Raw genomic sequence first — 144,179 nt, forward strand, 5'->3', positions numbered from 1 at the left:
GTATTTTATGACTTTGGGTCTCTCTGTACGCAAGACACTGTAGTCACTGGGTGTGGCAATTTCAATGATCAATGCTACTTTTGGACCACTATATACGGTTTTCTAGCAACTATCTTTTGAACTGTTGTAAATGGGTGATCCCATGCGATATAAACTTCATCATTTTCTATGATTCCTTGTGGCTCATGTTTCCAGTGTTTTTCAACCACCCACTTCAATACCATAAGGTTGGCACAGTCTCCAGTGTAAAAGTTTAACCACGTTATTATGTCTTTCAGTATACAGTCCCTCTGCCATTAGTGCGTCTCAACCAGCAACAAGGTGTGGGACTGTTTCCAAATCGGTTTTGCAAAACCTACATTTGTCCGTTTCTCCCACATGTTCAATGGACTTAGTAAACCAGCATGAATGTAGCCCACTATCTTGGGCTGCCAATATTAACCATTCATTTCTTGATGTGAATTCACCTCTCCTTAACCATTCCTACATTACTTCTTAATCAGCATGAGGCTCTTCAAAAGTTTTCTATACTTGCAACTATATTTTTGTTTTTTCCACATTTCTTGCCTTGTCATCTGGTCCTTAACTTTATTTTCTTTCTTTTGTTTTTTAGCACATTCCGTTGCTGCCTAGTTTTTATCTACTTCTGGTTTGATTGTCATTCCTGCTTGATGTCGATATACTTCTGCTAAATTAAGCAGATATGTTATCTTAGATTTATTCTCCTCATGTTTCAAAACTTTCACTAATTTGGATCTTGTGATGTCAGTAGATATGTGTGGAGTCCCACGATTGCAGATCTATACATGTAATCAATTTCAAGGAGGCCCATCCCTAAATCGGAACGGGGAATATATAATCTTGGTATACATTGATTTTTATAAATCATTTGGTGAGCATGAAGCATCCTTCTTGTTTTAATACCAAATCTATCCAACACTTTTTGAGGTCAGTCAATCACTCCAAAACTATAAGTTAGGAATAGGAAGAGCAAATTCATTTATAGCTTGGATCTTGTTCATAGATGTCAATGCTGTTTTCAAGATTAATTTAAGTCTTCTAAAGTACTCCTTACTTAGTTTTATTCACATTTGTTCATGTTTTATTGCTGATCCTTCATCAATTCCCAAATATTTATACACTCCCTCTTGCTCACATTCTTTTATATCACATTCTTGTCCCAAACTGCTGTTTTCCTGGTGCTGCAGTTTTCCTTTTTTAAAGGTTGCTTTTGCACACTTATCAAGACCAAATGACATTTCAATATCATCTGAAAAAGTTTTGAAAACCTGCAGTTGTGCTTTCAGTTCCTCATCTGATGAGCTATAAAGTTTTAAATCATTGACAAAGAGAAGATGAGAAGTCATTAGACTTTGTTGTTTTCTAGGAGCCATATTGTAGCCATGGCCTAAGCTGTTAAGTAAACAGCTTAATGGATTAATGGCAATGCAGAATAACAACGGTGACAGAGAGTCACCCTGGAATATCCCCCATTGAATTTTTATCCATGAGATAATAATCTGTCCTTTATCATGGCTTAATTGCAAAGTGGTCTGCCTCTGTTTCATGGTTACTGTAATGTAGTCAATCAGTGTAGGGTGTATCTTATACATTTCTAAGCACTCTTTTATCCATGAATGTGGGATACTATCAAATGTTTTTTTGTAGTCAATCCATGCCATACTTAGATTCTTCCCCTTCTTACAGTTCTCCACTATAAATTTATCAACAAATGATCCTTTGTTCCATATGACTTTCTTTTCTTGCCCTTTTGTTATACTGCCATAACTGAGTTTTCTTCTAAATGACAATAAACTCTGTTGGCGTCAATTGCCATGTATAGTTTATACGTCGTTAGAAGACACGTTATTGGTCTATAATTTTTAGGGTAGCTTGTAGGTTCACTCTTAAGTAAGAGCATTGTTTTTCCTGTCGTTAACCAGTGTGGTATCTGTTCTGGATCTGCATATAAACAGTTCTTACTCATAGCTAGATCCTCGTGCAAATATGTTAATACTTTAAGCCAAAAGTTAGGTACTGCATCTGGATCTGGTGTTTTCAAGTTCAAGGCTTTTCTCAACTTGTTTCAATCTCTCTGGCTGTTATTTTATCCCATTTCATATCCTGTACCTTTAAATTTCTTATTCTCTCTTGTACTTCTTCTATCCATTTAGCATCTTTGTTATGTTCCACAGGATCTTCATAGATACTTCTCCAAAATGAATCTTCTTCCTTTTTATTTGGTGATCTTTCAATTCCTTTTACCTTATTTCCCAATACTCTATAAAACTTTTTGGGGGTCATCAATAAATTGCTTATTTTGTGCTTCTCCCTTGTATTTATCTTTGTATCTTCTAAGCCTTTCCACCTGTTTTGAAATTTTTAGTTTATTTCCAATAGTGCTTAATGGAGCCAGGTCTGTTCTAATACTGTGCCTTGTTTTTATCACATCTATCTTTCTTAGCATTTTTGTTGGGAGATGTCTTCTCTAGTACTCGTTTTCTGCACTTGCTTGGTGGGTTGACATTTAGTTCTGGGATCAAGTGATACATGAATTATCACCATAATAGCTACACAGTTATATAGCTGATAATTCAAGGGATAATTTGGTCCATTTGCCCCCTTAGCAACTTATTTATTAAGGGGATACTTAGATTACTTCCTCAGCTAATGATCAATTTACTATTTGCTTGGGACCTGAGCATACATTTCACTTCAGAATTTAAGCACATTACTAAGAAAAGGAAAATAAACTAATCCAAACTCCCTCAGTAGCAGTGAACAGAGATCCCAGAATCAAATGTTAACCCACCAAGCAGGTGCAGAAAATGAGTACTATTGAAGACGTCTCCCAATTTCATGCTTGGTCCTAGGTCCATCTGATCCTGAATCAGTCTGCAGATGGTGCGCAGTTGTTAGCAGCCCTCAATGTGCCAGATTAAGTCTTCTGTGAGTTTGTTTTTTTTTTTTATAAATGCATACCAAATCATCTGGTACATCTCTTTTAAGGGTAAACATTGATACATGACTGATAACTAAAATGTACAAAAAAGTTAAAAAGAACTTAGAATAGTTGCAGACAACATGACACCATTCTGACTCCTTGAAGGCTTGTGTGTTGAGCCAAGATGTTAGAGCTGAGCTAAAAGTTTTTACCGTTCTCTTTAAATAAATTATTGGTGGATTTACTGGCTGGTTGTTCTTTTTCCTTTGCATTGGTGGTTTCATTATTAAACATTGATACATGACTAACTAAAATGTTCAAAAAAGTTAGAAAGAACTTAGATTTGCAGACAACATGACACCATTCTGAGATATCTGAGTCAGGTCAGCATAATATGTAGGTATGAAGAGTTTCAAAGTCCTGGTGCATGGAAGACTTATAACTCACCCATTGGTGTTAAAAATGTGATTACTTCATTAAGATACTGTGAGTTTTAAGTATGTAAGAAAATGGAAGGTAAGTGTCTGCTATAAATATGACAGAAACTTAATTTTAAGTTTATTGGTGTGTGTGTGTGTGTGTGTGTGTGTGTGTGTGTGTGTGTGTGTGTGTGTGTGTGTGTGTGTGTGCGTATATGTTTGCTGATTTAAAGAGATTGTTGTCATAAAAATCTGTTAACATATTTATTTACTAGCTGCTAATAATTGTTGGCCTGATATTTCAATTAATTATGTATTTGAAGATTGTGTTGGCTTTTAACAGGGTTCCTGTGCCTAGTTGCATAGAACAAAACTCTAAAACAGCTTGTTTATGCTGCCTAAAGCTATCATCACTCTCTTCTACTCAATCTCTAACATTTTCTTTGTCACAGTACATCTGGTATTCTCCCCATGGTGACTGCAATTCTAAAACAGTTTGTAAGCAAGCAATAATGCCCAACAGGATATGTGTTACTATTTAAATAACTCCCGCCCAGGGGTGTTATGAGGCCCAACACCAGAAAAAGAGAGCCTCTACACCTCAAGAAGAGTATTTACATAGTAATATGTAGGGCATTATTGCACTTAGAGAATGAGCTGCCTGTAAAATTGTGTTTTACTTGCTAACTTATTTTTTAATTACTCAATTTTTTATATATTGTTGATGTAATATAGTTACTCTGCCTAACGTTTCAAACTTGCTGTAATATATGTACAAAAATCTAGAATTTACTTCATTTTTGGTCCCTTACTCCTAAGATGTGTAGTTTGCTGCCAGTCATTGGGGATTGAAGACACTAAATAATGACATACATTTGAGTTTCAGAATGTATTTCCTTCAGAAAATGCACACTAATGCAAATCCTCTTATTTAACTTTGTAACAGCAATATTTAAAATCTGTTCCCATTTTTGAGCCTTTATACCCATTTATATTAGTCTTTATCTAGATTTTTTTGAGCTAAGAGGTATACAGGTATGCAAACCACTTTACTGCTGCTGCCACTGGTTGATCGATCTCACTTTGTCTCACACACACACACACATACACACACACACACACACACACACACACACACACACACACACACACACACACACACACGCATACACACACACACACACACACACACACACACACACACACACACACACACACACACACACACACACACACACACACACACACACACTTGCCCTTCAGAAAATGCATTCTGTCACAATTATTATTACAACAGAAATTTTGCGATTCTATAACAGCAATATTTAAAATCTGTCCCTATATTTAGCCTTTGTTCTCCTTTTACTTTAGGATTTCTGGAGATATCTCAAGCTAAGCGGTCAAACTGCTGCTGCCATTGCTTGATCGCTCTCACTCTTCACACTCTCTCTGTCTCTCTCACACACACACACACACACTTTTTTATGCTTCATTTCCTTTTACCCTTGTTTAACAGTAAAGGCACTGCTTAATGAGTGTGAAATAACAGCTTGATCAATCTTGCTGCACTCAAACACAGACATAAATGTGACACTTTTTTTTTTTTTAATTTTACACTCATTAAACTGCAAAAGTGCTTCTTAGCAAGGATAAAATAATGATGACCATTAGGTAATATTCAGTCAGATTTCCACAGCAGCTTGATATGCTACCATTAAGCATCAGACTAATTTTTCAGCAGGCATTTCCTGTAGATTAACACCCTACTGAAGAACATTCATTATCCAATCAGGGTGATGATGTACAGGTCACCCATTCACTGCACACATTTGTTATACATGATCTGTTTCTATATTTCAAAATTATATCCTTCAAACTTAATTGTATTTTAATTTCATTGTTCACCTTTTTGCTTTGTACTTTCATTTGTTTCTTTAATGTAACAGAGTTTAAACTGAAAACGGTCCATTGGGATTAGTGATCTTTCCCAGTTAAACCAAAAACAAATAAATAAATAGATGAGTTCAGCTGGCATTTCTCATACAGGACCTACTTTAGTAAATTATCATTCCTCTGGCTGAAAATAGAAAAAAATCTGCTTTCTGCTTATAAAAGTTACCATTATTTCTTATGCTGCATGCTATTGCTAGGTGATAGGTCTTGGTTTTCACAAACATGGTGTGCAGATGTGTAATTGCATGCTGTGTACTGTGTTTAGTATACTGCTGAGACAGTGCGATTCATGAACTTGAGTCTCAGTATTCCATGGGGCGTACAACTGTTCTACCCATTATTGAATGGTACATACCTCTATGTACTGTGTACAGCTGCACTGTTAATGGGTGCATTATGACAACATCAGTAAAAGGCAGTTAGTAAGGGCTAGTCTTCCCTTCTATGAAGTTATGTGGTGCTACAAAGTTATATGTCTATGTGTAGCCACTTATTAAGGTCTAATATCCCTAACTAAGCTGCTTTTACTCATTGTGCTGTGCTCTTGTATCATGCCTTGGATTGAGCTGAAGAAATGTTTCACCCCTTAGTTATAATGGCAAATATATGGTCATTATCATAATATGGATATGAGTGGAGCTGGTGCTGTATAATCCCAGCAGCTTCACTGAGTGGGGTTGCAACAAATGTGGTTATACTAGCAGGTTTGTCTGCACAATGAGGTACCCCAGTGCAAGTGAGTTTTTTCTACCTTAAAAAGAATTTTTTAGCAGTACCACTGATATGCTAGTTCTCCATTACTTACTTATTTGGGACTAGCCTATATATAATTGTTACAGCTTCTATGAATGAAGGATAATTCTAGAGATGGGTATTTTACATGACTATTGTGAGGTCATGGTACTCTGCATACACATGAGGCAAGCCCATACTTAAGACCTTTCCCCATTATCTACATCTGTATAAATCACACTGGAGTTTCTTATGCACGTTTACTGTACAGTAGATTTACTCAGTAGTGTGCAATGTTTTGTGAATAGTGTCCAAAGAGTCAAAATTTGCTAAAGTTTGTCCTTTATTCTCTTTGAATTTCTCTTCTTCATACATGTTTCACTTGATGCCTTTATATTCTTTTGGTTCTTCCCTGTTGGTTCCTATTTACCCTGCTCTCTTCTTCCTTGCATACTGTCCACAGTTCTGTATTCTCTGATCCTGTACTTCTTTTCAGAACAACCATATCCCTCTTTGGAAAATCGTCTTCATCTATTTCTAGATATAAGAGTTGCATTTATTCCACCCCATCTACTTGGGTTGGATGCATAAGCCCATCTCTATGTTACTGTAAATGTATTTCCTGTCTACTCATGTGTCACACTTTATTCATAATCAAACAATATTTTCAAACAATTTATGTTTCATTTAATAACATTAAGTTAATTTTCTTCAAATTATCAATATAATATTTATTCAGATCATCTGCATTAATTACTACTTCTATCATCTGTATTAAACACAGTATAACCTTCTGCCCCACTGAGATCTATAGTTATACATTTTTAATTATATATTAATACATAACTAGAACTCAAAACTGCTTGGATGTAAGTCTCTTTGAAATAAAAAAATGCAATCAGATTTCATAATGGCTATTCTACTAAAACAAAAGACTTGAGGAAAAGTTGCTGACTACTTATGAAAACAATCAGTATGGTTTTAAATCACAGATGATTCTCCAGCAAAAATAAATAAATGTATCTGTCAAATGGAGTAAAAGTCCTTAACAATTTAGAGGAATCTTCTATATTTGTCAAAAATAATCTTATTCCTATGACTGAAGACATGGCTTGGTCATCGAACTTCATATACAAATACACGGACTGATATGATGAAGAAAAAAATTATTCCAGTTGCACCATTGCTAACAAAATTTAAAACTCTTCAGTCATAAAATAGCTGTTACTTTTGAACAATTTCTTCTATTTTTAAAGCATAACTTTTTGTCCTAGATAATATCTAACAAGTTCTCATTATCGAATAAGGAAAACAGTTAAAATCAAGAAATTGCCTAGATATATAGCACTTAAAAATACCTTGTTGAGAATTTGTTCTGCTACACCTCTACTGAAGTCAAGATGGATATTACAGTTTCTTTATGATAAATGAAGTTTGGGAACAGACAAAGTTGTCACAGGACAGCTTTAGTGTGGAGTAGGTGGAGGTAAAGGTTAGGATCTAAGGAGGTATGCAAGATGGGATAATTGTGTGGGTACAGAGCAGACAGTAAAGGGTTAAGCAGGTGGGAAGATGAAGCAGGAAGAGAGATAGGATTAATGGGTGGGTCTTAAGGGCTTTTGAAGTGGGATTTAATGTTGGAAGGCACATTTGGTGTGATCTTGTTGCCCTCCCAGCCTGTCCTGTTTTGGTGATGGTTGGTGGGGTGGAGAGGAGGATAATTGAAATTAGAGGTGGTGAAATTTTTGATGGTGGAAGACTTGGAGTGGAAGGACTGAACTGGTGATATGCTAAGGTGAGCAGGGATGCTACCTTGTTATTACAATCATAAGTGAGCAAGTGGGGGACGCTGCGTATGCAAGGGTGAGTGGGTACACTGCCCTTATGTTTATTTATTTTATTTTGTTGCAATGAGTTGAATTTGAGTGTTTCAATAACGTGCATGCTACTATTTTATTATTCATTGCAATAAAGGTTGTCAAAAGTCTGTGGGTGTTTGTGTAGTTTTTAATTGGACCATGACAACCATATATTTCCTTTTCACAAGTAACTTATTTCTTCACATATCTGTCTTCATTGTTTAATAATGAATGTTTCCAGATTATAAGGGTGAATTATAGCTCCTATTTACTTGACTATCTCACTATTTACATTATATAAAGATGTGTAGGCACTACAGTCTAATTGTAATTTCCTGTAATACATTTCCTGATCTAAATATATAGATTTTCAAATGTTTTATATTCCTAAATAGTATTTTATGGTTCTATTTATGGTGAAGATTGGATAAGATGTAGTAGGTATACTGTATTGTTTATTTTATGATTATGACTGTAGGCTGAATTGTTTATCTGATGAATGTACCTATTTGTACATCTTGAGAATTTGGCACCATTTAACCTAACTAAATGCTTGTTTTTTTCATATTACTAATTCAATTTACACCTCACACTCACCATAAGCCACATTTCTCAAACCTGCTTTGAGGGGTTGGAGTTGTTTAATTGTTGAAGGTTCTATGAAGCTTTTTTACTGCATCCAAATATTCTATAGGAAGCCATTCACACTTCTGTTGTGCCACTTCCCCTCTATGACTCATCTTAACCTTTTGTTTTTATAATCCTGTTTGGCTTGTTTAAGGTTACCAGTTTTAACTAACTTTGAATTAATTAATTAATTAATTAATTAATATATATAAATATATATATATATATATATATATATATATATATATATATATATATCTGAGTGTGTGTGTGTGTGTGTATATATATATATATATATATATATATATATATATATATATATATATATATATATATATACAAAACCAAAAACTGGAAGCAGTAGCAAATAATATAGACACTTCAAAATTCTTGCAGTATATATCGATAGAATCCAAAGCCAGTTGGTATAAAAACCTGTAATTTAATGAGCAAAAAACGTAAGCGCTTTCACAGGCACAGTTCCCGCTTCCTCAGACGTTAGTAAAAAGAAGAATACAACACCTTTAAATAGTATAGCAATCAAATGAATTGCTCCTTACCAATTAATTAGCATAACAATCAATCACAATTTAGCAATTCATCATTCAATAAAATTATACAATAAGATTAAAACATAATGTTCAACTATAAAATCTACTAAATGCAGCATATTAAATATCCAAAAAATATATATGTGTATAAGAGACAAATAGACATGAATACATAAATCCATGTGTGCACATATAATAAACAGTGTATGAGAAGCATAAAACGTATCAAATGCTAATTAAATAGTCCTAAATAAAAAACCAAAACAATACTGAATACATGAAGTGCTTGTGGTGGGAGCATAAAGATGTATCAACGGACTGGAAAAATATATAGATAAAGTCCGTTGAATAATAAAAATGGCAAAGTTAAAAAATTTGTTACCTAATGGGTCTAGCTTGTAGAATAGGTTTGAGAGAAACCGTTTCATTTAGGCCATGTCCTCTGTGTGCTCCCAACCTTAAAATCCATTTGACTTCAGCAGCTTCAGTATCATTAGTAATATTGCCTAATCTGCAATTATCAGGGACAATATGTAGGATTTGAAATAGAAATATGTGAGAGGTACCATGGTGTATTACATGTTTAGAGATGGCATTGTATGTCTCCCCCCGCTTAATACAGTAATGATGGTCACGTATCCTCTCACGTAATGACCTATTGGTCTTTCCTACATAATAATGAAAACAAGTATTACAGTGAGCTATGTAAACCAAATTTCTGGTGTTACAAGTACCAGAATTCCTTAGTTCCCAAAGTTTCCCAGTGTCCGGGTGTCTGAAGAATCTAGATTCATCTATATTGACACATTGCGGACAATTTCCACATTTCTTGGTTCCCCATTCTTTTGCATTGTTATGACTTGTAAGGTCATTCTGAGAATTGGAATAACAAATATGTTGTTGTAGACTTCGACAATTCTTATAAACGAACGATGGAAATGGACCAACAAGATCTCTAGTCTGGTCATCTATTGTAAGAATCTTCCAATTGTCAATTATTATGCTTTGTATTTTATTAATATTACTGCAGTATGGCATAACTATAGGTATGTGTTTGTCAGATCTATTGTTCACACTTTTAGTAGGAAACGGTCCAGAGCTAAAGTAGGGTTTGGCCCTATGTTCTCTCAGATATTTCATTTGAGTATTAATTTTTTCAAAATCCTCCATCATATATCCTCTATGTATAAAACTTTCCTTTAATATATTCATTTCTGTATCAAAAACCTTGTCATTGTTGGTCCATTTCCATCGTTCGTTTATAAGAATTGTCGAAGTCTACAACAACATATTTGTTATTCCAATTCTCAGAATGACCTTACAAGTCATAACAATGCAAAAGAATGGGGAACCAAGAAATGTGGAAATTGTCCGCAATGTGTCAATATAGATGAATCTAGATTCTTCAGACACCCGGACACTGGGAAACTTTGGGAACTAAGGAATTCTGGTACTTGTAACACCAGAAATTTGGTTTACATAGCTCACTGTAATACTTGTTTTCATTATTATGTAGGAAAGACCAATAGGTCATTACGTGAGAGGATACGTGACCATCATTACTGTATTAAGCGGGGGGAGACATACAATGCCATCTCTAAACATGTAATACACCATGGTACCTCTCACATATTTCTATTTCAAATCCTACATATTGTCCCTGATAATTGCAGATTAGGCAATATTACTAATGATACTGAAGCTGCTGAAGTCAAATGGATTTTAAGGTTGGGAGCACACAGTGGACATGGCCTAAATGAAACGGTTTCTCTCAAACCTATTCTACAAGCTAGACCCATTAGGTAACAAATTTTTTAACTTTGTCATTTTTATTATTCAACGGACTTTATCTATATATTTTTCCAGTCCGTTGATACATCTTTATGCTCCCACCACAAGCACTTCATGTATTCAGTATTGTTTTGGTTTTTTATTTAGGACTATTTAATTAGCATTTGATACGTTTTATGCTTCTCATACACTGTTTATTATATGTGCACACATGGATTTATGTATTCATGTCTATTTGTCTCTTATACACATATATATTTTTGGATATTTAATATGCTGCATTTAGTAGATTTTATAGTTGAACATTATGTTTTAATCTTATTGTATAATTTTATTGAATGATGAATTGCTAAATTGTGATTGATTGTTATGCTAATTAATTGGTAAGGAGCAATTCATTTGATTGCTATACTATTTAAAGGTGTTGTATTCTTCTTTTTACTAACGTCTGAGGAAGCGGGAACTGTGCCCGTGAAAGCGCTTACGTTTTTTGCTCATTAAATTACAGGTTTTTATACCAACTGGCTTTGGATTCTATCGATATATACTGCAAGAATTTTGAAGTGTCTATATTATTTGCTACTGCTTCCAGTTTTTGGTTTTGTGCATACTGCTGGGCGTTTGGCTGTTTTTACATATATATATATATATATATATATATATATATATATATATTAATTATTATTAATATGTCGAAGGTCAGAATAATTGTCTGACCTACATATCGAAAGTAAACCTCAAAATTTAAAATATAAAACAAGTTAAAATGTCGAATCAGTTGAATGAATTCAGCTGATTCGACATTGTTTTCAAAAACATCACCTAATGTTAGCCATATGAATTCACTTTATGTGACCTTCTATAACTAACATCATGTTTTTCAGGGGGGCAAGCCCTCCTGCACCGCCCTGTCAGAGGGCTGTGCCCCCTCACCTCCGGCTAACTATATATTCCAACTTTGAGATCACACTACAGTGAAGAAAGGAATGAATTTTCCTAACCCTGTACCATGATCTCTGTACAATTTTTCGAAAGTTTATATTAGTGAATGCACACTGCATTCACTAATGTAAACTTTTGAACATTGAGATGTTCATCCAGATGAAACTTCCAACATCTGTAGTTCGAAGTTTTCATATGGGTACATCTCATCTCGACATTTTAATAATAAACCTATAAATATTTATATATATATATATATATATATATATATATATATATATATATATATATATATGGTTTACAGTCAAAAGGTCGACATTGACATGCACAACAGCCACCTCCTTGACCGTGGTAGGGACGACAGTCGGAATGTTGACGTTCATGACTATGACCGTTTAGAAGGATGTACACAGGGCAAGGATTCACAGCATTGATGTGAATGGGAGATTTACAAACTATGGTCTACAGAATTTGTTGACTTTGTTGCTTCAACCATACAACCTACTTAATATGTATGAGTTGACATTATTTGTCGTGGAAATCACCATTCACGTAAATGATTTTTGTGTTTTTGATAGTAAACCTATATATATATATATATATATATATATATATATATATATATATATATATATATATATATATATTTATATATTTGAGTGTTTTCTGCTATTGTATTATCCTTGGTTTTGTTTATTGATTTCCTTGTTTTTTTCAGCTATGAATAATTGCCACACATGTTCTGCTAATGAGTTTATGCATAAACGATTCTTACACAATGGTTTGGTTCTTCTACAAATGAATACTAGGAGTTGAAACAAAGTCATGATTAAAGATATGAAAATGTTATAAAATTACGTTTTTTAAATATTTATGTGAAAATATTTATTACCCTCATTACCTTTGCATAGATTTGCATTAACTTTCATTATAACTGTATGCATCTTTTAGAATGGGAAACAAGGGATGGGTGAGAGGTAGTAAAAAGGGGTATGAATTGTTTATTTCCCTTATTTATGTATATTAGCTGATTACATTTTCCTTTAATTTTACAGCTAATATAATTGGTTGTAGGGATTTCTCATTTCTGATGGATGGTGAAATTTAATTATCAAATAATCATAACTGTTCTCATTTGTATTTAAGTTAATGAATATATACCTAACACTGGTTCCCATTTAATGATAATCAGACAATATAATTTTTATTATAATGTATTGTTTTTTCATTGCTCACTTTATTGTTTAGTTCATTCATTGCTTCTTACTTCCTTTACATTCTCAGCTATCATGTTGACATTAAGCAATATCCTTTCTGTTTGACACAATGACAGCTGAATAGTTAGTTAAATATTGACATAATTAAATGGAAGTGAAATTAATCTAAACAAAATGATGCTAGTATCTCTATGTCTTGGTAATTCTGTTTTCTACAGAGTAATTACCTCTAAGCTATCAGAAACACATTCCTCTGCATTAAATAAACAAAGGTAGCACAAGATGGGTTGTCTTGTGGCTACATGACACTAAATATGCAAAATATTGTCAATAATTAGTATAATACACTACAGAAAATGTAAAAAGTATTAGATGTCAAATAAATTATAAGTTGGTCTAACAGTAACAAGGAAATGTACATAGTATTAGCTGTCAATAAAGTTATGAGTTGATTTAACAGTAACAAGGAATTATTACCACAGTAATCAGCAGCCAGTGTAAATACAACAATGAAGGCTCAGTGTCTCTCCAATAAGTGTTTTACAACTGTAAATGCATATTTATGTTGAATTGTATTAGACATTTTACAACTGTATATGTTTATGTTGAATTGTGTTAGACATCTAATATGTTTTGTGCTTTATTTTTGATGTTACTATGGCATGCACCAAGTTGTTACTAGTATAATAGTATGTATGGTCTATTTGCATAGCTGCACCTTGTTCACTAATGTTATTCATGTAATAGTGTTGTGTGTAGACAGCTCATACTAGTGTCTAAATTATTTCTATAAGTTTGTGCTGTTACTGGTGGATAGAATCACATTAGAGAACCACGACAGATTGCTGCTCGCTATATTTGTATCTGTGGCTGCATAACTGTCTGTTTTTTGTTTTCTAATGTTCTTCCAATTGGCTCAGTATCTGCATATACTAAGTAGTGGTTCAGGACATTGTCCTGCATGTGCTAGCTATTTGCTCAGTGTGTTTTTTATAATCTTTATAATATATATTTACCATCTCAAAAGTGCTTACTCCTCTCTGTACTCTTCTTTTCTAGACCTAACACCACTCTTAAGTATTCAACTGCGGTACCACCTTTAACATTCCTATAAGAAAAGTGCAGTCCGGGTCTGAACTGTCTGCAAACAGCTACAGTTAACTTTGAGTATGTGTCTAACTGTCTGAGCCAATCTTCATTTTCCCCTGGAGAGCACTGTGCTTTGGCTGTAAGCAGCCCCCCAACCACCACCACCACCACACACATCTTCCACTTTCTCTTATTCCCTTCTGTTAGCAAATAGTATCCATAACTGATCAATACTGTGTGTTTGTTTATTTAAACAATACCACAGTAGCCTACTGATACAAGGTTATCCTGGTTTTCCACCTGAGAAATTAAAATAAGACTTACAGTTTCAGAGCAGTCCTTGGTCAATTGTGATTGTTCTTAACACATACTTGTCTTGCTTTGTGATTGTTTCCAGCCCCTCATACAAGAACCTTACAGGGTCTCTACCCGCTTCGCTCCCTGCACTGCCCCCTATTCCCTCCCGCCCCCAGTGGTCCCATCTTTATTGCACTCAAACCCCTCGCATCTTTCCAATAGCCAACCACAGCGGTAACCCAACACTACCTCCTCCATATTCCCTCTACTATCACACGTCCTCAACTGACATGTACAAGCATACCTTTCCTTTGCTCACTACACGCACTCTCCTTGCATATCTTACATCCTACCAAAGCTCCATCATTCCCCCACTCAACCACTACCACTGTACTACTACTCACACCACCACCCATGTCTCACCCATACTCAGCTCCCCTCCCACCAGCTCAAGAACCATCCCTATACACCCCCCACATATTCTACCAACTATATTACTCAAACGTAAAGCATCCCTACAACTTAACATAGTAACCCTCCCACCATACCTATTACCCACAGAGAACAATCATAAAATTTCCCTTATAAACAAACACATTCAAAAACTGAGAAAACTAATAATCTCATGCATATCAAAACTAGCCCTAAGTGGAGACATCCACCCCAACCCTGGCCCTACCATCTCCAACCCCAATCCTCATAATCAGACTAGAAACCACAACTTCTCCCATATTACAGCCAATAGAAAGCCAAGTGACTTCCTTCTACTAAGCCTAAATATTAGAAGTATATCCAACAAAGTCCATGAACTCCATGCCACCATAGACTTATACTCCCCAGATATAGTCATCCTGACAGAAACCTGGCTAAAACCTCACATTACCAGTGAGCAAATACTCCCTACAGGTTACAGCATACTAAGAGTAGACCGGCTAAACAAAAAAGGAGGTGGTGTAGCTATAATATTTAAACAACATCTAAACATCCAGATCTTAAAATCATCAGCTCCACAAATAGGCAATGAAGAAATAATATATACCAACCTCAAAATTAACCGAAACAAAACCATCAACATAATTGGATGCTACTTCCCACATGGCCAAAACATCCCTCCACTAGAAAACCTCATCAGCTGGTCTACCCACCATCTCACCCAAAAAACTATCATCTTAGGTGATTTCAATATTGACTGGCAATCCTGTTCTGGCAACAATCCAACCCATCATGTACACCTTCATGGCTTCACCCAACTAGTCCAGTCACCAACAAGGATAAATAAAAACTCCAGCAAGCACTCTACCCTGGATTGGATACTAGTCAATAAGAACCCCCAGTCATATATAACAGGCTGCTTATCAGATAGCCTCAGTGATCACTCCCCAACATTCCTACTCAAAAATACCTGTACCAAGCTAAACCTGTCATCTATCATCAAATACGTAAAAAAAAAACTTTAACCCATTCACATTCATCTCATCCCTCAAAGAATGTAACTGGCATGCTCTAAAGTACCTCAGTCTAGATGACGCAGTTGAATCTTTTAATACTACCTTCCTGAACATCCTTAATTACCATGCCCCCATAAGATTTTCCAGAACCAAAGCACAACCCTCCCCATGGCTACAGAAAACCACTAAGTCAGAAATGAAAAACAGGGATAAAGCCTGGGAGCACTGGCGCAAAACCAAAACCCCCGCAGCTAGACAGAAATTCCTAGAACTACACAATAGAGTCAAAAAGCTAATAAAACAGGACAAATTCCAATACTACCAGTCTGCCCTAGACTCCTCACAACACAGCCCCAAACAATTCTGGTCCTCCATAAACTCCATCCTCCACCCAGGTAAAGTCAGTACCCCTCCTCCTAACATCCCTCACTCCTCAGAAAATATTGCTACCTCATTCAGCACACACTTCACCCAAACCATACTATCACTAACTAAACAACACAACCCCCCTCCCCTCCAACCCACACCTTCAACTAGTAATCTCCCCACTGTCTTCTATTTTTCTCCTGTACCTACCTCCAACATAAAAAACTCTTAACTAAACTTAAACCCACCAAATTAGCAGCAGACAACCTCCCAAGTGAATACCTACAAATCACAGCTGATGCTCTGGCCTACCCAGTATCCATCTTGATTAACCGATCTCTGTCAGAAAGTTACGTTCCCACATTGTGGAAAGTCTCACATATAATTCCCCTCCACAAAGGCGGACCCTCTGCAGAACTAACCAATTACCGCCCCATAGCTATTCTCTCTCCACTCTCCAAAATACTAGAGAGATGCATACACTCTCAGGTCTCACACTACCTCCTTACTAACAACCTCCTTTCCAGTACTCAGCATGGTTTCTGACCAAACCATAGCACCACCACTGCCTTACTCTCCTTTACAAACACTATCCTTCAGCATAAAACAATGGCTATCTCTCCTCTGCTACTTTCCTAGACCTATCTAAAGCATTTGACATGGTCCCACACAAACAACTTATCTCTGTCCTGAATAACCTATCCTTCTCACAATCAGTCACCAACTGGTTTCAGAGTTACCTGTCTGACCGCCAACAATCCGTTGTATGGCAGAATGACATATCTCCCCAACTACCTGTCTCCATAGGGGTTCCCCAAGGATCCATCCTTGGACCCCAACTTTTCTCTGTTTACACCAATAATCTAGCCTCTGCCACCAAACATGGCACACTCATCCAATATGCAGATGACTCTACCATCATCTGCTCAGCCCAGTCCCTACCCAAACTGCAAAAAGTCACACAGGAAGCCTTTTCCTCTGTTGAAACATGGTTACCCGATGCCCAATTAATACTCAACCTAAACAAAACTAAACTACTCATCTTCCAACCCACCAAACATACTCAAAACAACTCTCACTTTAACATCACAGCAAAAGACAACACCACTATATACCCAACTGAACACACCAAATTGCTAGGAGTGGAAATAGACAATATACTAAAATTTGACATTCACATATCCATGACCATAAAAAAAGTCCACAAAAAACTAGGAGCATTATACAGAAATAAACAATTTCTCACCAAAGCAGCAAAGATTTCAATAGCAAATTCCCACCTTATCTCCCACCCTACTTTATGCCTCTCCAGTATATACCAACCTAAGGCAATGTGATCTAAACAAGCTAGAGACCTGCTACAACAAAATCGCAAAATTCGCCACCGGGGCATCCTACCGTAGTCACCACTGTCTCTCACTTGCTGAACTGGACTGGCTTGAACTCCCTCACCTCCTTCAGTGGTATCAACTCTCACTCACCCACAAACTAGTAAACCATCCACTAAATGTCCCATCCCTCCAGAATCTACTCCAACCCTATCGCACCACCAGACCACTAAGATTTAGCAACAAAAATCACTTGCAGATCACTAAAGCCAATAACTCTGCTGGTGAAGCACTATTCTCTTGTGCCATAGCCAAATTATGGAACTCACTCCCACCCACAATTACCTCCGTACCATCATGCACCAACTTCAAAACTTTATTAAAAGCGCACCTAAAAACATGCTGGCTATGCCCTTGCAACTCCCACTCTAATATCATCCACCCCATCCAACTACTACCTTTCTTTCACCTCCACTAACTACCTTGATGATAGCAAGCTCAGATGCTCATAAGCCTAGTACTTATTATACAGCAGGAACTTCTCATTGTTACATTTGTTAATGCCTGTTATGTACTTCACAGATAAAGATTCTAGTTGTCTACTGATGTACTATGTTCTTCATCTGTAAATATGTTGTAAGTAATTTCTATGTTAAATTGTTAATCACTATGTAATCCAATGTAACTACTGTCTGTTTATTTTACTGTGGAGCTTTTCTCCCCGGGCCTCCACTGAAAATGGACCCACGTCCAGTCGGACACTCCCGGTCAACAAATTTAAATAAAATAAATAAATAAATAAATAAAATAAAACATGCACATATATATATATATATATATATATATATATATATACACATGTATTAGCGTAGGCAAGCTGAAAGCAACAAGATGTTTTGCAATTAATAGTAGTAGTGCATGTGTTTAATTCAGCAAAGATAGGAATCAAGCTGTATTGACCCACCATCAAAATAAACAGATTATAAACATACTTATATAACATTTCTGATATACTGATATATTAAGCAACACATTTTTAGTGGAGTATTAGCTATTTGGTTTTCTGTTGTTACATGGTATATATATATTTTTTTTTTTTTTTTTTTTTTTTTGTTTAGGGGAGGGAGGGGAAGGAGAGAAAATAGGAGAAGGAAAGAAGTAAAAGACTGAAAGGATTCTCTTCTTTGTTATTTTATAATACCTTATTATGTAGCTCTTTTTTCAATATTTGTATTATTGGATATTATGCTTTTTTTTAATTAATACTTTTACCAAAATTTAACATTGTCTGTTAGATAAAATATATACTGCAGAGTTCTAGAAGGTTTTTTCTTGTTATTACTTTAGGCCAAAGTCTGGTTAGCTAATGTTGGATAGTCTGATAGGTTTTTCTTTTTTTTTTCTCAAATATTGTTTTTATTTTCAATTAAAATAAAATTTACATAATATTTTAAAATATCATTTTAAACAACTATATACAATATTTACAATAGCCTGACTTTCAATTATATACACTGTATGTTATTAAATATAGAATTAACAGATCAGTTATCGGAGATACAATATTGATTATTGCAGAGTGTCCAAAAAATATAACTTTCTTAAAAGGATTATTTACCAATGGCCTGGGATAGATTCGTAGTTCTTTGATTTTTATTTCCATCAATGCAGTTGTCTTCAGTAAAGTGTAGAATTCTTCCAAGGTCAGAGGTGTATTTGAATTCCACCTTCTGGTTACGCATTTCCTAGATATAGCAAGTATTGTCCAAAACAAATACATATTTGTCTTATTGAGGTAGGGACCTTAATTTACATTTAGTATTATCAATACTTTAGTTAAGGTAAAGGATTCATTAAATAAAGCTGGTAAAAAAATGATTGATTCCATTCCAATATGATTTAATTTTATTACATTCATAAAAAATATGAATCCAGTCTGCTTTATTTGACTTTTCATACCTCCAGCAAAAAACATTTGTAGTAGTACTGATCTCTTTAATTCTATTTAGTGTTAAAAATGCTCTATGTAAGTATTTCCAGTCAAATATTTTCCAGTACTGTGTGTTAGAGGTATAATTAACTGATAATAAGATGTTAGTTTTAATTTCTTCTGTTAACTGCAGTGACTGACCTTTTGTTAAGAATTGCCAGTATGATGGTTTGGGGATTGTTTTATATGTTATTAACTCTTTATATAGATTTGAAATTGAATTTTTCTTTTCACAACTATTATATATACATTCATACAGAAAACCTATTAGATTTGGAATATCTTTAAATGAGGAATTATTATTTAATCTGCATGAATCTTGAGTGTACATTAAAATGCTTTGTAAGGTTAACCAGTCCTGTATTGGAATAATGTAAGCAGTTTTTATCATATGTACATCAATACATTTAATTTATTTACACATTGAAACCAGCATAAGAATCCATTTTGTTCCCAGGAGGTTACTGATAAGTTTTTCTGTTTATCTATTAGGCTAGGAATTTTAATAATGTCATGTTTGTAATTAATATGCGTTACTTACAACATAATTGTTTGATTTTTTTTCCTTTCTATTTTTTCTTTTTGCCTTATTATTAATCCTTATGCTCAAAAATTATGAGCGGCATTCAGTGACTTACCATGTTTCATTTGTTTTTTGTCTTTCTTTTCTGTTTTAGGAAAGGGAGAAGATAGGAAAAAGTAATAATTTTGTCATATAGATGGATTTATTACTATTATCTTTCAATATTATTGGTTTATATAATACAAGGAAAACATCACATTTGATACTATATATAAATATTAATAAGGCACAAGTGGACTTCCTGCAAGAAACAACTTTTAAACAGAGGGAAAAAGGCATTTGGAACCCTGGTAACTTTATAATTCTTGCTCAATCTTCTTTTAAAAGTAACAGAGGGAGAGCCACAATACTGGGGAAAAATATAGATCTCCACACATTATTTATAGATATGAAGATCAAGATGGTCTTCTTACTCTTATAGTTTTAAGGTTTAACAATAGAATATTGACCTTAGTGAACCTCTACTGGTTTCCTGGTATGAGAAAAAGTCTTGCCAAGAAAGACGTATACTTTTATCCTTAATAATTACAAAGGCAACCTAATTACTGAATGGGGATTTTACTTGTATATTGGAGGATTCTGGCACCAGTAATAAATGAAAACTAAGGTTGACCTTCAGTGTGAAAACACTTATAGAATGGATAGGATCTATTAACATGAATGATACATTTAGTATGAAAGATCCCAGCTCACTGCCCTTTTCTCATCAGGACTATAAATATGGTACAAAGACCAGAATATATAGAATTCTAGTTTCTCTAGAAATAATTTCTAAGATATCAAATTTTAGCATTTTTTCTGATCATGATATGCTTACTCTAAAAACTCAAACCAGTTTTAAATGATTATCCTTTTTGATCAGAATACATGCATTTATAACTAATCTTAAAGAGTTCAAACCCTGGTTAATGTTTGAACTTAATTTTTTTAAATCTAATCACTTTTGATATTAATATAGTCATAACTTGGGATTCATTAATGGCTGATATATATATATATATATATATATATATATATATATATATACTATAGCCCCTGCCCCACTGCAATGTGACCCTGGAGTGAGAATATAAAGTTAAGGGGGGTGTGTGAATATCCCCTACATTGGGGGTTTGGGGGCATAGACCCCACATTTTGCAACTAGTTCTTACTGATGTTAGATGTTTCAATGTATTTTTAATGGATACACATGTATATAATAGTCCGTACACAGCAGTTATGTGGGAGGCTATGTCCCCCACACTGCCCCTTACTTTATATTCTTATTCCAGGGTCGCACTGCAGTGGAACAGGGGCTATATTCCATTTTCAACCAAATGGGATTCGACCAAATTGTTTTTTAGTGAAATGCATATTTGGTGAAGTAGGCTGCCTTAAATAATTTTCGACTAAATGTAATTCGACCAAAAGCAGTAGATCAATGTGTGTATATATATATATATATATATATATATATATATATATATATATAGTGTGTGTGTGTGTGTGTGTGTGTATATATATATATATATCTATATATATATATATATATATATATATATATATATATATATATATATATATATATATATATATATATATGTGTGTGTATATATATATATATATATATATATATATATATATATATATATATATATATATATAGGGTCTACTTTGAAATCTCATATCTTCAAAACTTCTAACTTCATATTGTGGAGACCATAGATTCAAAGTTTTGAAACTTCAAATGGTTTAAATGGAGATTATCATAAAGCAAGGAATGGGAAATTTACTGTTCTCTTCACTGAAGTGCAATCTTGGAATTTGTATATTTAATTAGAAGAGGGATATGGGTTTGCAGGGGTGCTTTCCTCCCTGTGTAAATGTAAAAAAAGTTTTTTTTTTAATTGAAGTTTCAAGATTTCAAACTTATGGTCTTGACCATATGATATAAACATTAAATAAACAATATTTTGACATTTTATCTCATAAATCAAATTTGGCTCTAGAAAGATTAAAAATGAGTTTCTACTCATTATCACCCAAACATACGCAGAATGTATCAAAAAAAGTTAAAATGAAATAAAAATAATAATATTCTAGAAGTTAGACATGAAAGAAATAAGAAAAACACTACTGACATTGGAGACATACTTGATGCTTTCAGATTCCATTATACTTCTCAAAACAAAGACCCTAATTCTGACGTTAAGAACTCAATAATGAATTTGCCTCTCTTAATATTAAAACATTCCTGTCATAATTAAAAGCTCATTTACAGAAACAAATCTCTTATAAATAAGTTATAGACAAAATTAAAAATAAAATAAAATGGAATAAATCTCCAGGTATGGATGGAATAATAATATAAATTTATAAACTATTTCCTCATTCTATTATTTCCTTTTTCATAAAGCTTCAATTAACATTCAGTCTCAAGAAAAGATCCCTCCTAACTGGAAATATTAATTAATTGCTACTACATTAAAAGAAAAAATCCTCAACTTTGCTCATCTTATATACCTATCATATTTCTAAATAATGATTACAAAATCTTCATGTCTATTATTACTGATAGAATAAAAGTACCCATAGCCCATATAATCAATTTTGGTCAAACAGGTTTTATTCATCAAAGGCAAACTTGTGATAATATTAGGAGTATATTAACCCTTATAGACTTTGTGAATAAACAAGATGAGAAAGCTCTGTTAATTAGTCTAGACATTAAAATAGCATTTAATTTTTAAATCAAAACTATTTATTTATAATTCTAGAATTATTTTATTTTACTACATGTTTTATTTCACTTTTAAATAATATTTATAAAAAGAATTATTCTTATATGAAAATTGGCCCCTTTACTTCTGAATAGCTTTATTGGACTAAATGTACTAAACAGGGTTGCACATTATCTCTATTTCTATTTGCCTTAGCCATTGAAATTTTTGCTATTTTAATTGGAATAAATTCAAATATTCCTGGCACAGATATTTTTAATCATTACTCTTCTAAAATTATGCTGTTTGCAGATGATGTATTATTAACTCTTTCTAATTCAAGATCAACCCTTTTAAAAATAGAATCCCCAATAAAGTTATTCCACTCTATTTCTGGTCTTCACTTCAATCAATCTAAGCCTAAATTCATAATACTAAATAAAAAGAAAAAGTCAAATACATAAGAATCATATTATTGGCAAACAAGTCTCTTCATTTGAATGCTTAAGTATCACCTTATTGAAGTGCATAGATGAAATAATATCTATCAGTTATGATAATATCATCAATACATTAGATATTCTTATTTCTAAATGGAGCAAGCTTATTTCCTTTGAAAAATAGGTAAAATAATCATATTTATTAACTGGAGTCTAAGTGTTTGTACATAATTCAAGTCCCATCTGTTTTTCCAGATAAACATCACCTTAATAAGATAAACAAATTATTAAAATTCCTTTGGTTTCCTAATAAATCTGGAATAGCATTATCTCATCATATAAGACCATGAGTTCTTGAATAAGTCAATTTTTTAGATATTGATACTTATATTAACACATCATTTTTTAAAATTATTTTAAACTGTGTGGATACACATTGTAATTCTAATTGGAAAACATTATACTTAACTCTTCTTAAAAATAACAATGACAAAATGGGTAACATCAATTCAACTAATCAAGAAAATTTCTTTTGGCATTATCTTTGCAATTTTATACAGTATAATATTTCCCCTCCTACAAGCTCTACTTATTTAAGATTTATACTTAAGATATTTAAACATAGAAGTCACTCTAGTATAGATGTTAAAATCTGGTTTAATTCTTTACTTCCATTTAACAACACTGGAAACATTTTAACCACACTCATATTCACACATTCACTATTTGGGAAATGAAGAATTGTATTTGTTGGCAACATTGTTTTAAAAAATCTAAAAGTCAAAGATATCCAGCAATTTATTATAGAATATGATTTAAACCCCATGATTGGTTATTATTACATAGTGTGAAAATACAAACACAAGAACTAGGTTTGTCACTCACTCACTCACTCACTCACAATTTAAAGAAAATCACAGATTAATATGTCTTTTATAAAATTATATATAATAAAACAAACTTTAATTTCAAAACTTAATAAAATATTTATAGAATACAAGATAAATTTAAATATGACGTTTTAAATTATTTACATAACATTAAATGTTGTAACCATATCACTCTTATACCATTTTCTACTTCCATTCTCTTCTACACATACTCCCCTGAGGTTGCACCCATACCTTTTCTACATATATTCCTACTGCACTCTATCACACCCTACCCTACCCTTCTCTACTCATACTATCCTACACCGTCATCAATACAATATGTTACCATATTTCATTAATAATTGTTATGATAATCATCCATTATGTAAATAATATTGTATCTTCCTATTATCAGGCTTTCCATATAACACTATGGTTTTATCAAGTCTGGTGTGTTTTTATTTTACAAACTAATGTGTATTTTTTTCAAATTTTGGCTTGGATGTTATGACTTTATTAGGTCTGTTAAGTTCTCATTCTGACTAACTAATGTATTATTTTTATATTTGCTAATGAATGTTATGACTTTGTTACGTTTGTCTTTCATTCTGTTAACTATATGTATCTGGAGCTTTTCTCCCCACGCCTCCACTGAAAATGGGTACCTTATGACCCAGTCAGACTTTCCTAGTAAACATGTGCCAACTAAATAAATAAATAAAATCACACTGAGACACTCCTCTTTTTTAACATCTGAGAATAAATCTGAACTATTATTATCCATTAAACATTTATCTTGGTCCCATTACCGGCAAATATTTACATGGAAATTTCAACATATAGCATTCCTAACTCCAAATAAAATGGTTAACATTAATAGAAGCATTGATATACAGTGCTGGAGATGTCTGAAGAATGTAAGGCTGATTTGCTACATTTTTATTGTCCTTCTCTATATCAAGTTTGGTGGAATATTGATCATTTTTGAAAGCTTTATTCTCTAATGCATTTTCATTGTCCAAGTAGTTAATCTTATTTAATTTAAATGATGGATATGGGTTGGAAAAAGATAATTTCTTTTGGCTATAGACTATTCTTGAGTTATCAAAGAAAAGTATTACAAGAAAATAGAAATCAACTATATCACCACTTTTGGAGGACCTCGTATCCTTCTTAAAAGAAACTGTCTTAGGTGATACTAAAGTAATAGAACTCAGAATTCATCCTAAACAAATTAGCAATAATCCTTGGACAAAACTGATGTATCTTTTTAACTGATTTCTGCAAAATCTTGCATCTGATTAAAAAATTAAAGAAGAATGTTTTTTGGAAATTTAATAGAGTGACCTATTAAGTTTAGGCCTTGCATATGTTGTGCTTAGTTTGAGCATGTTCATCTTTTTTTTAGTTATCCTTTTATCATTATTATTATTTTGTTATAATACCTGAATATGTCTTATCTCTTCAAGAAAAAAGAACAATAAAGTATGTTAAGCATTAAAAAAAAAAAAAAACTAAATAAAAAAAATCAGTTTTGTCGCAACTAAGGTGACCTTAATGTTTATCAGAACCCTCATTACTGCAAATCAGCTTGATAATTCACTATCAGAGTTTACACTGATTCAACAAGTTAGAAGCTGTATTAGGCAAATCACCCCTACAGGTAATCATTCTTTTTTGGATTGGATTTTTATCTCCTATTAGCTTATCTCAAACCACAGTGGATAGGCTAACTCTATGCATTTATGCTACGTTGTGCTGTGCTGCACTTCTAGCTGTTCTATTTCAAACTGGCTTAACTTTTGAATCAGTACATTTCTGGAGTCATAATATTGGTGTACATAAAGATTGATTGAAGAATGTTACTTTGAATGACACAACACCAAACAGTAGTCATTTAACAACTATAGCAGTAACACCACAAGTCCTTGCCATGCATAATATTAAGAAAGAAATGGGAATGAACATATAACAAGCAAATAACCAAATAAGTAAACAAACAGATACAAAAGCAAACAATCAAATAAATAAGTACTTGTGTTGCCAGCAAACTATAGTGAAACACTTTTTGATATATTAATTAGTCTTATTTCTTGAAATAATAAAATATGTGGATTGTTTTTTGTAATTTTAATACAGTTTTGGAACACCTTTTGATATAGCAACTGCCTTTAGTTTTTGAACTAAGTTTACATTGGGTAGATGTGTCATAATTGTAATAATGGGCTGGAGAACTGTTTAGCAAAATAAAGTTGCTGTCACAGAAGGACAGCAATTTGGCACTGGTCTCTCAAGGCCTTTACAGTCCATTCAAGAATCAATGTAAAACTTTTTGCATTTGTAAGCAACAAACATTCTTTCTGATTGGACTGTGTATAATAGTAGATAAAAAAAAAAACTTGCCCACTCTCCCACCCAAAAAAAATTAACTTTACCAGGGGCCTAAATACTTTTGGAAAGAGACAAAATGGTCTCAGAGGCAGGACTCTTAAGATTATTTTACTCTCACTAGTAATGAATGTATTCAGCCTCACAAAATCAAGCACCATTTCATGATTGTTTGCAGCTCATTCATTTAGATCCATTTTTCTTTCTACTGTACCTCTGCTTTTTAACATTCTGTTGGTTTTGCCCATTCCTTTTTGTTTCTTACTGTCACTGTTACTAAAATGAATAAAGCTTGTAAGAGAGTCTGTTCCTAACATAAGATCGATAGAAGTAGAATTGCTTGAGAATTAATTTCAGCATGCAACAGCTTTTGAGCCATCTAACTCTGCTAAATTGTGAATACTACCTAATCAGCTAATGAATTAATTTGCCTCTAGAAGATACCAGCAGTTCTGCAGTTACTTGAAGTATTGTAACAACTTCCATCTTCTATAGGCTACTTTCATTTCTCTTCATTCTGAGCTCAGCCTTTGAAAATTCTTGCAATGGATGATGAATCACTTCTTCTCATACATTATGGCCTAAGCAAAACCACATGGCTTAAAAAAAAAAAAAAAAACAATGTGACACTACTATTCATTTAGGGATAACTCTTTTTCAAATGCACAAAGTGATATTTTTATGGGGCGTTAAGATTTTGCAGGACTGTCTATACTCACACTAACTGACCTCATTTCACATTTTTCCAAAAATAAAAACTCACTTTTGCGGAATTTGATTTGTTTCTATTGTTTTATATAATATTAGGAGTTAAGGGATTTAAAAAAAAACATTGCTTGAAACTATTACATGAAACTTAGAATATATTGTTTGTCATAATTCATCAGGGTATCTACCTTTTTTCATGCTTTTTTTGTTTTTGTTTTTTTGTTTGTTTTTTGTTTTGTTTTGTTTTGTTTTGTTTTTGTAGGACGTTCCCAACCAAGCATAGGTTTTCTTTTATAAAGAGGAACAGGTGGCAACCATATACTCCTTTGGTCATCACAACTACTTCAAAGTAATGGATGATTAAAATCTCACACATATCTTTTGCACTGGTGTATCTAACATATTTGACACTGCCCTTCCCCTCTTTTATATGTCCAGCATGAAACTGTACTAGAATAGATCAATAGATAAGAACCTCATAATTTTTTAATGGCTTAAGTAATCTATGCTCTGTCTCATCCCTCTTGTTTATCCACAGGCTTTTGTACAGGGTTTAGCAATGGGACCACTGTTTAGTAATCATATCCTTGTCCTGTGCTAAGAATAACTACTGTTTTTACTCATATCCTTTTCCTGTGTTAAAGAAAAGATCCTTCTGTTCTTTTTTCTTGTTGAACTGGATGTTGTAAAGAAGCACCTCTGCTTTGTTTTTGCTCTATCTGCATATGTGCAATCCATTTTTTTAGAGGAGTTTCAGTACTGTGACATTACTTTTGCTTATTAGTGTGTGTGGTATTTTAATTGTAAAGGCAAAATCAACAGTTTGTTTGTATTTTGGTTAGATGCTCATCGCCAATCCCCAGAAGCTTGGTGTAGGAAAAAAGTTTGTTACATTTATCTGGACAGTTACAACTTCTCAGCCTATTCACTCTGAAGTTAGAATCACCATCAGACAAATCCATTCTATTGAATCAACCTGAATCAACAGGGTGCAATTCTTCTGTAGTTCTTTACAAGCTGGCTTGGATTTGGTGACCAACTTCCACTCCAGGAATGCTGGCTCTGTATTACTTAATTACTTAAACAAGGTGAGACTGATAGAATTTGAACAACTGACTTTATGAGATGGGTTCAGTTTGCTCTGTCTCTTATACTATGAACACTGATATATTTGTTTTATTTATTTATTTTATTTTACATTTGTTAACCGGGAAAATCTAGCTGGACTTTGTCCATTTTCAGTGGAGGCCCGGGGAGAAAAGCTCCGAAATATAAAAAAGTAACAAATTATAACAAATTACAAATATTACATGAAAGAAGTCAAATTGTCATAAAAGATTCTCATTTTCAGGTTAGAGTACCACAGTTAAGATGATTAATAATTTTATATATATATATATATATATATATATATATATATATATATATATATATATATATATATAGGGTCTATATTATAACAATGAAAAGGCAAAACCGCGAATGTTCACATGAGTGAAAATGCCGGGAATTGAAAGTGTGATTGTGGGGTCATGTTACAGTGAGGAGTGTGATATCTGCCCTTTCCTCACTGTAGTGTGACCTCAGAGTTGTCATATATAGTTAGCAGGGTGGTGTGGGGGGTGCAGCCCCCACAATAGCAAGTTTGATTACCAGCATTTTTGCTCATGTAAGTGTTCGCAGTTTTGTCTTTTCGTTGTCATAATATAGACCCTATATATATATATATATACATATATATGTATATATATATATATATATATATATATATATATATATATATATAAAGCTGATGGTCTGCCTGTGCTCACTGTAGTCATACAGTTAACATTCAAACCAGCTGCTTGCAAATCTATTACCAAATAATTGAAATTTGCCAGATAGTTTTGCTAATATCTTAGTAGCAGTGATTTTTACCATTAGCATATCTTACAGATTATAAATCATTTCCAGTACAACTTACAATGCTAAAGGACTCCTATAAATACTCCACTTTCTTAGACAAAGACTATGCCTTCTACACCCTCTTCCACAAAATTGTAACACGCAACTTATCCAAATTGGCCTAAATTCTAATGAGTCTCTAAACACTAGAAACAAAACCACTGTGCTTGCAAGGTTTTTTCTTCCTGCACCTCCTTTTCTCCTTTATACACTGCACTGATTATCATCATTCTTGGGAAATTATAGTGAGAGTATGTATGTACAAAATCATACCATCCTTCTCATTCTTGTCCTTCTCACTCAGTATCATTTTATTTTAGTTTTATTTTATTTTGCTTTCATTAAAAGAGTTTGTCTGAATGGGTGTAGTTAAAAAATATTTTCAGAGGAGGCCTGTTGAGGAAAGATTCACCATTTTACAAATATTTTAAAACTGACATTCAGTAATGTACATGAACAGATATTAAGTAATATACATTAGCAATGGCACATACATTTGCTTATTAGATTACATTCATATGAAATAAAGGCCACTGGTGCAGTATAAAAGATACTTATGCACTAGTTGACATTGAATATTGATAATCTTGAAGTGTATTAGTAAGCTTGTCAAATAGATAATAGATCACATGATTAGTTCTTAACAATTCAAATACATGGAGGTGAGGAAGGAACTAGGTAGGGAAGTAATGTTAATATAGTAGTTAAGTGGTGGGTTATAAAGCAAGTTATAAGGAATTAAATATGTGGCTATCATAAGATTTATATTAGAAGTATAGAGGTGGGGGTGAGTGTCAAAAACAATATATGCAGGTGTTAGATACTAGTAATACTATTCAGGTATCAGTAAAGAATGGTTATGGAGTATAGGATTCTCAATAAAGACCATACCAGTAACACACTGCAAGTCTTTGGTAAACAGATCATTGAGTCTGAAGATATGAAATCTGAAGGCAACAGTGGAATTTTTATCCGGGAGATATATGGCAGCAGATCATTTGATAACATACATGAAGTCTTAGTTCTATTTTAAATGAGTTTGACTTCTGAATGGATGTCAGTAATAGTGAGATGTGGTTCCCTTGTTTAACTATGTTATTTCAATATAGAGAGTTATGTACAGTATTAGATGATTTGGTTACATTCATTAATGACTTTTCTTTACCACATAAAAGTCTGTTAGGGTTATCATGTAACTGACACTGTACTTCTTTAATTTCCTCTTTAGTAATTTTGGTCATACAATGTTGTTTTACTGACATGTAAGACAAAGCAGTATTTTACCTCATCTGCAAGTTGAATATTTCATTCCATTATTAATAACCTGATATTTGTAGCATGTAGTATTATAGTGTTGACCTTTAGGATTTGCTATATTATGTTCTAAACAAGTTTACTATTGTTGCTCACATGATATTTGCTTCCTTACTACCATTCAATCATTTAGGCAAAAACTCGAACTCTCACTAATTTCATTTCCCTTAGCTATCCAGCTCTAACGGAAACCTGATCATAACCCTAAACAGGTCCCACTCAGTCCCTAATCCTAAAGTCTCTGATCAATCCCTAAACCTAAAATCTCCTTTGATTCCCTAAACATAGAATACTGATTACTTCTAAAATCTAAAATCTCATTCCTCTCTCTAACCCTAAAGTTCCTGAATTTTCCTTAAACCTAAAGTCCTGATCTCTCCCTAAGCCTAAAATCCCCTTTACCTCCCTAAACCTAATGTCCTGCTCAGTCCTTAAACCTAACAACCCCTCGTCTCCAAAACCTAAATTGTTGATCACTCCCTAAGTCTGAAATTCCCTTTTCCTGCATAAACCTAAAGTCTTGATCACTGCCTATATTTAAAATCCCCTTCCCCTCTCTAAAGCTAAACATTCAATCAATCTTTAAACATAAAATCCTCTTGCCCTTCCTAACACTGAACTCCACATTGTTTTTCTTAACCTAAAATCCCCTTCTGCCTCTGTAAACTTAATGTCCTTTCCCTGCCCTCCTTACTGATGTAACTATTTTGTGAGCATATCCTTTCCTGGGATGCAAACAGATGAGCGTGGCAACTGCTCAGCTAAACTCATATTTGAGTTTGAGTGCAAGCAGCTGACCACATGGGCTACAAGATGCTTGAGTCCCTGGAATCAGGAAACTTGCCTTTGAGAGGTGTATGTGGCCAATATGGGTAAATGAGATCAGCAAATGATGAAAGCTCTATGACTGAAAACTTTTCTCTGATAGAAAATATAATCAAAAAATTAAAATTTTGTAGCTGCCTGTTAGCTAATTTTATTTACTAATAGTCAAAGAAAAGATTTATAGTTTCAACTTTTTCAAAACCTTCAATTTTCCTGTCAGAATTTCAACTTCTTGTTTAAAAGAGAAGAGATTTTAACATAAGTCACTAAAGAAATGGTACTCAGGATTCTTGTGTTGAAAAAAGACATCCAGTCAATGATATCAAGTATACAGGATATATTACTTAAAATGGGCAAACTGGATACCAAAAATAGAATGTTTCAAAGAAGAGTCCAGAAAGAAGATGGGACATTTGGAAATTATTATGAATCAGAAAATAAGCACTGAGGATTCTCTTGTTCTGTTTTTCTGTTTCCCAATACTTCTCTGAGCTTGAATCACAAAGGTGATGCTAACGTAAAAAATATACATACAAAGATTGAACTCCAGCTGATTAACTCAATCTAGCCAGACACGCTTCTAAGTCAATTTAAGAGAATAAACCCAGTCCTTGATCTACGATCTCATATTTTTCTAATTCAAAGGATGGATCACTAGTGATATCTGCATTGCTTACTGTACTTATTTCCTTGTTTCACTTGAAAGAAAGTTACTGCTTGTCGTTTTTGCATTTAAGTTACCTGTAACACATTGCACTTAAGTTACCTGGCACTTGCTCACTAAAGCAATTATATAAGTCAGCACTAAAAATTAAAAGCACTACTCACTGGCCCTGGTTTTCAATTATTAAGGAATTCCCAATATTATTCTAGCATGTCCAAAGGTGAGTTGTCAATCTCCTCTCCGGTCCAGCTGGTGAATCTGGGAATCTTGAGGCAATGTTACAACTGCCTCATGTACACAGACAACCCTCTCCTCCTCCCAACAACTTCCAACACATGTGAGAGATGCAACCATTTAGCAAAACTGGAGGCTAAGCTCTCTCAACTCAGTACTGGCATAACCAGTCAGGAGGAGAAGGCAACCACACTCACTACAATTCCAGTCTCACATAGACCTACCACGACAGCAAACCAAACACATAATCACACAAAAACATACTCAGAGGCTCTAAATAAAGATCTTCCAAAGCAGCAGAGACCTCTAAAGCAGACACCCAAGCAGTTGCTACCCCAAAACAAAACACGTGCAGCACATATCTCACAAAGCCAGTGTGCCGAACAGTCACAGCCCTTAAGACTAAACAACACACCTGATACACTTGTAATAGGTGACTCTATCGTCAGGCACACTGACGTTCCGCTCACCAGGCTGATCAAGGAGAGGGTCACGGTGAGCAGCCTGTCGGGCGCTAGGATCTGCCACATAACACAAGCACTCAGGTCACTCCAAGGCAAGTACAAATATGACTCAGTCATTGTCCATGCTGGTGTGAATGATCTGAGACGTACCTCCCTGGACTACATGAAAAGAGACATAAAGGAGGTCTCTGTGCATGTAGCCCAGGCTGGTATGACCCTGACCTTGAGTAGCATCTTACCCTCACCAAGAATTATGCCACAGTATGAAGACAAGATGATCAATTTCAACAATTGGCTTAAGTACTGGTGTCATTCAAAGGGGATCCAATGCCTGTCAGCTTGGGATGATATGCTCGACAAGCCACGATGCTTCGCTAGGGATGGCTTGCACCTGTCATCCCTGGGCTTTCGGATATTGGCAAAGGCTCTTGCTACCCCCATAGTGCCTTTTTTAGGCAAGGCTCAAAAGACAAACCCACCTCCATAGGTATCACAAGGGATAAGAAACTAAGAGTAATGCTACTCAATGCCAGAAGTCTAAACCTCAAGATGCACGCACTTGAAACTCTCCTTAGCATGGAGAACATCGATATCTGTGCAGTAACAGAAACCTGGTTCAGGGCTCCCGAGAGCACCCCAGCACTACCAGGTTATACCTCATACCATGCTTTTCAGCCCCAAACTTGGACTGAACCACGAAAGGAGGGGGAGTATCGATATTCATCAAAGATACCCACACCTCCAGGTTGCTGGCAAAGCACGAAGCATCAGAGACTATCCATGTGCAACTAACAGTGGGTAAAACTGCCTTCCAGTTTATAGCCTGCTACAGACCACCCTCCCAAACCCAGGAACCCCACTCGGCCTTCCTGAGAACACTAGAAAATATGAAGGTCTCTCCAAACACCATTATATTGGGCGACTTCAACTACCCAAACATAGACTGGGAGCATTACTCTAGCTCCAACACCCTAGCCCAAAGGTTCCTAGAATTTATAAACTCAAATGCTATGGAACAACTTGTTACCACTCCCACAAGAGGGGAAAACATACTGGACCAGATAATCACCAACATGGGGACTCTATGCTCCAGACCAGAAGTGTATCCCTCACTGGTAAGATCAGACCATAAACTAATCTCACTAGATATTCACATCCCGATCCCACCCCCTGCCCAGAAAACCACAGAGAAAAACTTCTCTAAAGCAAATTTCACACTCCTCAAAACTGAGGTGGAATCCTTCAAAGCCCCCGGGCCTGTGGAAAATACGGCCCAGACCACAGAATCCTTTATAAACGCATTCTATGAACACCTTCAGGAATGCATGGATCATGCGATCCCAAATAAAACCAAGACCCAATCCTCCAAAGGCAGACGTCCTGTCTGGTGGACCCCAGCCATAAACAAACTATACAATAGAAGGAGGAAGCTACTAAATGATAGAGCAAAATCCCAAAAAGGGAAGGCATCACTGATCAGTATTAGCAAAAAACTACGGGCACACATAAAATTGTCTAAGGCCAGCTTCGAGAGAAAAATTGCACAGGACACTAAGGATAATCACAAGGCTTTCTTTAGTTATGTTAGTAACCTGGATGGTAATTCCCAGATATGCTCAGAATTAGTCAAAAATGACAAAAAATACACCCAACCTACAGACATTGCCAACATCCTAGCTGACAGGTTCAGCACAACCCCCCCCCCTCCCCACCAAAAGGGCAAATATCTATCCCAGCAGAGTGCTGACCCCCTGACATCTCAGATGCTCAGGTAAGAGCCGCCCTCTCCAAAGCAAAAAACACAGCATCAATGGGACCAGACGGTGTCCCGGGCTGCGTCCTACATGAACTCCAAGAAGACCTAAACCCAAACATAAAACTACTGTTCAATCTCAGCCTTACTACAGGATATGTGCCCAAAGAGTGGCGTACAGCAACAGTGGTCCCTCTCCATAAAGGTGGTGCCTCACCGGATCCTGGAAACTATCGCCCCATAAGCCTGACTAGCTTGGTCTGCAAAGCTATGGAAAGGATCATCATGGACCTCATAAATAAAGATATTGGGGACCTACAAACACTGGATCCTACCCAGTTCGGCTTTGTTAAGGGAAGATCCTGCCTCTTAAACTGGTTGATTTCTTTGAAACAGTCACCAAGGCCATTGACGAGGGGAAGGTGGTCCACACAGCCTACCTGGACCTTGCAAAAGCCTTCGATACAATACCCCACTCGGGCATTATAGATAGGGGTTTATATTTAAGCTGGTGAGCCTATGTCACTAGATGGATTGCAAATTGGCTCAAGGACAGAACCCACGTGGTTAGAATTGCTGGAGCCATGACAGACTCCAAACCAGTTACAAGTGGTGTCCCACAAGGCTCAGTCCTGGGACCTCTCTTGTTTGGTATATATTTCTCAAAGGTACAGGCCAACACGGAAGGACTGTGGCTGACCAAGTTCGCAGATGACTGCAAACTGGGCGCCATAATCGACTCTCCAGCCGACACAAGCATCCTCCAAAAGGGCCTCATAGAAACAGACAACTGGTGCCAGAGCCATGGCCTCAAGCTAAATGACAAAAAGTGTATAGTCATCCCCTTTGGCAAAAACAAAGTGCCCACAAATTACCACATAGGTGGTAATCCATTAAGTACAGAAGAAGTAATTAAGGACCTGGGGACCCAAGTTGATAGGAATCTCTCATTTGACAACCACGTGGCCAAAGTGGTTAGAAAAACATTTTATATAGCCCACCTAATCATGAAGGGATTCACATCTAGATCAGGGGATGTCATCGTGCCTCTTTACTCATCCCTCATCAGGCCCATAATTGAGTACAATGCCCCTTTTGGGATGTACCTTACTAGACACCTGCAGCAACTGGAAAGACCCCAAAAGTACCTCACCAAGAGGATCAAAGGGCTCAAACAGATGCCATATGCTGCCCGATAAAGAAACTCCAGCTCTACTCAGTGGCATACCGCCTGTTCAGAGGCGATCTGTGCCTGACGTATAAAGCCATGTCCAACCTGGAATTAATGGACATGCTGCACCTCAGAAAATCCAAATCCCATCGAGCTACGCGCTCAAGAGACTTGAACCTCAGCACTGAAATAAATAGGACATGCTGGAGGGACAGATTCATAACCCAGAGGCTCCCTTCACTCTGGAATAAAATCCCAGTCCAGGTTAGGCAGAGTCCCTCATTGACTCTCTTCAAGAGAAATCTTGATGAGTGGATGGGAGATCCGTAGGTTTACCCCGGGTATCACTTCTGTGTCACTGTTAGACAGAGGCACAGTATACTAACCTCGAAAAAGGGCATAGCAAAATAAATTTAAAATGGGTGGCGAAAGCCAAACACATTCTGGCTAGGCTTATAAATGCCCTAGGGCAGATAGCCTAGTATGAACCTATGAACCTATGAACCTAAGATGAAGATTTTTAGGAAGTCTTTAGTAGTTATTTTTCAACTTTTGAATTAGGAAAATATGAGATCATAGATCAAGGACTAGGTTTATTCTCTTAAATTGACTTGAAAGCTTATCCGGCTAGATTGAGATTGTCGCAGGAATTCAATCTTTGTATGTGTATTTTTGAAATTTTTATGAAACGAAAAAGTGCACAAATCAGTTGTATGGAAGAATCTTTAAATGATCATGAAGGAAGAGTAGCTGAAGGTGAGTCTCAGGCTGAATTTCTTTTAAAACAAAATAACTGGCTAATAGATACAATTGACCATTAAAAAAATAGACTGAGATGAAATTACATTAAAATTTATGGTATACATGAAAAGAATGAGGGAGACAATCTAATAAACTTCTTGATAACCTGGCCATATAAAACATTACATGTAACTGAACCTTTATCTTTTGGAATTGAAAAGCCACATTGATCCCTGAGAGCACCTTCAAAGAAGAAAAACTCACCACCACATTTGATTATAGTTAAGTTTATGTCCAGCTTAGAAACAAATATCAAATATTAAAAACATCATGGTCCAACCCACCTACTGAAACAGGTGAACATGTAGTCATGCAGTCAGATTTGACACTGATTATCCCAGTAAAGTAATAATTAAAAGTCCTGTTTATCACTGATTAATTAACTTGAAAAGAAGAATATTGTAGCCACTTTGATGTTTTCTACAAAGATCAAATAATTTCTTTCTGAAGGAACTGAAATAGTTGACACACTGGTGGAGGCATCCACTTTTGTTAACAAAATTTAAATCCTTAATGATACTGAAGAAATGAATAAGAACAGTATATCCCCCCAAGAAACAAGTGAGCCAAATTCCTGGAGAACTGATTTTAAAATTAAAATGCTTAAAAACAAGTGACTTTTATTCTCTGATTGCAGGACTTTTATTTTCTGAAATAATGCATTAACCCTTTAAGTAAATGGTTTGTACTGGGTTCTAAGCTTCAAAACATATGCTATTATGTATCTATATTTGAAGTTAAAACAGTTTTCATGGTATGGAATATAAATAGTTTTACTGTTTTACTAAATGTACAGTGACAGACTTAATATATTTAATTTCACAAAACTTGTAAATGTATTTCTCAGTGTAAAATGAATACTTTCTGTAAGAGATTATCATTATATTTTAAGCAATAGAATTTGTAACTCAAAGACAATATAAGTTATTTAGTTTACTTTTTTAACTTTACTTAGTATGTGCAGTGCTTGGTTATCTGAATATCATATCCAAGTAATATGCTAATTAGAAGTGTTAAAGTGCTGGTGATTTTGTTTTCTTTGTTTAAGTGTAACCCATTCCTTTCATGGGTTGTTTATGAAACAATTAACACTTAAAAAAAGCTTGAGAACAGAAGAATGTTTAAATTGTGTAAAGATGCTTGACTCATGCTTGCCTTGCTACCTACATACTCCTTGAGCTGTTTTGAAGAAAATCTAGGTTAAATTGCATCATTGATGTCTGTGTAAACAGGAAGGAGCTTTCTTTTTCTTTTTTCAAGTATATATGTGATATATTCAAAATAACATTTTTAAAACATTTAGAAGTGAAGAATTGGTAAAACAAAATCTATAGTAATGTTTATATTGTGTTGTTGCTGACATGTATTTTGGTTACATTTTGCTGTATGCTAATAACCTACAGATTCTAATGAAAAAGATTTAAAATTAGATGTTTGCTACTGATTATAAGAGTTCAAAAGAATTAAGAAGTATGAGAAACTTACAGAAGAAAGTAGCAGCTCTTTTGTGCTGTGAGTTGTCATTTTCACATGTAATCAAATTTTAATGACAGGATATGAAGCTTAAATCAGAACAGCAGTTCATAATGGAGAAAACACACATTTAACATAAACAATCACATATTATTTTATATATAGTCTAGATTGTTTGTAATACTACAATTAAAGAGTAATCATCTTATGAATAATATGCAAATGCACAAGGAATAAAATATATACTATGCAAGATTAATAACAGAGCAGTATCAGTAAGTTAAGAGATATATACATATTGTAATTTCTAACAAAGAGCAGCTGATTAAATAGCTCTTTGGTGGAAGATTTTAGAAATGCAAGTTATACACCATAAGGTAAAGTATTAGTAGGCAAATAAGAGACAACAAATATATTTAAGTACCAAACTGCTTGCAAGAATTATATGTCTTGCATATATCTGCATATGACAGAAATGTGAATGCACATTATCTCATATAATTTACAGAGAAACTTGAATAAAAATATTTGAAAATATTCTGAAAGCTGCAATTTGAAGCTTGGACTTGTGACATTTGAAGCTTTTTGCATTTTGTATGTTATTAGATTCAATAAGACTACCAGAAATAATTCATAGGTCAGAGATGAAATTTGAGTGTTATATTGCTGAATCCGTACACCCAGTTTTATAGAAAGCAGAGTACATTTTTCTATTTGTTTAAACCCGGGAAGAGAGCATGGGGTATGAATTATGTACATTGTAACTCTGGAATACAATACAGACTGCAAATGCTTTTTTTTTTTTTCTTTTCTGACACTATAGAAATAGAAATACATTCTCTTTGACTTCAGTATTGTACTTATTTTATTAATTAGTTTAATAAGCTAAAGATTTTTAGATGTTTTGATATTTATCATATTAAGAGTGTTACACAATTGTAACATAGAGCCAACTGTACTTTCAAAATTAATTCAGAGCATTTGTTAAATCTGTAAAATATGTTCATACCTTAAACCATGATGAGTATATATGTGCCTTTATTTTCCTTTTATATAGTAGTTTAGTATGACAAGATTGTCTCTCATCTATAAGCTTGCATATATTTTTAATCCTTCAGGTCCCAATCTGTTCTACTTACTTATTTAGAGACTTAGTTGTAATAATGGTGAATGAGCAAACAATTTAGGAATACTTAATGGATAATTTAGACTATTATTACATAAACTGGTATATTATACACTGTTTAGATTCTATAATATTTGTGATTAACAGAAGAGGATTATTAAACTTTTATGTAGTGATGGTGATAATAGAATAGTTCTAAATTTCAAAATGTATAACTAATTGAACAGTATGTTATTATATATATATATATATATATATATATATATATATATATATATATATATATATATATATATATATATATATTAATTATTAATAAGTCACAGTAGCTTTTGGCTAGTTTTTTGATAAACTTTTAGGCATTGGTAGGTAGAGGGAGATAGTATAATAGTTTGTCTATTCAAAAGGTAAACTAGGAATTTGGTATACATGGTAGAATGTGTTTTATTAGTGATATATACAGTTACAGTTGACTTGTTTTTGTTATTTATGAGTTTTAGTAGTTTAGTTTATAGAAAGGAAGATTTCAAAAACTGTGGAATGTTAAGATCCTGTTGGAGGAATGCATTAGTGTCTTATTTACAATTAAATTAACATGGCAGATAAATGGTTCATAGTATCTTTTAAAATAAATCTTTATGAATTCACAATATTGATAGTTTTAATCTATTACCTAGTAATGTAAATGCTTTAAATAATGGTGACAAAAGGAAATCATTAATGAGATATCCAAAATTAAATAGAAGACATATATGTTCTTTCAAGAGACTCAGTTAATAGATACATATATAACATAATTAAATAACATGGGTTACAAAATGTTATAATCTGCTTCTTTTAACAAAAAGAGTGGAGGAACTGGTAGACTTTGAAGAAAATGTACTGTAATGTCTAAGGTAATGAAATCCAGTAATGACCCCAAAAGGATGTATACATTTGTAATCATTAAATACACTGGCAAAACTATACATTAGCTATTTTTTACCAGATACCTGGAATAGGCACAAGAGTGGCTAAAGATCATTAACTCTTACTAAAAAGTCATTGGAGGGGTAGTTTAATTTTAGCAGAGGTTTTTAACTGCATGTCTAGTATAGAAGATTTAAGTGAACAGAAGAAAGTTAAAATTCTGACATCAGCTAAAACATTAAACAGATGAATTAGTAATAATAATTAATTTAATTTAATAGTAAAAGCAAAAGATAAGTAATTGTTCTTCACACACCTTTCTTATGCACATGGCAAGCAAACTAGAATTTATATGATTTTTATCTCCGCAGATTTATTTGATAAAGTAAATTATTTTAAAGACATGCCTTGTCTTTTATCTAATCATAATGTAGTAAGAATTAATATATTAATAGATATAAGGGCATTTATGATTATTTATAGAATCAAATATATATATATATATATATATATATATATATATATATATATATATATATATATGAAATGAAATTAAAAGAATTTAAGAGAAACCTTAAGGGAAAAAATCATGATTTCTTTTTATCTTTTAGTGATAATGGCCAAGTTAGTAAAGTCATATCATGGGCCTCCTTAAAAGTGCATATTAAAAATAAAATGGAAAGATAGGCTAATGATAAAAAGAAAGAGTGGGAAAAAAATGTTAGAAATACAGGACAGCATATACAAAGCAATGTCTGAAAACAAACAAAGAAATTAGACCATACTGAAATCATTAAAAATGACAGAATATCAGTTTTAGCACATAAAATGGAGACAACACAGTTATGCAACTACTTCAAGAAACTAATATTAACTAATAGAAGTAAGATGTTAAGCAAACAGGCACAGATCAATAATATCCCAAATCCTTGCACTAATAATCTTACTTCAGACGCAGAAGAAATACTTAATATTTAAAAAAATCCATGAGTATCTTAATAAGGATAAATATAATAATCCTGATGATTATAAAATTGACAAGTATTTAAAGAAAATGTTACTAATAAACTTAATGACCAACAAATATTTCTGTTGAATAAACCTAGTTTTCTAATAGAAGTTAGAGAAGGTTTTAAAAAAGGAAAGCTGGTAAAGGTCCATGATTAGATGGCTTAAGTATGGAATTTTATAGTCTGCTTCCATTAAATACTTTAGAATGACAGAATGACATTTTTGGGATAATTCAGAGTTAGAAAATAATTCCTTCTTCATAGAAATGCTCTGTAATCTCAACTATACCTATTCAAGGAAAGGATTTTAAATCAGCTTCCTCATATAGACCTATTTCATTATTTAATGTAGACTTTACAATATTTATGTCCATCTAAACTACAAGACTAAGAGATATAGTAGGGAAATTAATTAATAAGCATCAAACAGGATTTATAGTTAATAGATTAACATATGATAATATAAAGATGGTAGTAATTATCTTAGATTTAACAAAATAAATGATCAATAAATTAATCCTGATTAATTTAGATATCGAGAGAACTTTTGATTCTGTAGATTGGAACTACTCATTAAAAATAGAATAATTTACAATTCCAAAACATTTTATTGGAATATTAAATACCTGTATAGAATCTCCACAGCATATGTTAAAAAAGGATCTTACATGTCTCAAGGATTTACTTTATACAAGTCCATTGTCCCCTCTACTATTGCCATTAGTTATTGATCCCTTAGCTAATGGTATAAGAAACAATGAAAAATTATAGATTCTCAATTAACAAGGTTTGTCATTCTGAAATACAACTTTTTGCAGATGATATTTTATGAACTGCAAGAGATTTAAATTATTCAATCGAAAGAATAGAAAAGGACATTGAAACATTCCAAGAAGTAATGCTGCTGAAATGTAATAATAATAAAATTGAAACTTTATTGTTAAATCAGTTACTAGATAGTAAGTTTAAAGATAAATATAATTGGAAAGGAAAAGAACAAAAATATTTAGGAACAAAAAAATTCTATCAAAATGTGAATAGGTTTATTAATAATAATTTTGAAAAAACAATTAAAGAAGTGTTACTAAAAATGTGATGATGCTTTTCCTTATTTTTGAGGATAGGTTAGTACTTATTAAAATTATTATATTACTCAAAATTATGCATATATTGCATACAATGGCTTTAATACTTGACAAAAACCTTTTAAAGAAAGTGGAAAAAATGTTACCTTTGGTCTTATGGTAACCTAAAAAGCCCAGAATTGCTTAAAGAAATCATATGAGATTATGGGAACATGGTGGTATTACCTTCCCAGATGTAGGATCCTATTCTAATTGGCAAATTTTAACACTGTTATACTCAGGATTGACTCAAATTACACTAGTCAACGGAAAACCTTTCAGGAGCAGATTATAGTAAATTCTTACAAGTTTATCATAGGTTCATAGGTAGGTAGGTACTAGGCTATTAGCCCTGGGGCCTATACAAGCCCAGCCAAAAAGGTACCCTGGCTTTTGCCATCCAAGAAAATAATTTTCCTTTGCCACTGTTGAGCAGAGCCACAGAAGTGATCCCCGGGGTGAATTTTCTATTTCCCATCCAATCATCAAGATTTTTCTTGAAGAGTGCTAATGAGGAGCTTTGTTTGATATAGATAGGTAGTTTATTCCAGAGTACGGGAAGTCTCTGGGACAGGAATCAATCCCTCTGGCATGTTCTGCTTATTGTGGTGACAAGGTTTAGGTCCCTAGAGCATGTAGCTTGGAGGGATTGGGATTTCTTTAAGTGGAGCATGTCCAACAGCTCTGGGTTTGACATAGCTTTGTATGTTAGGCAGAGATCCCCTCTGAGTAGGCGATATGCAACAGAGTAAAGCTGGAGTTTTTGAGATAGTCTGCGCAGAGCATCTGTTTGAGGCCGGTAATCCTCTTTGTGAAGTATTTCTGTGGCCATTCCAGTTGTTGTAGATGTCTTGTGAGGTACATACCAAAAGGGGCGTTGTATTCTATAATGGGTATAATGAGTGATGAGTAGAGGGGAACAATGACCTCTTTTTTTCTGGATGAGAAACCTTTTGTAATGAGGTGTGCCATGTAGAAGGATTTCCTGACTACTGTGGTGATGTGATTATCAAATGAGAGACTACTGTCCACCTGTGTCCCAAGATCTCTTATTAGACTTTTGGTGTTAAGTATACTACCACCTATGTTGTAGTTCATGGGTACAGAGTTTTTACCAAAAGGGATGACAGTGCACTTTTTGGCATTGAGCTTGAGGCCATGGCTTTGACACCAGGCATCTGTCTCAGTGTGGCCCTTTTGTAGAATGTCCACATCATTAGGAGTTTCGATTATGGCTCCTAGTTTGCAGTCATCTGTGAACTTCATTAGCCAAAGACCTTCTGTGTTAGCATGCACTTAAGAGAAGTAGATACCAAACAGGAGAGGACCCAAGACTGAACCCTGTGGTACTCCACTTGTCACTGGTCTGAAGTTGGATTTGGCGTCTGCTACTTTCACAGTGTGGGTTCTGTCAGTGATCCAGTTGGCAACCCATCTTGTGACATAAGGATTTATACCTAGTTTAATGAGTTTATCTATAATTCCATTGTGGGGGATGGTGTTGAAAGCCTTGGCAAGATCTAGATAGACCCTCGTCTATGGCTTTGGTGACTGCTTCAAAGAAGTCTATCAGGTTTAGGAGACATGATCTGCCTTTTACAAATTCGAATTGGGTGGGGTCCAGAGTTTGGAAATTACCAGTGTCTTTGTTTGCAAGTTCCATGATGATATGTTCCATGGCCTTGCAGACCAGGTGCATCAGGCTAATGGGGTGGTAGTTACCGGGGTCCATAATCGCTCCCCCCTTGTGAAGTGGGATAACCATTGCTGTGCACCATTCAGCAGGCACAAAGCCTGAGGTGAGGCTATGATTGAACATGGCACTTAGGCGAGGTGCCAGTTAATTCTGTAGTTCATGTTAAACACAGCCTGGGATGTTGTCTGGTTCCATGGATGCTGTGTTCTTGGCTTTGGAGAATGTGGTTTTTACCTGTGCAGCTGTGATTACAGGAACTTTGCATTCTTCCAGTATAGAGATGGGCTCTTTAGGGGGTGAGAGGGGGGTAAACTTAGCACTGAAACTATGTGCCAGGATGTTGGCAATATCAGTTGGGTCTGTATATTTAGTGCCATTGTGCTGTAACTCAGAGCAGATCTGAGTGTTGCCATTGAGATTCTTAAAATAGCTATAAAATGCTTTGTGGTTGTCTTTAGAATCAGTGGCGGTTTTGTTTTTGTAACTAGCTTTGGAGGATTTTATCAGGGATTGCAGCTTCTTAAGGAGACTGACCAGGGAGCTCCTCCACTCATGGGACTTTACTCTCTTTCGCAACAGTTTCTTCCTTCTGTTGTACAGTTTGTTTATGGCAGGGGACCACCAGATTGGTTTCCTGTTTTTTTGGAGGATAGCTTCTTGGTTCTGTTTGGGATAGCACGATCCATGCACTCATGTAACTGCTTATAAAGTGCAATTGTGTAGGATTCAGTAGTCATAACTGTATTGTCCATCTGCATGGGTGTCATGAAGTTCACCACTTCTCTCTTAAGAAGCATGAAGTTGGCTTTGGAGAAATTTTTTACCATGGTTTCCTTAATGGGGTGGGGGCAGGATGTGGATATGTAGGGTAATAAGCTAATGGTCGGATTGGACCAATGAAGCATTGACTTCAGGTGTGGAACACTGGTCACTCATGTTGGTAATGACAAGATCTAGGATATTGTTGCCCCTGGTGGGGGTGTGGATAAGTTGATCCAGGGCATTGGAGTTTATGAATTCCAGAAAGCGTTGAGCAAAGGAATTGGTACATGACTAGTTTTCCCACTTAATGGTGGGGTAGTTGAAATCGCCCATTATTAGGGTGTTTGGTTGAACCCTAATATTTTCCAGTACATCAAGAAAAGAGGAGTGGGAATCCTTGTGCATGGTGGGGGATCTGTAGCAAGCTGCAATTTGGATTGCAGTTTTGCCCAGGGTAAGTTGCACTTGGATAACCTCGGATGCATTATGCTGAGCAACTAGCCTGGAGGTGTGGATATCCTTACATACCTCCGCCTTTGGTGTTCTTGTCCAGGTTATATGGCTGAAAAGTGTGGTATGAGTTATAGCCTGGTAGTGCAGGGGTGCTCTCTGAAGCCTTGAACCAGGTCTCAGTCACTGCACAGATATCGATGTTCTCCATTTAAGGAGTGCCTTGAGTGAGTGCATTTTGAGATTTAGGCTTCTAGCATTGAGTAGCATCACCCTCAGTTTATGCTTGCCTGTTCTTATTATGATGATGAATTTGTCATTTAAACCTTGCCTAAAAAAGGCACTATAGGGGCGGCAAGAACCTTAGCCAGTATCCGAAATACCAGGAGTGACAGATGCAGGCCATCTCTGGCAAAGCATCATGGTCTGTCGACCATGTCATCCCAGGCAGACAGATACTGGATCCCTTTAGAATGACACCAGAAACTTAGCCAATTGTTGAAGTCAGTCATTTTGTCCTTGTACTGCGGCATCATTCTGAGTGATGGCAGAATGCTACTCAGGTCTAGGATCATACCTGCCTGGGCTACAAGATTGGCGAGCTCTTCCATGTCTCTTTTCATGTAGTCCAGGGAGGTACATCTCAGGTCGTTCACACCAGCATGGACAATGACAGAGTCATATTTGTACTTGTTGTGGAGAGACCTGAATGCATGGGTTATGTGGCGGATCCTGGCACCTGACAGGCAGCTGACAGTAACCTTCTCCTTGTTCAGCCTGGTGCGTGAGACATCAGTGTGCCTGACTATAGAGTCACCTATGACTAGTTTGTTGGGTATGTTGTTTTGCCTTATTGGCTGTGGTTGAGTGGCACACTGAGTCTGCGAGCTATGTGTTATTTGGGTTGTGTTGGGGGGTGGAGGTTGCTTGCATTTCTGCTTTGGAGGTCTCTGTTGCTTGAGCAGATTATTATTGAGAGCCTTCGCAAATGTTTTTGTGTTTCTATGTGTGGATTTTGGTGGTGTAGATTTAGTGAGACTATGGATGAGTGTGGTGTGGTACAAGTGTTTACCTTCTCCTCCTGACTGTCAAGTTCAGTCTTGGTTGGAGAGAGCTTTACCTCCAGTTTGGATAGATAAGTGCATCTCTCACAGGTTGTAGTGTTGGGTGGTAGGAGGAGAGGGTTGTCTGTGTACATGAGGCAATTTCTACATTGCTCCAAGATGCCCAGAGTCATCAGATGGACAGGAGAGAACACTGGGAGCTGATCCTTGGACATGCCTGAATAAAAAAACTATTTCTCTCTAGATAAGTGAGGAAAGTGAGTACAAGAGCTGTTTTTCTCTAAGCAAGTGAGGAAAGTAAGTACCAAAACTGTTTTCCTCTAGGTAATAAGGAAGGTTGAGTGCTGTAGTAATTAATAAGTTATTTAGTGCCTACAACACGTTCTGAACAAGTGCTAATCATGATTAAGCAAATTCAAGTGCTAAAACTAAGAATCTGTATCTGGACTAAACTAGTTACAGGAAAGGGGGAAAACAAGTGCAAATGCAAGCTTTTAAATCAGAAAGTTGCGAGAGATGGAAAAACTGCCCAAACGGCCAATAACTACAATTTCTGGGCCAGAACCACTCCTTATGTGGTAGATAGGTTACCTAGTGCTTACAACTCCTACTGATAAGCAAGAAGGCTTCCCTCCAACACAGAAAGCTTGGGGGGGGGGCTCAGAAGCTTACATACAGTCCTGGATACAGCAAATCTGAATCTGGACTATGCAAGTTACAGGAAAGGTAGGAAGCAGGCTTAGATTTTTTATATATGTGTGTATATATATATATATATATATATATATATATATATATATATATATATATATATATATATATATAAGTAGCTAAAACAGCAGTAAAAACAATTCAAATGCAGTGCAAGCTAGCACACGAGTATGTAGCAATGTTAGACCAAACGGTTTAACAAAAATGCAATTAAATTAAAAATGACTAGAAACAAGTGCAGAAGGAGTCTATTATGTGGAATGAGGTAAAGAGATGGAACTGGGGGGAGAGTCCCAGATCAAATCTACAGTGGGGGCAGGCAACTGCAAAAGCCTCCAAATTTAAAGAAGACAGGAATAGGGAGAGTGGGTAGGGGAAAACCAACACCTTCAGCAGAGATCTGAATAACTATACAGTGAAGCAAAAATAACAGTGCACAACTTTTAAGTCAGCCAGCAATTATATAAAATTAGTCAAGCAACAATTAACAGTAGACAACTCTGAAGTGCCAGAAAAATATATTTAGCTCTGTATATCTCCAGATAATTTGAAGAGCACTCTGTCAGGACTCAGGAAGGCTCCAGCAATGATATGATAAATTAGAAATATGTAGCAATAATTTTATCTGCTTAATAAAATTTACCTTAGATGGAAATTAGTTTCAGTCTTTATACTCTGCATATATGAAAGCAATTCTTAAAACAGTTAAGGAATATATTTTGAAAACTTCATTATTATTAAACGGAAATGTTTGTGCCTTCCCATTGCACACACCTCTAGATTTAAGGAAACCCAGACTAATGTTAAAAAGAATTTGCTAAAAGGAATGTATGATGTTCTGATTGCTTTGAAAAAGGAAAAGCTAAGTCACCAGAATATTTATTGAAAGATTATCAGTTGAATGAATCTGTTAACCAGTTAATATTATGCATCACTAAGAAATTAAATATATTTGTAGACAATATGAGTGAAGAGGAACAGAACACTATTCTCCCATTACATGAATATATAAATGCTATCATCAAATGTAAATTGACTTACTAAGGAAGCTTGCCCAAGTTATATGAGTTAATTATAAATAAGAATAATTCTGATGCAAAAATTCTGGTACTTTTTAGATAGTAGTGGATTGAGTAGATGGAAAGAATAAGACTTTGTTACTTAAATCAGTTAGTCAAACTTCTTCAAATTTAAACTGGAAAATTTTTATCTGGAAATATATACATAGAAGGTTTGCTACTTCCTTTAAAATTGATAAGTTTAGTAAAATGACTTCTTCAGTTCATTGGAGATGTAACAAAGATGTACAAGCTGATTGGACACAGGTTTGAGAATTTATAAAATAATTGAACATATATTGGGAAGAGATAAGTATGCTTTTTAAGGGATTGTGGGCTTATTATTCTTTATCTAGATCAATAATACCAATGAATGTTCCACTCCCTGTATCTGTAAATGACAGGCAACAAAATATTTTGGAGTCTTTAGTAAGTTATTAGAGAAGTTTTTACAAAACAAAATGGAAATTGAACTCAGTCTGTATGTTCAAAGAATTTTTAAATTTAACACTACTACTACATAAAACTTACATGGTTGGGATTGCCTTGAATTATTTCTAATGAAATACCAAGACTCTTAATATGTTAACTGTGTAACATTATAAGATTACCTTGATGATTCAATGTATTCTTAACACATATAACAATATAGGATGTTGAATTTTATAAATATGTTAAATTAATATAAATTTTCTTAAAAAAAGAAAGACACTTGTCTTTAATCACTTGGGACTCAAGCACTTCCAACATTCCAGTTTTAAACTGTACATAGTTATGCAAATTTGTCTTTAATCACTTGGGACTCAAGCACTTCCAACATTCCAGTTTTAAACTGTACATAGTTATGCAAATTTTATTTATTTTATTTAACATTTTTTACCGGGAAGGTCCAACTTGGAACAAAGCCAGTTTTCAGTGGTGTCCTGGGGAGAAGTGCTCCAGACACATGTCTTTGAATTGTGGGAGAAAACCAGAACAAACAGAGGAAACCCACACAAATGCAGGGAGGACATCCAGACTCCACACAGAAGGTACCCCAGCCAAGAATCAAACTAGAGAACCTCTTGCTGTGAGGTGACAGTGCTACCACTGTACCGTCTATACTATACTGTGTCTATAAATTGTATTAACTTTTTAATTCGCTGTGCTTCTGTACCAAGTTCGTGGCTGAAACAGGTCCAAGGACTACACCATCTGGCCAGTCAACAAATACAATGAATAGATCAGTCAGTCAATTGATTAATCAGTGCAGTATATTAGGTACCATCTTGCAACTAGGATTCATTACTGCTATTAATATCATGATGTGTTTTGTGAAACCATTTTTTCAGTCTTCTTTTAAAGTCTATATTAATTTACCTTGAATTTTTTCCTGTATTACATATCATTGCATTCATTATGCAAAACTACAACATCAAAGGTTATATTGCTTAGATGTTTCTACTATTAATACAAAAAGATCATCGCTCAAGTTGCACTCTCTAAAGCCAAAACAACAGCATCCATGGGACTGGACAACATCCCAGGCTGCATTTTACATGAACTTCAAAATTAAGTGTTTCCCCACCTAAGCTCCATGTTCAATCATAGCCTCACATCAGGCTTTGTGCCCACTGAATAGCGCACAGCAACAGTTATCCCACTCCAAAAAGGGGTAGCCACCACTGATCCTGGGAACTATCACCCTATTAGCTTGATGAGCCTGGTCTGTAAGGCCATGGAACATATCATCATGGAACTCATAAACAAAGACATTGGTAACCTCCAAACTCTGGACTCCACCCAGCTCAGGTTTGTGAAAGGGAGATCATGCCTCCTGAACCTGATCAACTTCTTTGAGGCAGTCACCAAAGCCGTAGATGAGGGTAAGGTGGTTCACACAACCTATCTTGACCTCACCAAGGCTTTCAACACCATCCCTCATTCTGGAATTATAGCTAAACTCACTAAACTAGGTATAAATCCCTACATCACAAGATAGGTTGCCAACTGGCTCACTAACAGAACCCACACTGTAAAAGTTGCAGACTCAAAATCTGACTTCAAACCAGTGACAAGTGGAGTACCACAGAGTTCGGTCCTGGGACATCTCCTGTTTGGTATCTACTTCTCTGAAGTACAGGCTAACACAGAAGGCCTTTGGCTAAGGAAGGTCACAGATGACTGCAATCTAGGAGCCATAGTCAAGTCCTCAAATGATGTGGACATCCTACAGAAGGACCTCACTAAGACAGATGCCTGGTGTCAGAGCCATGGCCTCAAGCTCAATGCCAAAAAGTGCACTGTCATCCCCCTTGGTAAAAACTCTGTACCCATGAACTACCACATAGGCAGCAGTCTACTTAAAGCTGAAGATGTGATAAGAGACCTTGAGACCCAGGTGGACAGTAGTCCCTCCTTTGATAATCATGTTGCCACAGTAGTCAGGAAATCCTTCTACGTGGCATATATCATCACAAAAGTGTTCTCATGCAGGAAAAAATAGGTCATTGTTCCCCTCTACTTGACACTCATTAGACCTATTATAGAGTACAATGCCCCTTTTGGAATGTATCTCACAAGACATCTGCAGCAGCTGGAAAGGGCACAGAAGTACCTCACAAAGAGGATTACTGGCCTCAAACAGATGCCCTACACTGACCATCTCAAAAAACTCCAGCTTTACTCCATAGCATATTGCCTACTTTGAGGTGATCTCTGCCTAACATATAAAGCTATGTCAAACCCAGAGCTGTTCGACATGCTACACCTAAAGAAATCCCGATCCCTCCAAGCTACATGCTCTAGGGACCTAAATCTTGTCACCACAATAAACAATACATGCTGGAGGGATAGATTCCTCTTGATGAGTGGATGGGAAATAGGAAATACACCCCGGGGGTCACTTCAGGGGCACTTGACATTATTTATTTTACAGCTGAATTCTGCTTTTGGATATTTAATTTTAGGATGTCCAGTTTAAGTACTGATACAGGGTTTCTAGTGAAAAGTAATTAGATGTAATTGGTAGAGCAAATCAGTTTGTAGCTTAGTTTTGTGGTGAAGTTGCACATCAGGGGAGCAAAAACTTCAGTATTTGGGTATTTGGGTATTGATTATGAAATTAATCTCAAGAAGTTGTTTTGCTTTTCATTTAAGTTGGGCAATTAGCAGAAAGGGTTGTTGGGATGCATGCCTTTGATATACAATGCAGTTGTTGCGTGGCGATAGGTTAATGTTACATATCTTTAGGTTCAGATCAACTTCAAAGGCAATATAAAGATGAGTTAATTTCCCTGAAAGTCCTTGGTACAGATTTAAGCAGGATGATCAGATTTTGCTGCATTTTTTTTCACCTTAGAAGAGTGTCTTCTGACAAGTTTTTTTCCCTTAGAAGGGTGTCTTCTGACTAGTTATGGTAAAGTCTTAAGACTGTAGTCAGAAATAATGACAGGCATTGAGTTGCGGATTTCATACTATTCTGAATATCCATGCTGCCTCAACCTGTTTGTAAGAGGACTATTTAAAATAATACCTGATTGTATTTGGTAAGCTGCTAGTCGGCTATTAGGTTTGCTGCATTGTGTCCATTTGTTCCACATTATGTTGGTTAGTGTGCCTCATTTGGAGAGGGAAGGTTAAGAGCTAGGAGGATGGTTTTACAATATATGTTAGCTTGGCTTATACAGGGCGCTAATGGATGTGGTCTGGAATTGCAAGGTTACCCGGGTTGGGAATATTGATAGGTCCCTTCATGTGTAGGGTTTAGTTTTAACACACTCAACTGGTAGCTAAATGTATCTTGGTTATTTGATAGGGTCATTGGAAGCATAGCTTCAAGTTATGACTGCTTTGTCATAGATGGGAGTGGAGGTGGTACATTCCTTCCTGGGTTGGCAGATTAGGTTGTCCTTGAAGATATCTTGGAATGTATGTTATGTATTTTGGATGTTTTGCATGTCTTTTCCTTTCTTGCAGATGGGGTCTTGGAACGCTGTAATTTGGAATAGGTGGGTATAAGATGGAGCCAGCTCGTTACTATTAGACGGTTTAATTTTGTCCTTTTCTTTGTAGATGGTGGTGTGCCAAGTACCAGTTATGGTGATACACTGAATTCAGATGATGGAAGCAGTGGCGAACGAGAAGGTTACACATGGGGAGCACAAGTGGGCAACAGTTACTGACAGAAATTGCTGAAGTGCAGAAGGCATCATGTGGTGGCTTGAATAGGGGATTTGAAAGGTGATGTTTTGATAGGACGGACATTCTTGCAACTTAAATGGGGCACAAGGAGGGTCTGAGTAATAATCTTAGTAAGGCATGTTGGAGCTCTGTGTTTAATTAGTGGAAGCTAATTATTGCATTGGTATAGGTGGCAAGTAAGGAAGAGTTAGGTAAAGGGGACAAAGTGGAAAACTGTGGGATGGTTTATGAGGAGTGTGGGGATCCCACAGGATGCAGAGTTGTGACATTCATAGGAGCACAGGAACTTGTAAGGCTACAGCCCTACGGCTCCTGCAAGCAGTGAAGTTCAAGCCTTGTTTTCTTGGAACCTTGCGTGGTCGTATGCACTCATCCAGTTGTTTGAATCATATGTGGGGGAAGGGCCAATGAGGTGTTTGACAGGATGCTGGAATTGTTCCTAATGGGTGGTATCTTGGGGTGACAAATTTGTTCTTTGAGTAGATAGTATTAATGTTACATACCAGGTTAAAGTTTTACAGAATAGCACAAGGATCACTTCACTTGGGGTTTGGGTGAATTTTGTAGATAGGGTTTTAGGAAGCATGGTAGGTAGGTGGCTGTGTTGGGGTAGTTTTAGAAACTGGGTGCATTGTTACAGGGGAGTTAGAAGGTTTAAGGAAGCCTGGATGCAGGATTAGGCAGCTGTAGGATAGGTCTTAATTACCTACTAGTGGTATAGGTAACATAAAGAAAGAGAGCTTTTGAGGGGAAAGGCTAGGGACAAACAGGGGTTAAGAATGGTATGGTAATGAGTGAATTGGGGGTGTTTATAGCTGGGCACATAGAGTATTTCATTGCTGAACATAGGTGAGTTTTCAGGAACTAGGTCAAGGGGTGCTGGATTTCTGCCATCTAAGGTTAGGACATTTAAGTTTTGGAGTTAGACTATTCCCTACGGTAAATGAGCTGTTGCACATCCAAAAAAGGGTAGTTGGTGGGCTAAGGTGATAGGATGCAGTTGACAGGTTTCTGGGTGGGAGACTTGATGCTAGTTTTGACTGGGTGTCGATTTGAGTTCAAGGGGTTATGATTTGTGGTTATAGTTTGTCACTCCGTTCAGGTTGAGCCATGATTTCCACTTTGAAGGAAGCAGAAAGGATATGTATTCTCTTGGGGTGGATGTTCTGGGGTATAGTGGGGTCATGGTAATCCTACTTTGAGTTTCAATAGGGTGTGTTTCAGTGGGTCTGTATGACAGTATCGAATGGACTAAATAGCAAATGCTATTTAGTCGATCCGATACTGTCAAAATGGCAAAACAGCGAAGTCACGGAACATCAAATTTTTTCCCAGGGAAAAAATTGGGTGGCCATCTTTGGGACTTTGACATTTCCTCCACTATAGTGCAATCTCTGAGCCCCCCACTTAAATTTGTGTTTAAGTTTTTTTAAGGAGCAGCAAATTTTTTTGATGAACAGAATGTGTGCCCCCCTGTTTGTTTATATACCACATGACAGTGGTGTTGTCTGTCTTTATGAGTAGTTGTCCCGGATGAAGTAGGTCCTTGAAGGCTGTCAGGGCATTTTGAACAGCTAGCATCTCTTTTTGATTGATATGTAGATGCATTTGGTTTGTGGACCAGGTGCCCCGAATGCATTTTCCTGCCATGTGGGCCCCCCAGGCATAATCTGATGCATCCATTATTAGGTGCTGCCTGGCTGGGGGTAATGTGAATGGCTGTCCCTTGTTTTGGTGACAAGCCTTCGCCCACCATCAAAACTCCTGTTGCAGGCAGGGAATGAGAGTAATCATTGTTTCCAGGCTGTGGCAATGTTGTGTCCAGACACTTTTTAGGTACCATTGAAGTTTCCTCATATTCAGTCTTGCAAATGGAATTAGTAGGATGCAGGATGCCATGAAGCCCAAAGCCTGCAGAATTTTTCTTGCAGATAATTTGGCCTTTGTTGTCAATGTTGGGCCTTTGTTGCCAGTGTTTTGAAATAGGTAGTCAGGTGCCTTTGCTTGTCTGGCATGAGATAAGCCATCTGGGCAGTTGTATTTAAGCTTGCACCCAGGAATATTATCTGTTGAGAGGGTACTAGTTTTAATTTTTTTTTGTTGACTGTGTACCCTAGGCATGTTAAAAGTCTTTTTACAAACACCAGATGCTGTAGTAGAATGTCTTGTTCTCTGCTTGAATTAGGCAGTCGTCCAAGTAAGGATATATTTGTATTCCTCTTTGTCTGCAAAATGCAATTACTGGTGCCAGGCACTTTGTAAAGACCCTGGGTGCAGTAGATAAGCCAAAGGGCAGTGCAGAGAATTGGTAATGCATTGAGCCAACCTTGAGTCTGAGGTATCTTCTGCATGATTGCCTGACTGGGACATGCAGGTATGCCTCTTTTAGGTCTAAAGTCACAAGCCAAGCCTTTTTGCCCAGCATGGGCAGAAGCTGCTGCAAGGTCAGCATTTTGAATTTTGGTATATCCAGGAATGTGTTTAGAATAGATAGGTCCAGTATTGGTTTCTAGGCTTTGTCCTTTCTGGGTACCAAGAACAGTCTTGAGTAAAATCCTTGTCCCTACTCTTGCTGTGGTACTTGTTGAATAGCCCCCATGTTCATGAGGGATGTGACTTGTTTTTGTGCCTCTGTCCATTGATTTTTTGGCAGATCTGGCCAACCATTTGCGTTTGGCAGGGTATAGAAGTGAAACTTGTAGCCTTGTGATACTATGTTTATAACCCACTTGTCCTGGGTTATAATGTGCCAGTTTTGAGAAAAAAGTGCTATTTTTCCTCCTAAGGGTGCTGCCAAGAGATAAGTGCTTGGTGCAGGCGGGGGAAGTCATTGGGACTTTTTCTTGTAAGGTTGTGATTTGTCTTCTCCACTTTTGGAGGTAGAAGCACCCCATTGCTTTGACCTGTATGAAACTTACACCTGGGATCTGCCTCTAGGGCATCTGGATCTGCCCCTTTGGGGTCTGTCTGACACTGGAAAGGACCAATTCTTTGTAGGCCAGTGTCTACTAAACCTAGGTGGGTGTACTTGTAAGAAATCTTTGACAGTTTGCATAGAGTTAGCTTTGTCCTCCATTTTCTTTAACACCTCTTCTGCCTTAACACCAAACAAAGTATCATGCTGTACAGGTGCATCTAATAATTTCACTTTGACATGATCAGGCAGACTTTGTTCCTTTAACCAAGCATGCCTCCTAATTACAGAACCCGTAACTGCGGCCCTGCAGGAGGCCTCCAGAGAATCAAAACCACATTGCAAAGTATGGTTTCCAACTTGTTCAGCTGCATGCAATAAATCCTGCATTTCCTTGTTTTCTGCACATTCAGAATTTAACAAAATTATTTGTTTAAGCAATGTCATGACATGTTGCTGATATTTGAGCATATGAAATTGACAGTTTAAGGCCCTTATAGCCAAGGTATCAGATGTGTAAACCTTTTTTCCCCATCTATCCAGTGCCCTAGAATCTCTGTCAGAGGGGGTAGGGTTTTTTGCAGTGGAAGCCTTAACGTCAGGAACCCTGTAATATCTGTCAGGCTTAGCAGGAGCAGGAGGTAAGGAGTCAGGGGTCAGACTAGACTCTGAAAACACATCATCCACAATGTCTAACACAGGTGGAATGGCTAGAGGCCTGTGTTGAGCTAGTAAAAGGAAGTCCCTGAGCCTCTTTTTAGATTCAGAAAAATCTTGGCTTTCCCAGTGGAAATGCTCCCTCATGGTGTGCAAGGTTTCCCCAAAAGAATAGTCCTCAGGAGGAGAAGCTGAAGGAATGGATTCTTCAGCATCAGAATCCTCATAGGGGCGAAGTGAATATTCCTGATCAGAAGAGGAATCAGAAGAAATAGAAACCTGATCTGAAGATTCATAGTCTGCCTCTTGCCTAGGCCTCTTATCAGGTGGGGGATGGCAACCCCTGATCAAGGTAATCAAGTCCTCGGCCATTTTGAGCATCTGTTTCATGGGCATGGAGGCCTGTCCATGTGTCTCTTGAGTTTGTTTCTTTGTCTTTAAAGGTGCTTTAGTCTTTGCCTTTGAAGCTGAAGTCGGTTTAATGTATAGTTGTTTAGGTCTGAATACACTCTCAGAAGCCGGTGCCTGCTCAGTGGCTCTGGACCCATCTGAGGGAATAGTGACCGAGGCTCCAATACCTTGAGTATCCAGCGGCATAGCCGACTCCACGTGGGAGTCAGTAGTGGCCTACAACTCTAAAGTAGCGGGTTCAGGGGCTATGAAAGCACCTCACTGAGAACCGGCGAACTGGCGACTGGCTTAGGAGAAGCTTCGTCATCGGTTTTGGGCCTCGGCAGTCTATCCTTTTCTTTTTCTTTGCGTTTTTTGTGAACTCCTGTAGTCGGATGGCTATCTGATGACATTTTATAATTAAATTTGCGCCCAAAATAATTTAATGCAAAGTCATACCGATGCTTAATAGTGCATTGGTTAAATCTAGCACAAAACCAACAACCTGAAACGTCGTGGTCAGGGCCTAGGCAAGGAATACAGTAAGAATGAAAGTCCTTATGAGTTATTTGCTTTCCACAAGAAATACAATTATTAACTTTTTCTAACATCGGTCTGGAGCAAGAAAAAAGTTTCCCCAATGTGGTACTTAGCTTTAAAGAAGACTTCGGATCTGAAACACAAACACGAAAATCTCAGGAGTCGACCGACCGGCACTTGCGAACTGCTTCTGCTTTGGGCACCACGTGGCAAGAAAGACTGAAGAAAATGGTGTCAGCTGCATCTTTTATACCCCTGACAACCTGACATCAGGGAAGAGGCGACAGCAACTGATGCAGGACCTAAGACTTTGGAATTCAGGCCGACTGAGGGCAACCTGCCAGCAGGATTACCCAAATGTAATGACTGCAACAGTAAAACACGAAGAACATCCAGGAGGGCTATCCCCAGGCCTTGTGTCTATCAGCATATAGATCAGGAAAAATGATTTATCAAATCAAAAGTGTAAGGCTCTGAAACAAAACCATGTTAGGAACTTCTACTATCATAGTGATGTGGATCAAAGTGCCATTCATTGAAGCCATGCCATGCATCCAAAATTTTTTCAAAGTTAGATTGGTAATCAAGAATTTGTTAATAATGTAGAGACGAGAGAACAAAGGGAACATTCACAACTGTGGGCACTACAGAAGTATCAAACTTCTATCACACTGCATGAAAGTTCTGTATAGAGGGACTGATAAATGATTATGCAGAGTAGTAGAAAATAAAATGGGAAATGAGCAGTTTGTATTCACATCAGAATGTGGCATAACTGACCTGATGTTTACAGTGAGACAGATAGTTGAGAACAAGCTAGAAATAAGGAAATAGTCCAACTGCACATTTCTTTACTTCATGAAAGCATATGAGAAGGTCCAAGAAAATCAATTTGGGCAATCCTGCAGTGGTTTGAAGTCGGAGCAACATTGGTAGAATTGGTGCAGGCTATATATAAGTCCCAGTGACTCAAATACGGATAGGTTCAGTCTCACAGGGGAGTTCCTGGTGGCAGTGGGTGTGCATCAGGATTCAGCTTTGAGACCACTGATGTTCATACTAGTGGCAGACTACATTAGCAAACAGAACACAGAACAAATTGCCATCACAATGGACTAGGACACCACCCTTTCTATAACTCCACAGCATACCTTGAAACAACCAAGTCTGAACCTTTATTCAACACTCTTGAAATGTAGGTAAAACTTTCAAACATGACCTGAGTGCTTTCAAAGAATGTCACAAGAAAATGTTTAAATTCATCTGTCCCCTCCACTTCTGCTGTAATTCCTTCACCTCTACTTTTGTTTTCCAAGGTCCCCACAGGATCTTGTTCAATGGAATCTATAAAAAATGTAATTCATTCATGTCTCAAATTCATGGATGTTTTCATAGTGCATTATGCTGTTCCTTAACCCAGTTATCATGCAGATGTTCATACATTCTATCTTTCAATGCCCTAGCTGTTTTACATATATAGAAAATGATAAATTTCCTACATTGTGCCATATAAACTATTGCTTTAGTATTACGGTTACAATTTTTTGGGCTTCTTACCATACCGTGCACCTTAATTTTGATTGCTTCATCCTTGGTAAAGCAGGGAATACATTTACATCTTCCACACTTGTATGTTCCAATTCTACCAAGACAGTTCCCAGATCATGTTAACTGTTCTTTCAATATAATTCTTAAGGCAGCTTTCCTTCTGAAATATAATACATGGTGCCTTTCCAACTATCTGTACATTGATGATCCTTACATCAAAAATATTATAATTTTTTGCACTATATCTTTGCCCCCATATCACTGTTGTAAGTTAGGACCAACCTCTTAGTATAATTTTTGTTGGTCTCTTTTTTCTATAGTGCACATTGTTTGATGCCCTCCCCATTATCAACCCCCAGTAGTGGTATATAAAACCCATTAGTTCTCTTATCAAATACCTTCAAACAATTGTATAAAAACCTAATTGGATATCACCTAATAATGAACATTGATCTCAGTTTTTCACTTTCACTGTAAAAAAAGTGTTTAACAGAGAGATCATATTGGCCAACCTAACTAATGGTCTTTTTTAACAGGGTATATTTTATGATGCTTTTGGATGGCAACTGTCATAATGTAATAGCGCATTTGAATGTGTCTGCTTTCTGTGAACATTAGACAAACTCCCCATTAATAGGACCCTTCTTTATTTTCTCACCCAGAAAGCATAAAACAGTCTGTATGGTTCCATTATAAACCTTAGAAAATGAGTAGTACTGTTTATGTAGTGAAAAAAATTGCTGTAATTTTTCTCAACAACTCTCCAGAAAATCACAATAAAATCCAAAAACTGCCCTAAAATACGCAACCACCCTGGTACCCTGAGATGAATTCATAGGTATGCTCCCAGGAAGCCAATGTTGGCAAAGACAGAGGCACAGTTGGCCCCCATCGCTACCTCTGTTCTTTAATTTTATGTGTTATCCTGAAAAGAAATATAGTTATTCAGTAGAACACCTTCTCTTTCTACTGTTGGTTTTAAGCAATTGCTTTCTAACCTGATAGCACCCAGGAATGTGATACATAATTAGCTGTCTGCCAGTAGGTGTTACTGTGTTAAGTTGATACATGCCCTGTCATTAAAACCCCTTTCAATGAAACCAGAATAATAATGAACACCACTTTCAACACTCACAGGCTGTATGTTGACAAGAATCAGTCCCTTAGTGTCTCTAATTAGATCAACCACTATTTCACTGTCCACCCTCTGTCACAGTTTCAATGATACCTTACTAGACACTATGTTAAATATACAGGAAGAATGTTAAGATGATTAGTCAGCAAGTAAAAGAGAGTATTATTGCTGAAATTGAATTCATCCTTAAGTCTTGGTGAGTGCCTTTGTGAGGTGGACCCTGTTTTCATAAAATCTCACCAAAATGACATTGATATATAGACTGTATTTATGTTGCATATATCATGGAAAGAAGTCGGTTAAAAATTAAAGAAGACAGCTTGGTGCACAAGACTCAGGATAAAAAAAGTGTCCAATCCTGGTGCCAGGACTGGAAAAGATGACAGTATAGAATCCTCAAAATACTGAAACATTCCTAGAATGGGGCCAGGCCCAGGGGGAGGATGCCCCCCCCCCCCCCCCGTTGTAGAAGCAAGTAGTAGTCCACAAAAATTACAAACACTGATAGGCCAAAGAAGATCCAAAGAGACAATAAAGTGGACTATTGAGGATAAGAAAGAAACTATGTATTTTTACTGTTATGCAAAAAGCCCAGAATTTCCAGACACAAGATATACAATGTGATTAAGAGAGAAATTAGAAGAAAGAAAAATACTTCAACAGGAAAAACTGTCAGAAGCTTCAATGAAAATTTGCATTCATTAATACAACAGATTTGTGAATAACTGTACATAGCTCAAGAAACTTTGATCTGTTTGGAAAAAGAAGCATCTGAGGAAGTGTGAAAATACAAACAGCAAAACCTAGAGATATTTAAAAAGTATAAAAAAGAAATATGGACATGGGAAAGAAGGATTGATTTGATATGGTGTAATATTTATGCAAAGGAGAAAGCAAAACTAACCGATACAAAAAGAGCAGCACCAAAGATAATGGAAGAGAAATACAGGCAAAGAAATCCGGACATGGAAAACTTTACACTACAAAAATTAACAAGACAAATAGGAAAAGTAGAAAAAGAGATTAGTAATGGAGAAGTTAAAGAAATAGAAACAGAGGTTATGTGAAGGATTCAGTGTAGAACATCTAATGCAGAAAGCACCACAACAGTATAGAGCAATGGATATCCAAATTAAGGGGAAACCAGTGGAGCAAAAAGCAATTGGTCAGGTGCCATATCAAGATATTTTGGAACCTTCTACAGGAATCTAGTATAAATGTTCACTTGAAGCTAGCCAGCAAGGGAAGGAACAAAAAATTCTGGAAACTCTGATGCTGTCAATGTTTTGGAGTGATAGGCCAGTGAGTTCCCATATGACAGAGCAACGGATGGCAAAGGATGAAATTGAAGAGAAGGTACCACAGGAAGATGCTATAGAACTTTCTATAGAATGCCTGCAGGAAAGGGAAAATAAGGGATGTGCCCTCAGTTTGGAAGAAAATTATTTATTTATAGATAGATATATTAAGATCAATGAAAAAAAGACCGCAGAAGGTCAATAAAACTCAAAAAGTCAAAAGTTTGATAAATCAAATGAAGACAGTAATTAGGACTGTCCATAGAGAGCCATGTGATATAACAGAAGTAAACAGGATATATTACTGTACAGCTAAATTAATAACTGATAAAGTTATATCACAAGAACACAGGGTAGTGAGGGAAAGGAAATGGAGAAATTGGATACCTTCATGGAAGTATCGAACAGAGAAAACTATAAAGCAACTAAGACAAGAAGTGTAATTGTTAGAAGAAAATAGAAGAGGGAATAGATCAACAAAAATACTAAGAAAGATAGATGTTATAAAAGCAATGCACAGTGTTAGAACAGGCCAAGATCTATTGTACATTATCACAAATAACAAAATTTCAGTACAGGCAGAAAAGCCTTAGAAGATACACAGATAAATATAAAGGAGAAGTATATAATAAGCAGTGTATTGATGGCCCAAAAAAGGATTATAGAGAAATGGGAAATAACGTAAAAGGAACTGAAAGACCACAAAAAAAGAAGAAATAAATACGTGTTGGAGAAGTATCTATGAGGATCCTGTGGAACATAACAAAGATGCTAAATGGATAGAAGCAGTAAAAGAAAGAATAAGAAGTTTAAAGGTACAGGATATGAAATGGGATGAAGTAATAGCCAGAGAGGTTGAAACAAAGTTAAGAAAAGCCTCTAAATGAAAAACTTCAGGCCAAGATGCAGTACCTAACTTTTCATTTAAAGTATTAACGTCTTTGCACTAAGATTTAGCCATGAGTAAGAACTATTTATATGTGCACCCTGAACAGACACCAACCTGAATAACAACAGGTAAAATAATGCTCCTACTTAAGAGTGAACCTGAAAGCTACCCTAAAACTTATAAAACAATAACTTGCCTTCTGACGACGTATAAATTATACATGGGAATTGATACTGACAGAGTTTATAGCCATTTAGAAAAAATCCCAATTATGGCAGTAGAACAAAAGAGCAATAAAAGAAAGTCATATGGAACAAAGGACCATTTGCTGTTAAATAAAGCCATATTGGAGAACTGTAAAAAAGGGAAGAATCCAAGTATGGTATGGATTGACTACAAAAAAGCATTTGATAGTATCCCATATTCATGGATAAAAGAGTGCTTAAAAATGTATACGATATACCCTACACTGATCAACTACATTATAGTGACCATGAAACAGTGACAGACCACTTTGCAATTAAGCAGTGATAAAGAACAAAATATTATCCCAGGATTAAAAATTCAAAGGGGGATATTCCAGGGTGACTGTCTGTCACTGTTGCAATTCTGCCTTGCCATTAACCCATTAAGCTGTTTACTTCACAGCTTAGGCCATAGCTATAATTTGGATCCTAGAAAACAACAAACTACAAAGACTTCTCATTGTCTCTTTGTCAATGATTTAAGACTGCATTGCTCATCAGATGAGGAACTGAAAGAGCACCTGCAGGTTGTCAAAACTTTTTCAGATGATAGAAGAATTTCATTTGGTCTTGATAAATGTCCAAAAGCAAACTTTAAAGCAGGAAAACTGCAGCACCAGGAAAACATTAGTTTGGGACAAGAATGTGACATAAAAGAACTTGAGCGAGAGGAAATATATAAATATTTGGGAATTGATGAAGGATCAACAATAAAACATGAAAAATTGCAAGAAAAAAGGAATACTTTAGAAGCTTAAATTAATTCTGAAAACAGGGTTGAGATCTAGGAACAAAATCCAAGCTATAAACCAATTGGTTCTTCCTGTCCTTACAGTTGTGGAGTGACTGACTGGCCCCAAAACGTGTTGGATAGATTAGATAGGAAAACAAGAAGGATGCTCCATGCTCACCAAATGATTTATAAAACTCAGTGTATACCAATATTATATATATATATATATATATATATATATATATATATATATATATATATATATATATATATATATATATATATATTCCCTGTTCCAATGGAGGGATAGGCCTCCTTGAAATTGATTACATATATAGATCTGCAATCTTGGGACTCCACACATATCTGCTGACCTCACAAGACCCAAATGCAGATAAAATTTTGAAACATAAGGAGAATAAATTTAAGATGACATCTTTGCTTAATTTAGCAGAAGCATATCAGTGTCAAGCAGGAATGGAAATCAAACTAGAAGTAGATAAAAATGAGGCAGCAACTGAATGTGCCAAAACACAAAAGAAAGATTATAAGGTGAAGGACCAGATGAAAAGAGAAGAAATGTAGAAAATGCATAAAAATAGTAGCAAGTACAGAAAGCTTCTGGAAGAACCTCATGATGATCAAAAATGAACACAGGAATGGTTATGGAGAGGAGAATTCAAACCAAGAAATGAAAGGTTAATATTGGCAGCCCAAGATAGTGGGCTACATAGATGCTGGTTTACAAAGTCCATTGAACATGCAGGAGAAACAGACAAATGTAGGTTTTGTAAAACTGAATTGGAAACAGTCACAAACCTTGTTGCTGGTTGTGACATACTAATGACAGAAGGACTGTATACTGAAAGGTATAATAATGCACCAAGGCTGTTGCACTGGGGATTGTGCAAACATTATGGTACTGAAGTGGCTGAAATACACTGGAAACATGAGCCACAAAGCATCATAAAAAATGATGACGTCTGTATCAGATGGGATCACCCATTACCAACAGTTCAAAATATAGATGCTAGAAAATTGGATATAGTGGTCCAAGAAAAAAAGACTAGTAGTATTGACCATTGCAATTGTGGAGCTTTTCTCCCCGGGCCTCTACTGAAAATGGAAATATATCCAGCTAGACTAGCCCGGTCAACAAATGTAAAATAAATAAAAAATAAAATTGCCACACCCCGTTACTAAAGTGTCTTGCATACAGACAGAGAGAGACACAAAGTCATAAAATATCAGGATCTGCAGGCAGAAACAAGAGCAATGTGGAAGAAAGATACCTAGTCAGTTCCAATAGTAGTAGGAGCAACTGGTCTTATAAAAGAGAATCTACAATTGCATTTAGATATGTTACCAATCCACGTAACCCCATACGAATTGCAGGAGGAGTCATTATTGGGCACATTGCAGGTGCTGTGAAGAGCACTTTTGGCTGATATCAAAGACTGAAACAATATGAATTTCATGAACTTTAATTATACTTTGACTTAGGAATGTGGTCCATTCCCATCATACCATAAGAAAATCAAAAGATTTTGAGAAATTAAAAATGAATTATTATACTACCTTTTTGTAGTCCAGGTGGTAGTAAACTTAAAGGCAGTTGGGGGAGGTGAAATCTTTATTACACTATGTAATTACAGAGTCTAGTATAGCTTTCACTTCACACTACAAAGTAAATGTGTAGGCAAGCATAATAGACCGACATTCTTTTTGACTTAAAGGATTTATTTCAATATTCAAGCAGTAATGAATTCTTTATGATTTGAGGCCTCCTTTCTGGTTTGAAGTACGAGTGGTCTTTCAGTCTGATCTTGTTTCCCGTGGCAGGTATAAGATGCTGAAGTACATTACTAACTCATTACTAACTACATTACTAAGGAATGGGTCCTTTGCTGGATAAAGAAAAGAAATCAAGAATAGATCAAACATTATGTTAAAAGAGAGGAGTAAATACTATTTTTTACTTTATGAGCAAGTTTAGAGGAGTAGAAAAAAATAAAATAAAATGCAGTCACACTCCCACCTTTGCCACTGTCCTTGTGAATTTCACTTGGATATTAGCTTGGAATGCCTTTATAAGGTCTTCAGGGACTGTGGAAGTTGAGCAGGGGAGCAGTTATTATAAGAAAGATTAGATGAAAGCAAAACTGACAGAAACTGTGATATAGTAACCTGTTACTTTAAAATTTCCTCTTGACATTATCACTCATTCATTCTTTCATATTTTACTGAATTTTCAATCTATGACTATATTACAGTTACCTATAACCAATCAAACTGTGACTAAGAGAATATATTAGATAGCATAGTTAATAATATATTAAAACATCAGAAACCTTTTACAAAATATTGTTCTAGTCTCTTCAACTACTATAATACTGTAAGATTATATACTCCTAATTCAATTTGAGTTCAATCCACAGTCATCAAATATTTTCAAAAGATTTAAAGCTCAGTAGTTTAACTTAATTCAGCTAAAGCCTGGAGCATGTGTGTATCATTACTAAAGTGCACACACACACACACACACACACACACACACACACACACACACACACATAGGTGTGCGAGCGAACTATTATCTAGATAACCTTAATTCAAGTAGCATACCAAGTAATGGAGGAACAACCAAGGAAGGGAAAAAAATGAAGAAGTGATGTCTGTTTCCCTCTTCCAAAGAAGATTTCTGAACTCATGTCATAAGGTATTCCTACTACTAATGTAATGATAGTGGAAATGAGGACCTAAAGGTAGCCATCAACTGATAGGATAACAGGGTTTATGAGGGGAGGCATCCCAGAGTTGAGTTCCACATTCCATACTGCCTGCACCCTGACCCTTGGAATACATATGACACACAAAGAACATGGGATAGTACTGCAAATAGTAAATCCCTTTTATGGTTGCATAGATGACAATCATGCCATGATCAGGTCACACCCAGTAGGATATGAATCTGCATGGTTTGACTGAACAGCCAAATGTTTGGCAGGTACAGGGAACAAAAACAGGGTAAATTAGGAAATGAAACATGCTTGATTAAACACAAATTAAAACTTTCTTCATCAATACAGCACCGGGGGCTGCAATTCTGACTGTGACTGAGAAGCCCTCTGTTTAATTAGTACCCATGGTTCATAGGTTCATAGGTTCATAGGTTTATACTAGGCTATCTGCCCTAAGGCATTTATAAGCCTAGCCCAAATTTTTGTGGCTTACGCCACCCCTTATATGAAAAAATACTGTGCCCATTAGTTTGTTGTGCCTCTGTCCAGCAGTGACACAGAGATGATTCCCGGGGTAAACCTACGATCTCCCATCCACAGGTCTAGATTTCTCTTGAACAGAGTCAGCGAGGTGCTCTGCCTCACATGGACCGGGATTTTATTCCACAGCATAGGGAGTCTCTGAGTGATAAATCTATCCCTCCAGCACGTCCTATTTATATCCGTGCTAAGGTTTAAGTCGCTTGCTCTAGTGGTTTTGGTGGATTTGGATTTTTTGAGGTGGAGCATGTCCGTTAATTCCGGGTTGGACATGGCCTTGTATGTCAGGCACATGTCACCTCTGAGCAGACGGTATGCAAAATTGAGGTTCTGCAGCAGTGATCCAGGGAGGACAGAAATGAGCGGCTGATATCCACCCATTTCCTTTCCTTGGGAAGATGGGTTCTCTAGTCCACCATTCGGGGTAACACTAGGAGGAGCATTAGATTCTACAACAAGAAAGCATGAGACTACTGTGCATTTGCTGTGCAGTGACAGCAGATTAGCCTGTATACAGATGTATGCATGCCTTCTACAGGTTAACAATTATAGCAGACTATAAGCAAACCACCACAGAAAGCAAGAGCTCCAGTGGGTAATACACGGAAAAGGAAAGCCCTGATGGAGGAAGCAGCTGTAACTCAATGAGTAGGAAAGGGCGTGTGACAGCTCTTACACAACAGGAAACAAATGGACTTTAAATGTCATGAGGTTTGATAGTTACTAAACACACACACACACACACACTCATACATACTCATACACGCACACATACTCACACAAAAAGCATAAATCAGAAAGAAAAAAGAAAATAAAAAGCAAACTGGGGCACAGGGTTTCCTTTTTTGGTGAAGAGACTTCATTGTTATTTAGACAATGACAGTTGCTTCCATATAGCAGGTTTCATTAAATAATATGAGGCCCATTAAAGTTCCTACAGAATTAAAATGGCACTACAAAAATATAATAATAAAATAAAAATTAATACAAAGTTGCTAAAGTATTAACACATTTTTCAGTCATCTCTGAAAGCCAATCCATATAATTATATATATATATATATATATATATATATATATATATATATATATTTATACATCTGTCTATATCTATCTCTCTCTCCGTCTGTCTGTACATATAATGTATATATATCTATATATATATATATATATATATATATATATATATATATATATATATATATATATATAAGCCCTACAGAATCCATAAAGACCAAAATCCTGAGACAAAAATCTCAAATGTTCAAAATACTGAAAACTCAAAATACTGAAAAAACACAGGATAACAACACTTACTACATTCCCATACCATGTTAGGAGGTGTTGAGACTGATATACAAATGACCAAGAAATGACCAAGAATCTGATGTTTTTGTTGTACCGTCTTGCAATTGTTGTCTCATTCTGACAGAGCACAAAGCTGAAATAGATATTAGGGGACAGATAACTTCTTCAGGAAGAAAATACCCCAAACCATGCAGGGTTAAGAAATGAAACATCAAAATATGAAACATGATCTGAAACGAGTATAGGAGCCAGTGTCGACTCAGGAGTAATGGAGATTTACAATATGTGAAAATATTATGCTACTGTATCAGATAGTACAGTTTTAAAGGTCATTACTTTAGCCAAAAAGAGAAGGGGTCCTAATGGAGAGATGAAAGGTCAGCAAGCAAAGGAGAGTAGTAGTGCTTAAGACTGAGTTCATCCTCAAGTCTTGGTGGGTACCTTTGCGAGGTGGACCCTGTTTTTCACAAAATCTCACCAAGGCGACACTGATATATAGACTGTATTTATATAGCATATATCATGGACAGAAGTAAGTCAAAATCAAAAAAAAGTTTGCTGGGTGCACAAGTCCCAGGATAAAAAGTGCCCAATCCTGGTAGGCACACTGGTGCCAGGAAGGGGAAAAAATGACAGTGTAGAATCCTCAAAATCCGGAAACATTCCTACAGTGGGGTTAGGTCAGGCCCAGGATGGCTCCACTGTAGTAGAAAGAAGTAGTAGTCCACAAAAATCACAAAAACTGATAGGCCAAAGAAGAGCCATAAAAATGGGTCTATATCAGAACATTGAAGTATTAAAACTTTGAATGTTCTGATATCAAACACTATTCAGCTAACACTAAGAATTACAAAGCTGCAGAACAGCAAATTCTTTCCTCAGGAAATAACTTGGTTGGCCGTTTCTATGGCTTCACTATTCTTAGTGCTGTGGGGGAAAGTTATGGGTTAGGTTCAGGTAAGTGTGTGTGATTGTTTGTACGTTAGGGTTAGGGGTGGGTTAGGCGAGATAGGGTTAGGGGGCGGGTTAGGCGTGTGTGCGATAGTGACAGACTTTAGGGTTAGGGGTGGTTTAAGTGAGTTAGGGTTAGGGCGCGGGTTAGGTGAGTGTGCGATAGTGAAGGACCTTAGGGTTAGAGTTTGGGATAAGGTAAGTGGGTAGATAGTAGTGTATGTTTAGTTTAGTGTAATGTTAGATGTAGGAATTTAAATGTATGTGTGTGGTTGCGGTTTGTTTGATGTGCTTGTGTTGTGTTTATGTGTTTCGGAGCAGCAAATTCTTTTCCATGGGAAAAAATTTGCTGTTCTGAATGTTTGATATTTTCATGTTTAAAAGTTTTGGGGCCAATGAAATAGTGATCTCTATTTACATCTTTCGATAACGTGATATAAACGCATAAAAACAATAGAGTGGACTATTGAGGATAAGAAAGAAATTATGTATTGTTACTGTTATGCAAAAAGTCCAGAATTATCAGACAGAGGATATACAAAGACATTAAGAGATAAATTAGAAGACAGAAAAATACTTCTCAGGAAAAATTGTCAGAAGCTTCAAATAAAAATATAAGTTCATTAATACAACAGATGTTTCATAAACGGTATATACATCAAGAAACTTTGATCTGTTCGGAAAAAGAAGCACCTGAGGAAATGCGAAAATGAACAAAGCCTAGACTTTTTTGAAAAGTATAAAACAGAAATATGGACATGGGAAAGGAAAAGAGATTTGATATGGTGAAATATAAGCCAAGTAAACTAATATAGAGAAAGCCATTAGAAAGTTATTCGAAGATAAATATAGGCAAAGCCATCCAGATATGGAAAATTTCGCAATAAAAAAAATTATATCACAAAGATGTAATGTGGAAAAGAAGATTAGTAAAGCAGAAATTAAGGAAATAGAAGTTGAAGTTATGGAGTGTCTGCAGAGTGAAGGATTTAATATAGAAATTCTAACACAGACTGTATCACAGCATGATGGAGTGAGTCCCCAAAGTAAGGAGAAGCAGGAAGATCAGGAGACATCTGAAGAAGGAATATGAACATGGGAATGAAGAAGAGATTTAATATGGTGCAACATTTATGATAAGGAGAAAGCAAAACTAATCAATACAAAAAAGGGCAGCTCCAAAGATATTTAAGAGAAATACAGGCAAAGGACTCCGGATATGGAAAATATTACAATACAAAAAGTAAGAAGACAAAGAGGAAACATAGAAAAGGACATCAGTAATGGAGAATTTAAAGAAATAGAAATTGAGGTTATGGAGCACCTGCAAAGTGAAGGATTCAGTGTAGAAAATCTAATGCAAACAGCAACACAACAGGATACAGTAATGGATATCCAAAGTAAGGGGAAAACAGTTGAAAAAGAAGCAATTGGTCAGGTGCCATATCAAGATATTGTGGAGCCTTCCACAGGAAACCAGCATAAACATTCAATTAAAGCTAGACAGTAATTGGAAGGGAGAGGAAACTGCAGAAACTCTGATGCAGTTAACATTGAGGAGTGATAGGCCAGTGAGTTCCCATATGACAAAGCAATGGATGGCACAGGATGAAACTGAAGATAAGGTGCCGCAGGACGATGGTATAGAACTTTGTATAGAATGCCCGCATGAAGTGGAAAATAAAGGATTTGCCTTTAGTTTGGAAGAAAATGAACTAGGGAGAGTTGCTTGATTTAATTGACAAAGACAGATATATTAAAATCAATGGAAGAAATAGATTGCAGAAGGTCAATAAAACCCCAAAAGTCAGAAGTCTAATAAAACAAATAAACACAGTAATTAGGACTGTCCATAGAGATCCATGCGATATAACAGAAGTAAACAGGATATGTTACTGTGCAGCTAAATTAATAACCGATAAAGTTCTACCAGACGAGCATAGGTTAGTGAGGCAAAGAAAGGGGAGAAATCAAATACCATCATGGAAGTATCGAACAGAGAAAATATAAAGCAATTAAAACAAGAAGTGTCACTGTTAGCAGAATATTGAAGAGGGAATAGATCAACCAAAATACTAAGAAAGACAGATGTGATAAAAGCAGTGCACAGTATTAGAACAGACCAGGATCTATCACACACTATTGTAAATAACAAACTAAAAATATCAACACGGGTGGAAAAATTTAGAAGATATACAGATAAATATAAAGGAAAAATACAAAATAAGCAATTTAGTGATGACCCAAAAAAAGTTTTATAGAAAATTGGGAAACAAGGTAAAAGGAACAGAAAGACCGCCAAAAAAAGAAGAAATAGATGTATTTTGGAGAAGTATCTATGAAGAGCCTGTGGAACACAATAAAGATGCTAAATGGTTAAAAGAAGTAAAAGAAAGACTAAGCAGTTTAAAGGTACAAGAGATGAAATGGGATGAAGTAACAGCTAGATAGATTGAAGCAAAGTTAAGAAAAGCCTCTAATTGGAAAACACCCAGGTCAAGATGCAATATCTAACTTTTGGTTAAAAATATTAACATCTTTGCACAAAGACTTAGCCATGAGTAAGAAATATTTATGTGCTCATCCTGAACAGACACCAACCTGGCTAACAACAGGTAAAACAATGCTTCTACTTAAGAATGAACATGGAAGCTACCCCAAACATTATAGACCGATAACTTGCCTACTGACTACATATAAACTATACACAGGAATTAATGCTGATAAAGTTTATAGTCATCTAAAAGAAAATTCAATTATGGCAGTAGAACAAAAGGGCAATAAAAAAGTCAAATGGAACAAAGGATCATCTGATGTTAAATAACGCTATAGTGGAGAACTGTAAGAAGGGGAAGAATCTAAGTATGGCATGGATTGACTACAAAAAAGCATTTGATAATATCCCACATTCATGTATAAAAGAGTGCCTAAAATGTATAAGATACATCCTATACTGACAGACTATGTTACAGTGACCATGAAACAATGGCAGACTACTTTGCAATTAAATCATGATAAAGGGCAAATTACTATCCCAGCGATAAAAATTCAAAGGGGAATATTCCAGGGTGACTCTCTGTCACCATTACTATTCTGCCTTGCCCTTAACCCATTAAGCTGTCTACTGAACAGCTTATGCCATGGCTATAATTTGGCTCTTAGAAAACAACAAAGTCTAAAGACTTCTCATCTTCTCTCTGTTGATGATTTAAAACTGTATAGCTCATCAGATGAGGAACTAAAAGCACAGCTGCAGGTTGTTAAACCTTTTTCAAATGATATTAGAATGTCATTTGGTCTTGATAAATGTCCAAAAGCAACCTTTAAAGCAGGAAAACTTCAGCACCAGGACAACATCAGTTTGGGATAAGAATGTGATATAAAAGAACTTGAGCAAGAGGGAGTGTATGAATACTTGGGAATTGATGAAGGATCTGCAATAAAACATGAACAAATGCATATAAAACTTAGTATGAAGTACTTTAGAAGACTTTAAATTAATCTCGAAAAGAGTGTTGCTGTCCAGGAACAAAATCCAAGCTATAAACCAATTTGCTCTGCCTGTCCTAACATACAGTTTTGGAGTGATAGATTGGCCTCAAAACATGTTGGATAGATTAGATATCAAAACAAGAAGGATGCTTCATGCTCACCAGATGATCTATAAAAATCAGTGTATACCAAGATTATATATTCCCCATTACAAAGGAGGGATGGGCCTCCTTAAAAATGATTACATGTACAGATCTGCAATCGTGAGCCTTCACACATATCTGCTGATCTCAAGAGACCCAAATGTAATGAAAGTTTTGAAACATGAGGAGAATAAATCTAAGATGACTTCTATGCTTAACCTAGCAAAAGCATATCGCCATCAAGCAGGAATGGAAATCAAACCAGAAGTAGATAAAAATCAGACAGCAACTGAATGTGCCAAAAAACAAAAGAAAGAATATAAGGTGAAGGACCAGATGAAAAGGCAAGAAATGTTGCAAAAGCATAAATATAGTGGCAAGTATAGAAAATGTCTGGAAGAACCTCATGTTGATTAGGAATGAACTCAGTAATAGTTAAGGAGAGGTGAATTTAAACCAAGAGATGAAAAGTTAATATTGGTAGCAAAAGACAGTAGTCTGCATACACGCTGGTTTACAAAGTCCATTGAATATGTGGGAGAAATAGATAAATGTAAGTTTTGTAAAACCAAACTGGAAACAGTTGCACACCTTGTTGCTGGTTGTGACCTACTAATGGTGGAGGGCCTGTACACTGAAAAGCACAATTGTGTGATGAGACTGCTGCACTGGGGATTGTGCAGACATTATGGTTTTGAAGTGGCTGAGAAGCACTGGAAACATGAGCCACAAAGCACCATAGAAAATTATCAAGTCTTCACCGCATGGGATCATCCATTATCAACAGTTTAAAAGACAGATGCTAGAAAACCAGATATAGTAATCCAAGAAAAGAAGACAAGAACAGCATTGATCATTGAAATCACCACACCCAGTGATTACAGTTTCCTGCGTATAGAGAGACACAAGGTTATAAAATATCAGGATCTGCTAGCAGAAATGAGAGCAATATGGAAGAAGGATACCTAGATAGTTCCAATTGCAGTAGGATCAACGGGTCTTTTAAAAAAAGAGTCTACCATCATATTTAAATAAGCTACCAATACACGTAACTCTGTATGAATTACAGAAGGAGTTATTACTGGGCACATTGCGGGTGCTGCGAAGAGCACTTTTGTCTGACATCACAGAGTGAAACAATACTAATTTCATTAACTTTAATTGTACTCTGACTTAGGAATGGGGTGCACTCCCGTCATGGTATTTGAAACCTAAAAGATTTGGAGAAATAAAAAAAAAAAAGATAATCATGACATAAATAGCAAATGTATCATCTTCAAGAAGTATCAGGTATTCGACTCTGGAGAAATTCCTCAAGTGAAAACAAAATGTTTTAATGACACAATACCTAATCCCAAAATATTTTAAGCATACTTCTCAACTTGTGTACAAGAATAGGGACAAAGCCAAAAATAAAGAGGGAGATGGAAAATGGCACACAACTCAGATATATGTGTATTTTACTATAACTGTAATTCACCTAGAAAGTTAATAGAATAATAGTTATGTAACAACATGCATTTTCTGAAGACTGAGGAGGATGAAACACTTATGTCAGATATTTTTTGGCTGTAATTCTTAATGATTTACCAGAAATCAAAAATGCTATGGTGGAAAAGACAAAAACGTGAGGTAAAAGTCAGGTATTCTACAAAACCAGGGGGCAGTCGAGAACTATGTTTTTAGGAGAGTATTCCTGTTTCCAAGCAAATGGACTACATGCCATGTTTAAAATGGTTACAGACACCTTCTGGGCTCTGTCAGATACAGCATCTGAGAGAGATTTTCAGAAAAGAAAGGCTGAATACAGGCAGTATTCTTGTCTATATATTTATCTTGTTCTTCTATTTCACCCCTTTCCATCCTATTTCACATTTGAGTTCCTTTAAAAATACTGCAAGCAGCTATCTTAGTTTACTAGTGTGTCATTAATTTGCATCGTCGGGCACTATCTCAAAACAGCAGAATCATCATTGAAATAAAATCGATGTAACATCTCTGATGTGCATTGTTTTCACTCTTTCTTTGAGTACGCTGTGCAGATATATTTATCAGGATAGTGTGTGTGAAGGGTGAGTAGCAAAGAGAAGGGAAAATGTTAGTGCATGCATTTCATTTTTAATATTCTTTCATAGCAGAATGAAATTGTAAGTGTCCTTCATTATGTATCTGTTGAGTTTCTTCCTGTCTAATATTAGCAAATGCTGACACAGTTAGAAAAGTATTAAAACAATTTAAGATTTGTTCTGAGTAGAAAGTTCTACCATGGAATTTGGAAGTTGTGCCTAATAAGAAATGTCATAAACAAGCAGTCAGGAGATCTTAGTTAGCAAAATTATGATTGTAGTGTTCATTTCTAATTGGTCATTGACAATTTCATGATTGTTATAGTAATGTTGCCTTTAGTGAAAAATGGTATAAAATACCTTGATTCTTGTAGCTCAGAGAGACGGGATCGGGATCTTGATGTCTTAGTCTCCTACATATGTGTCTTTCTGTGCAATAAAGTACATTGGTATTCTCTACTGAGCTGTCTTGTATGAAAGATATTTGGCACCTTAACGTGTTATAGACTATGCATCATGCTTCAGAAAGCAATGTACCAATTTGTTCATTATATTAAAGGTACTTTTCTGCATATTAACAACTTACAAAATGAGAAGTTAAATGACTTTGCTTTGTCTACACTAATCTCACTATATACATTATTTTTCAGAAAGTTTTTTTTTATTTTACCCTCATTAAAAGGACTATGCACTGCATATCCACCAAGTTATCTAAAGCACATATTTGTACAAAGCAGATGTTTATATGGCACCAGCTTCATCCAAATCTTTCAATTAAATGCTGTAGTCTGCTAATGTACCCCTATGTTCATGTTAACCCATAGACCTGAGACATTGGTAGAGGAGGGTCTGCTAGAAGTGGTTATATACCTATAGCTCATGACACAATTTCTTGTTGCCACTCACCTGTGTTGGCAAGTGCCCTAACTACTACAAACTCAATTCCAGTGAAGTTAACAAAAGTTAACTGTCCCTCCCAGAACCCTAATACTCACCCTAAAATCTTCTAATCAGTCCCCAAAATCTAAAATCCTCCTCCCCTCTCTAACCCTGTTCTCCCAATTGCTCTGTAAACTTAAAATCCCCCTCCCCTCTATAACCATAATCTTCTGATCTTTCCCCAAAACTAAAAGTCCTTCTCTTTTCCTCCTAATCCTAATATTCTGATTATACCCTAAACCTGAATATCTCCTTTCTTAAAACTAAACTTCCAATCCTCTCTGCTAACTCCATTTTCCTAAAAACTCCCTCATCTCCCTAAACCTTAACCCCCCTCCTAATTTTTCTTGCACACTTAACTTACTTGGTTCAATACGAGGACTTGCATCTGGTTCAGCAGCTGTGTCACTGAACTCACATTCGACTTTGAGCACCTGTTCAGGTCTGTATTCAGATGGGGTTATAGTTTTTCAAGTCCCTGGCTGCAAGGTACTGAATCTCAACACCTGGTACAGAACCTATTGTAACTGACAGTTGCTAGATATGACTAGGGTCAGCAAAACATTGCAGAGATGGGATACTATTTTCAGAAAAGGCAACATCTTTGTTTCATGATGCAGTAAGTGGAAGCAGTTGATGAGTACCAAATTTCATATTTATTAATTAATTTTAGTTTATAAAATGCACTGCATTAAAATGAAGTTAAGAAAATGACTTTCCCCTGACTTGAGAATAGTTGAAGCTATGATTTGTTCAGGATGCAGTGCTCATTCATTCAAATTCTTGGAGTACTGTTTTGCAGTTTTCTCATACATTTAATTGATTTAGAGTATGTTTTAGGTGTGTTCACTATAGTGAATGATGGCGGCAGGGAGTTTTGCCAGTTTGTTGTCTACAGCTCCTATAGCTGTGATTGGAAAACACTATTATGTAAGGGTAACACATACACAAGCACACACACACACACACACACACACACACACACACACACACACACACACACACACACACGTACATGCACACACACGCACATGCACACACACGCACATGCACACACACGCACATGCACACACACACACACACACACACACACACACACACACACACACACACACACACACACACACAGAAGCAGCTGTTGTTTAATTTTAATAAGTTGTTGCTGATATTTTGGTGCATCAATATAATTCCTAACAACAAGAATCAAAGCCACTACATAAATGTCAATATGTCTAATAACCAGTTTGGAACTGATGCATGTTTTCTTGCTGAAGTTCTACCCTTTCCTTCAATGTGATTTTGTGTATTTATCTTTTTTTTGGCAATATGCAATTAGCAAATAACCAGATCTGTTAAGAATGCATTTGTAATGTTTGCTGGATTTCATTTGAGAAGAAAATTTCTGTGCAGTTGTGATTTAAAGAACCTGTGATTACTAGTGCGTGGTGAGTTTTTGCTCAGGTAGTAACTCTAACTCTGTGAGTTGAGAATAAGATAGTGTCCCTTCAAACCACTTGCATTACCTTTAAAAACATAAACAACAAGCTGTTAGATTGGTCACCATTCTGTTAAAGCAGTTGTGGAGAAACTGCTGGCAGTTTATGATTTATAAATACCAGTGACAGCTTTATACAAGTCTGCTATAAGGCCTGATACAGAGAATGGTGAGTGCCTATGTCTGTGTTTGTGTGGGTGTGTTGTGTTTCATTCCCATTCAAACTTCATTCTGTTTTAGGAATTTCTTTGGTCTGTTTAGAAGTTATATCCTTAAATTTAATGAAGGAGTGGGTTTGTGCTAGGTTACACTTTACATTGTACAGATTATACTAATAACTATGGATTGCAAGGGTGGTCTCTTGACTATTTTTGTATTGTATCAAAGGCTCTTCGAATGACTTGTCAGACTTCAGTAATGATACACCTCTGGTGCATTTATGTGACTGTACATCTGTAAGCACCATAAGAGTCCTAATTTTACAACTTTTACCATCTTTGATAGATACTTTTTTGCATAATGTACCCACAATCCCTTCAGAGCCGTGGATTTATTTATACAAAAGCAAACCTTGAATGCTAAATTTTAGACTCTTTGCTATGATTTTTGATGGTCTTCTGCTATGATCTTCAACACTAAGAGACTGAAACGTGTGCTTGCCATATCCTCCTGAGGAATGAGAGGTATAATTGAGTCTCCTTTCCTTCTAAAATCTCCTAAATTCAGCATAATCTATCCATCCATCCATCCATCCTCAACCCCTTTTCCCATTTTGAACATGGGGTCAGGGTGTCACTTCAACAATGACAATCATGTCGAGCCAGAGTTTACACCACTGGGTGGATAGCCCTACCATGGTAGTTCAAATGTACCACTCAGTCACACACACACACACACACACACACACACACACACACACACACACACACACACATACACACACACACACACACACACACATATGGCCAATTTAGAGTATCCAATCCACCTACTGCATGTCTTTGGGATATGGAACGAAACCGGACCACCCAGAGGGAAACCCCACATGACCCCAAGGAGGGCATGCAGACTCCACACAGAAGACACCCCAGCTGACAATCAAACTGAAGAACCTCTTTGTAATACAATTCTGGAACTGAGAATGAGTCTTGTGGTGCTCTGTGTTCCAGTGGATAATGATGCAAAGAATTAATCCCCAAGACTTACCTCTGGATAAACTGTGACCGGATGAAAACAAGATAATCAAGGACAGCAGAAAAGAGACCACACAAAGAAGGAACATCTGGATACCATGAAAGGCGGTCTTAAGTGGTGCTGAAAGACTAAGCACATCTAAAGTAGAATAATAACACTGGTCTCTTGCCATAAGATACCTATGTGCCACCATAGTGACTATGGTCTTAGATAATGTTTAGTGAAAGGAAACAATCCTATGGACATCTATAAAAACATGGACAGATACATGAAATTCAACCTGCACATGCATATCCTTCCTATTATGTTTTCCCAAGAATGGCAGATTAAGAATGGGGTGAAAGTTGTCTAAGTACCTATAATCCAGAATGAGGACACGAGGACAAAAAAACAAGAGCAACAAAAAAGATCCCCTTTAAAAACATGCAGATCACAGACTTCAAAAAAAAATTCAGATTCAAGCACCCATGTGTGAATAATTAACCTTGATGGGACCAGGGCATGATCACAAGTTTTATGGTGAATGCTTGAAATCACTTCAATGAGCTCATCATAGCTGGGAATCTGACACTGTCTAAAAATGCAAACTACTTCTTTTAGCCTAAAATATTTCACAGCACATGGAGGCCAGTGGAAGCAGTGCTGCTCAAATGTTGGCAACACTGGAAGTGAAAAACTGAGCAGTCAACTCGGTGAGCTTGTCCTTTATGGGTTGGTTACCACAATTATCAACAAAAAACTCACAATTTTTTATTCTTTCAGTGACTATACCTCACAGTTAATTGCAGTTTACCAAGTAATGATCCATTTTATCCACCACTGAACTCTTAATTAAAAATATACATACATCCGTAAATGTCGTGTAAAAATATACATGCATTTATAAATGTCATGTCATAAGCACTTATTGCAATGTGGCCTGTAAAGCTTAAAGATATTTTCTGATGAGGGATTATTTTTTTTTGTCATGCATTGTATTGCAGAACAACTTGTGACAGATGTACTCACAGAAACAAATGCTTAACTCACCTGTAGATAGAGAAAGAAATCAAAACTATCTAGCAAGAATGGACAGTTCCCTACCCATCTCACTAACAAAAAATGTACAAAGTTCTACAAATGTCAAGATCACATATATTTATGCATTATTCTCAGGTATTGCGTACTGCAGCTAATAAAACTGTTTTTGAAAGAGGCATTAGTTTAAGTTTTTCTTGGGCAAACATACCACCACTGAACACACAATCTGGTGTGACCTGCACAAGCAGAAATTTAAACCCTTCACTGACTTTTGTGGAAAGAAATAGAACTAAACATGCAAGGCACTATGTGGTATGAAATGGAAGACCTTTAACTAGGACTCAGCCTACAGAAGATTGATTAGTGACCCTGGCAATGAAATAGTCAGCTTGGGGGTGTGGGGGGGGGGGCAGATCTGACAAAATGATACCTGCTTCCCTTGCCTAGTGAGAGAGGAATATTTGACAGCAGGATGCATCCCCTGCTAATGTAATTTCATGGAGTCAGGACATCTTTAATTTATTTTTTTTTAATTTTTATTTTCCTACCAAGTGTTATCTTCACAAAGAAAGGTTGTTTTACTTGTGGAAGTAAATTATGTCCACAGACTGCACTCATTACAAATCCAGTGCAGGATCAGTTACATGGCACTCAGGAGATGTGGTAAGAACATATAGCAAACATCTCCTGATGGCTGCCTCTGGGAAAGCCATGCTGCAATTCAGTCTTGCCCAGTTAAGAATGATTCAGCAGAGTTGTGAGTGACAGATAGGAGGGTGACAATTAACATGAAAAGAAAATAATCTAGCTTGATAGATTGTTTCAAGCTTGGGAAATAGAGACAATTTATTATTTTTTATCTATCCATTGTCACAAAATCACCACTGATTCTCTATAGTCACAACTCTGTAAATGCTGCCCCATAAATGCTTAGTATATTTATGATTCATTATTAGCTACTGTGCCTACAGTTATCAGGAACATTTTGGAAAGAGTGATGCCATTAGAAAGTGAGTTATGTCACACTTAGTATTATAAGCATTTTTTTAGGCAGTTCATGTGGAAAAAGAAACTGTGGCATCTATAGTTGAGGAAATTAAATCCTTATCTCAGTTGTGAAGAAACACAGAAAGAATTTGCAAGCAAAAAAAAAAAGATTGCAATTGTTTCTGCCCTCTTCAGAAAGCCATTTTATTTAAAAAGGCTGCATTTTCACAGAGTTAACTGCGGTGGTGGTGCTGCGGTAGCGTTGTCGCCTCACAGTTAGACGTTGTCCGTTCGATTCTCAGTTAAAGCGTCTACTGTGTGACGACATGCGTGAATGGGCGTTCCTTCGTTGAAGGTTGTGCGTTAGGCCCGGCAAGCCAGCATGTAAAACTCTACTGCCAATCATTAGCGGACCGGAGTTCCGCTGTGGCGACCCCTAACCGGGAAAAGCCGAAAGACACACACATCATGAGATCTTTGTATCTGATACCTCCTAAATTGAAATGCTGTGCATTGTTACATCTCATTTAGGTGGTGTGGCTCTTAATTATTTTGTTGCTGCTGTTTCATTGCATCAGCTGTGGGTCAGTTATCTATCCCCAATAATGCAACTTCTGATGTCAGGCAACTTGAAGTAAAGAAAAAAGTTGAATGTTTTTATTTACTACATTTCTGTCAGGCAGAGTGTTTACCAATCAGTGTTGTGGAACAGATGATAACAGAGTCCCCCTAGAAAAATTATGTGAAATTTAATTTGTGTTATGTTTATGTTTTCATTTTATGCTTGCTTATTGCAGGTTTTACATATATTTTATTTGTAAAGTTTTCAAGCTAGACAAAATGGGACTTGATGTTTCATTATATATCCCTCTTAGTAGTGATAAACCACCAAGACATAATACTGACAGGCACTTTTGGTTTATAGCTGACTATTGTATTTATACCTATAGTACATATTTTTGTTTTATAACTGTAGTTTAACTTTCATATCATTTTACATATGATGGTTGTTTCTTAGACCTGAGAGTCAATAATGCACATATAAGACTGTACTGTGATTGAAGGGTAAATACAATGTTAACAGTTAAACACAATATTGACCTCTTTCCATCCACCCACCCTTCCAGCCTCAACCCCTTTTCCCATTGACCCCTTTAACAAAAGAAAACAAAGCAGAGGTATTCCTATTTCTTTTAACAACAGTGCCATAATAGTCATGCCATTTCAATGCAGAAAATGATAACCAAAGTTACATTTGAGAGAAGTGGCTCCATTATGACTTATAATAGTATAGCAACAATGGGTGTGCTTTAGCCTTGAGCTTGTGTCATTAAGACAGACAAACAAAATAGAGTTTGCAATGAAGTGAATAATTTAATTCTAATAACAAATTTCAATAAACTAGTAGCAATGTATTCATTTGGAATATGATGTGAGGCTCACCAGCTAAATTTGCTAAATGCCACAACTAATGCAAGATATAAACTCTAATGTGAATGACAGGATCAAGCATTAAAACTGCACTGCCCATCATCGAACATAATATTTTGAATATACTGAAGGATTACTTACTTAAATTCAGCTTGTTATCTGCCTCATATTACCACATACCTTTAACAATACTCCTGAAAATTCACCTCAAATGCAAGCCAATCTGCATATAATGTGACAGAAAATGTATATTGTTTTGTGTGTGTGTGTTTGAGCACTGTGCATCTGCAAGTGCATGTGTGTGTGCGTGTGCGTGTGCTGTGTGCATGCGCGCACATGTCTATTTGTGTATACATGTGTATTCTAAATGGATAAGTCTTTTAATCATACACATAGTAGGTAGTTTAAGTTTTAAATATGATAAAAGCAAAATTCATTTGGGCAGAGATTACTGCAATCATATTGATTAAAGGAGTAGTAGGAAGCAGGAACATGCTCTGTTAGTCTGAAATGAATGGAACTGTGTCATGCATGCAGACATTTTTCTAATGATGACTATAATGATAACCAATGTAATGCTGGCATGCATGTTTCAGTACAGCACTCAAACAAAAGTTATGTGCACAGATCACTGGCTCCCAATTTCAGTATGACAATGAGAATAAATCGATGCAATTTGTGAAGTCAAGAAGATCATGCACATCTAAGATATGAAATGCTACTTGTCAGGCAACAGGTTTGATGCATAACACATGGATATTACAAAAATGAATTACCCAATGAAAATAAAAGTCTTATAGGACATTATTTTTGTTGCTTATATATGTCACATGAAGGTCATCCAGTGATTAGCCCTTCTTGTAGTAGGTTTAACTCATTTGCAGGGAAAATCTTATTATTGATCTGACATACCCAAAATAATTTAATAAGACTTATTCATCTTATTAGTATAGAAAAAAGCAAGATTCTTATGTAATCAGATCTCATGAACCATGTGTTCCCATCTGAGTCTGAAGTCACCTGGGGCCTTACTTCCAATTATTTAAAGGCTCCATAATGCTTCATAAGACTCACCGTTCCTCCCAGCACAGCACATACTTATTTGGGAAAAAATCTTATAAGAAATGAATCAGGGATAGATTTTGAAAAGTATTTTATGTACAGTAATGGTAATATTCTGAGAAAAAAAAAACAAAAAAAAAACATGTTCTGTCCTAGAGTACCACATAAGTTGTAGTAAATAGCTGTGGCAAGAGAAATATAATGGAATCAAACCAATGCATATTCCTCGTGCATATATCGAACAAAACATTTTTTGAGTATGATTATTTAAGACATCAACTGTTTACATTTAAAACCATCCTGTTAACATGCTGTTAATTTTGCCATATTTAATTTTATAATCTGCCTTTTAATTTGAGTTGCAGGCAACCATTGCTACAATACTGTAAGTGAAATGTCTTTTCAGGATCTGAACTGCTGCTGCTACTGGTCCCACGACAACAATAACCATTCCAAAGGAAGTTATTCCCAGACGTCAGCAATAGCAGTTCTAGCATCAGTGATGATTTTTACTATTCTAATGGACCTGTTTGGGAACACACTAGTTATTTTATCCATAGTAAGAAATAAAAAGCTGAGAACTACTGGTGAGTATTATTTGCAAATCAGTTTCTGCGTTGGTTTTTGGAAATGTTAATACAAACACAAACACACACACACAGACACACACACACAGACACACACAGACACACACACACAGACACACACAGACACACACACACACACACACACACACACACACACACACACACTTAGTAGGAGTGCTTATGCGTTTGTGTTTTGCATCTATATGTGTACCTGCACCTACATCTGTATCTATAACTATATTATAACAAGTATGAAAGCACATTAGGCCTATAATCTTTGGTTAAGAATTACCTTTCATTTTTCTTGCACTTTTTATAAAGTGAGTGTATCTGTCAATATTCTTACTTATTAGGTATTTTTTTTAATTATACACAGTGTAATAATAACTATGAACATTTTTCCACTTTCTTTTATCTTCATTTATCAATAACATTGGGCTACTGTATAGGATTTTACAATCTTTTTTTATTTCCTTATGCAGGAAATATGACCTATTTTTCCAAATAAGCATTTGAAGGATTTTTCATAAATTGTGATTACACCAACTAAAGGGAATGGTATGGTTAGCTAAAACTAAATAATTAAAATAAAATATAAAATATAAACTATAATATGAATACCTTACTTTTAATTGCCTTTATTATGGTGTTTATTATATGCATATAACAGCAAATCTTACTTTTATATTTTTGTTTTTAATAACTACACTCATAATTTACAATTCTGTTTTTCTTGTGTGGTGGTATGTTGCATCGCTTTTCCTCATACAGCATAGGATTCAGGTTGCTAACAAGCATTATTCATTTGATGCCTTTGATTTTGTCAGTCTCAGCTTGCAAACTGTGATGCTGAGCAAGTCACTTACAACCAACCAGACAGTACATCTGTGTCATCCTTATAAAGCAGGATGTTGTATCAAGTGGGCTTATCTGGTAAAAATGGGTAAGAAATGAAAACAAACTGTAATTGATAAGCCTGCCATTAAGAACAAGTTTGTCATACAAGAGATCCCATGGTATGGTAATAACCAATAGACAAATAAGAGTGGTGTGACATATATGATTGATGTGTAGTTATAAAAGGCAACGTCCATTTTTATAAAGAAAATGAACATAAGTGTTCTGGAGAATGTAAGTACAAAGCAAAATTGACATTCCCCTATTTTGTTTTGTATATATATATATATATATATATATATATATATATATATATATATATATATATGCATGTATGCATCTATAGATGGATAGATACATTCTATAATTGTTGAATTCTTAAAAGTACATTCAATGAATTAATAAAAAAATCAGAAAGCATGACAACAAAGCGAAGAAGAAAAGTTCAATGTTAAATATTTTCCACAGAGACATATTCTTACTGATGAGGTAGTAGATTCAGAAATACCTGAAAATATGAAAATGAACGGAGCACTTAATTGCAATTATGTTTATGGCTGATATAAAACATGCTACTACTTAGTTATGAACAGTATGATGCCTGTTCAGCAGGAATGAAAATGTGTCCACTAACAGAAGGTATCATCTGCTACCGAGTTCTCTACTTGTGTATTGCTTTATCTACTGGTATTGTTCTTAACGGCTTTCCTGAACAGAAACTTTGTTTCATATGAAATGTGAATTGATCATCATTGTATAAAATGTTATGATGGAAGGAGATATGTTGCATTTTATAAACTCATACCTGCTATATATTCAGAAGGAATCTCTGCATGTTCCCTGAGATGGATGCAACTGAAGACATTTTCAGTTAAAAAAATGTCAAATTCTGATTGATCCTGTTTAAAAAAAAATGACAACACAATTCTCACATATTCACCATTATATATTGATCTTTTGCCACACCAAACACCGGACATTGTGAATCTGAGCAATTGATTCTACTGGATAATTATTATGATAGAAAATTATAGTCTGTTAATAACTGGGGTCATAGAAGCTAGTTTATATCAAACTGTCAATGCGAAGAACAATTCAGATTAGAAAGGAATTCAGACAGAACTTTTTGAATCTGAAATAATTTTGTCATAATGCAAGTGATAAAATCATACAAAGCCTTTTATTTATTCAGGATAGATACAGAAACAATGCAAATTGTAAATAGCTGTACAAAACTGCCAATTGTTTTCACAGTAGTGATTCAGCAAAAAGTGAAAATAGACATGGTATACAGAGCAAGTAATAGTTTTCCTGTAGAACTGCAAGAGATCTTTTATTTTGCTCTCACAGGACTTTGCATAGTGGTTCCATTACCAACACCCAATTAGCCTATTTGGTCAGGATATAGAGCAGTCAGGCATTATTGGGCTGTGGAGAGCTTACTGCCCATTCATTCTTATCTCAAAATCCTGATTGTCTTTCCATTTTCCAGTGAGAATCAGGGCTGACCTAATCTTTCACCAGTGGAAGCAGCCCCTCTGCCTCAGTACCTCTTATAAGCTGACTATTTCAGTCTCTAAGGGGAAGCATGCCTCCACATCTAAGATTTCCCTCAGCTTTCTTGTGCTATGCTCCATAAATATGTAGGCTCAGCTGGTTTGATCTTCACTGGATACCCCCCTTTGTGGCAAGCCAATCAGCGTATGTCTTCTGAGGATCAATGAATTAGAAATGATTCCTCATTGTCATCATCCATTACCAACTTGTAAAAGTGCTCAAAACCATTAAAACTGCAGCATAGCATTGAGAAGTGAAACTCTCTCTCTTTCTCTCTCTCTCTCACTCACTTTCTCTTTCAGACACACACACACACACACACACACACACACACACACACACACACACACACACACACACAAAAGTTTTCTGTTCCTTAGTGTGTCACCTCAATTTTTTTTTACTCTCACTTTGTCTATGTGAAAATGGAAGACTATATCAGTCCATAATCCTAGGTATTTAAATATGAAGGTTGTCTCTGCAGAGTGGTTGTGTAAGTCAAAGATAGTTAAAGAGTCAGGTGCTTGGTGAATTTTTTGTGTAGTTCGAAAAAGCATAGTTTTCATCTTGGTGGTGTTGTGTAGCAGTTTGTGGTTTATGAGCCATTGGTGGAGCTCATGTAAGTCTGACTGGAGTTGGCACTAAATATTGGTGTGAGCGCGACCTGATCAGTAAATAACCATGTCATCAACACTGAGGATAAGTGGGTGATGGTGGAGGTCAGAAGGAAGTATGTAAAAGAATATGAAGACCAGGCAGACAAGAATGGATTATTGTCATATACCTTAGATAATAGGTGCAGATGCTGATTGGGAGGATCCTATATAATCTCTGAAGTGTCAGTGAAGAAGTTTTTAAATGACTGAGTGGAGCATGGACATTTACCAATTTCATATGGTTTGTTTTGGAGAATATGGTGGGCAATAGGGTCAAATGCCTCTGTCAGGGCTATATATAGGACACCAGTAAGCAGGCCAGTACCAGTTTTAAGGGACCACTTCAGTTATGGACCCAAGTGCTGTCATAGTATTTCATCCAGTACAGAATCCATGAATCCATGTTGGCTAAAGGAGAATAGGTAGGTGGTACTACTGGATATATGTATATACATGTGTATAGTCATAAAGCATATATGTGCTTAAACCCTTTAGTTTTTCTTTTTTTTTTTAAATATCATTTTTTAGATATTCAAACATTTCAATGTTCGATCACTAAAGTTCGATCTTTAGTGATTCGAACATTTAAGCGTTCGGATATTTAATATAGACCCAATATTTATTCCATGTATGTATTCCATATATTTAAAAAAAAGCAGACCAGTTCCAGCCACAGCCTTCATCAGTGAAAGAAAAATCACCAGTCACCATAATTATAAATAGAATAAATACAGAAAGAACCATCCCTAAATTCACCCACTCACAATAGTTCATTCGAACCTGTAAGAATCAAAGCACCCAATCTAACAATCCAAGCCTGTTCCCTTCTATTTAATATATCTTACCAACCCAATTTATTAAAACTATGATAACAAATTATGTCTATGGCTATGAATCTGAAACTAGCAGTAGGATATTTGATAATACCCTGTGGCTGATTTAATCAGGTTTATCCACTGTCCCCCCATAAACCTGGGCACTCATTGGACCTGGTGCTCTAATTATGGTTGTTACTTCAGGCATGGCAGTAGAACCATTCTCATCATCAGATTATGACTTGGTCCAAATCCAGGTTATATTCCCTTTCATTTTACCAGGCAGTATTGGAGTGGTCAAGTAAAATAATTAATTAATATGACAGACTTTGATTTGTCTCCTGTCCTCAACCAGCTCCTCTCACAATGTGTGAATGATCCACAGCTGCTGAATACTGAGAAGCACAAATCTATGGTGGTGGTTCTTGACCACCCCCTCACCCCTCAGAGGATTCCTATAAGAAGGCATATTTTCTGTCCAGGTATTTATACAGTGTGAGGAAACAAGCAATGAATATATTTTGTTTGGTTAATGATGTGTGCAGTCTAAAGTAAACAAAAGTGAAATACTAAATATTGTAAAGAATTGGAGGTAGGATCTGTAAAAAAAAAGCAAAGGAACAAACTGAATATATATAAATGACATTTGTGGGAGCTATAAATGAAGAATAGTGTTCAGGAAAAGGAATGAAATTTAAGGGATGGCAGTAATTGAGCATTTTATGTAATGGAGTGAATGAAAATTGTTAAAATGAATGTTATGGTTCTTTCATTAGTGTGTATGAACCTATGTCATTTAAAAAATATATATATTATGTTTAAAATAGATACAGGTTGATAGTTCAGTAAGTGAAATAATTTTTTTTAAGGACAGTAGTGAAAAACAATTCTCACTAAACAAAGAGCACATTAATAGAGCAGTGAAGTTGCTGACATCACTAGGTTTTGTGAGTATGACCAAAGCTTGTAAGCAAACTACTTCACAAGTTTACAATAGTATGAAAAGTGAGATATGCACAGATCATACCTCAAATGCAAATGAAATACGGCTCACAGTAGCCTCCGCTTCAGCAAATAATTTATTAAATTGAAAAATAAAAACAGACTGTGAATAAACTCTCTAGTATGAAGTACCCCCTTCATTTTTTTCAAATTTAGAGCCATAGACCAAGTACCAACAGATGACAACTATAGAGGGGGACCACTTAGTTTGCTACTAGAAGAGCTATAACTTATGTGGCAACTTAGATTGGGCTCCTGTCAATACCCAGGGATTAATAAAATATACTCCTTGGCTTGTGTTTTAAAATTGAAAAGTATAAGTAGGTGAAGGGAGACCCACTTCAGATCCCAGATTTATGTTTATGGACACATTTTTTAGAGTGTGAAATGTGAGGATGGAATAGAGAATAACTGATCATATAAATATTATGTAAAACAAAGTGTTGCATATATATATATATATATATATATATATATATATATACATAAAAAATGTTTTAAAAAGTTTTTACAATTTAATGTTTTAATATATACATACACTATTATTAATATTGATTTATAAACACTTTTTTAGGAATTGATGGGCTGTTTACAATAACATATTCATAACAATAATTTCATTACACCAATTCTATTATTTTTAAGTAGCATAGGAGGCCAGTAGAATTAAATGCATATTAAATGTATTTTTTAAAATTGTTAATGAACTTCTTGGCTACAATGTATTTTATTGACAGGTAGTAAGGGTTAACTGCAGTTAATTGATTAATTAATTCAATACACAGATGATTGTTGAGATGTTAATATATAAAAAGGGATAATTTAACATGTGTTTTTGTATCTGAAGAAGTCCGGTATCTTTACCGGATGAAAAGCGCTTTATACTAGAGAGTTTGTTCACAGTTTTTATTTTCAATTTAATAAATTAGTTGCTGAAGTGGAGGCTACTGTGAGCCATATTTCATTTGTATTTGGAGTTTTCATTGTATTTTTAAGTTTAGTTTGCAGTTTTGGCATAGCAACAGGAGGCCCAACCACTTCTCTACCCCTACTTGATGAGGATAATAGGGGTAACCTCACATTGTTGATTGAAACAATGAATCAATGGCAAGAGGATCTCACTACTCGTGTCAAGCAGTTAACACAAGTAAGCAGCCAGGAGGTGAGGAGACCAGTGGACCAACAGATGAGAACTACTAACAATGTAACCACAAGACCTCCGGTCATCCATGGAGGTAGTAACTTTATTGGTGACAACGAGGTAACCACAAATAGTATGGAACTGAGGAGCCAGAGATCTTTATGATCAAGCCAACAGCCTGACACCACTCTGGAGCTTATTGGGGTCCAGGACATAAATAATTGGCTGAGTGAACAACCAAGTCTAATAACATCTACAAATAGCAATAATTTGGACTACCCGGCTGAGAGCAGTGATAGTATTGCCCAAAAATTAAAAAGACTGGATGCTAGATCATTAAAAGTGAAGAAGCTTCAATTGGAAGTGAATTATTTCGATTAATGCATCAAAGAAATAATAGTCCCGAAGGGACTATGGATATGGCAATATACAACTGGGCTTGAACCAGGATCCTTGTTCCATAGTGCGTTAATACAATTTTTTAACGAACAAGGGCTCAAACTGTTAAAATTAATGTCTAAGCACTACAATAGCTTTATTAACCAATTGGCAAGTGAGGTAGTGGACTTAGACAATGAGACCAGAATGGACACAGACTTTATGCGGTACCACTTTGATTATAATAGAATCTTCACTAGTATTTCACAAAAAATATAAAAATGTAAAGAAACTAAGATCAAAAAAATTAAACGAGACTTAAAAGACTATGAGGAGGGAGTGTCATTCCTCCAGCCACCCCTGTCACAAGTGTGGACTCGGATTGGTGAGACTAGACCTCGGAGTAACGGAAGTAGAGGAGAGGCCAGGAACAAGTCAACATGCAAGCAGAAGTGGTAGCTTTAATAAAACATATAACAATAATGACCTAATAGAGGAAGAGGAGATAGACGTACTAGAGTATACAAACCAGGGTAAAGGGAAAAACCAAAACCGTCAACAGCAGCAACACCCACAACAAAAACACTTCTCACATCAGAAAGAGAAGTATAACAAAGCGAACAACCAATTTCAACAGCAAACCTACAACACCAGGTGATCAAAGAACCAGAAGAGACAGAACAGAGGGATGGAGAAACTTTCTCATCTACGGTAAAAACTTGTAAAATTATTACAAATTAAAGGGGTGATTTTAAGATATTCAATTTTACAGACTTTCCGATGGATAAAGACCTAGTGAAGCTGTTTTCGAAGGGTCTGACTTCTGTGCCATCAGGCAGTATAGACCTAGCAAAGTTATTCCTAGATTTTAAACTATACATTTTTAAACTTAATTTGACTATCTTGTCAGGAAATCAGATGCAAAATACATCTGAATTAAGGGTATCAAGTGCATTCAACCCTCTTACCCACCCGACATTGTCTTGATTTGAGCGTATTTGTGAGTTAGGTTAGGCAGGGATTATTAAAATAATGAAAAGCCTAACCTGACTGAAAAATAAGAAAAAAGCTTTAACACTTTATAGAAACTTGCCAGTATGAATAATTATACCAGACAAAGGAGGTGGACTGGTGGTAATGGAAACTTCACACTATAATGAAAAAATGAAAACCTTGTTACAAAGGTACACCTATGATAAGGCTAGTTCAAATGAATTAAACACAGCTTATAACCGTATTAAGATGTTCCTGAATGATATGTTTATTGATGAAACAATAGATCTGAATACATATAATTATGTCACAATGCTATCCCCAAAAATTCCTGCATTAGTTAGCGTTCCAAAAATCCATAAGAGCAGGATAGATCCACCAATGAGGGGATTAGTGGAAGCCAGACAATCTATGACCTACCCTTGTGCTAACGTAGTTAATTTGACACTTAAAAAATATGTAGCCTCACAACCTCAAATATGTAAGTATTCATGGTCATTTCTAGTGAGTATTAACAAGTTTGGGAATTACCTTAATTTCCTTACAGTTGATGTATGTGACCTGTACACCTCAATACCCCATGATTTGGGGATTGAGTGGGTACTAGACATGATGAGAATAAATGGGGCACCCAAAACAGAACAAAGAATGATTGAGGAACTATTGGGCATCATTTTAAAGAATAATTTTATTTTGTTTGACGAGGAAATATATCTACAGAAAACCAGTGTGGCCATGGGCTCACTGTGTGCAGCGAGCTTTGCTAATTTAGTCATGGCCCACTGGGAACATGAATTTATCTTTAGAAATGAATTTCTAACAGGGGCCATTCATTTTTACACAAGGTTCCTGGATGATATTTTCCTTATTATTAAAGGTGATGGTACAGTAGCAAATAGGATTGTTGACTTTTTCAAAACTACTAGCTTCCTGAAGTTTACCAGTTACTACCAGGATTCTGTAATCAATTATTTGGACATTGAATTATGAAAAAATTCTTGTAATGAAAGATATAGTGCCAAAATATATCAGAAGAATACCTACTCAAACTCATTCTTGCACTTCACCAGTTCCCATCCTTATCATCAGAAGAAGTCTATTGTTAAGAGGCAACTGGTGAGGACGGCAAGAATGGTTACACATGAAGGAGAGTTTAAAGAAGAATGTGACATCTTAACACAAATGTTTCAACATAGAGGGTATCCAGTAGGCTTCTTAAAAGAAACTGTTACAGAAGTTCAAACAAAACATGAATGAGGGGTCTATCAACTTATATCAAATAAAGGAAGGACCACAATTAGAACACAAATAGTACAGGAAGAACCTACTTTTTTTGAGTTAAGAATAGATAGTAGGAGTAAGACCAATACTAACAATAATGAACCTAGATTCATGTATAGTTTTATTACAACATTTAATTCATCTTCCAAAGAGATACAGAAAATACTATGGAAGAATTAGTGTTTATTATCTACTGACAGAGATATAATGGATAAAGTAGGGGATGGACCAATGACTACTTACAAAAGAGGTAGAAACCTGAAAAACTGGATTGAGGGCCAGGGCCATGTACCAACCATCAGTAGGAACCCAGGTATGTTCCGTTGTGAGTCATGTAGGTACTGTAAATACATTGACATAGGGCAAAAGTTTGAAGCGAGGAGGAGGAGTTATACAACCACACAGACATACAACTGTAACTCTAAGTCTATAGTGTATCTTTCACAATGTCAAGGGTGTACAGTTTTCTATATCAGAAAAACTGACTGTAAATTGAGGGAACACATTTATGAACTGGTCATATAAATACTATGTAAAACAAAGTGTCATATATATATATATATATATATATATATATATATATATATATATATATATATATATATATATAAAACTTTAAGTTTTTACAATTTAATGTTTTAATATATACATACACTATTATTAATATTGGTTTACACAGATTTTTCAGGAATTGATGGGTTGTTTACAATAATATATTTATAACAATAATTTCATTACACCAATTCTGTTATTTTTAAGTGGCATAGGAGGCCAGTAGAATTGAATGCCTATTAAATGTATTTTTTTTAATTTTTATTGAACTTCTTGGCTATAATGAATTTCTTGGCTACAATGTATTCTATTGACAGGTAGTAAGGGTTTACTGCAATTAACTGATTAATTAATTCAATACACAGATGATTGTTGAGACGTTTATATATAAAAAGGGATCATTTAACATGCGTTTTTGTATCTGAAGAAGTCCGGTAACTTTACCAGACGAAAAGCGCTTTATACTAGAGAGTTTACTCACAGTCTGTTTTTATTTTTCAATTTAATAAAATTATTTGCTGAAGTGGAGGCTACTGTGAGCTGTATTTAGTTAGTATTTGGAGTTTTTGTTGTATTTTGAAGTTTAGTTTGTAGTTTTCACATATCATACCTCTCAACTGTCCACATGTTTGCCTCATAATTTTGGTCTACTCCTCAAAAATTTGTGGTTTTCTGGCAAATCCTTGAGGATTGAAGTCCGTAAATAATGACAGATATTTGAATTTCAAACTTCATCCAACCATCTGATAATGAATGCGAACACAAAACCTTATATTCTAGTTACTTTCTAAATTTATAAGAGCAATATCTTCGATCTGTCCCTATTTTTGGGCTATTGCCCAACTATTGTTTTTGGTTTTGTCCAGTTTTCCAATGCTAAGAAGTTGAGGGGTATGGCACATATACCTATCATTTCATATGAAAGAAGAAATTTGTAAAGCTGGAACAATAGTAGAGATGCTAATAGGGAAACTAGCTATTCTGGAGTACCTGTAGATATTGCTAGATCTGTGTAAGATGTAAGAAAAATCTTATTTGATAGAGGAAAAACACATAAGAGTGCCTTACATAACTTATGGGATGGTTTAAAGCAGTGTCACCTGTGGCACAAAAACAAAAAGAGGAGCATTTTTGTTTAGGAGTGAGATAGTACTGGGTTCAATTGGAAAATTATGCCTGCATCATACAGAGCATAAGAACCCAAAATAAGTAGTATACAGAAAATAGTAAAAGAATGGCTTAAGGGAGTTGTATGGGGAAAATGTGTTTCCAATAAAAAGCCTGTAGTATCCACATAAGTTAGTTGTCAGAGTGGTTGTTGAGAGCAGACTATCCACCATGAGGGATTCAAAACACTTGTTTTGTGCTGGGGTGAGGTAGTTGTGATGTATGGTTCCAGAAGAACCTACAAAAACTGTACAACAAATTGAATGTTATGATTTTGTATTTCAAATGATGAAAAATGTATATTTTAATATGTTTTTCTTTAAGTATGGAAAGTGTGGGGATATTTTGGAACTAGTTTCTGCAGGTAGTCAATAGCCAGTTAAAAGGATCTTGCCACAGTATAAAAGAGTACAGCCTTGAAGTCAGTAGTAAGGAAGATAGTTTATCATTTAAGAAAGAGTGTTGTTTGTGTTGAAGTCAGATGTAGAATCAGAGACTGAGAGAGGGCCCAGATGGGTCTACTCTGTGGAAGATCTTTGTGGACTGTGCTTGGTTTCTGAACTGAGAGTCAGGTGTAGGAGAAAGACTAGGGAGTTTTGGAAAAGAGAGGGAGAAAACAGAGAGGGAGAGGCCCAGGGTGAAAGCCTAGGGCATGGCAGTGAACTTCTGCTGTGTCTGGCTTCTGAATATAAAAAGCCTGGGAAAAAGATCCAGAACATACATGTGCACTGTAAACACATGTGTTTGGAGTGAGACCTAGTCATACTTCTTAACTGTCCAGGTTTTTTCAAAATGTCCAGATTTTTGCCTCATATTTTTACTCTGTTCCACATAAAATGTGTGTGCTTTTGGCAAATCATTGAGGATTGAATTAAGTAAATAATAACTGTCATCTGAGTTTCAGACGTCAAGTTCTTCAGAAGCTACATAATAATTCAAAAACTGTTATTCTAGCAACTTTGTAAGTTTATAGGAGCAATATTTCAAATCTGTCCCAATATTTGGACATTTGTCCCCCCCCCATTATTTCTGCCTATGTCTAGATTTCTTGCACTGAGAAATTGAAAGGTATGGGCCCAGTAAAAAAGCCTGCTTGTATCTTGAATGTTCTGTTTAGACTGCTGAACAGATTTAAAGGTGCAGATTGTTTTGTGTCACCAAGAATCCAAGTGATCTAATCTTTCAGTTTATAAATTTAACAAATATGATTTTCATGCATGTCCACACTCCAGTACCTTTATAAATCATACAGTATAGCCACCTATCCATGTCTCTATCTATTTATATATATATATATATATATATATATATATATATATATATATATATATATATATATACATACACACACACACACACACACACACACACACACACACACACACACACACACATAGATAGACAGATAGATATAGATAAAGATATGGATATAGGTTAATAGGTGTTTACTAGGTTAACAAGAACAAGGACCTTTTTAAGCCTAGCCATGCATACTGACAGACAAGTACTGATACCCTTGATAAGGGTAAGCATGGGTCTGGGAGATGAGCCATTTTCAGGCTGCTTGTGTCCATCAGAGACATAGGTGCCAAACCAGGGATGAATTTCTGGTTTCCCATCTAATTGTCCAAGTTGCACTTGAATTGGGTTAGGGAGGAGCACTGCTTCACATGGATGGGGAGCCTGTTCCATAGACAGGGTTGTCTCTGGGATACATACCTATCTTTCCAACAGATCCTATTTATATCACAGGCAAGGTTTAAGTCTTTAGAATGGGTAATTCCAGTGCTGTTCATTTTGTGGCTATGCAGGAGGTTCATCAGAGAGGGGTCTGACAATCCCCTGTATGCCAGGCATAGATCGCCCCTCAAAAACCTGTATGAGTCAGAATACAGGGATAGGGCCTTGGGTCAGTCTGCATAGGACATTTTACTTATGCCCTGTATTCTTTTAGTGAGGAACCTCTGTGGATGTTCCAGTTCTTGGATATGCCTGATTAGGTACATACCAAAGGGGGCATTGTACTCAATAATAGGTCTGATGAATGACAAATACAGTGGAACAATAACTTCTTTGGGCTTAGATGCCATACCTTTGTTTATAAGTTGTGCAACACAGACAGATTTCCTCACCACTGTAGATATGTGATGGTCAAAGCCTAGATTACTATCTATGTGTTTCCCTATGTCCCTGACTATTGGGGTCACCTCTAAGGGGTGAGTTGTCAATATGCTAGTTACCAGAGATGGATGACTTCCCATAGGATACTAATAAGCATTTCTTGGCATTTACTTTTAGTCCATAGTTCTGACACCAGGTGTTTGTCTGTGTCCGCTCTCCTGGAGAATATTTTTGTCAGTGTGAGATTGAATGACAGCTCCTAATTTGCAATCATCTGCAAATTTAGTCAGCAAGAGACCACTGACATTGGCTTTGATGTCTGAGAAGTAAATTCCAAAAAGTAGGGGTCCAAGGACTGATCCCTGAGGGACTCCACTTGTGACTGGCCTCTTTGTAGAGGTGGATTCTCCATTTGTAACTTCCTGGTTCCTGTCTGTGAGCCAGCTGGCTATCCAATGGCTGACATATGGGTTTGTACCTAACCTCTTGAGTTTGTCAACAATGCTCAAGTGAGGTATTGTGTCAAATGCCTTGGCCAGGTAAAGGTAGGCAGTGTGAATGATTTTGCCCTCATCCATTGCTTTGGTGACCCTCTCAAAGAAGTCCACCAGGTTGAGTAGGCATGATCTGCCCTTGATGAAACCAAACTGGGTTGGCTTTACATATAAGACTAGTGAGTCTTATGGGTCTGTAGTTTCCAGGGTCTGTAGATGGTCCACCTTTGTGCATTGGCATGACTGTTGCCTTTCTCCATTCATTAGGCACAAAGCATGTTTGGAGGCTACAGTTAAATAGTAATTCCAGAGGCCCTGATAGGTCATGTTTCATGCTATTTAGAAGGCATCCTGGGATATTGTCTGGACCCATTGATGCAGTGTTCTTGGTCTTAGAGGGAGTATTAAGGACCTATTCCCTAGTGATAGGAGCGGGAGTTATATTTGATGATATTTCCTGAGGAAAGGTTGAGGGGGAGAGAGGGTTAAAGTTGCAGCTGAATTTATCAGCCAGAGGCTTGCTATATCTTCTGGCTCAGTATAGGTGGCTCTATTTACAATGAGCTCTGCACACAATTGTTTATTGTCTTTGAGGTTGTGGACATAGCTAAATAATGCTTTGTGGTTGTCCTCTGAGTAGTTTGAATGGTTTGTTGAGAGAGCCTTTTAACCCCAGAGGTGTGTCTGCCCTTAGGTGGATTTGCCAGTTGAGCTCTTTTAATTCAAGAAGGGAATTAGTGTCTCCAAAGAAGTGAGGGATTGCTTCTTTGCCTGTGTACCTAATTTCTTTGGAATGGGGACAAGTGGAAAGGTGTTTACTGAGGGCATTGCTGTGATCAGAGTTTTTAATCACAGCCTGATGTTCATGGATTCTGTCTCTGAGCCTCCACATGGTTTTACCAGTGTAGAATGGTGTGCATCCAGTGCACAGGGCAAGGTAAACCACATTGGTTGAGTTGCAGTTGAGGGTCTGTTTAATCTGAATGGTGGTGCTGGGCTTGCCATGGGATATACACCTGGAAGAATGTACTTGCACCAATTGCAGGGCCCACAAGTGTGCATTCCAGAATTGGTGCTGTCCAGGGGGAATGACGCAGGAGGGTGGATTCAAGAATGACCCTGAACGACTGTGATCTTTTGTTCATAAAGGGTGTGAAGTCCCCAGCTCTCGGCTGAGTTCCTGATTGATAAGGATGATGAGCCAGTGTTTCCAATAATCTCCCTAATGTTTGAGGCATCAAGGGAGACGGGGAGATGGAACCTGGGTATGAGCTGGGACTCGAGGGTGGCTTTGGGTTTGTGTACAAATCTGTTAAGTAGGATGGGTTGCTGCTTGCTGGTTCTCTCATTGCAAACATCTGAATAGACATGGTTGGCCAGTTCTTTGGGGTAATGCCTCTCAAGAAAGAGATTAGTGAGGACGTGGCATTTGTGGAGGAACATAGCATCGTCGATGACAATGAGATAAAGCCTGATGAATTGGCCTTTTACTTTGTTTCTCTTCATGTGGGGGGGGGGGGGGGGCACTGGATGAGGAAATCCAGATAGTTATTTCTGAAAGTCTCCTTTCTGTGGATATTGAACTAAAACTTTAACAGAGTGGGGTTGAGGATAATATCCAGATCCAAGAACTGGATGTTGTATCCCCTCAAAGAGGTTGTGAAGTTGAGAAAATCAATGCTATTTCTTAGGGAAGAAAGAAAATCATCAAGTTCAGACTCAGTGCCCTGACAGATAAAAAAGATATCATCTATATAGTGTTTATATAGACATACGTTTTTAAAAATGGCAAGTTTAGTCAGGGTGTCAACTTCTAAGGAACTGAGTATGAGATTGGCATAAGCTGGGGCCATCTTGGCTCCCATTGCCACTCCTCTCTGTTGATAGAGAATTACTACATTGAAGAAGAAGAAGTTGTTGTCCAGGACTAAATTCAGGAGTTTGAACAGGGTGGTGATCCTGTATTTGTTGAGACTGGTGTGGGCTGTGAGGTATTTGTTCACAAGGTGGATTCCAGCTTGGTGGGGGATGTTGGTGTACAGCGCCACTACATCCAGGGTGACAAGCATGTGACGTCATGTGGAGACTTTGTACTAGTGCAGTTCATTTAAAAAGAGCCAATATTCTTGGAGGTAAAATGAGTCCTAGACAATGGGGTTGAGTTTGTCCAGAAATTGGGAAATATATTCAGTTTTCATCCTCATGGAGGAGAAAATGTGTCTGAAGCAGGGGTCAGTCTGGTTCGTGTGGATCTTGGGGATCTGATAATAACTTGCCCAGGCTTGGGTGTTAGACTGAAATGTAATGAAATTCCTCGTCAGAGAGGTGGCCACAATGCAGTAGATTGAGGACAGTATGATCAATTTCTCAGAACCTTTGGGAGACTGCTGTGTGGGAAATGATGAGGTAGGAGATGCCACATTTCAATTCATCCCACATATTTTGTAGGTAAGCATTGTGGTACAAAGCCACTAACTCAGTGTCTTTATCAGATTTCTTGAACTGTAGTTCGTTGTTGTTTTGGAAGTCCCGTAGGTTGATTTGTGAGATTGTACCATTTGTGGGTGGCCCGTTTATAAACTTGTGGGTGGTCTTTCCATCAACTTGTTTCAACGATCTGAGCCTTGAACAAATCAAATTGGCCACACACAAGTATAAGCACACACACCTGTCTATCAATATGCATGCATTTGTACATATATATTACATATCCATATAGCTATATCTACATATATATATATATATATATATATATATATATATATATATATATATATATATATATAGAGAGAGAGAGAGAGCTATGTATATACATATATATATATATATATATATATATATATATATAAAATATATATTTATATATATATATATATATATATATATATATATATATAAAATATATATTTATATATATATATATATATATATATATATATATATATACATATAGATATATATATATATATATATATATACACACATATATATGTAGGTTCATAACACATTACCGAAAACCCACAATACAGACGCTCATAAACCCGAGACCAAATACCCAAAAGACTACAAGACCGACGGACCACAAGCGCAAAATTCAAAATCGTTTGAAACACATACACAAACGCACAGCTTCCCCCCACAATCAAGCCAATAACCTTACACTATATTTACTTCGCTCCCCACAGCCCCCTACTTTAATATTCCAACTCCGAGATTGCACAAACACACACACAAGACAAACTCACACCCACACATTACAGTCCCTCACACACACACATCAAAGTCACAATACACACTAAAGCCCCTCACAAACACACTTACACACACATACTTACCTGAACCGCAACACCAGAAGCACTAACTCAAAATTTCCGAACATCGGGATTATGAAATTCACGCTTCTGGTCGTGTTCATCTGATCTTTTGGTGTTCTGGTCTCGGGATTCTGAGTATCGGTAATATGGGCGTTCAGTCTTCTGTAGTGGACCTATATGTGTGTGTATATATATATATATATATATATATATATATATATATATATATATATATATATATATATATATATATAGCTATATATTTATATATATATATACTATATATATATATATATAGCTATATATTCTATATATATATATATATATATATATATATATACACACACACATATACATATAGATAGATATGTGTGTGTGCGCACGTATGTATGTATGTATGTGTGTGTGTGTGTGTGTGTGTGTGTGTGTGTGTGTGTGTGTGTGTGTGTGTGTGTGTGTGTGTGTGTGTGTATGTATATATACACTTGTTGTACATGAACTTGCTTGGCCTGTCATGTTGTCCACATTTTAAACACTAAATAACCACTTCCTGGAGGATGAACATATCCACAGTGTCTCTTTTTTATGCTAGATATTATTATGAACATTCAGACTTTACATTTAGTCCCTCTGTTCATTAGTTTGGGACTTAAACTATTTCAAGACACTGAAATAACGAGGACTGGGATGAGAAGTGGCTATATACTGATACTTTGTTAAATATGACCAAGTATTAGTTCTTACAGTATAAGCCATTCCACCCTGGCTACACTTCACTGGATGGACACAAAGACTAGACATGGTTGCTTCTTTTGTGGGTAAGAAAACAGAAGCTTTTCTGTAGTCATTGTGGGACTGTACAAGACTATCATCATTCAAGAGAAATGTCATCTTTTCTTGTCTCAAGTTGTTTCACTTAATGTTGCAGATCATTCAGTGTCACCACATATATTATCCATACTGAAAACTGAATCACCACTTTTTGTAGTATAAATATGTTTGTGAATAATCCAACTGTATTATTAGAATCTTACAAAAATCCCACCACTGTGGAAAATGAACAAAGAGACTCTATATGTGTGCCCCTATTTAAATGCCAAAATAGAGAAGAGGAAGTTTCAAACATCTTTCTTCTAATTTAAACTTTTTTCCAGTGGGAGCAAGCCCTTACGACATCCCCAAACTTATTTATACTAACTCCAAGTTTGCCACACCTTGGAAAAAAGGGAATATTCTGAGAAATGGCCATCTCATACTTTATATGCAAGTCCATTTTTTGGGGCATTCAGTCTGTTTCTTGAATCATTCTCATGAGCCACAACATTTCAAATAGGTACCATGGGTACCACATATGTGTGTTTGTGTGTGTGTGTGTGTGTGTGTGTGTGTGTGTGTGTGTGTGTGTGTGTGTGTGTGTGTGTGTGTGTGTGTATGTGTGTGTGCGCATACTGTTACTGTATTACTTATCACTTAAACTATGGAAAAGAAAACTGATGCTTATGTCTCTGATGGACACAGGCAATCAGTAAATCACCCCCTATATAAATCAGTTTTGTTGGTCACATTTGGATTGCACAATAAAGGCTTATAATGGCCCTAGTGGTCATGAACCTTGTATGCACCTATGAACCTAAGAGCCTCTTGCTTCTAACAAATCAGTTTAATCACATGATTAACAAAATAGCCACATTAATGATACTAGAACATCCATGACTCTGTCTGCTTTTATCAAGTGCTCTAGTTTCCTCCTGTATCCCCAAAACATACCATAGGTGGGTTTGTGATTATCTAAACTGTCTGTAGGTGTGTGTGTGTGTGTGTGTGCATGTGTGTGTGTGTGTGTGTGTGTGTGTGTGTGTGTGTGTGTGTGTGTGTGTGTGTGTGTGTGTGTGTGTGAGTGCTTGGGAGCCTCCATCTTGCAATGCATTGGATTCCTATTAGTGCTTAGTTTCCTACCTTGCTCCCCCTGAATACTAGGAAAGTTTCAAGTTCTCCTACAACCCCGAACTAGCTAAAGTCAGTAATATGAAAAATGAAGGAATACCTGTATGAATAATTTTATCTCTTTGTCAGTGATCTTTCCCTAGAATTATCAGTCTTAAATTAATACTGTGTGCAGATACCTGGAGCCACCTGCCTACTGACATAAAAATCTAGAAGCGATTAAGCTTCAAAGAGACACTTAAAGTGCATCTTTTTACTGAATCTACCTGCAACTGCTATCATGACAATGGCTAACTAACTAACTATCCTATACCATGAATAACAGAATGCATTTAAGAAACTTTTTTCATCCTCTTAATGTGGCATGTTAAACACATAGAAGTCATATGTATATAGGAGTTTATGTATTATATGTATGAGTGCCCTGTATTTTATGCACATTTTATATTGGATTTTGTACATATTTATTTAATTTTTGTTTCAATGTACTCTTTCTTTTGCAGGAAATTACTTTGTTATCAATTTGGCTTTGGCTGATTTGCTTGTAGCAGTATACCCTTATCCTACAATTTTATTTGCACTTTTTCAGAATGGTTGGACTCTCGGAAAAGCCCAATGCCAACTCAGCGCTGCTCTTATATGTCTAAGTTGCATTGCATCTGTCTATAACATTACAGCAATAGCAATCAATAGATATTGCTGCATCTGCCATTCTTCTAGATATAATGTAATGTTCAGTGAACGAAATACTTACATCTGTATTGGCTCTATATGGATACTGTCTGTCATTACATTTTTACCTATGGTGTCATATGACATGCTGCAGTATGACCCACGTATATACTCATGCACCTTCCTGCGGAGTGTCAATCTATCAATCACCCTTGGTATAGAGATCACGCATTTTTTTGTCAGCACCAGTATTGTAATATTCTGCTACATAAAAATTTGGATAATGATCATTGAAGTCAAATTTCGGGTCAGAAAACAAAGCAAGCAAAAGCTGAAATCAAATGAATTGCAACAGTTTTTCATCATGTTTCTAGTTTTTGCTCTCTTCTCACTTTGCTGGGGACCTTATAGCGTAATAGGATTTGCTATCTCCCTTGGCCCAATGAATGTGGAGGACAATATTCCATGTTGGGTGTTTCCTGTATCATCTTTCTTAGCTTATTTTAATAGCTGCTTGAATGGCATTCTCTATGGCCTGTTTAACCAAAATTTCCGAAATGAATATAAAAGGATTATTTTAAACTGCGTTTGCTTAGGTAATGACCAATAGGCATAGCAAAGGGAAACAGTAATGAAATACAAGATTAATTTCACTGTGAAGCTATATCCCTATATTTCACTGTACTGAAGGATATAAATTAGCAGATATAATGTTCCTGTGTCAGAAACCAACATAAGATAATAATGATTTAATTGTACAAAACAATGTTTCTAGCATTTCTAGATTTCTATTAAAGCTTTATGTGTTTCATAAACTTACTAGAAATAAGTAGTGGAGGTATTGGGTGAATTATCCTTAATTCAGGGGTGCAAGGTTCAGTCCCCTGTAAAAAATCTCTTGTTTACTTGTAAAAACAAGTCACAGCTACCTGTTACTTCCCATGAACTGTACTTAACACTTTATTTTTGAAGGGCTCATACTAGTGAGTCTTGAACTTCTGTTAGAACAGGAGAAAAAAATGTGTCATGCAAAAATCATTCAAACCATTATAAATGGCATACATTTTACATGTCTTTTCAGTAATTTATGCATCTATTTTGACTTATCCTAATGCACTATCATAAGTAGTTCCTATAAGCTGTATTCTACTCTTTTACTATGAATGTCACTGGACTGTGCTGTTGCTGACTGCAAACAGCAAAGCAGTTTGACACTAACTATAATTTATTAATCAAAGGCATGCTGACAATTGCAAAGTTCCACATTTAAAAAGCCACAATTTTCTAAATTAAATTATGATTTATTAAATCAAATGTTTATTATTCATCCGGTAGAAATGCTAAAATAAAATATCTGAAAAGAACAAATAACACCCTTTCTTTCAAAGGAACAGGTACCAGTTGCTAATGGTGGTAATATACATACAGAGCATCAAGGCATAACTCAATGAACTGCAAATTGCTGGAATTATTTGCAGTACAATAAAACACGTTTTATAATTAGTAATAGGACTTAATATAGTACAACAAAAAATAAAACAGTTCAGAAATGTATCTAAAATGAAAAAAAACTTGAAAACAAAAACATGCTGTTTGATCACAATGCAGAATAATTCACAAATCCAGCTTTTAAATTAATAGAGCTGTCTTATGCATAGGCGAACTATGTAGCCACCTAGGGCCCTGTTCTTGTAGGGGCTGCTCTTACCCTATTTATACATTAATTTATGTTTTAAAACTACATTTCTTTTCTGTAAATAATAAAGAAACAAAGTGCTCCTGCTGAAAGAGAATGCACCTAATGCAGAGCAAGTCCTCCATGGGCACACTGCTCCAGTTTACTCGACATTCAAGTCGCTTTATGTTAAGCTCAAATGTTTATGCAAGGCCACATATAGTAGTTTTTTTGTTTTGTTTTGTTTTTTAAACAATCAGTATGAACCTCTAATGCCTGGCTTTAGTAAATATAATTGTAAACAATTTACAAAAAAAAAAAAAACATTATGATGGACAGATGTCAAAACTATGAGACAAAATCAGGGACAGTCTGCAAAATTATGTAAACAGATGAGAAGAATGGATCGGTGTTAGTGAGTGAAGTATTATTATTATTTTTACAATAATATTGATAATGATCAGCCAGATATTTTGGCAATATTTGCTTTGGCACAATGAAAAGGTGTTATTACTACTTTTACAATGATGTGAGCGGTCATCAACCAGATATTTTGACAATATTTCTCTGGTGCTATGATCTGTCTGGAGCATCTTGGATTTGGAATACTTAATGAGTGGCAACTTGTTTGTGTACACTGTAGAGGTGAAATCATATTACATAGCCATCCTAGTCATGGCTATAATTGTTGGGTGAGGATTGTTGTGGCCCTTTTGTCATTTGCTCATTTTAAACAGTCACTATCTGGTGTTGCAGGACTAGTATGCATTTGTGAAAAGTAAGATAGACTACTTAACTGGACACCTGATAAACATAAACAGAGCAGGTATAATTGATGTTGTGGATATCTGTAGGGGAAAATGACTATCTGCTTGCTGTTGTTTGCTTATTATTTTAGCTTTTCTGTAGTAATGTAATTATGTGAAGTAATATACAGTGTTTTAATGTATGGCAATTGTTTGGAACAAAGAAGAAATTAATTATATGATCATCCCCTTTAATTGCAATCACACGTTTGAATTGAAGATAATGTTTATAACTGCTTGGTGGGAGTTGTCTGGGTGAACTTATCTGACTCTGTTGTCCCTTGCTCAGTTTAACAGTCAGCTCCCAAAAATAATGGGATAAATGCAGCACAAAACACCCAGACCTGTAGAACTTCTGCGGGAACAAGGCTGTTTAAGTAAATTTTGGCATGAGCTCATTAATTGCCTCTGCCATGAATCCCACCTAGTCTAAAACCTGCCCTGCTTATAGGTGTACACAGAAGGTCACTGTACTTTTGTGAAGACTGCAGACCGTATCAGTATTTGTTTAATATTTATGCCAAACCTCAGAGGTCATATATCTTGTGTTGGGCTGTTGACAGTGTGGTCTTATTTCTTTGGCTTTCCTGTCAAACTTCAGAGGACTGCACAGAAAGTCATTATAGCTCGTGTATGAGCATTGCACTGTCTCTAGAAGTAACAAGTTGGAAACTTTATAGTAATTATTATTATTTTTTTTTTTACTCTCCTCGCAATCAAACATCCAGTGCATATGCAGGTGAAGCAGAGTAAACAAGCATGCTTTTCATATATGCCTGAGAGCAAATGTTATATTGCATTTGTTTTTTCAGTTTTGTCTCAGTCTAATGTCAGAAGCATACACAGAATGTGGCTGTCTTCTGGGAATAGGGGTTGTGGAGGCATGCCATATATAAAAATGAAAGTATTAGTTCCTTAATTTTAATGCCAATTTAATACCAGAGAGGTATACACAGAACGTGACTACCTACTTTTCTTTGGTGGGGCCAGGTGGGAATAGACTATTCTCGCTCATGACATATGTATCCTCAGAAGCATTTCTCTTTTCCATTTATTGTGAACTGGTATTTGGTCAATGTTGAACATTTAAATAATAATTACAATAAAGTATCCAACTTCTAACATTATTTAATTTCTACAGTCTACACTAACAAGTCACCACACATTAAGATTGAATTTGTTTTCCACATGCATTATTTTTGTTCAGGCACTCATTGGATAAAAGGTTATTTAAAAAAAAAAAACTAAAATCAGAGCATTTAGAACTCTCCTGACTTAATGCAGTTGTTTTGTGCAGACTGTAGTCCTTTTTACACAGAGCATGTTGAACAAATGAATAAGTGCAGGAAAAAATGAAGAGTAAGATAAACCATGAGGGAAAAAAAGAAGGAAAAAAGTAATCTAGATAGTGAGAGTAGACCAGGATGAAGGGGGCAGTGGGGTGTGTGTGTGTGTGGGGGGGGGGCAGAATGCCATGGACCTTTTTTGCTTAGGTTGCCAGTTTTATTAATTCTGGCCCTGCTGATGGGAAAAGCAAGCTGACAATCTGAAAGATGAAGTCATGCATGGCCGATTTACTACAGCATGGGAAGAAGGGGAAGGAACAGATGAGAGGTCTAGGACATACACTATGCAAATAAGCAGGCACTGAGGAGGACCCATGACAATGATAACTAACACCGTGAAGTAAATGTTAGAAATGTATTAAACCATGAAAGCATGCAATACCATAACGTGCGTAACTTAATCACCACACTTTTCATTCACATTTAGAAGTTCATCAGACTTGCTAAAACAACACCCTCCTGATGATTTCTTTTTCCTCCTGATTTCCTTCATTTGTGTTTTTTACATACACTATGCAAGTCACTAGGCAGGACGGTGCACGAACAGGCCTGCCCAACAAGAACCAGCAGATAAGTCATTGAAAAAATGTTATCAGAAGGATAGAGAATCTGGGTAATGCATTAAAGGAACATAGAAGGAATGGAGACTCTGCTAAATAGGACGAAGTTGAGGAAGAACCGTAAATAGGTGACTGTAATTAGTCTGGGAGTGGGGTTGTGGGGGAGAAAACAGGTATGGCAGTATGTTGCTGGCATGTAATAAACAAAAATAATGATATATGGTATGCATTTGTTATTAAACTGAGGCCAGGGTCATCATCTTCACTCCGAATTATTTGTCAGTTGATTGTTTTACGTGACATGATCATGATGGCAGGATAATTGAATATAAGGTATAATAAATGTTTATCTAATTTGGATTTGCAGAAATAAAACAGAGTAAAGCAAAGGATAGTAGGATGTGTTTGGAATGATAACTGATTTTGGTGAGAGTTTCGGTGAAATACATAAAATGTCTAACTAGATGAATGTTTTAAAATATGTATGTATGTATGCATGTATGTGTGTATATATATATATATATATATATATATATATATAGTGTGTGTGTGTGTGTGTGTGTGTGTGTGTGTGTGTGTGTGTGTGTGTGTGTGTGTGTGTGTGTAGGCAGTTGCTGATTTCTGATAAATGAGGACTAGGTTATGTAACTGGTATTGCCATGGTGAACTGGGCATATAATCTTCTAGTTTATTTTCAATAGAACTCAAGAAAAGTAAAATGTAAATATAGATGATAAAGCAAAGGAAATTTAAGTAAGTGACTTAAACAAATCAAAGGAAGTGGAAGAGTTTTATATTGATGTGTTCATTGGGCTTTTCCTCCAGCCTGGGGTTAGTGTGCTACTAGAGGATGGAGGATCCAAACAAGTTTTAACTCTTAAGAGGCTCACCAAGTGTGGTATATAAAAAAGAAAAAACAAACAAAAAAAAAAAAACAAAACAAAAAGAAAAGGCAAACTGCAAAACTTTCTGAAGGTGAAGTTGGGTTTAATATGCCTGAAACCAGCAGAGAAAATTACGACAATAATTCTATAGATACTCATACCCTACAACCTTTATTTGCAAAGGCAAAAATTAAAAATAAAAATATAAAAAAATCCAAATAGAAAACAAACTTTAAAAATAATGGTTGGAGAAGACAAATAATAACTAAAAAAAATGGAAGGAGACTCCAAACAGTGACTGTCTTTATGGTTAAAACTTGAATGTGGAATAAAAAAATACTTTTTGAAAATGAAAAACATCTTGATACTCCAGAATGTGGGTTGCCTTTCCATAATGATGAGATCAACTTATTTGTTAGTGTAGTGGGCAAATGCAGGGATGGCTTGGAGCAAGGATGTAGAGCTCATGCCTTCAAAGGTCAGGGTCAGACTCTCAATAAGTAGTTCACTCATCATTAGTCCTGGAGGATCAGAAGGTAGTGGGTTACAGTTATCACAGGTGTTTGGCTACATGTAAACATTCATCGCATAGTATAGGAAAGTGGTTAAAGCTGACTTGATTCAAATTAGCTTGATAGGCTGTGAGGAGCTGTAAAGCGAGACCATGGTGTGCACATCTATGTCATTATTAATGCATTGATATGGAGAATATCATTTACAAAGTCAGGGAACACAAACCCCTTAACTTAATGTGGGATTTCCCTGCTGCTACTTATCAGGCAACATAGTAGATCAATATGGTGATTCAATCTGGCAAGGGATCAATGCTTGGACCCCCCCCCCCCTTTGGTAGGCCTAAAGCTAGTGTAGAAAAAATACAGGATCAATTCTCTTGGTGCTTTAAACCTCCTCCTATATTCTCAAAGGCAAAAAAATGAGAGAGATAAAAATGAAAAAAAAGGAAACAATTTAATAGTAGTTGGTGAAGACAAATAGTAACTTGCAAAAACTGCAACAACAGACATTGTTATGACAGAGGGATTAGGAAGTTGTATGAACAGCACAATCAGATGATTCACTAATTGGACATGTAAGCGTCTCACCTGGCTGATGCATTAATCAGTCAGTGGATGTGTCTCCCATCGCAAAAGCATGCATATGGAAAATGTCAATAGGAAGGACATATCAGTAGGCATGGTTAAGGAAGAAGCTCAAAGTAACAGAATATATGACCTTCACTCATTAAATAAACAAAGGACAGTGACAGGTAACTGTCATTTATTATTATAGGATGCCAAGTGAACAGTTCATAAAGAAAGGACTTAAGATCAAGACGAGAAAGTCAAGCACATAAGTCAAAACAGGTTAATAATAATAATTATTACTTTTGTATAAATATATACATATACTGTGTGTATATATATATATATATATATATATATATATATATATATATAAAGAGAGAGAGAGAGAGAGAGACGATAGACAATAATATAAATTTTATTAAAAAGCAGCATATAAATAAGTATGGGTAAAGTTAATAGAGAAAAGCGGCATGCAGTAACATTTTGTTTTGACACTTTCCTTGCAGAATGTCCCATGTAAGGGAGGTTAACTTGTTGTTAGATGAGATGTCCGGGTAGGAAGAAGACCCATATGAAGGTTCAAGCAGATGCCCTTGAAAAACGAAGGGTTATAAGTGAGTAATGCCTGACAAACATCACAGAATCAGTTGAGTGAAGAAAAGTAGACACATCTGCTGTGAAGAAGGTTCTGTCAGTTGGGTGGTGGATAACAGCCTGCTAAGTCCACATAAGTGAGTTGAACTGCCAGGTAATCATGTATGCATTTGATAGAGCATATTCCAGTAGCAGAAAAAGAAAAATATCGGAGAGGATATCACATTGACATGTTTAATTTGATTGATGCAATTGGTGGAACAAAGGATTTTGGAGACAGAGGCTTAAAGAAAAAGTATCTAATGGCAGAGCTAGCACCTCTAGTTAAGAGTGATCTTCCTAAAGGAAAAGTAAGAAACTATGATCATTGAGTCATGGCATTCATGTCTTTCATTGTGATTAGTTTGGAAAAGGAACTTAAATTAGGGTAATAAATAGTAAAATATTTTATGACTATAAGAGAGTCTTAGAAGTTTAAGGCAGGTACGTCCTTGTATTGGTATGACCAGAAGTTTCACAGACTGAAGGCAGTATGCAGGGTGTTGAGATGGGAGGTTAAGGATATCAACATGTGGACAGGTACCATGGAGAAGCTGTAACACCAACAAGATGAGAGGTAAGATTTCAAAACGTACTGAGACTTTAATGCAGGCAAATTCTAGTGGATTGCTTGTCAGTTTGCATGCCAATATACATGTTGTGGAGGGGCCAATCCAAGCCTGTGTTGTGGGCCATACCAATAAGATGTTCCTTAGGGGAGTGGACAGACTGTGTTTGTACCCCACCTCTGTGATGAGATCAGTGATTATGATAAGGATGCCAATAGAGAGGCATGCAGTTTGAAAAAGAAGGCATGACAAACTTTGAGACAAAGGAGACCACTCCCCTATTCAAACTGAGCTAATTCAGTGCCCACTGGCCAGAGACTCAGACAGAGAGGTGTCCATAGACTTTTAGCTATGGTATTAGGATTAAAGCTAAGGGAATATATACCAGTTACACATGCAAGAAAGCTTTTTCACTAAGAGAAAAGAACAGTTCACTACCTGAAATTTTGGATAGAGTGGTTCCTATGGGCTGAGTTACAGGTCCATGCCAGTATGCACCATTTGATCATTTGAAAGTATCACCACTGGGAAGAGTACCCAGAAAGAAGGCAGGTGAATTCCCAAGTGAAACATCACTTATCCCACCAGGATAATGATTTTTTAATCAGTTCATAGAGAAGATAGTAGTGAGAGGGCAGTATGTGTCACTTAGTGATGAAAGGGGGGGGGGTCTCACTTGAAAGACCATGTTGGAAATCAACTACACCTTCTGACTGCTGCCAGTCCACCTACCTGACTGACATCTGTTAGGCATAAAAATGGATGTCAAGTATTACTCCGACAAGACAATGTCAATGGAGTGCATACTGGCCTCTGCCATCTTTAAAAAATTAGCACCACGATACATTGAATGTGGCAAACTGTGGAAAAACATTGCTCCATTGTGCATTACCTAGACAATTTTTTATTCTTGGAATTAGACAAAGAGGCAAGTTTGATGTTTATAGCATGTGTGGGTTTTGTTTGTTTATGTACTAGGAAATGTTTTGTATATAGATTTGCTATATGTGCAGTCTGGTGCTTGTGGTATGCGTGTGCTTGTGTGTGCAAAATTCAAAAAGGTGTGTGAGATACTGTGGTTTAACTTACATTGGATTGGCTAAGGTCATTATATTACTAGGTTTTCTGATAGATACCAGGAATATCATGGTATGTTTGCCAAAGGGCAAATTACTCCATCTTAGAGATAAGATTAAGCCATTTGTGGTCAAAGAATGAAGTAAGCAAGGTGGATATCATGGAGATGCTAGGTCTCCTCATCTGTGCTTGTAGGGCAGTCACCCACAGATGCATGTTCTGCTTTTCAATACCCAGGCTGCTACAAGGATGGAATCAGAAGCACCACTGAGTTAGGATTATGAGAAGGTTGAAGGCAGATTTGCTGGTGTGGCAAGAATTCTTGAAGAATTTCAATGGTACCATGTACTGGCAAGATAAATGAGCCAGCAGTATGGAGCTTGATTTATACACAGATGCATCAGGATTAATTGGGATGGGGAAGATTTTTTGCAGAGACATGATTTGCTGCCTCATGGCCTGGGGATTGGGGTGTACAAGTATATAAGGGCATAACACTCTAACAGATCATTCCCATCTGGACAACATTTGTGGTTTGGAAGGAAGAATTTAAAAACATAGGATCAAGTTCCACACAGACAATCAGGCAGTGGTGGAAGCCTTGTTTGGGAGGTATGTGAGGGAAGATAGACTCCACAGAATTATTAGGATAATTGTCTTTCATACAGTAAAGATGTACATGTCTTTTCCTGCATAGTACATCTGGGGTTTGTGTAATTCCATTGCTGACTGTCTTTCTCACCAATAGTTTTCACAGGTTCAGAGCTATAGAAACAGGGAACACAGCTCACAAGGGATCCCATCCAGGTCGTATTGTGAAATGTTGGGAGAATACAATAAGAAGGCCGTAAAAGAGTAATGGGCACCTAGCATCAGGGCATCGTATGCCTAAACAGTGCAGCTTCCCGTGTCTTTCATGTATGACAGCATGAACAGAGATGGTCCTCTCATTTGATATTAAGATTCTTAACCCACAGATGGAAATGCATAGATCCATTGATAACAGTGTATTTATACCTGATGGCCATCGTCAGCAACCTAATAGGACCAATCTTCCTGAACTGTCAGAAGCCTGGGTGTTGGGCAGGATGCTTAACAGTGGAAAGAAAATTAAAGGAAGATTGCATGCACAAGGAAACCTCAGGGGAAACATACTACTTTCTCTCTTGAGAGGCTTAAGGGCTAGGATAAATTAATTACTGCACTTAGGATCTGTGGCTTACAGAAATAAAGGAATATGATGGACAAAGTGATGTTTGATTCTAGGGTACGGATCTGTTGGCAGTCCTCAAAGACTACTCAGAAGGCATATGGGAAAGAGGTGTTACTTAGACCCTCTGTGGTGTGAGGGCTTTGCCCAGTCGCATGGCTGGCTGCTCATCTCCATCTTGACCCTAGTGCAAAACTGAATGGGATTGTGTTTAAGACAGAGGAAGGCAAGTCCATTGTAAAACAGGTGGAAGTAAAGAGAAAGCAAGTATTAGTGGGACAAGGGATGGATCCCACTTGCATCTTAGGGCAGTCTTCCAAAATGGGCAGAGCTACTGACTTACATAATGCTGGCACATCTGTAGAAGTCATCAGGAGAGAAGGGATATGGATATCCAGAGACTTTGTGTTTTATCTTTGATTAAAAAAAAATGTGGGAAATAAATATAATCAAAATTGTATGAAGAAGATTCTTTGTTGGCACTTGTGTGTTTGTTAATTTTTTTCCCCATCAATGTAGCCTTTTCCTTCAATGTACTGGATAATCAAAAAAAAAAAACCTGAAAACAGATGAGAGAGAAAGAAAATAAATTCATGGGAGGGGAAGAGCTGCAGTCAGTGTATGAGCATAGTTAACCTTTTGTTTTCTGTAGCAGGTCTACGTCTCAGTTTTGTGACTGGAAACTTACATATGTATTGGGCAGAAGAAAAAGTAGTCATTCAACCTGGTAGGGCCAAGCTGGTTTTGACAGGCCGGTTTGAAAAGTCGATTGGAAAGGCTAGAGGTGTATGCATTGGAACAACTCTTGTCTACAGTGTGCAGAATGTTATAAGATTCTGGGAAACCAAGTTGTGTGCCAATTCATTTAGGGAAGGAAATGACCTGGAAGTAATCATTAAAAGGAGTTTAAGAGGCTTGAGATTAAGAGACCTACTGAAAAGTAAAGAGCATATGTTTGGGGCAGCTTATATTACCTTGTCCAAAATGCTGGGGAGATTGATATGGAGACAGGCAATAAGCAGCACAGCAAAAGAATTGACCAGAAAATACATTTTTATTTTTATTTTATTTTACTTTATTTTGCATTTGTAACTGGGAAAGAGCACTGATCCCACTGGTCCCATTTCAGTCTCGGCCCAGAGAAAACACAATAGATGCAGCATATACAGAGAAAATGACAAAATGCAATATATACATATAATATATGCATAGTTGGATTGAGGGTATAAAGGCAGTAGATAAATGACATTCGCAGAGTGAATGAAAAACACAGTACTGCACACATTAAATATAGAGTGACATTAGGGTTTTTATGCTGAAAGAAGGAAAATCAAGAATATTCTCAGAGCAAAATATGTACACAGAGTAAGGGAAGTTAACAGGAGGATGGCCACGATGCTCCAGGCCTCAGCCTTTTGTGATAAGGCACATAGACCTGGAAGGCAAGGACCCAAGTTGGTTTATACTAGGTGTCCACCTGTTTGATTTTGGCAATACCCTGTTTAATTCTCAGATACTCTTCTGGCTGAGGGAACTATGTGCAAAGGCATGTTGTGACCAGGTTTTAACCTACCAATATGGGGTGGGGAGATGGGTACATATGGCCATGTCAGTTAAGCCACATGGTGGTCACTCCTCTTCCTTCTTTTCCTGAAGTGGCACACTCTCAAGTCACCCACATAAATTAGGAGTGGTCCTTTCATGACTGGGCATCACTACATTGCTGGAGGTTCACTGTAGCCATGGTGAACAAGCCTATACTTGGGTGCTCTGTCAGTTTACAGGCCAGGGTGGATTGGACCATGACAGCTGGTTGTCTATCACCTGAAGACGTGATATCTAGATTCCAGATAATTTTGTAGTACCTTAAATGGTGAGTGGGATTATAGATGAATGAACCTAGGCTAGGCAGAGTCATGGTAGAGAACAGACAGACAGAAACTGAGTAACTTGACATTAATTGTGACTGTGCTGTGGTGTCTTTATAAATTTGGGTCTTGGTATCTCATTCTGGTGTGGTCACTTGTGATGAGGGTCTGGGCAGATAACTGTATATCATGGTTTGAAAACTTAAAAGTTTTTTTTTTCAGGAATCTATGAGTTGTCAGGTATTTTAATTGAAAAAGACTTATTAAAGACTGCAATTGAAATCTAATTCCCTGACCCTCTGTGATTAACCATTTTCATTTAAAAATCCACATTGTTGATGCCAGTTTCATTTATAAAATTAAACTGCCTAAAATTATTGTATATCTAAAATAAACAACAGTTAGGTGACTGGGCTCACAGGCATAAAAACTGACAATTGAAAATGGAGTAATTCATTATCAAATATGCATGACAGGGACTGATTATTTTTCTCACTCCCTAGGTAAATATATGAGATGCTGCTGACAAGGGAGTAAGTATGCGAGTATGTCATATTTTTGCTGTTTTCTGTACTCCAGAGAAAGGTTATACTAGATATCTACCATGGAATATGCCTTAAGCTATTTCTGTTATAGCTCATCTGAGATAGAAATGTATCTTATGCCATGCCCTTATACTGGAACGTTGAGAGTATCCTACATATTGCACCTCTCAACTCCCCGAGATTTCCAATAAAATACGTATTTTGAAATAAAAATAACATGGTGCCATAAAATCCCAAGTGGCAATTTAAATTATGGTTTCTAGACTTTGGTTTACCTTTACTTCATCAACCCATGGCATGACTGACATCTGTGATGTGATGGCATCAGAAGAACAGCAACTGTGACTGTAAGCATGGTGAAGAAAAATTAGGGGCAGGTGGTTGTAGCACCAATAGGTTTATGATCAAAAACAGGAAGCATCAGTGAGTAGATCATGATCAAAAGGTGGTGTGTGTGTGTGTGTGTGTGTGTGTGTGTGTGTGTGTGTGTGTGTGTGTGTGTGTGTGTGTGTGTGTGTGTGTGTGTGTGTGTGTGTGTGTGTCTGCGCACACAAGAGCTTGAGACCACAAGCTCTGTAGTATGCATGAATCTATATAAATTTATGTTACAGGATAATAGTCAGTATGTTTGTATTTTTTTTTTCAAAATGTGCAAGCAGATAAGATATTGAAAACAAAAGGACCTTCAATGTGTTATCTAGTAAGCTGACCAATAGGAGTGCAAGGATCTGATACATGTCTGAATTTTAAGGACACAGTGAACTGATCCATTAAAAGAAAGTATTGTTTAATGGAATTCCCATTAAGATTCCCATTGTTTAATGGGAATCTTAATTCTTTTTTTTTTTTTTTTTTTGCAGGCATTTCTTTTAGAAGCTGTCTAGATAACTGCAGGTTCAATTGAGTTTTGTCTCCTCACTTTAATGCTCCACTAGGGGTTGCACTGCCTGTTGCTTTACTAGATGTGTTAATTTTAACAGCATACTGGTTTGAGGAGAATACCAGTGTGCACCCTATGTGGAAGAAGAAATGTGTCCTACCTGTGTCCACCATAAAATAAAATGAAGCCATTTCTTTTTTATGCATTGATTAGTAATATTTACAACTGTGTTACTTTGAAAGTAAGAACATTCAGTGCTATTGATGAGGGGTTTAAGCAGTTAAACAAGACAAAAACTAAAACACAGTGATCATGATAATGGGGTTCTCTGTAGTGAATAACTAAAATTACTTTATTAGATAACTTCTGTCAGAGGTGTGCACAGAAAAAATAGTTTCTTTGTCTTCCAAGAGGGGTGTCTTTGTAACAGTGACAGTTTTTTTATTATTATTATTTCAAAGAAAAGTGTGTGCTTGTAAATCAGAAATGAACAGTCAGTCATGATACATTCTGTAATGTTCTATTTGCTGAGCCATTAGATGTTCTTCATATTAATCACTGCTGCAGTAGCCTTAGCTATATGGGTTATACCCTGCCAAGTATTTATTATTTATTTATTTTATTTTACATTGGTTAACTGTGGGTGTCTGACTGAGCCGAAAAGGCCCTTTTTCAGCAGAGGCCCCGGGGAGAAAAGCTCCACAAAGAAAAATTACAGATACATTTAGTTATTTAGACATGATCAGTATACAAACACATTAAAAAAAGACATGTTTTTGCAGTGGTATGCGGCACATCAGCAGTTACAGTGGAGAGAACAAACAATAAAATATTAATTTAAAAATAAAGGTAATTAATAGATTTGTGGTGTACAGCTGAAATTTGGAACATAGGTAGAATACATACATAGTACACAGGTACAGGACATGCACTGTAGATTAGCCAGTGTTTGTAAGTAAGATTGAAAACTATTATCAAGTACTATAGATTTAGTATGTATTCCTTATCTGCCTTCACTAGCCTGGGGAGCAATCATGGCACTGCCAACTTTGCTTGAGATGTTGCTTGATGAGGTCTTTAAAGGAGGCTTTGGATGATGTGTTTTGAATGCTAGTGGGGACAGAGTTCCATTTTTTAGCCATTGAACTACTATATAGCGCATCTCCAAAGCTATTGTAGCTGTTGGTGACTTCTAGTAGTAGTTTGCTTGATGATCTAAGAGGCCTTTTGGCTGAGTGATGTACTAGGTTTTTGAGGGCGGGACACTTAATTGGGAAGGTAATAGAATGACAGAGGCAGATCTGATTGTAAGTTAGGAGGTTGGGCAGTTCAAGCCAGTGGAGGTGTCTCAAAGCGGTACAGTGATGAGTTCTACATGAGCAATTTGCAGCAAAGCGGGCAATTCTATTATAGCATGCTTCCATTTTGCTTAATTCAGTTTTGTTGAGATTAGTCAGAATGGGAGATACATAGAGTAGGGTGGATAGAAGTTGGGAGTGTGCAATTGCTGATCTTGTGTTGTTCGTAAGAAATGGTTTGAAACGGTAGAGTGATCCCAGTTTGGCATGTACTTTTTTAATAGTTAAGTTGAGATGACTATCAAATTTTAGGTGGGAGTCTATGGTTATTCCCAATAGCTTAGCCTGTGCCATTGGAGCGATTGGAGTAGCATTTGTGGAGTAGATAGTGAATTGACTGTTATCAGTGTTTTTGTTAAACTGGTTATAATCATAAGCTGATTTTTCTTTGGATTGAGGATAAGTTGGGCTTTGGTAAGGTAGTTTTCAACATCAGAGAATGCTAGTTGAGTTGTTTGCAGGAGGGTGGAAATGTTTTGTGCAGCACAGATTAAGGTAGTGTTATCTGCATACTGAATGATAGATGCATGCTGTGTGGAGGTATGGAGGTCATTTGTGAAGACTGTAAATAGTAGTGGTCCTAAGACAGAACCCTGTGGGACTCCTATAGTTATGGGCAGCTGAGGAAAGAGAGAATTTTCCCATTTCACAGCTTGGTACCTGTCAGTTAAGTAGCTTTGGAACCAGGTAAGAGTGGAATTTGATAGGTGATATTGGTTTAGTTTGTTTAGCAGGATTTGTGGTGAGACTGTGTCAAATGCTTTGTACATATCCAAAAAAAGAATTGACACCTGTAGGTCTTCATTTTTTAGATGGTTTACTGTGTCTGTGAAGCAGAGGAGGGCTGTAGTGATACTATGGGCAGGTCTGAAACCATGCTGAGTAGGTGACAGGATGTTGCTGTCTAGGAGATAGTTTAGCATTTGGATATGGATGCATTTTTCTAGGATTTTGGCCGGGGGGAGTAAAGCAAAGGGTCTGTAGTTATTTAGTTAAGTCGAGGTCCCATCTTTATGTATGGGTGTAACATAGGATATTTTCAGGAGTATGGGCACACAGTTTTCAACAATTTATCTGTTTATGAGAGTGGAGACTGGGATAGCAATAGCATCTGCTGTGAGTTTCAAGAAATAGCTGGGGAGTAGGTCGGCTGCTGTTGATGAGGTTTTTAGTTTGGAGAGCATGCTTTGATTGAAGTGGTGGAAACTGTTTTGAGGGTAAAGCTTGTATTAGTGTTATTTGTGTTGGGGGGTATAGTGAGGAAGGAACTGTCCTGTGATACTAAGGATAGAATTGAGTTCACAAAGTGGGAGTTGAATTGTGTTTCAATGGGAACTTTAGTGTCAATGGTGGTTGGTTTGGGGTAGCCTTTTGGGTGGATTTTAGTAGCTGGTTTACATTTTTTCCCAAATTTTGGGGGGTTGTGTTGGTATTTAGCTTGTAATGTTGTGTAGTAGGATTTTTTGTCCAGCCTAATGCATTTTTTTGCACTGTTGCACAGTTCTTGGTACTTAGTTAGGCTTTGTGTTTCTTTGTTTTTTTTATATTAAAGCCAGACAATGTCTCTGGATTTGAAGATTTGTTTGGTTTCTTTACTGAGCCAGGGGTTTGTAGAGGTTCAAACCTTGATTTTGCACAATGGAGCGACAGCGTCTAGGTGTTGTAGAAATGTTTTGTTGAAATATGCTACAGTCTGGTCAAGTGGGAGAGTTTTTAGGGGGGGGGTCCAATCATAGTGACAGAGTAAAGTGTTGAGGACCTCAGGAGATAATTTTTTTGTGTGTTTCTAGTGGATATATAGTTAGTGGTTTTGCATATGCTTGTTCTACTACGTATAAAGTATATTATGTTGTGGTCACTTAAGGTATCTAGGAGACTGCCTGTGTGAGAGTACAATGTGGGGTTGTTAGTTAGGACCCAGTCAAGGATAGATTCCCTTTTAGATTTTTTATCACATCTAGTTGGAATTTGAACTTGCTGTTGGTAGCCATGGAGATTTATTAGATTACTTGGTGGTTGGGATATACAGGTGAACCAATCTAGGTTGAAGTACCCCAGAATAAGGGTTTCTTGTGAGTATGTGGAAGAACACCAGGATAAGAAGTCTTCAAGGCTAGCAGGTGTATTACCAGGTGGAATATAGATCACAATTGTGGTGATGATCTTTTTAGGGTGAAGTTGAAGTTATGAGATAAGTATGTCTCAATTATTGGGGGAAGGGTAAGAGTTTGGTAATTGACGGACAGTTAAGTTGGACTTGTATAGTAAGGCAGTTCCACCCCCTTTACAAAGTGGTCTGTCTTGTCTAATGATATTGTAGCCAGTAGTGAGAACTTCTGAGTTAGCTATGTTTTAGTTAACCAGGTTTCTGTTAAAGCAACTATGTCTGGGGAATAGTGTGCTATTGTGGCCTGGAGTTCAAGTATTTTATTTTTGATACTTCTAATATTAATATTTAGCATTAAAAGATGGTTGGTTTTGCTGCTGTTGATTTGCCTAGGGAAGAAGATAATGGGGGCGTTATGTTCTGACATTTGTGTTGGAGCAGTTTGTGTTGCACAGGATGGATTTGGGCCTGGGTTGGGGTGGACATCCCCACTTATGGTGAGCCTGGTGTTAAAATGGTGATACAGATGTTGGAGTTTGGTGAGGAGTGTGAAAAGGTATTTTGCTTTTTGGAGTAGGAATGAGAGCATAAGTGTTTAGTTCTGAATTGGTCCGTTATGTAGTTCTTGAACAATTGTGGGCAGATATTATTATAATGTGTGGTATCTGTATATGAGAGTGCATAATGTAATGTTGTGCTACTAAGTTTAGGGATATTGCTAAGGTGATAACTTGTGGTGTTGTAAAGAATTATGAGAAGACAGATTAGACTTAGTTGTATGGTAGTCATGGTTATAAAGTTTAAGTTGGTTCTAGGTGGGGGGGGACTGAATAGGAATTATAGGGCTGCATTATATGTGGATGGGGAAGTAGTGTGGGTGATGTAAAAAATGCCTAATGGGAATGAGAGTGATTGGGAGTATTTTGTGTGGAGCAAGTTGGTGTAGTATAATGTGATATGACTTGAGGAGCTGTGATTGGTGGAGATGATGTGAGGGTGGGCTGTGGGTGTGACTGTGATTACTATAAAATGTAGAGGTAGTAGAGGCGGGAGGGAATAGAGGGCAGGGCAGGGGAGCAGAGAGAGCCCGAGCATTAGCAAGGGTGAACGGAGCGGGGCAGAGCCCACCAAGACAAGAGAAAAAAGTAAGTATTACTTTACAAATCTGAACACTTTAAACAAATTCCTGAGGTCTAATAGCTTACCAGCAAGCAGAATATATCCTGGTGGGAGACTAGAAATCTAAAGATGGCTCCATGCTCAGCAGAATTCAAATGTAGACTTAGTATTTGGCGAGGGAGATAGCACAAGGAGTGTAAACCAGGTGGAATGCAAAGAAACCAGAGAGACAATCAGTGGAAATCAGTGAAGGCCTCAGAGGGGGTAAGTAAGTATTCAAACTACCTGTAAACTGAAGGCCATTTTGGGCTATTTTCTATCTCTTTCACTTCCCTGCTATAAAAACCGCATTTGTGCAGTTTTGCGCACCGGGCAGCGCAATTTAGCTAGAGTTAAACTATTATTGGCTCCATGAAGTCTACTATTCAATTTTTCCCTTGGAACTAGACAAACCCTCAACTTTAGCACTCAAACCATTCATTTCACAGTCCAGCACTTGCTTAGAACTCATAGCAAGCACTAATTAACCCTAGCACCAGACTCTCCTATACTATCCAGAAGGACAAGGCTCTCTATTCATCCCCACCAGCCAATCAGAAAAACAGCTTACTCTACCTATTCAGGCATGTCCAAAGGGCAGTTTCTGGTGTACTCTTCAGACCAACTGGTGGGTGGTAAATCTGGGCATTTTGAGGCAATGTTGCAACTGCCTGATGTACACAGACAACCCTCTCCTCCTACCACCAAACACTAATATATGTGAAATATGCAATTATACAGCCAAACTGGAGGCAAAGCTCTCTCAACCTAAGACTGGAACTGACAGTCAAGAGGAGAAGGGTAATACTTGCAACACACCACCAGTCTCATATAGACCTAATAAACCAACACTGGCAAATAACACACATGAATACATGAAAACATACTCGGAGGCTCTAAATAAAAATCTGCAAAAGCAACAGAGACCTCCAAAGCAGACATCCAAGCAACCCCCACACCCCATCACCAGCCATGAAACACATTCTTCACATAATCAGTGTGCCACACAATCACAGCCCTTAACGCAAAATAATATACCCAACACACTAGTAATAGGTGACTCTATAGTCAGGCACACTGATGTCCCACTAACTAGGCTGGACAGGGAGAAGGTTACAGTTAGCTGCCTGTCGGGTGCCAGGATCTGCCACATAACACAAGCACTCAGGTCACTCCAGAACAAGTACAAATATGACTCTGTCATTGTCCATGTTGGTGTGAATGACCTGAGATGTACCTCCCTGGACTACATGAAAAGAGATATGGAAGAGCTCTCTGATCATGTAACTCAGGCCGGTATGACCATGACCCTAAGTAGTATCCTGCCCTCACCAAGAATGATGCCACAACATAAAGAAAAAATTATCAATTTCAACAATTGGCTAAGATTCTGGTGTCATTCAAAGGGGATCCAGTATCTGTCCACCTGGGATGACATGCTCGACAAGCCACGCTGCTTTGCAAGATATGGCTTGCACCTGTCACCCTTAGGCTTTCGAATACTGGCCAAGGCTCTTGCCACCCCAATTGTGCCTTTTTTAGGCAAGGCTCAAATGACAAACCCACAACCATAAATAGTATAAGTAACCAAAAACTGAGGGTAATGCTACTCAACGCCAGAAGTCTAAACCTCAAAATGCACGCACTCAAGGCACTCCTCAGTATGGAGAACATCGACATCTGTGCAGTAACAGAAACCTGGTTTAAGGCTCCTGAAAGCACCCCAGCACTACTAGGCTATAACTCATACCATACCTTCCGGCCACAGAACCAGGATCAACACACAAAATTCATCAAGGATACCCACATCTCCAGGTTAGTGGCACAGCACAATGCATCAAAGATCATCCATGTGCAACTAACAACAGGAAAACTGCAATCCAAATTGTAGTTTGCTACAGATCACCCACCATATCCCAGGACCCCCATTCTGCATTTCTGGAAACACTGGGAAATATGAAGGTCCTACCAAGCACCCTAATACTGGGTGATTTCAATTACCCAAGCATAAACTGGGAGAACTACTCAAGTACTAACTCTCTTGTCCAACGATTCCTAGAATTTATAAACTTGAATGCCCTGGATCAACTGGTCAACACCCCCACCAGATGTTCCAACCCGGAGGTCAACCCCTCTCTGGTCAGATCAGACCATAGACTAATCACTCTGGATATCCACATTCCGCTCCCTCCCCCAATCAAGGAAACCACCATGAAAAACGTTTCAAAAGCAAACTTCACGTTACTTAAGACTGAGGTGGATAGGTTCATAGCCCCCTTGCTATAGGACAATGCTGTCCAAGCTGCTGAAACCTTTACAAAGGCACTCTATGAGCATCTGCAGGAATGCATGGATCATGCTCTCCCAAGTAAAACCAAGATTCACTCCTCTAAGAAAAAGAAACCAGTCTGGTGGATCCCTGCCATAAACAAGCTATACAACAGAAGGAGGAAACTAGTACAGAAAAGGGTAAAATCCCAAGAAGGAAAGACACCCCTGATCAGTATCAGCAAGAAACTATGATTCCTCATTAAATCATCCAAGGCTAGCTTTGAAAGAAAAATTGCCAATGACTCCAAAGATAGCCACAAAGTGTTCTTTAGCTATGTCAAGAACCTCAGTGGAAACTTTCAGATCTGCTCTGAGTTAGTGCAGAATGGCACAAAATACACAGAACTGACTGATATTGCCAACATTCTGGCAGACAGGTTTAGTTCAAACTTCACCCCCCTCTCACCACCTAAAGGGCCCGTAACCATACCAGAAGAATGTAAGGCCCCATCAATCAATGACACACAGGTTAAAACAGCCCTATCCAAAGCTAAAAACACAGCTTCAATAGGGCCGGATGGTGTCCCAGGCTGTGTCTTACAAGAGCTCCAAAATTAACTAACCCCTCACCTAAACACACTGTTCAAACTCAGCCTCTCTACAGGCTATGTACCCACAGAGTGGTGCACAGCAACAGTTATCCCACTCAACAAAAGTGGAGCCACAACGAACTCCGGGAACTATCGCCCTATAAACCTGACTAGCCTGGTCTGCAAGGCTATGGAATGCATCATCATGGAACTCATTAACAGAGACATTGGGAACCTCCAAACCTTGGACCCTACCCAGTTTGGCTTTGTTAAGGGCAGATCATGCCACCTAAACCTGGTGGACTTCTTTGAGACAGTTACCAAGGCATTAGATGAGGGAAAGGAGGTCCGCATAGCCTACCTAGACCTCGCAAAGGCTTTTGACACCATTTGCCATTCTAGTATTATAGACAAGCTCACCAGCTTGAACATAACCCCCTACATCATGAGATGGGTTGCCAACTGGCTCATGGATAGAACCCACATGGTGAGAGTTGTAGGCTCTACATCCAATTCTAAACTGGTTACAAATGGCGTCCCCCAGGGCTCAGTCCTAGGACCCCTCCTGTTCGGTATATACTTCTCAGAGGTACAGGCAAGCATAGGAAGACTATGGCTGACCAAGTTCGCAGACGACTGCAAACTAGGGGCCATAATTGATTCTCTGGCTGATACAGACACCCTCCAGATGGGTCTCACTGAGATGGATACCTGGTATCAAAATCATGGCCTCAAGCTAAATGCCAAAAAGTGCATAGTCATCCCTTTGGATAAAACAAAGTACCCGTGAACTACCACATAGGTGGTAGTCCCCTAAATACAGAAAATGTAATAAGTGATCTGGGGACCCAAGTAGATAGTAATCTCTCCTTTGATAATCATATTGCCAAGGTGGTTAGAAAATCCTTCTATGTGGCCCATCTAATCACAAAAGGGTTCACATCTAGAACAAAATAGGTTATTGTGCCTCTCTACTCATCACTCATTAGACCCATCATAGAATACAACACCCCATTTGGGATGTACCTTACGAGACACTTGCAACAGCTGGAAAGACCACAAAAGTACCTCACCAAGAGGATTACTGGCCTCAAACAGATGCCCTATGCAGCCCGACTCAAGAAACTCCAGCTGTACTCGGTTGCATACAGCTTACTCAGAGGTGATCTCTGCCTGACATACAAGGCCATTTCCAACCCAGAATTGATGGACATGCTCCACCTAAAAAAAAAAAAAAATCCCAGAGAGCCACACGCTCTAGAGATATAAACCTCACCACAATGATAAATAGGACATGCTGGAGGGATAGATTCCTGTCCCAGAGACTCCCTATGCTTTGGAACAGGATTCCAATATATATCAGGCAGAGCCCCTCACTAACACTCTTCAAGAGAAACCTTGACGAGTGGATGGGAAACAGAAAATTTACCCCAGGGATCACTGTTGTGGCTCTGCTGGACAGTGGCACAGGGAACTAATGGCTCTGCTGGATAGAGGCACAGGGAACTAATTTAAGGGGGAAGGCAAAAGCCAACACATTCTGGCTAGGATTATAAATGCCCTTGAGCAGATACTCTACTACTTACCTATGAACCTATGAACCTATGAGAGAAGAGACAGCAAAGTTTATTAAGTTTGGAAGTGTGTCTTCACATTGACTTGCTAATTAGTAACCAGTCTGTGCACAGATTAGAGTAGGGAGATACATTAGCAATGAAGGGGAATGTATAGAGATGCAAATGAATAGGTGAGCCTCCAAGTGATACAAACTAAGGCAGAAATCACTGAGAGGCTGCTTGATTGTTAATTTAGTCACAGGGACCCGAATGAAATGTATACTGTCTATTGGACAGTTAGGATTACTGTACTAGCGGGGGGGGGGGGACACAAGGCTACAACAATCAGTTTTATTAGCACGCTGAGAACTACTAAGAAATATTGCTAATGTAATAGCTTCACTCCCATAAAACATACAAGTAGAATGCCTGGGTGGACTAACCCTTTTCTTTTTTTTTTAAATATTTTTATTAATTTCTAAAAACAAGAAAACATGAATGCAGGTTATTTATGACAATGAAGTATTTACAAATTATTTAAAAAGGTAGGCTAAAACCTCTAAACAGATATCAAACATTAAAACCAAAATAAAGTATTTACAAGGGTGTCTATTGTTGACATATAATTGACTTTCTATACAATTGTTTCCTGATTATAATCTGCTGCAGTCATTATTCTCCAGTATTTCAGTTACTTTTTGCCATGCTACATATAATGATGTAGTTCTTTCAGTTCTTCCTTTAATAGTGTTCATTTCCAATTGCGATACTGCTGACACCATATTCATGAATTGCTTAAAAGTTGGAGAAGCTTTGGATTTCCAGTTTGATGTAATGTTCTTCCTTGTAATAGCTAGGAGAGTCCATAAGATTACATATTTTGTTCTTGGCACACAGTCGGGTACAGGTGCATTAAACAAAATAATAGATTTGGAAATCTGGAATTTATCATTGAATACCATTTGCAGAAAATAATTTATTTTATCCCAATATGGTTTAATCAAATGGCATTCGTAGAACATATGTTGCCAGTCTGCTTTTATTGATAAATCACATCTCCAGCAGCCAATATTTTTCTTAAACATAAGTTCCATTTTATGAGGGGTTACATAAGATCTGTGTATGAATTGCCATGTAAAAAGTCTCCAATGTAATGAAAGTGATGTCTGCTTTGGAGAGAGAAGAATTAGTTTTTTATCTCTGTCATCTGGCACATGTCCATTAACTGATCTATAATAATTCCATATTTTGTCATTATTATGCATTTTTATTTTTTTTGTTTGTTTATAAATAGATGATAAGTATCCCTTTCCAATAATGGGTTGATTCATTAGTAATATTATATGTTCTATAAGGTTAGGAACATTTTGTCTTATAGATGGTTGCATTGTTTCTTGTTTGCTTAATATATATACTGTCTTAATTCTTGTACATGTAACCACAAACTATTTTCCATATTTAATTTCTGTTTAATCTGGTCTATGGCTAAATACAAAATATACATCAAAATGGAAGCTAGTTCATGAGAGAATCTGGTTAAAATCAGGATTTGTAGTGGCAAATAAGTATACAGATTTCATACCAAACAATTTTCTATGGCTGATGAAGGAATATATGATGATACATAAGAATAAAAATATAAGTTCCAAATACATTACTTATACATTAAAAATTTTCCAAAATCTTATTAATAGCAATCCTGATATTAAAGCATGGTCATTTATTTTATATCCAGTAGCGTACACACAAGGTAATATAATAACATTTAATATGGAAGTAGTCAACATGCTTAAAGAAAAGGGATTAATATATTGGCATCAATTGCTAAACTCTGGAAAACCTCCGACTAACCCTTCTCTTGAGGCACAAAATGTATATCCTTGTTTAGTTTGCAGTACTGATTCCTTCTTATACTGTATGGGTTGAGTGGTAGCCGCAGACTGTAGATTTGCTTGAGTATGCTCTGAAGAGATAGAGAGAAAAAAAAAGAGAGGATGAAGCTAGTAAAAGACAGGTCAAAGGAAGTAATGAGGAGATAGGAGGGTGTAAAAGATACAATTCTGAGGATAGTGTGGATAAAGCAGGAGAATAGATGCTACTGCTACAGTTTGAGAGTGCTTCAACAGTTATCACATCACAGTGCCATAACTTAGTTTGAAAACAGGTTAATAAATCATACACAATACATTTATCAGCCAATTATCCTGTGCATACAAGAAAAAGGAAAATGAACACAACAGCACAGCTGAAGCAGTAGCAGAGACAACTGTAGTGCTACATCAGTAAATACTGTTTCTAACTCCAACACTGAGTCAATTAAATTTACATTACAGTTATAACAGCAGTTTTAGTACATCATAGTAGCATAGAAACAACATAGCTGCAGTGGTAGTGTCAGTAAAAACACAGTTCCTGAATGACAGAATCAACCAGTTAAATAAACAAATAATCAGATCAGTAATCAGGAATCAGAAAAATGAATACTAGTTTTATAGATCCAAATACAGCAAAAAGTAAGTATTACTTTACAAATCTAAACACATTAAACAAATTCCTGAGGTCTAATGGCTTACCAGCAAGCAGAATGCAATTGCTGAAGAGCACTTGTGTCCTGGTGGGAGACTAGAAATTTAAAGATGGCTCCATGCTCAGCAGGATTCTAATATAGACTTAGTATTAAGGGAGGGAGATAGCACAAGGGGTGTAAACCAGGTGGAATGCAAAGAAACCAGAGTCAATCAGTGGAAATCAGTGAAGGCCTCAGAGGGGGTAAGTAATAATTCAAACTACCTGTAAAGTGAAGGAGAAAAGAGACAGCAAAGTTTATTAAGGTTGAGATTGTGTCTTCATATTCACTTGTTGATTAGTAACCAGTTTGTGCACAGATTAGAGTAAGGAGATACATTAGCAATGAAGGGGAATGTATAGAGATGCAAATAAACAGGTGGGCCTCCAAGTGATACAAACTAAGGCAGAAAGCACTGAGAGGGCTGCTTGATGGTTGGACAGTTAGGATTACTGTACTGGGGGGCACAAGACTACAAGGCTACAACAGTCAGTTTTATTAGCACGCTGAGAACTACTGCTAATGTAATAGCTTCACTCTCATAAAACATACAAGTAAATGTCCTGAGAGAAGGAAGAGGGAAGGTTTCCCTGTTAAGTCAGAATGTTGTGTCCCTCCCAGGGAGACAGAGTCTGCCATTATTAACATGGCTGGCTCCATTTTCCTGTAAATATGAAACAGAAAACCAAGCATGAATCTACTCCTCACATTTCTTTGAACAGGAGTAGTCTACTTGGCCTGGCTCAGGGTTTAATTCAAGCTACCACAAGCTTGAGGGAAGCTGTAACGAACAAACCAAAAACAGTAGCAGCTCCAGGAGCTGCTACTGTTTTTGGTTTGTTCGTTACTTGGATATTTATTGGCGTTATCCCTGGAGCTGCTACTGTTTTTGGTTTAATTCAAGCTACTGATCCTTTTTGTAAAGTAGTTTCTGTTAAAAGAAAGAGGGATGCCTCTTTTCCTGAAGAGACTCAAGATACTGAATCTGATCAGGAAGATGCAGGGACAGATTCAAGCTTTTGTCCTCAGGTTTTTGATTCAGACTCTGAGAAGAGCGCTCGGTTTCTAATTTTTCCTATGGAGGGTGTCTCTTTCTCTGAGACCAGCTAGAATGTCCCAGTGTTTCAGTGGGAGAAAGTACAGTTGTGTACACTTACCATAAATGTAGATGTTCGAGTGTATTCACTGTTGCAGTCATTTCATTTGGGTAATCTGCTGGCAAGTTGCCCTCAGTCGGCCTAAATAACAAAGTCTTGGGTTCTGTGTCGGTTGCTGTCTCCTCTTCCATGACGTGAGGTCAGCAAGGGTATAAAACATGCAGCCAATGCCATTTTAGTCAGTTTTTCTTGCCCCAGATGTCAGAAAAATGTATATATATATATATATATATATATATATATATATATATATATATATATATATATATATATATATATACATGCACTTTAGAACACATAAAATTTACCTTCAACTAAAAGCAAATACACCACAAAGGCTTTTGAACATAGTGAAGGAAAGAAGAGGTATGATAATAGAAAAGAAAGGGGGCTGGCGGGTGGGTAACCCAGACTGCAACAGTGAATAAACTTGAACATCTACATTTATGATAAGTGTACACAACTGTACCATGTTCTTCATGTTTCACTGTTGCAGTCATTACATTTGGGTAGAATCCCAAAGTTATGGATGGTTACAAGGCAAGGAAGCGAAAAGTGAAATAAGCTAATTTTTATTGTCCAAGGTTAAGCGCTTTCACTCGCTCAAATTGCGAGCTTCATCAGAACGGATGGAGTTCTGATGAAGTTCGCAATTTGTGCGAGTGAAAGCGCTTAACCTTGGACAATAAAAATTAGCTTTTTTCACTTTTTGCTTCCTTGCCTTGTATCCACCAGCGTGTCAAGACACAGGGGACCAGCATTTCTCTTTTGGTTTTGTTTGCATATTTCAAATGCTTAGAAAGGTATTTTTCCGTAAAGCTATGGATGGAAGGATGGAAGTAAACAGCATTAGGAGCAGTTATAAGGCCCTGCAGGACTGCAGTGGCAAAGCCTGCCCTGGATTTAGAAAAGAGAGGTAAATGGCAATGTTTGATGAATGTATGAAATGAGCTGCAAGTAGCAGCTTCTAGAATGTCTCTCGTAGGAACCCCTCCGAGAAAGGCTGCTGAAGTAGAAGCAGCCCTGGTGGAATGAGATCTGATCCCCTTGGGCACATTTTTACCATGGTGCAAGTAGCAGAAATGAATACAATGGCTTACTCATTTAGAAATAGTCTGCTTTGATATAGCCTTCCCCTCTGTTCCTGCAGCAAATGCCACCAGTAGTTGTTCAGACTTTCTTAGAGATTTTGTCCTGTTTAAGCAGAATCTTAGTTGTCTGTATACATCTAATAAATGCAGAATCCGCTCCCCCTTGTTCTGTGGATTTGAGAAAAAAGTTGGCAGGTGAATGGTCTGGTTAAGAGCCACACTGGATACCACCTTAGGCATAAAAGAAGGATTGGCCCCGAGGGCCACCCTGTCCGGGTAAAAGATAATGAAAAGCTTCACTGCCATGAGAGCCTGTAGTTCTGAAACCCTTCTAGCTGAAGTGACTGCTAAAAGAAAGACAGTCTTCCAAGGAAGAAATTTTATATCCACAGTAGCTGCTGGTTCAAAAGGAGGTAGGGTGAGTTTTTCCAGCACAAAATTGAGGTCCCATGCAGGAGTTGGCGCTCTCCTGAGAGGCCTTAAAGTTTTGGCCCCTCTGAGGTACTGCTTTAGCAGGGGATGAGAAAAGAGGGGAGGCTCTGTGTTGTAATGAGCCGAGATGACAGAGGCATGGATTTTTATAGAAGAAAAAGATAGGCCCTTGTGAAGCATCTCAGTTAAGTATTGCAAAATCTGAGGAATATTGGGCTTTGCTGTGTCTATTCCTTGTGCTTGATTCCAAGCACAGAATCTCTTTCATTTATCAGCATAAGATTTTCTAGTACTAGGCCTTCTGGCCTCCAAAATGACATCCATCACAGGTTTACTGAGAGATGTGATTGGTGGAATTAGTTGATTAGCCATGCTGCAAGATTCAGAGTTTGGAGCTGTGTGTGCAGAATTTGATAGTTCTGCTGAGACAATAGGTGAGGTGTTTGTGGCAAAGGATTTGTTTGTTGGTTTCAATGTATCAAAGAACTAAAAGTTCTGGATATGTAAACAACAGAAACAGCATACAAAATTCCACAACAAGATTGGCTAACTATGCAAAGCATTCTGATGTATTTGCAAGATTTATGCAGAATAATTAGTAATTCTTCATTTAAAGAATTACTAAACTCAAGGAATACCAATAGGAAATCAAATATAATGTTTATGACATGGGAAATAGTATTTTGAAATTTTACTAGATATTGATAAATTATAAAACAACACCCAAATCCTCATATTGGAATCATATAACAAAAGGACACTCATTACAGCTAACTGAAGAAATTAAATGAAATATTTTATTATCAATAAAACATACATCCTTTACACAAAACTGGAAAGTGTTTAATTGGAAATGTTTGCACAGAGCATTCTTAACCCCAGATAGAATTACTAAAATTAATTCTTCCACAAAGGGAATATGTAGGAGATGTGAGCAAATACACAATGCAGATTGGAATCACATTTTTTCAACTGTGTTAAAATTAAGCCATTTTGGAATGGTATTAAAAACATTTTACAACCTTTATTTAATTACGTGTTTAACTTATCTAAAGCCCTAGTATTATTAAATGTGTACAGAGGTCCTCATTTGAATGAGTCAAATATGTATCTAGTTTGGACAATACTTGCAATCTCAAGGAAGTGTATAACGAGAAGATGGAATACAAACACAATACCAACTTTGGAAGACTTCTACACCCTACTGAAGACCACAGCATTGTTGGAAATTAAAATTAAAGAATTAAGGATTCATCCTAAGCCATTTATTAACAATCCATGGAAAAAAGTCTTATCATTGATTGACACTTTACAATAACTGAACAGATACACTTTGATAACTGGATTGTTATACCTATAAAGTAATTGTATATCTTCAGCTCTGTTATAGTGTTAGGCTGATGTAAATAGTGTACATAGTTATTTAAAATGTTATATACAAATACTATGGAATTTATTAAACTGTATTTGAAAAATAAAAAAAAAAATGAGGAAAAAAAAAAAAAGACCAGTACTACTTCAATATTTTCAGAATGAAAAAAAGTACCTTCCTATTCTACAGCTTCCCTTGCCACACAAAGGTAGTAGCATAAATGGACATCAGTTCTATGAAGATGAGATTCTACCTCCAGGCAGATGGTACACTGCAGGTCACTTCACTCCAAACCATTTGCCTGTAAAATATTCTACCATACCCAGATCCAAAGCCACATCTATGTATAGTTGAAGGTCCTTAGAGGATACCCAGTCCTCCTGCCAGAAAGACACTTAATTTAAGTGGTGAAGGAAATCATCCCAAGCAGCTATGTCCCCCTTAACAAACTTTATTGCACTTACACTATGATGTTTGTGCCTAGACCCTTTAATATCTTAGCTAGCAACCCAGTCTTCCTGGTCCTGCTGCTTAATATGCAAAGTTCAGGAAACCTACACTTTCATTAATCTTTAACTTTAACCTTCTTTTTGCTGAACATGACCCCAGCCTTGGATGTTAACTTGTCCAGTGTCTCATCTGAAAGGCAGAATAGGGCATACTTGGAATTCCAGATCTAAGAAAGTTAAGAACTTAACTCTCTCCTCCTGTTTACCTTTGGCTAGTGCTATGTCAATTACTCTACACAGCTGCATAAAATTAAGCACATTTTTCTCAACTGCCTCCTTACTTTTAAAGACTGAAAAAAAAAGACAGGCAAATATCTGACTCAAAGTTTAGCTGGACTAACTCATGGTTGACAGACATCCATATTACACATGGGGCATTATCAAAGAAGGCATACTGGACCTTGACATCTTTTCAATGTAGTTTTTCACTGAACTGATGTCAGGAAAGAAAAGAAAATGGATCAAGTGGAACTCAACTGGCCTCTTTTTTGAAATCAGTCCCAATGGGGAAATTCTAACAGTCTTGTACAGTCTGACCTCATAGGTTCATAAGTGTGTACTAGGCTAATGGCCCTGGAGCCTTTACAAGCCTAGGCCATAGAAGTGCCCTGGCATCATGCCGCCCAACATTAGTTTCCAGTGCCTCTATCAAGTAGAGCCACTGGAGTGATCCCCAGGGTGAAGTTTCTGTTTCCCATCCACTCATCAAGATTTCTCTTGAAGAGGGCCAGTGAGGTGCTCTGCTTGACATCTATGAGAAGTCTACTCCAGAGCATGGATAATCTCTGGGTTATGAAACTGTCCCTCCAGCATGTTCTGTTGATTGTGGTAATGAGGTTGAGGTCTCTGGAGCATGTGGTGTGGAGGGAATTGGGATTTCTTTGGATGTAGCATTTCTAACAGAGCTGGGTCAGACATGGCTTTGTAAGTTAGTAGATGATACGAGACAGAAAATAGCTGGAGTTCTTTGAGTCTGTCCATGTACGACATGTGTTTAAGGCCTAGGATCCTCTTCATGAAGTACTTTTGTGGCCTTTCCAGCTGTTGCATGTGTCTCATGAGGTACATGCCAAATGGGGCATTATACTCTATGACTGGCCTAATGAGGGAAGAGTAGGGAGAGATAATGACCTATTTCTTCCTGGATGCAAAACCCTTGGTAATGAGATGTGCCACATAGTAGGACTTTCTGACCACAGTGGCAATGTGGTAGTCGAAGGAGAGGTTGCTGTCAACCTGTGTCCCCAAATCTCTTATAATGCCTTCAGTGTTCAGTGGGCTTCCATATATGTGGTAATTAGTAGGAACTACGTTTTTCCCAAAGGGAATGATGATGCCTTTTTTGGCATTAAGCTTAAGGCCATGGTTTCAACACCAGTCATTGATCTCAGTGAGGCCTTTCTGTAGGAGGTCTACATCACTTGGGGAGGAAATAATGGCTCCCAGCTTGCAGTCGTCTGCTGACTTGTTTCAGCCAGAGTCCCTCCTTGTTGGCCTGGATTTCTGACAAGTAGATGCCAAACAGGAGAGGACCCAGGACTGATCCCTGTGGGACTCCAGTAGTGACTGGTCGGCAGTCTGGCTTGGAGTCCACTACTTTCACACTGTATGTTCTGTCTTCATCATCTATCTATCATGTGGTCCTAAAATCCTTCCAGCAAGCATCTCTCTGTTCAACAAAGCTTGAGCTATACACTCCCTACTCTTGACTGATTTCAAATTGCCACATGCACGGCTAGTACCAGACTTAATGGAAACATTTAGCATGAAGTCCTGAAGAAGTTCATGGACAATTCCTTTGTAAGGTTCCTCCCACAGAAGAAAACCCCCAAATTCCACTCTAATAGATGAATACAAGGGCCACCTGCCTAGTTCCCCCATGAAAGGAAGGACAACCTCTAATTTCACTCATGCTTCCCTCTGTCACCTGAAATATTCCACCCATTCTTCTGAAAGAGGTCTCACTAATTCTAATTTCATGGGTCCTGTCAGTGAGACAACCAATGATTCTGTGTGTTGTTAAGGGGTTTATACTTAGTTCCATAAGTTTTTTGACAATGCCCAAGTGAGGTATTGTATCACATGCTTTAGCCAGTTATAGGTAGGCATTGTGTACCATTTTCCTTTATCCATTGCCATAGTGACCTTTTCAAAGAAGTCCGCCAGATTCAGTAAGCATGATCTTCCTTTGACAAAGCCAAATTGGGATGAATGCAGTGTCTGGAGGTCTCCTATTACCTTGTTGATAATTCCTATGATAATTCTTTCTATGGCTTTGCAAATAAGAATAGTCAAACTAATGGGTCTGTAGTTTCCAAGATCTGCTGAAGGTCTTCCCTTATGAAGGGTCATGATCATCACAGTCCTCCATTCATATGCCACAAAGCCTGTTTTAAGACTACAATTCAGGAATGACTCCAGAGGTCCTGATAAGTCATATTTTAGACTGTTGAAGAGGCGTTCTGGAATTTTATCAGGGCCCATTGAGGCCATGTTCTTGACTTTACTAAGTGCAGCCAGTACATGGTTCCTAGTTATAGTTGGAAGGGTTATGTCTGAGGGTATTTATGGAGGCATGGTTTGGATAAGAGGGGGCAAAGATGAAACTGAATTTCTCAGATAATGAGTTTGCTAAGTCAGCAGGCTCATTGAATATGGTGCCATTAAACACCAGTCCAGCACAATGCTGTGTGCTGCCCTTGAACTTTCTGACATAGCTGAAGAATACTTTATTGTTATATTTCACCAGGTAGGCTATCTACCTAAATGTTGGCATTGCTTGACCTAGTTAGCACTATTACCTATCCATTTAGTTTGATGACAGAGTTTTTGTCTTAATGGGAATTACCCAGCCTGATGTTTGGCATTTTTTTCCTTTTTGTTGTATATGTTGTATATTCTGTTTAATTTGGGATGCCAAGAGGGAGGTCTGTTTCTGGGGCTAGTCCTTGGCTGACTTTTGTTAGGTACAGCAACCTCTATGTAGCCATTGACATGGTTGCACAGAGTTTCAAGGAGCAATTTGGCATAGGCTGCTGTGTTCTTGGGCTTTGAATTTTGACAAACCATCACTTAATAAATGGTGAAATAAAGAAAACAGCTTCAGAAAGCAATCAGATAGTGCATAAAGTGCTTCTCGTTTAATAAAATAAACTGCTTCAGATGCATACATACAAGAATATGATCTTTTACTTAAATGAGGTCACCAGGAAGTGTTTAGGCCAATTAGCGCACACGCTGTGATGAGATCGGCTAACAGAATTAACTCTTCCTGTTCTGCCTGTTCTACACTAAATATAACAATGCAAAACTACCATTTAAAAACAAGAACGATCAAGGCTACAATTTTCAAAATGCATTTAAAGTTAATAAAATATAGATGCCAAATCAAGAAATGAGACATATGTAATAATAAAATTAATAAAAATACATATAAAGTATTGTTTTAAGCTTTCCATACTGCAATTCAATGCATGTACATATAAAAAGCATATAAAGATGTATATAAAAATACTCAATCTCTTCAAATGTAAAAAACACATCATATTACTGCTACTTATTTATAATACAACAATGCTGCTATTCAAATATACTACATTATTAAATTGCTGAAATTATGTATATGAATACCAGTGCATATTGTAAGTTCAGAGGTTGGTACTAGGCTATCGGCCCTAAGGCCTATACAAGCCTAGCCATAACAATTCCCTGGATATTTCTTCCCACAATATTTACTTCCCTAGACCCCTGTCTAGCAGGGCAACTGACGTGATCTCCAGGGTGAATTTCCTGTCTCCCATCCAATTGTCAAGGTTCCTTTTGAAGAGCGCCAAGGAGGCACTCTGCTTGACATGTATGGGGCAGTCTATTCCAGAATATGGGGAGTCTCTGGGTCAGGAACCTATCCCTCCAGCATGTTTTGTTCATTGTGATGACAAGGTTTAGATCCCTGGAGTGTGTGGCTCTGAGGGATTGGGATTTCTTTAAGTGGAGCATGTCCAACAGCTCAGGGTTTGACATGGCCTTGTATGTTAAGCAGAGATTGCCTCTGAGTAGACGATATGCCACAGAGTATAGCTGGAGTTTTTTTAGACGGTCAGTATAGGGCATCTGCTTTAGGCCTGTGATTCATTTAGTGAGGTATCTCTGCGGCCTTTCCAGCTGTTGCAGATGTCTTGTGAGGTACATACCAAATGGGGCGTTGTACTTTATAATGGGTCTAATGAGGGATGAGTACAGTGGGACAATTACCTCCTTTTTTCTGGATGAAAAGCACTTAGTGATGAGGTGTGCCACTGTTGTGATGATGTGGTTATCAAAGGTGAGACCACTGTCCACCTGTGTCCCTAAATCTCTCATCACACTTTTGGTGTTTAGTGTATTGCCACCTATGTGGTAATTCATGGGTACATGGTTTTTCCTAAAGGAGATAACTATATATTTCTTAGCATTAAGCTCCAAGAATCTGTTTCTGTAAGGCCCTTTTGTAGAATATCCACATCATTTGGGGATTCAATAATGGCTCCCAGTTTGCAGTCATCTGCGAACTTTGTTAGCCAGAGTCCCTTAGTGTTGGCCTGTACTTCAGAGAAGTAGATGCCAAACAAGAGTGGTCAAAGGACTGAACCCTGAGGTACTCCACTTGTCACTTGTCTGGAGCTGGATTTGGAGTTGGCTACTTTTACAGTCTGTGTTCTGTCAGTAAGCCAGTTTGCAACCCATCGAATGATGTAGGGATTTTATCCAGCTTAGTAAGTTTATTTATGATTCCAGAGTGGGGGATGGTGTCAAATGCCTTGGCAAGGTCCAAATAGTCTGTGTGGACCACCTTATCCCCCTCCACAGCTCTGGAGACTGATTCAAAGAAGTCAATCAGGTTCAGGAGACGAGTTTGGCCCTTCACGAACCCAAACTGGGTGGGGTCCAATGTTTAAAGGTTGTCAATGTCTTTGTTTATAAGTTCTATGATAACGTGTTCCATGCCTTTGCAGATCAGGCTCATCAGACTGATGGGACAATAGTTCCCAGGATCCAAGGTGGATCCTCCCCTTGTGGAGTGGGATAGCTGTAGCTGTGCGCCACTCAGTGGGCACGAAGCCTGAGGTGAGGTTATGATTAAACATGACACTTAGGTGAGGTGCCAGTTCATTTTATAGTTCATGTAGTACACAGCCTGGGATGTCATCTGGTTCCATGGATGCTGTATTCTTAGCTTTGGAGAGTGTGGTTTCTACCTGTGTGGCCGTAATTACCAGAATTTGGCAATCTTTTGGTATTGAGATGGGCCCTTTAGGGGGTGAGAGGGGGTGAAGTTTGCACTAAATCGATCTGCCAGGATAATTCCAATATCCTTGGGATCAGTATCTTTAATGCCATTCTGTTGTAGCTCAGAGCATATCTGAGCATTGCCATTTAGATTCTTGACATAACTATAGAATGCCTTGTGGTTGTCATTGGAATTTTTGGCAATTTTATTTTTGTAACTAGCTTTGGAGGATTTTATGAGGGATCTCAGCTTCTTACTAAGGCTGGTAAGGGAGTTTTTTGCATCCTGGGATTTTCCTCTTTTCTGCAACAGTTTCTTTCTTCTGTTGTATAGTTTGTTTATGGCAGGGGACCACCAGATTGGCTTCCTCTTTTTGGAGGAGAGCATCTTGGTTTTATTGGGATGGCATGATTCATGCACGAGTGGATGTGCTCATACAGTGCCTTAGCGTAGAATTCAGCTGTCAAACTTTCAGCTCCCATCTGCATGGGTGTCATAAAGTTTGTCACTTCTGACTTGAGTAGCATGAAGTTGGCTTTGGAGAAGTGTTTTATGGAGGTTTCCTTACTGGGGGGGTGGGGGTGGGATGTGGATGTCAATGGTAATTTGCTTATGGTCAGACCTAACCAATGAGGGGGTGACCACTGGTGTGGAGCATCTATCTCCCATGTTGGTAATGACCAGGTCTTGGATATTTGCGCCCCTGGTGGGACAATGGATTAGTTGATCCAGGGTGCTGGAATTTATACATTCCAAGAACCGCTGAGAAAAGCTGTTGGTACCCGAGTAGTTTTCCCAGTTAATGGCAGGGTAGTTGAAATCACCCAGTATTAGGGTGTTTGGTTGTATCTTAATATTGTCCAGTATGTTTACAAAGGTGTAGTGAGAATCTTGGGGCATGCTGGGGGATCTGTAGCAAGCTACACTTTGGATTGCAGTCTTACCTAGTATTCGTTGCACCTGTAGAATTTCAGATGCAATGTGTTGGACATCTAGTCTGGATGTGTGAATATCCTTGGTGAATATGGACACTCCTCCACCTTTAGTGTTTCAGTCATGGTTTGCTGGCCGAAAAGTGTGGTAAGAGTTGTAGCCTGGTATTGCAGGGGTGCTCTCTGGAACCTTGAACCAGGTCTCAGTTACTGCACAGATATCAATGTTCTCCATTTTTAGGAGTGCCTCGAGAGAGTGCATTTTGAGGGTTAGACTTGTAGCATTACCTTCAAATTTTGCATGCTTATATCTGCTATGGTGGTGGTTTTGTCCTTTGAACTTTGCATAAAAAAGGCACTATTGGAGTGGTGGGAGCTTTAGCCAGTAACCTGAATCCCAGAGGTGACAGGTGCAGACCATCTCTGGCAAAGCATTGTGGTTTGTTGATCATGTCATTCCAGGCAGACAGATACTGGATCCCCTTTGAAAGACACCAGAAGCTTAGCCAATTGTTGAAGTCAATCATTTTGTCCTTATACTGTGGTATCATTCTGGGTGAAGGCAAGATGCTACTCAGGGCTAGGGTCATACCTGCCTGGGCCACATGATCTGAGAGCTCTTCCATGTCTCTTTTCATGTAGTCCAGGGAGGTACGTCTCAAGTCATTCACTCCAGCATGGACAATGATATATTTGTACTTGTTGTGGAGTGACTTGAGTGCATGCGTTATGTGGTGGATCCTGGCACCCAACAGGCAGCTGACTGTAATTTTTTTCCTTGTTCAGCCTGGTGAGTGGGACATCAGTGTGCCTGACTATAAAGTCACCTATGACTAAAGTGTTGGGTACATTGTCTTGCCTTAGTGGCTGTTGTTGGGTGGCACACTGGTATTGTGAGCTATGTGTCACTTTGGTTGTGACTAGTGTTTGTTTGCGTTTCAGCTTCAGAGGTCCTTGTTGCTTGGGCAGGTTAATGTTAAGGGCCTCCTCATATGTGGGTTTAGTGTTGCTATGTGTGGGTGTTGATGGTGTGGGTTTTGAAGAGCTATGTGTTGCTTGAGGTGTAGTGCAGGTGTTAACTTTCTGCTCTTGACTGTCTAGCACAATCTTGGTTGGAGAGAGCTGTGCTTCTAGTCTGGCTATTTAAGTGCATCTCTCGCAGGTTACAATGTTGGGTAGTAGGAGGAGAGGGCTGTCTGTGTACATGAGGCAGTTGCTGCATTGCCTCAGTATGCCCAGATTCACCAGGTGGATAGGAGAAATCACTCAAAGCTGACCCTTGGACATGCCTGTTTAGGTGCTTTTTTGTAATGTACAAGAGCTGTTTTCCCTTACCTTTGCAAGGTACTTTGCAATTATAGGCTGTTTAGTGCCTACAATTAATTTATCCTTATTAACAAGGAGAGTTGAGTGCTTGTATCAGTTTAATGCTTCCTAGTGCTTTCCTGCAGGTTCTGGAGCAAGTGCTAGTCACAGGGGTTCAGATTTTAGTGCTACTACTGAGAAACCAGCTAGTGCTAAGGGAAAATTTGAAGAGCAGACTTTTGGGTACCTGGAATAGTTTAACCATAGCCCAGCGGTGCTGCACGATGTGAAAAATGTGCAAACACGTGCTTTTTAAGCCAGAAAATTGAAAGGGATAAAAATCAGCCCAAAATGGCTACAATTACAATTTCAGAGCTAGAAACCACTCCTCTAGTGTCAGACAGGCAGTACAATGCTCACCACTCCCACTGGTAGGCGGTAGGACTTCCTTCTACCAGAGCAAGGTCTGGATAGCTCTGAACACAGAAAATGAAGTCCTAAAACCAGAAAAGCCTGAGATCTGGACTATACTAGCTAGGAAAGGTGGGAAACGAGCAAACAAGATAGTTTTTTATGTTAAAACAGGCTAAACAATGCAATAATACACTAAATAAACACAGAAAAGGTTAATGCACTTGAGTGTGTAGCCCTAAACAGTAAATACAATTAAAACTCTACAAAATTAACAATTTAAAACTTTTTAAATGAAGCAAGGCAAGTGCAAAACTGAAAAACAATTTAAGAGGCAGTAATACAGTAGAATAAGCAGCTAGTTTACATATGCAGAAAAGTCTCTATATACAGAAAAGCAGCTAAAACACACTAAAACAATTCAGTTGCAGTGCAACCTAGAGCACTTGAGTTGTAGCAATATTAAGGCAAATACAGTTTTAATAAATGCACTAAAATATACCATATATTAGGGACACAGGTGGACAGTGGTCTCACCTTCGATAAAAACATCACCACAACAGTCAGGATATCCTTCTATGTGGCACACTTCATCACTAAGGGCTTTTCATCCAGAAACAAGGAGGTTATTGTCCCACTGTACTCATCCCTTATTAGACCCACTATAGAATACAATGCCCCGTTTGGTGTGTACCTCTCAAGACATCTGCAACAACTGGAAAGGCCGCACAAATACCTCATTAAAGAATCACAGGCCTAAAGCAGATGCCCTACGCTGACCGCCTTAAAAAACGCCAGCTATACTGTGTCGCATATCGTCTACTCAGAGGCGATCTCTACTTAACATACAAGGCCATGTCAAACCTAGAGCTGTAGGACATGCCACACTTAAAGAAATTCCAATCCCTCAAAGCCACATGCTCCAGGGATCTAAACTTTGTCATCACAATAAACAAAACATGCTGGAGGGATAGGTTCCTGACCCAGAGACTCCCCAGACTCTGGAATAGATTGCCCATACATGTCAAGCAGAGTGCCTCTTTGGCCCTCTTCAAAAGGAACCTTAATGATTGGATGGGAGAAAGGAAATTTACCCCAGGGATCACATCAGTCGCCCTGCTAGACAGGGGTCCAGGGAAGTAAATAGTGTGGGAAGAAATAGCCAGGGAATTGTTATGGCTAGGCTTGTATAGGCCTAAGGGCCGATAGCCTAGTACCAACCTATGAACCTATGAGAAGCACAGTCAGAATACAAGGATATTCAGACAATTTTTTTTTTTTTTTTTTTTTTTTTAGAAAGAGAGAAAGGAGGAACAGAAGGAAAATCTCTCTGTATTAGGTAGAATGAGCTAATGACACTAGACTGGGAGGAGTGGCCAAGATCAAATTTAGAGTAGGGGTGGGCAACTGCAAGGCCAGCAGGTATAAAGACAAGATGTCAATAGGGAGGGTGGGTGAGAGAAAATACTAAAGAAATGTTTATCACAAGTGAGCCAATAGCTATGAAATACAGTACAAGTATGCAGTGTACAATAAAATTGCTATAAATATCTAAAATAAACAGGACCTTCGAAGATGAATTCAATTCTGCTGAATAAAGTATAGAGCACCAAACTTAGTGCTTTCATTCACTTTATTTGACGTGAACTTCATCAGAAACAACTCTCCCAGACACTAAAGCACTTTATATAATAAAATAATAGTCACATGTTCTATGATGTCAATAGTTAATTAGTTCCATTAAAGTATGAATTGTGTATACACATATAAAAATATATATATTCTTTTTAGTAAATGTTATAAAAAATAAAAAAATAAAAAAATATTGAAAATGATACTAATAAATTCATTTCATTTGTAAAAAGCATTTGTATTAACACCTTGAGGTATTTGTATTAACACCTAGGTGAGTATTAACACCTTGAGGTTCAGTTGACTCGAATTTGCTATGTCATTAGGTTGTCAGTCTGACATTACTTAAAAAATGCACCATGGGGGTGGATAAACTTTTACACAGTATTCAAAACATTTTTTTTCGTAACTGTGGCATATTTTTTATGTGTAGTAACGATGCAAATCCAGGGATCAAGGCAGAAAAAGGAGCACTTCAGACATGTTGAAAATTGCATCTTCATGGCAGCCATTAGAACATATGGCAATCATCTTTTTGAAAAAGGGGTCCCAAACAAGTTGAAGAGGCAAAAACATAGAATCAATTTGTTATGGACATTACCATGCTTGGTTGAAGGAACCTTCCACTAACACAGTATAAATAGGGATCAAATGACATAGTAGGATTTTCTAGAGCCAAGGTGAGGGAGAATGCATTTGTCTGTACTAGTGCTGGGGTATGGTATAACACAGAATGAGGAATATCTCCTCTTAGTGGACACTGGATATTACCAATGTCTGCAGCAGTAACACATGTCTGCTCAGGAAGGTTGGTTTATAAACAGTAATATATATTTAGGTAGATATCTGAATGCTGTCATGGAATGATTACACTGAACACATGACAATTACTGCTAACAAGTGAGTGTTCTACATCTGCACAAATGACCATGAAGGCAGCATGCATGGCAAGTGTCCCCTACAATACCTTACTAAGCAGAAAGTAGTATATGATTGTTTCTTTATTGGTAATATTTTCAAATATTTTTTTACAGAGTCAGCAGCAGAAACAAACAGTTCCACTATACCAGTAAATTTGGAGGAAATCATCAGCGGAATGGCTGTTGAAGAAAAAAGATGATCATGAGGAGGAGAATGACATAGTTATATTTATCAGGCAGCCTGTGGAAAGTGTCCTGCAGTCCCCAAGTTTAATGGTGAGATCTCATACCTCACAACATGTTAGTAACTCTGCAGGAAGTGATGGTGCATGACAAAATGCAGCACATGCTGATATAACACTTAGCTTGCACAGGAGGAAAGTCCAAGCACATGTACACCAGTATCTCCAAACCCTGGTGAACATTTTCAGGATGATAGCAAAAATTCAGATGTAACAGTCTCCACAGTGGGGCAAAGGGCACAGGAATTTGCCTGAACTACCTAAGGAAACATTTAGAGCACTGTCTGCCCACCAGAAAATGTGCTGTGACTTTGTTAGGGCTCAGAGGACTGTCACAGAGGGTTAGCTGGAAATGGACAGCATCCTTCAGACTTTGTATGAAGATTTGCAGCACTAAATGGAAATTGTAAAGAGTGGGAATATTTCCATGATCACAGTGATATATAATAAGTAAGATTCAGTCTTGCAAATGGAAGAGGACAGGATATGGTCCAGACATGTGTGTGGGGGGGGGGGGTAGATCACATAAGACTACAACTGCTTCTCAAGAAAGTACTCTAATTAGTAGGGGAAATAAGCAGAACAGATTTCATGTAGGTCATATCAGCATTCATCTACACCTAGTGGACCCTCTTATTTGAAGTCCCAGTCATGATCTCACTGCACTGTCAATGTCTTCAGGATCAGCTGCATCGTATAAGTCAAAACATCGGACCAACTCATCATCCGGCTCTCATGACAGCCCCTCTTCAAAATCACTTGCACCATCACCTAGCCTCTCTTTAGGAGGTGTACGACTCATTTTAGCTTGACCTACAGTGATTCAAGTATGACATCTCTGTTGCCTGCAATTTTACCTTCTTATTCACAACTCAAGGGAAGCATAAGTTATTAAATAAAGTAAAAAAAAGTCTGTGGGGGGGGGGGGTCTTAGGACACTTTTCAACAGTATGCCCTGCATTCCTGTAAAATAACTGCTAAAAACCTCAAGAAACTGGTGATAAAAGGCTGTACATCATAATATAAGATTGCAGTCATTAACACTATTAATGCTATATGCATTATCATTGTTACAGCTGATAGTTACCTATAACTTAAAGTAGTAATACAGAAGCATTCAGGGAAACACTAATAAGAAAATTAACTATTAAAAATCAGTATCCTGCTATGTAAACAAACATTGCTGCTTGTTCACCCTCACCACTGCACATTTTTTGGGCACTGAGACCACAAATTTATTGTGAATGACAAAATGAAATAATCTCATATGCTGTACAATAACAGATAACATAGTTCAAAATGAGGAAACACTGCATAATCTAAAATTATTACACATGTGTATTCAACTGCATAGTATACTCATGTTAAAAACTGAAGTAACACTTTTTACTAATTCCACCCTCATACCTCTCAACTGTCCATATTTTCAGAGAATTTCTTGTTTTTCTGTCAAATCAGTGAGGATTGAAGTCACTAAATAATGATATACATTTGATTTTCAGGTTTCATATCCTTCAGAAAAATGCAAAATTCTGTTATTCTAGTAAATTGCTTAGCTTATAAAAGCAATTCTTTAAAAATGTGTCCCTGTTTTTGAGCCTCTGTTTCCTCATTAGTATAGGCTTTGTCTAGAATTCTTATACTAAGAAATTGAGAGATATGATTGTACCACTTCAGGGCATTCAGGACATTCAGTATATGCATGCTTAGGTATACTACATCTGCAGAATGTCTTGTCCATAACAGTTAAAAATGTGATTATTCCTTATATGATACCTTACAAAATCACTGAACAGAATGCAGTGAGCACTCTGGCAAGAACTTTTCCAAAGAATAATATGAGTACCTGTTTGAAGAAGTACAGGAGAGTATACAGAGAAAGAGGTTGGTGAAGAAGAAGTGGGATTATCAGAGAGATGAAGAAAATAGATGAGTATAAGGAGATGAGGTGCATGGCAAAGAAAGAGGTGGCAAAGGCTAAGGATAAGGCATATGAAGAGTTGTATGAAAGGTTGGACACTAAGGAGGGAGAAAAGGACCTGTACCGATTGGCTAGACAGAGGGACCGAGCTAGTAAAGTTGTGCAGCAGGTAAGGGTGATAAAGGATAATGAAGGAAACTTACAAGCAAAGAGAGCGTGTTGAGCAGATGAAAAGAGTACTTTAAGGGGCTGATGAATGAAGAGAATGAGAAGGAAAGAAGGTTGGATGATGTGCGGATAGTGAATCATGAATTGCAGTGGATTAGCAAGGAGGAAGTAAGGATAGCTATGAAGAATGGAAAGGCTGTTGGTCCAGATGACATACCTGTGGAAGCATGGAGGTGTTTAGGTGAAATGGCAGTGGAGTTTTTAACTAGATTGTTGAATGAAATCTTGGAATGTGAGAGGATGCCTGAGGAATGGAGAAAAAGTGTTTTGGTACCGATGTTAAGAATAAGGGTGATGTACAGAGCTGTAGTAACTACATAGGGATTAAACTGATCAGTCACAGCATGAAGCTATGGGAAGGAGTAGTGGAAGCTAGGTTAAGAAGGAAGGTGATGATTAGTGATCAGCAGTATGGTTTCATACCAGGAAAGAGCACTACAGATGTGATGTTTGCTCTGTGAGTGTTGATGGAGAAGTACAGAAAAAGTCAGAAGGAGTTGCAATGTGTCTTTGTGGACTTAAAGAAAGCATATGACAGGGTGCCTAGAGAGGAGTTGTGGCATTGTATGAGGAAGTCGGGAGTGTCAGAGAAGTATGTAAGAGTGGTACAGGATATGTACGAGGGTAGTGTGACAGCAGTGAGGTCTGCAGTGGAAGTGACAGATGTGTTTAAGGTGAAGGTGGGATTACATCAAGGATCAGCTCTGAGCCCTTTCTTATTTGCAATGGTGATGGACAGGTTGGCAGACAA

The sequence above is a fragment of the Protopterus annectens genome, chromosome 8.part0, assembly GCF_019279795.1.
Source record: "Protopterus annectens isolate FY-2018-M chromosome 8.part0, PAN1.0, whole genome shotgun sequence".
Taxonomy (NCBI): domain Eukaryota; kingdom Metazoa; phylum Chordata; order Ceratodontiformes; family Protopteridae; genus Protopterus; species Protopterus annectens.